At 40.2% G+C, this 140,203-nt stretch overlaps 1 protein-coding gene across 27 annotated transcripts; it reads left to right on the top strand.

The window, feature by feature from the left end:
• Window positions 1–55,808: 55,808 nt before the first annotated feature.
• On the top strand, window positions 55,809–138,087 carry NRCAM (neuronal cell adhesion molecule). 27 transcript variants are annotated; one of them, XR_004427483.1, is made up of 33 exons: window positions 55,809–55,932; window positions 58,720–58,803; window positions 70,454–70,647; window positions 71,936–71,953; window positions 75,590–75,695; window positions 76,379–76,584; window positions 77,661–77,783; window positions 79,686–79,856; window positions 80,384–80,440; window positions 83,302–83,413; window positions 84,895–85,079; window positions 86,486–86,617; window positions 89,212–89,355; window positions 90,890–91,001; window positions 91,803–91,969; window positions 92,062–92,209; window positions 93,735–93,859; window positions 95,470–95,499; window positions 98,874–98,975; window positions 100,850–101,047; window positions 101,153–101,223; window positions 102,072–102,297; window positions 102,497–102,612; window positions 104,328–104,532; window positions 104,852–104,974; window positions 106,049–106,234; window positions 114,480–114,605; window positions 117,277–117,429; window positions 121,292–121,423; window positions 123,979–124,057; window positions 130,773–130,834; window positions 136,744–136,755; window positions 137,282–137,317. XR_004427483.1 is itself a non-coding variant. In XM_033163139.1 (32 exons), the coding sequence occupies exons 3-32, from the start codon at window positions 70,557–70,559 to the stop codon at window positions 137,517–137,519; spliced, it is 3,885 nt and encodes a 1,294-aa protein (XP_033019030.1). In that variant the 5' UTR covers window positions 55,809–55,932; window positions 58,720–58,803; window positions 70,454–70,556; the 3' UTR covers window positions 137,520–138,087. The 27 variants fall into 27 exon arrangements, 25 of the variants coding, with proteins under 25 accessions (XP_033019030.1, XP_033019029.1, XP_033019032.1 ...); XR_004427482.1 differs by lacking the exon at window positions 136,744–136,755 and having other exon boundaries at window positions 137,282–137,399; XM_033163139.1 differs by lacking the exon at window positions 130,773–130,834 and having other exon boundaries at window positions 106,049–106,225; window positions 137,282–138,087.
• Window positions 138,088–140,203: the final 2,116 nt, after the last annotated feature.

Below are 140,203 nucleotides of genomic sequence, written 5' to 3'. Positions count from 1 at the left end.
TGGATGGCTTCTTAAAAAAAGATTAGACAAATTCATAGAGAATAAAGAGGCTATGTTCCACCTCCACTATCGCAGGCAGCATGCCTCTGAATACTGTACCAACTTCTAAGAATCACAAGTGGCAGAATGCTGTCGCACTCAAGTCCTGCTTTTGTAGGCTTCCCATGGGCATCTGGTTGGCCACTGTGAGAACAGGGTGCTAGACTAGATAGACCTTTGGCCTGATCAGCAGGACTGTTCTTAAGTGTGTCATTGAGTTGTATCCAACGAAGTCATATTCAGAGTATGCTGTGTCTCTTGATTTCAAAGGGTCTTCTTGGAGTATGGCTTGGATTCAACCCTTTGTTTCTTGATATATGTCATTCTTAGAATCCCAGAAGGGGCAAGCTTAACGGACAGAACTATAACTCAGCTACACCACTGTGCATGCCAATTGTTCTATTTTTTACTTCTGTGTAAATATTTATTGCATTTATATCCCAACTTTTCCTCCAAGGAACTTAAGGTGGCATACATAGTTCTCCCTCTCCTCATTTAATCCCCACAACAACTCTGTGAGGTAGGTTTGACTGAAGCACGACGACTGGCCCAAGGTCACCCAATATATATATCTCCACAATGTGAATGTTTCCCCAAACGGCTTGATGCTCTCATGAGGGAATGGGAATGAAAAATGGGGAAGAACAGTTCTATAGGAAAGGAACCATTTTCTGAAATTGAAATGATGCACCTGAAATGACTTGGCATATTTTAGCTGTGTCTGCTATAAACGTTTCTAAAATTTATCATTAAAAACTTGTTCTGTGCACCCAGTTGTGAATGAAGAAGCAAGGGTGTCTCTGAAAACTCCTTAAAGCCACTTTGTCAGCTAAAAATGAAAATGTACACTAATTTAAGTATGCACTAATTTGAGTACGCTCCATGCATCCAGCCTTCATGGCTTTCTTGCATTTTTTCTAAGATACTCATAGCAATAAAATATTTTGCCTTCCCTTCATAAACTTGGCAAATTCAGTTCCCAAACATAAGCAAATCATTTTTTAATCATAGGATCTGTCTGAAATATTGATGAAAGAATTTATTGTTGAATGCAGATAAGATACAGTGTGTGCTGTCTACAATTCCTTTAAAACTGTTTTTAATTGTAATCCTGTGCCTGAATATTCCACAGGGTATGAGTAAAATGCCATTTGAGATTCTTTATTCTAATTGAAGAATGTTAGGTCTTTGTTCATATCATATGTAGGTTAGTGTGTATTTACATTCAAGAAGTATCTTAAGATTTTGTAAAAGTAGGTTGTGTGGCATAACTTTGCTTTTGACTGCTAGATGTGGTGCTCCTCTCTCTGTTTTAGGCCAGGAATAAAAAATTGGTGCTGCCTTATCTGAAGGGAATAGGGTGTCTTAAGTTTTCTTATCTCAAATGAATTGGCTGCTTATCCAGTCAGTTTTTGTTCAGAGTCTGATTAAATGCTGCACTTGGACTTATGCAATTAACCTTTCCAATTACCCCATCAGGCACTTGTAAGAGAGCTTGTTTGATCTCCAAAGTCCTGCGATAAAGATATAGTGGTTGGCTGTAGTAAATTCAGCTAGGTCATCTCTGCCTGAATATATTCCTTAATTGTTTCATTAGCTGTTGAAGACAGTCTGATGAAACATTCCTATATCCTATTCCCTCAGTACACCAGGCACTTCCACGGGCATTTGTAATAATTAGTATTCCTTTGCATGCTTAAATTTGGACATGGTGGTGGGTGGGGGATTACCTGTAGGTTATAAATGTGAAATAAATAAATGCTTTTTAAAACCCTTTTTTTAAAAATTGACGCTCAGTGACTACCTTTGGCAACCATCTATACAAGATTTAAATTGTAATGGCAAATGGATCAGGTAAGAGTTGGCACTAATGACTGCCTCATGTTAAAGCTGTACACTGATTTAGGGAATTATAAGTTGTGTTTCCTGCGTGTATATATATACCAGTCTATGTGTATGATACAAGCTTGGTATTTCCAAGTTACTGTGTGAAAGCATCATTTGGCACTGAAACATGTCAGTTTAGTCTGACGTTTCTGTTTCTGTCCTTTCTTTAAAAGATGCTACATTTATTTTTGATGCTATTAGTCACGAATCCTTTTGAGACTTTCCCATTCTACTCTTTATTGCTGTGACAGCTTAATTCTATAAGTTTTATTCTCTTAATGCATTGTGCATAGCAGTGAACTGAAATGCAAAGGCTAACAGTTATGGACTGTTTGAGGTCATTCACAGAACAGAGTTTTCACAAAATAAAATATTGGGGTGCCTAGCCCTAAAGGTAATGTATAGTTTGTCTAATGCTAATTTGGATTTAGTTTCTCTGTTGGACAACCTGAAGATATGCATAGAGTGATACACTTGTCAGCTTGATGGAGATCTGTCCCTCAGGCAGTTGTGCAGATTGTTCCACAGTTGTGCAGATTGTTCCACTGTTCTTGCTTTATGTACAACATTGCATTCTGGATTACCGTATATACTCGAGTATAAGTCGACCCAAATATAAGCCGAGGCACCTAATTTCCCTACAAAAATGTGGGAAAGCTTATTGACTCAAGTATAAGCCGGTTCACCTTTGCCACTGTGGTAGAGGAGGAACGAGCAGCCCAAAGCAGCCCTTTGGGCTGCTCCTTCCTCTTCCTCCTTTGCTGCTGTGGAGCTCACCCCGTCGCAGGGTTTCGAACCGCCATTCTTCTGATCAGCAAGCCCTAGGGCTCTGTGGTTTAACCCACAGCGCAATGTTCCCTTGTGTTATACAGAGAAGGCTGGGATCCTGTCCTGTTTAAGCAGGAGCCAGGGAAAGTGAGCACCTGTGGGGTTTTAATATTTCCTTAACTGATAGTCTTTCTGCCTTCTGGGGTCTAAATTTTGCATTTATGTGAGCAGTTCAGGAATGGAACAAGCTGCCTGGGGAGAGTAAAGAACCACCGTTCTTGTACACTTCTCAAGGAATGGTTGACTTGAGTATAAGGCGAGGGCAGCTTTTAAAGCACAAAAAGTGTGCTAAAAAACTAGGCTTATACTCAAGTATATACGGTAATCAAAATGGCAATGTGGCAGGGTCAGGTGGACTGAGTGGCCACTGCTTCCAGGCTGATCCTGTTGAACAAGATACCTAGTGAACAACCATTTTTTTTCTTGGCCATAAAGTTTGCTGGGTAAACCCAAATTAAACTGCGATGGTGACTGACGATCATCATAGTTTTATGAGGATAAAATTGGGGATGGGGGTGGGACATACAGCTCCAGGAACAAAAGGTGGGATATCAGTGTGATAAATCACACTGTTATGCTTGTCTACTTCATAAGAGGAAAAAGCACGTTCCATTTTGCTTATAAGTAATGTGGAAAGAAAGGGAAGATAAATTCAATGCAGGTTCTAAAGTTGTTGGTGTCATACATATTAATTTTTAATGAATGTTCTCCGTAGTATGAAGAAGAAGAAATATAAAGAGTTGGTCTCATCTTTGACTAGAGCTCTAAAGGCTTCATCTAAAATCTTGCAACTGCAGTTACTGCTCATAAGTTGTTTTTTTCTCTGTAAACACCAAGTAACTTTGCAGGGCTTTGGGGAGGAATTTAAGTCTTCCTGTTTCACATTTCAAAACCCAGCACATCACCATGCAAAAATTAGAGTGCTATGTAACATAGCAATTAGAAAATCATTGGTGGTGCTCTTATGTTCTAATGATGCAAACCTAATTGTGTAGTGCTAAAAGGAGGAAAGGTTAAATACCATCATTTAACTTGAATCAAATGGTAGCTTCATGCAGCTCTTTCTGTGTTGCAAGGTTTAACCTTGTGCCTGTAAGCCAGCTGTTCTCATGGAGAAGGGTTCACATATTTTCAGAATTTCCTCTTTGGGTCAACTCATTCAGCTGGGCATCCAGGAGATAGATGTATTGTATGTGTTTTAGATTAATCATATCTTTAGCCTGTATTTAACAATCCAAATTGGATTTGCTGGTAGCCTGAATGCTGCAGCATACTGACTACCAGACCAGTGTGTTATTCAGCCACCATCTTATTTTGTTTCCATAAAGACCATGGCTTTAGTAGTGCTAAAATTTGCCCAGTTAGTCTTGATGGAGGCTCTCTATTAAGGGCAGCTGGTAAAAATTGTAGACTTAAAATTATAGTCTACAGATTTAAAAGCATGCTGTGTTTTCTGCCTAAATTTAGAGGTCCTGTGTCATCTGTTCTTAGTATTTCACTAGGGGGGGATCCTGGCAAAACCATGATAAAACAATCCCTCCTTTACCTATCACCAACTTGGTTGTCTCTTAGGGATCAGGTTAAGGCATTCTTATTTTCTAAGGTATTTTAACAGTTTGTTCTTAAAAATAGTGTTGGTAAGTTACTTTTTACTTTGCAGCTTTGATTGCTATTTTAATTGTATGGAGTATAATCCAACTATAGTATACAGAGAGTACACTTATCAAAATTTGGATTTAAGTCCAAATTGAATTCAATGACTTGGTTGGTTACCCCCCCCCCCCCAATAATGTGCTGTAGGTTGGTTTTTAATAGGTTTGTTCTAAATTTATTATTTTGTTTAAAACATCATTTGCAAATTGACCTGGGACATATATTATGAAAGGTGTTATTTAAGTTCAATTAAATAAAATATGGCTGAAATCCTATACCAACATCAGTTAGGGGTGAGACCCATTGAACTCTATGCTCTGTCTTGAGTAGGCATTCTATAGACTGCACTGTGTGTTTTCTCTGTGAAATAATTATATTGTTTTCATATAACAATTTCAGCTTTTAACAAACTTCTTAACCCTTGCTCTGTTCTCAGGCTGAGGCAGTGCTTTCCAAGGTTGTCCAGCTTGGAACCCAATCATCTCTTCTTGATGTACATACATCAAAACACTCCAGTTACTTCAGAGAGGGGTTATAGTGTTGAGGAGTGGATGCAAACATTAATGCCTAGTTCTGATTCTGCATACTACAATTCATTAATAAAATCCTGGTTTTCTGTTTGTTTGGTTTTTGTTGAGCTTTATTGAAGTTAGTTACGTGGGAATTTGTAATGTTGACATGGAAAATAACGTGCTGTATCTAAGGAAGCAAGAACTTTTTGTGTCACACTTCGGAGTGGCAGAGATCCCTCTAAACTTCTGTTCCAGGGTTGTACTGCCTTGCTTTTAACTCCTTTTCTGGTTTGGATTTGGCTTAATTAACATCTTTGCACTAAAGCTTTACATTTGATGGTAACTATTTTCAAGTGCCCTATTCCAGATACCACAGTACTATCTTTGTGTATTTTCTAAAAGCCGACACTGTAGTGCTCCCCCCCCCCCTTAGACAAGTTCTTTGAACACATTATATTAGGGTATACTGTAGATGGTATGCTGGAAAACCAGACCTCATTACTATATATACCAAACAGTACAGCATCTTACAATAGACACATTTATCTTTGGTGTGATACTTATTTCCATAGCCATTTATGTTTCACTACAATGTTACTCAAGGTTTTTAAAAAATGAAACGTGCAAATTTTTCACTACTGATAGCTGTTTATTCCTGTAAAGTGTTAGTTGTTTTTACAGAATGCAAACTTTAAAAAGCTATCATATATGTTTAAAAAATTATTATTTAAGTGGTGTGGAGCTTAGTTTGCTCTGGAATGTGTTGCATTAACTTTGTAGTCCAAACCTATGCAATTACTTAGAAGTATGTCTCACTGAGTTCAGTGGGATTTGCTTTCACTAAGTAGGCATAGAATTGCAGCCTTAGAACATATAAATCGTGCCTTCCTGTAATGTGAGCACAAGTCCTTACTGAAATACAAGGTGGGAGGAGAGCTATCACAGCAACCTGGATTTAGCAGGTGCACAAATTCCTATAGTGCAATAATACAAAGGCTGTTAAAGTAGCTTCTCCAGCTGAAGCCAGTATGAACAACATATTTTATTATTCACTGACCATATACTCTTATGGGTTCTTCGTTTGCAACATTTTTCTGTGGACATGTCCTATGTGGAGTCAGACAACCTTATTTCTCACTGATCAGGCAGGTTTATTACAGTTATCCTGCCTTTCAGTGTACAAATTACTCAAATGCAGCTTACTTGAATTAAACAAGCAATTCTAACATTTCAAAAAGGAATCAGGGTAGTTGTTGGGCAGCTCAAACAAACGGGGGGGGGGCTTTGCTTGGATCTCTCTCTGTCCTGAGTTGTTGTTTTTTGCCACAGTACAGTTTCTGCAAAGAATAAGCGCGTCCCAATTCAGCAAGAAACAAGTAATCCACATACCTGCTTAAATACCTGTGTGTGTGTGTGCAACATACATATACAAATGGGGCGCATATTGCAGGGTGGTGGAAAATATGCCTCCCCAGGCAGTAACATACAGTCCTAATGGCCCAAATAGCACAAGATTTCCCTTTTTACTGTTTGAGACTGGGTTTTGCACACAAGATTTTTATGAGTTCATAGCTTGCCAGCTTAAGAATGAATGTGTTGAATGTTAAAGAATACATGCTTGTGCACATATAAATCTACTAATCATTCAGCAATTTATAATGCAAACTAGTTTAAACATTCATTCCCGATACGAAAAAAAGTTTGTGCGTTCTTCTTAGCCTGTGTTTGGACTAATGGCTTATATATCCAGTAGAGATATGAAATACACATTTGGCGATCAAATAATTATTTAGTAGATGCCTTGTATGACCTAGCTGAGATCCCCGTGGGGTGCCAAATTGAATAAAATTTTTTTGGGGGGGCAGGTAATCCCCATCTTGCATAATCTTGAAGACATCTGAATTCAGCCCTTTTAATGTTTTGATGTTTTATTGTGTTTTTAATATTCTGTTTAATATTCTGTTGAGAGCCGCCTAGAGGGCCTGGGGAAACCCAGCCACATGGGCAAGGTATAAATGATTGTTGTTGTTGTTAAATTGTTGTTGTTGTTGTTGTTAATCAATCTCATGACATGGCACGCACACACCATTTGAATTCCAATACCCATCAACTGGGGGGGGGGCTCAAATATTTTATTGGGGGGGGGAGCGAAGGGACCTCAGACCCTAGGAGTTGGGCCCCTATGATTCCTTCAATGCAAGGGGTCGAGCTAGGTGACCCTCGGGGGTACCTTCCAGCTCTACAATTCTGTGAACAATGGGGTTCACACAGGTGCCGCTTCGCATCGCCCATTACATAACTTAAACAATAGGGAGGGATAGATAACAATTCTATCAGCCGTTTGCTGACCGTCGCCCTCCCAGGTTTGGGGACATCACAACGGCGGCGCGTGTCTGCGCTGTGAGAGGCAGCGCGCCCTGTCAGACGGCGTGGAAGAAATCTCGCCGCCTGAGGAGGGCACAGCAGCGCGCGCGCAGCGTCTGGGAAGGAGGCAGCTGGGTGGGGAGAGGGCACCTTCCGCGCGCTCATCCCTTTTCTCCCGCCCCCTCGTCTCTCAGGCAGGGGCGAGTGCACACGCGCGCGCGCGTCGAGCTCGTTCTGGTCGGAAATAGGGAGGCTCTGGAGTGCGCGCGCTTGCCTTGCCTTGTCTGAGCGAGCTCTCCTCTCCAAGCTCGCTGGACCTGAGGGAGGAGAGAGCGAGCCCCCTGAGGATAAAGAGGAGCGCTCTCTCTCTCTCTCTCTCTTCGGCCCCCCGCCTACGGCTAACTGTGAGTCCTGAGCTTCACATATATATATGTATATATAATATCATGGTGCCTTGGGGTGGGGTGTCTTAGCAGCGGGCGCTCGGTAGCAACAGGGCGGCTGCCTTCGCGGGAGTGGCGGTGGGTGCGGGGTGGCTGCCTGTCACCCACCAGCGCGAGCCCCCGCGTGCAGCCCTGCCCAGCCCAGGCGCTGAGGCGACGCCGCGCGGCGGAGTCCGCCGAGCTCGTCTTCCGCCGCAGCTCCCCATGGCAACTGGCCGCCGCTGTTTGCGGGGATAGCCTGGCTGGGAGCCACCCTCCTGCGCCCCGGTAGCCGGGCAGGAGAGAGAGAGGTGGGGGGGGGGGGAGAAGAGACGAGCTCCGCTTCTGTGAAACAACCAATAAAAGAACCCCCTCGCTGTTGTCTTCCGCGCCCTGACCCCGCCACCACGCCAGAAACCGGAGGGATCAGGTGAATTATATAACAGCCGTGGTCCGCAATGGGGTCACCCAGGGAAACGCGAGCAGGCGAGGAGGGGATGTCCCTGGGGGCGAGCCGGGCCGAAGAAGTCGCCATGTGTAGGGATGTGTGTGCCATAGCTGACGCCCAGCCAGGCAAGTCCCTTCTCGCGCCCGCCCTCCATCCCGCTTTGCTTCCTGGTGGCTCCAACTCCTCCGCTTTACAGGAAGCGCGCGAGGGCTGAGGGGACTCCAGGGAGCCCCTTTGGCACTGAACCTCGAAGGCTCTCTCCATCTAGGCCGTGGGGGGGGGGCGAGTGGAGGGGCGGGATTCCCTTCCCCCCCCCGGCCCAGCGTTTCTTTGATGTGCCGTGGAGAGTGGCGATGGCAGAGGTTGCTCTTTCTCTCGCCGTGTGGGTGTGCCTCCGCCGTGCATCTCCACGGCGGGTGACAGCCAGGCTCATTGTAGTAGTAGAAGCAGCAGCAGCAGTATCAGCAACAGCAGTAGCAGTAGCAGTAGCAGCAGCCCACCCTGTTTACAAGTCAGGACTCCTCTGGCGGCCACGAAGGGCGTCTGGTAGGAGTTGTGGGGCTGGGTTTGCTTGCTGGGGTTGGGTGGGAGAGAGAGACCTTTGTGTGCTACAGGTGTGGGCCGACCCCTCCTCGGAAAGCGCCTATAACCATAGGAGCCAACTTCTAGGGGCCGAGCCCCCCCCCCATGACATATTTGAGGTGCCCGCCCGCTCCCCAAAGTTGATAGGCATTGCCATTCGAATGTTGTGCGTGCACCACGTCTTGCGATCGATTACCATCACCTTTTTTCAGGTTGGCACCCCTGGCTGTGTCACCATCTCTCCATCCAGAGTTTGGAGCGGCGATCATTTGCTGGTGGCCTGGATTGGGGAGTGTCTGCTGCCCCCCAGCTCCTCTGCCCTGGGGCTGGGAAGGTTGGGATGTTTGGGAAGGAGTGGCGGAGGCCAAGACGCGAGCCCCTCCTGCCCTCCTTTCCCGGCGTGTAGATCGGCCTCTCCCACCCAGGCGGAGGTTGACAACAGTCGCCATTTCAGGCCCGCCGAAGGGGGCAACAGGCTGCCTGCTTTGCCGAGCTCTCTCTCTCTCTCCCAGCCAGCCACCCCCCCCCCCCAGTCGCTGCCAGAGGCTCCACTGCGCGCGCGCCAGGCGGAAACCCGCCTGATTTGGGCCAGGCTCCTTGCAGCCTGTGCAACTGTCTGCGTGGGGGAAAGGAGCTGTCTATGCTGAAGCAAGCCAACGCAGCTGAGGATTAGGGTTTTAAGAGGCCCGCTCGTCTTTCTTTCCTCCTCCATCTGTGCCACGCAGATTTGATGAGTCCTGGTTTGGAAAAGGGTCGCTTTTGGGAGAAAAGCTCTTTCACAACCAAGGGGTAAATGATCTACTTTGCGAAGCAGGATTTACCTCGCTCCAAAAGAACGCTTTGCCTTATACAGAAATGACTAGCCAGATTGACAGGCGGTGGTAGCCTGAGCGGAATGAATATCAACTTTGTTTTTTTTTCAGAAAATGCAATCTCATAAATGGGTCATTCAATTATTATTATTTGATCTGTCTCCTCTGCACTTCACTCTTGAATAAGTCTACATGGGTGCATGCGTATGATATCTAATGGAATGTAATGGAATAGCTACATGTTTTAATAGCAGGGAATGAAGCAAACTACGGTGCAAAAGAATGTCAGCATTCTTGTATATTAGGGTTGTTTACAAAGCCAGCTAGAATTAAAGCAAGTGGTAACAGGAATATCCATAGGGGGTGCTCAGGTGACTTACTGTACTACTTTCCACAACTCTGACACTCATTAGAAAATGTCCATGGATGCAAGCAATGCAGCGAATCCCCTGGCTACAAGTGTTAATTAACTTGGTTTTGGTCTGCTAATTTTTTGGGGGAGCTGTGAAAAGTTTTGGTTCAGTGTAGAAAAAGCACGTCAACCTGAACTCAGATTCCTGTGGCTTAGTTAACAATACACTGCTGTTTTTATATTGATTATATGGTGAAACAACTGTTTTCTTTGCTATGTTCATTCTAGGAATAACACAAATGCTTCAAGTGCAGGCTATCACCAGTAGAAGATTGATTATGTTGTCAATTATAGCCAGGACCTGAGAGAGAGAGAGAGAGAGAGAGGGAGAGAGAGCGCAATTGGTTCACAGCACCCAAGGGGTGGTTTGAACTTGTTGATTTTGAACAGCAGACTCCCATCCTGAAGGATAAGTAGTTCTTAAAGCTGGAGGGAGCTTCGGTTTTAAGTTTGTGGAATGACACAGAAGTCAGATGCTCAAAAGGTGGAGGGGGGTATAAAAATTCCATCAGGTGCACCTAAAGTAGTAGCTTGGATTGCCAACCTGTATGTGAAGCCTCCATCTACGGATGTAGCAACTGAGTTTGGCTTGTTATTCAGTTAGGTTTCATTCAGCTACAGTATTGTGTATTTGTTTGCCACTTTGTGATTAAACGCAGTCTAATCTGCATCCTCCACATGCTCTGAAATGATACCTATTATGAAGATGTCTGTACTCATTCTGAGATCAGGGATCTGTTTCTAGGAAACTTCAGTGACTGAACCTTGCAATCCTGTATGCAAACTTACCTGAAAGTAAGACCCATTGAATTTGAATAGATATGTATTAAAATTTCACCAAACTGTGGGAGGCAGTGGAAGACATGAGTGCCTGGCATGCTCTGGTTCATGGGGTCATGAAGAGTCGGACACGACTAAACGATTAAACAGCAACAAAAAAATTCACTGTGAAAGAAACTTGTTATACTTTCATCTTTTTGTGAGCATTTTACACATAACAGAAATAAGTAGCATGTTATTTAATATTAGTAAGGTGAGTAAAATCGAACCTATCACTTTTTATTTCGTATCTTTAAAGGGGCATAGGTTTGAATAATGTTTTAAATGCTATTGGTATGATACAAGTGAGAGGTGCAACAAAATGTTGCAGTATGGAGTACTCCTGCTCACTACTCCAGTCAGTTATGTCCTCCACAATATTCCTGTTCTCCTTACATCCAGATATCTGTGGTTTTTCCAACAGTCAGGCAATATTCCCTAGCCACAGCACTGCTTAGGCTTCAATGCATTCCTGCAAACTTTGGATGTTTCCCTGTTTCTGCTGATATCTTTATCTTCTGTGTGGATGGTGCTGTTTTAGTTGTTAAGGCAGTGGCACCAGCTTTGAACATTAGAAACAGAGAGACTATCTCCCCCCCCCCCCATGTCAAAACTTGCTAGGAAATTAATTTGTAGCTGTGATTGCTAAGTGTAACCCAAATGAGTGATTTATCTGTGTTCATGGTGTTAATATCTATAGATTGCTATCTATGCAAGCTGTTTTACAGAGCAATTCATTCACCATTGTCGAAACAGTCCTTTTTAAAGCACATTATACAAATTGCAAAATGCCAGTTAAAAAAACATCCTGGGTGGAATTCAACATGGCACTTTTCCAATTGTCCTGTCTGCACAAGCATTTCAGCTTGCCAAAGTGGGATGATCCTCCATCTCCTCCCCCTGCATGCTGGTTCTCCCATGCACCCACCCCCGGCCAATTTCAGGGGGTGGGGGAGAGGAGAGAAGGGAAGCCCCACTGCACAAGTGGAAGTCCTCATGCACAGCTTCTGCTGACGGTGCTGTTAGATGCATGTATAATTTCTGACCTATGATGTAACACTAATCTCTCTAACAGGTACTAATTATCATAATCGGGCAATTGAACCATATAAATCAACTGTTGGATGGTGTAGAATATCTAGGACCAAAACCATATTTGTTGCTGGTTAGCTTGCTGCCATCAGGGCCTGCGTGCAGAGTGAGATGTCACTCAACAAGTAGTGTGATCAAGTACAAAGATGGACTTACTGTTAAGGAGCATGAAGCAGCCTCTTCAGGCAGTAGATTCCAGAGGGGTCGCTAACTTTTGGGCTCCATATTCTCTTCCATGTGTCATTTTTTAAAATAAATGAGTGGGGAGAGATGTTGTGTGTGACATCCTGCTCCACATATGACAGTATCTGAGGATGGCACTGTACGAAGGATGTAATCCTGGCACAAAACTTGATCCACAGCCTTACCTGTACAGGGGCTTCTTTGAATTACCTGTTCCTTCTGTATGCTGAAAGGATTTAACAGTTACTTTAGTTTGGGGGGGCCACATCCCTTTTGGCTCTAGAATCTAAATGAAATGGAAGCTGTTGCACATCTGAGAGCTTGTTATGCAACAGTGGAGCACATACGGAACTTTGGCTCCCAGCCACTGATTGTGAGGAAGCTAAAGCTCTTGTATTTTATTGTTATTTATAAATGGATAAAATGTTCCCAATGCAAATGATGCTTAAATCAGTGTAGGTGTTACCAGTGCAGTGAACTCTATTGCATGGTGATGTATATGACTTCTTAATAATCAACTAGGTAGCTTTTATTTTTCTAACCATAAATGTAACAGGGGGAAAGGAACTGATATGGTATAAACTTTTAGCTTTCTTGTTGGTATACAAAATTTAAACCACAACTCAATAGAGGTGATTTTATTTAGCCCATGAAGCTTTAGTATGAAACTGAGTATAAATTTTAGGATCACCCATTATTATTATTATTATTTTAAAAAATACTGGTTAGGACTATTAAGCAGCTCAATTAAATATTCAGCAGAGCAAATCAATAGTAAATAAATCCATACTGTATATCCACTGATGGGCCATTTCTGTAATTGCTACAAATCACTCTGTGAATTACCATATTATAGTCCTCATATTTTTGTTTTGTCAACCTGCCAGATGTCAGTTTGGAGGGAGTGCAAGGAGGCTTTTAAGAGACGTTAGAAAGGATGGCAGTTACTTTAGTTTTATTCTGCTCTGCGAATACAGTTTTAAAAAACCCAGCTGAAATCCATACGGAAAAGTGTGTTTTTCAGCAGTGTAAGCTGTGAGAATAATGTAGGAGGTCATATGTAGTATGCATTGAATTGTTTGCTTTTCCCTTCTTGAGTGGGCAGGCAGTATTCAAAAAATTCAGCACATGTAATATAAATAACACTAATTTAAATTATACTATTTAAAGTCACTTTGTTTATATGTTTAGAAAATGAGAATAAATACAAATTCACTTCATCAATTAAGCTTCAATACATTATTTTGCAAGACTAACATGATGTCCCACGAGCTTCATAATACTCGTATATGTTGATCAGTAGGCGTAGTTTCAGGCTAGCTGTACTGCTTTCTTCAGAAGCACTGAAGACTGGCTGAGCTTTTCAGTTATTTACCTCAATAGAAAACTGAAAGGGGGAAAAGTGAACAAAGGAGGTCTGTTTTGCCTGTCCCACTTGCTGGGCTGTTGTCTTTGCCCTTTTCAGTGAAGGAGGGGGTAGAGCTGGGTCAGAGTTGAAGAACACTGAAAAAGAATTCAAGTCTCATGTCTAAATGTGAATGATAGCTTAGTTTGAGTGCAGAGCGCATTTATTCAATTGAAATTTTCGTATCTGCTGGAGCTTTACGTGACAGATGGTGATGAACCAACACATAGGAGGATAGATAGAAATGTATTCAGCCTCTGATTAAGATGTGCAATAAAAATCTAGTTATTTGACAAGGTTATAAAAAATATTGTAGGTAGTGAGACACTCAAATGTGATTTAAGGCCAAGGCCTTGGATCCATCACACAATCAAATTTACTTGTCTTGCTAAATTGTTTCGCCTACACTCTTCTTATCTGTTCTGCCTTTCCCATGTGATTGTGCATTGAGTACAGAGACCTATTAATCTTGATAATCAATGAATTAATAATGGGGAGCTTATTTTGCTTTTTGTTTGTTTGATGTTTGACTTGGATGACTTGACACCTAAGAACATGTGAGATGGAAATATGGTGCTTTTCTGTTCATAGTTTAAAGCAGTAAACACAATGATTACTTAAAAAAAACAAAACTATTCATCAAGAAAATATAAATCCTTGAATTGTACACTTTTCTGTCAACACTCAAACATTTTTTGTGGTTGTTTTTGATGCACAAGGCATGTTCTGGTCAAAACATTTTGGATGTAACAAGAGAATCTCAGTACAGGATTGGGTAGCTTCTCAAATGACCTCAGAAGAGAATTAGCAATTTAAATTGTCAATTTAACAAGCTATAATTAAGTTGGGACAACTTGTAGCTCTTCTAAGGGGCTTAGAATCCATGCAGGAGGGCTATAAATTTGAAGCCTGAGGGTTTTTCCTTAGCTCTCATTATGTGATGTTTCAGCTGGAAAATCCTGGCACTCCCGCTGGTAGGTATGCTAGGAGGATAAGAGCTGATATCTTTAAATATTTATTTATTAAATTAATTAAAATGTCCTAGAGATAGCTTGTGAAGGATCTGTATAATTAGCCTGCAGAATTAATCTTGCTGTATGTATTCCACCCCTTCATTAACTTCCTGTTCTAGCTGTTTTATACCTAGCAGTGAGCCTAAAAACTGCTGTGGGCACATGAATATCCTTTGTGCCAAAAAATGTCAACCCAGAAGTTTACATCCTCTTAGGGGGTCCCACTCATTTACTCACTCACTCTGTCTGTCTGATGGTAATGGGATGGACGTTACAGAGTGCTGGAGATACAAAATATAAATATGTTTACCTGATTAATGGATGTTAAATGAAATGAATGAAATAAAAAGTATTTTCCCCAGTACATTCATGTTGTTTGCTAGAACACTGGAGACAAGGGGTAGATTTACAGAGAATTTAGGTATTGTTTAAATATCTTCATAAATGAAAGGGCAATATTTTATTTTATTTTATGCAAGGCAAACATTCAGGAAAATTGGGTGAACTATATACTTTGGTCAGCTCAGCCCTCCACAATCTCATCCTTGCTATGGCTACATCTTTTCATATACTAAAAAAAATGTTACTGTAGACCTCCTGTTAAATAAAGCTTACTTCTTAGTCAAGTTTTGAACCTCCACTTAATGTATAATATCAGTTTTCAGTTCAGTTTCAAAAGCTATAGTGTATGTTTAGAGGCATGCACACTGAGACAGGCATGCATATACTGTTGTGAGATGGACCTCTGCATTCTTAGAGGGGCTCAAACTCTACATTCTGTGTCTGATCCACACTTGTCCACAGAGCACTCAGTTAAACTATGGAGTTCACCACCACAAAATGTAGCAATGGCCACCAACCTGGACAGCTTTAAAAGAGAATTCCAAGTTAAATTTTTGGAAGATAAGGCTGTCATGATGGCTACTTGTCATGGTATGTATAAGCTACTGCAAGGATTAGAAGTACTATGCCCCCAAACACCTTCAGCAGCAGCATCATAGAATCATAGAGTTGAAAAGGACCATGAGAATTATCTACTCCACCCCCCCTGCAATGCACCTTCTTCTGCTGTTGTTCACATGCCTCGCTTGTGATATTTCTATAGTGGACTAGATAGGCCAGCAGGGGTGGTCAGCAGGGTTGCCTTACATTCTTATGGGCCCAATCTCCTATGATTCTTCTATGAAGGAGATTTTGAAGTGCTGCCGAGAGCTACTTAAACACCGAGGTTGGTATCCAACGTTCCCTTTCCACGTACAGAACAGATCTTTCCCCTCTTCTGTTTTCCCCTGCAGCCTCCTGTGCACCCTCAAAATCATCTCCAGAGGGTTGGGAGAACCTCTAGAAGAATCTTGGGGTGCCAAGTGAGAGGAAAGAAAGGGGAAGTCCCCTTGTGTGAACATTGGACACAACTCTTTCTTCCTGCTGCTGTTTTCCATTCTTCTGTGGCTCTGTTTGCCACTGCATGGATGTCCTATTGTGCCCTGCATGCCACCCCAGTCCCCCATGATGTTAGCTATGGAGAGCATTTGTCAGAGCCTTATTTCTAGAAATGCTTTGATCTCTGTACAATTTATTCCAGTGTTGTGGGAATCTGTTGAGCTGCTTTTGATTTTTAAAAAGGGAAATCTATAAAACGTAGCTCAGCAGTAAACTTTGTCATACTGAAAATGCTGTTACTAGCCAAGCATAGCATATGCTGCTTTACCGTAAAATTCAGAAGCAACAAAATGACTAATCCCCAAACAGGATAGTGCATGGATAGTGTCAGCTGATCCTACTTTCTGTTTGCAAAGATGCCACTGTGTGCACAGATGCTACAGTGAAAACAGTCCTTCTATAAGTTATATACCCACCACTATTCAGCACCTCCACAATTTTGCATCCCTGAATTATAAAAGGCTTGCATATGGAGAGCCCTAGTAGTTGCGTGTTTAGACCTTTAACCTTCCTCAAAATAAATTTACACATGACTCAGATATTTGGTTTGGTTTTTGGCAGAATTTAGGCCACAACTTTATTGATTACAACCAAGTGAGTGGTTGCATAGGTTCTGGTTCGACTATCTCCATGCACCCTTGCAGGCAGCCCTGTCCCAAAGCCATGTTCGTAGGACAGACAAGGGTGAACACCAGCGACAGCTGATGGAAGGTTCACCAAACAGCCGTTCTGATGTCCCCAGGACTCGGCCACTGGCTGGACCCCTTTCAGGGACCGACAAACCATTGAGTCCCTGGATTCCTGTACCAAAATATCCTGCATTTCCATAGGCGTGGCCACATCACGTGCCACGCCTATCACCTGAACCAGAGCCTATCCGCAACTTACAAGTTGTGACTAGTTGCTACGCGGCAGGCAAAACCCAAATGGCACCAGCCAATCAGCCAAGTGGGAAAAATTCCGACCGTGCCCCTGCCCCAACGACAGATGACATACAACAGCATAGCAAGGTCAATACAAGCCCTAAATATAGGGAGTGGTGGGTGGGTGTTCCGATGCGTTAGGCCCCAAAGAGGAAGCTCAGCAGCCTCGCATGGGCTTAAATAGGTCTTGCGTTGCTGCATTTTAGGACGTCCCATTGGCCAGATTTCACCCCAGCTACGTGGGACCGACCTATCAGGGGTTGTGGCCTTGATTTCCAATTACCTCCACAATACTGGGTCGGGTTGCAGGTCGCACTGCAACACGTGCCCTCTTTTAATGGAGGACCCGATTTAGCTTTATGTACACTTGGAAATGGGCTTGCTTGGTTATACATGAAGTATTTTGTCTTAAAGTAAATGACAGGGACAGAACAGGACTCTATAGCTAGAATACTGGTCACATGCAGGCTAAACTCAGAACTCAGTCACCCTGAATATTTATTTAAAGGTAAAGGTAAAGGACCCCTGACAGTTAAGTCTAGTCGCAGACGACTCCTCGCTTGCGGCACTCATCTCGCTTTACAGGCCAAGGGAGCCAGCCTTTCTCCGCAGACAGTTTTTCCAGGTCATGTGGCCAGCATTACTAGGCCACTTCTGGCGCAACGGAACAATGAAACCAGAGTGGCACATGGAAATGCCATTTACCTTCCTGCCAGAGCAGTACCTATTTATCTACTTTGATGTGCTTTCGAACTGCTAGGTGGGCAGGAGCTGGGACCGAGCAACGGGAGCTGACCCCATCGTGGGTATTTGAACCGGCGACCTTCTGATTGGCAAGCCCAAGAGGCTCAGTGGTTTAGACCACAGTGCTGCCCACGTCCCTGAATATTTGTTTACCCTTCTTCAAATCAAAGTAAGGCTGAAATCCTAATTGCATTTATTAGGGAGGATGTTCCATAGAATCATAGAATCATAGAGTTGGAAGAGACCACAAGGGCCATCCAGTCCAACCCCTGCCAAGCAGGAAACACCATCAAAGCATTCCTGACAGATGGCTGTCAAGCCTCCACTTAAAGACCTCCAAAGAAGGAGACTCCACCACACTCCTTGGCAGCAAATTCCACTGTCGAACAGCTCTTACTGTCAGGGAGTTCTTCCTAATGTTTAGGTGGAATCTTCTTTCTTGTAGTTTGAATCCATTGCCCCGTGTCCGCTTCTCTGGAGCAGCAGAAAACAACATTTCTCCCTCCTCTATATGACATCCTTTTATATATTTGAACATGGCTATCATATCACCCCTTAACCTTCTCTTCTCCAGGCTAAACATACCCAGCTCCCTAAGCCGTTCCTCATAAGGCAACGTTTCCAGGCCTTTGACCATTTTGGTTGCCCTCCTCTGGACACGTTCCAGCTTGTATCCTTCTTGAACTGTGGTGCCCAGAACTGGACACAGTACTCCAGGTGAGGTCTGACCAGAGCGGAATACAGTGGTACTATTACTTCCCTTGATCTAGATCTAGATCCTTTGAACATAACTGGGATTCCAGGTAAATGTGAAAAGGATTTCACTGTAACTTTGTTTTACTTGCATTTTAAAGTAGTTTTCATAGAATCTGCTATGCCACTTAACAAAAGTAATGATAGAAGGTGAATCCTGATCGGGGTGATGGGGAAGGTGCTTAAGCATGCTGAAAACCTTGAAGCTGCTATTTTCATTAAAGTTTCCATTTGCTGCAAATATTCCCTTGGGGTATTTTTTGGCATAAAAATGGCACAGGGTGAAGGTTAGCTGTACCCTTTACATTCTGCAGTCCTGTCTGATTTGGGGCACTCATTTCTGCTTAAGAGTGGTAGATCTTAAACATTCTTTTTTAAAAATGGTATTAACACGATGTATAGGTTGGGCCTTAAAGTGTAGAAACAAACTCCAGCTTTCCCAACAGTTTCAGCATAGAAACTGTAGATCAGCTATTAAATCACCATGTTGCCAACAACTTCTAGAGCTCCATATCTAGGCCAGGTCTGTACCATTCCCCACAATGAGTGACACCTTCTAGAGCATATCTATAGTATAATGCTGAATCAGGATTTGTGCAAAGACAGTGCTCGAAAGAAACCAACTACTGTTGCACCTAAAACAAATCATAATCTCTAACAAGCCTTACACTCAAAGGAAGAGGATGAAATGGACTGGAATTTGTGGCTGTGTTACTGCAACCTTTTATTTCACAGCTCACTTAATTCTGATACTCTCTCATCCTATTAGAGAATTAAGTAAAAGAAATGACCTTTCCACATTTCTACAAAGCAAGTGTAGCGTGTCTAAGTGGATCTTTTTGAGTTTTCTGCCAAGGTAGGACAGAACTGAAGTTTCATTCATCAAAAGGTTAAGAACCTAAAGTGCTACAACTACAAGAAGCAAGGAGGACATTATTTGAATCGTACAAAATATTATAGCTGTATGAGTTTGTTTGGATAATTATTATAATTTCTGTGGAAGATAAGATTGGCTGGCAGAAAACAATATTTTGCTATAGACAAGTAGCATTAACAGTTTCAGATTCAGGACTTACGTTGCTGAATCAATCTGAAACATTGGCATCCAATTTAAATATTTTCCTCCTGTGTGTACCTCCTATCCCTGCCATTTTCCTTCTGTATGTCATCTCCTGTACTTACCTTCATTGCAAGCAACGTCTTCTTCCTAAGGAACTCTGGTAATTGTAGTTATGTGTGTATGGGTTAGGGAAGACGGAGATCTATAACAAAACTTTCTAGGCAGAAGTGTACCTAGGGTTTTCAAAACTGACCCAACCAGAGGCGCAGGCCTGGGGCATGTGTGCAAAAAATCCCCTATAAGACTTTGGAGTGATTGACATATAGGTGTATGGCAATGTGTCACCGCTGTCACAATGATCTTAGAAGTGGGAGAAGCTTCTTGTCCTTCTTGCACCGCAGCACAAAGGCATTCATTTTTTTTTTCACCCTTCCTTTAGACCCTTCTTCCAGACGCTTTCAGTACTTGGGTAACATAAAATGTAGCAATTTCTAATTGGCTATTGTGCTAAAGTGTTGTTTTTCCTGGGAGGGGCACAGGGGACCCTTGGTATGCCTCTTTTTCTAGGATTTGCCCTTAACAACAGAATCCTATGAATTCTTAGAGAAGCTATTACAGTTAGTATGGAAGTATGGAAGTAGTAGCCTTGTAGTGTACAGATACAGCCTCTCTTTCTTTCCTTGCCCTCATTTCTTTCCTTCTCCCCCCCCCCAAAAAAGCAAGTGTTGTGACACTGAACTTGGGTTACTGTGCTTCTGGGGGCCCTGAATCTCTGTTTAAAGGCTTTTGACCTAAACAGTCAGTAAGCTGCAGAATTAAAGTTTTGTTTCTAGTTGTGTCTTGGACCCAAACCCATGACATACCAACCACAGCTTATTCTTATATTAACACCAACAGGGCAGGGACTGATACCTGCTGAAACTATGCCCCTCCGCTCAAATAGTAATGATTTCGAGGGGGCAGCAGTTTATTTGGGGCTATGGAGCAGCAACTGCTGATTCTAGTAACTTGCTCTCCTTAATATGGTCTGAAATGAGGACCCTTTATACCCAACAGATCCACAGGCTGTTTGAGACTTCCTGAATCAATTGGTGTACAGGTAGCTCACATCTTACACTGTTTTCACTTAAGCGATTGCAGCTTTGCACGGGTCATGGTGGGAAAATAGATATATAATTGGAGAGCAGGGGGATGGGGACGACGACAACAACAACAACCCACCATTCAACATCCCCCACTCCCCATTTATTTATTTCCCATCCACCAACCTGTGCATCCAGTGGACTTTCCTTGCTCACTGGGCTATGGGAAGCAAGGAAGCTCTCAGAGCCCTTACGCTTCCTTCCCAGAGGCCGGTCAGCAAGGCGGCACCTCACTGAGCTTTGAGAAGGTGGCATCGGGGCTCTGGGACTATCCTTAGAGTCCTCATGCCACCTTCCCAGCGTGCAGTAAGCAGCCATCCAGTGTGTGTGTGTGTGTGTGTAAAAGTTCCAGGGGTTCCTAGCTTTACACAATTTCACATTTACATGTGGACCCCTGGAACTGAACCTTTGTGTGAGCTTACCTGTATTTGAGAGCCAGTGTGGTGTAGTGGTTAAGAGCGGCAGACTTGTAATCTGGTGAACCGGGTTCGCATCTCTGCTCCTCCACATGCAGCTGCTGGGTGACCTTGGGCTAGTCACACTTCTCTGAAGTCTCTCAGCCCCACTCACCTCACAGAGTGTGGGGGAGGAAAGGAAAGGAGGATGTTAGCCGCTTTGAGACTCACCTTTGGGTAGTGAAAAGCGGCATATCAAATCCAAACTCTTCTTCTTCTTCTTCTTACTATTTATTTACTTTTAATTTCCCATCTTGCCTAATTTTCTGATGAGACACAAGGGGACTAAGAAATCAATATTGGAACAAGATAAAACAGACAACATCCCCCAAATTAAACCCAATCTGAGGTCATTATCAGAGTGAGGCTGGGATTTGCATTACAAGATGCATAACTTGTAAGGGCAGAGATCCTCATTGAAATGGTAGATAATGGGATTTGAGGAAAACCTATTTTGTTTTCATGGTGCAAAAGCTGCCGTCATAAATTTTAAATTAGTTACCTTAGGAGCTATCTAAAGAGAAAACATTAAATGTTCAGAAATACCCACTGATAATAAGAACGTGGAAAAAGCAAAGGGTTCTTTCCCCCCCTTCCATGGCAACAATTATGCATGGCTTCTCTAAAGGGTTCCCAAAACAGTATTGCAGCAGTCCAAGTGCATGCTCCATGCAGCAGAACACTCAGAGAAAATGACTTCAAATAAATAAGTGAATGTTAGTTTTGGATGAAAGTGCATAGTAAATGTCACAAGTAATTAAGCTTCAGAAAATGTCTGCAAAGTCTCAGATAGTTCCAGTACTTTGAGTTCTTGACCTTTTTAATTAATGAAATTTCTGAAAGTACACTGCTGGCACAGAAGACTTGTTTTATGTGACTCTGCTTTGTTGGTTGTTCCTTATGTTATGAATGCTTAAAACTGTGCTGTTTCCTGAAATTCATTCATTCCCTCTGGTGTATCACTGCACTTTTCAGATATAGTTTCCAGTTGGTCACAGCTGACCACAAAGCTTATATTTTATTCCTAACTTCACCCATCTCTCCCCAAACAATTTCTGATGCAGCTAAAATATATTCAGCTTCAAGGGACATGATTGGATAAATGTAGTGTTATGGTACCTGTTAAATGTAATAGCAATGCTGGACTTAAAACTAGGATTTTTATTATATTTTACAACTAAGGTAACAATAAAAATAAACTAATCATATATTTCATTTCATTTACATGGTACTAAACTGTTAACTGGGTTAGAAATGAGGGCTGGATGTTGCTGCTATTTCCGGGAACAGTGTGTATAGGGGAGTGGGGAAATCTCTTACTTTTGCAAGAATATAACTTTCTGCACCCGGTATTCTCATAAACTAATGAAAGGAAAAGGCACTATATGGGAGGTAGTGTATTTGGTCACTGGCCTGTGCTTGATATTCAATAATAGAATATGTTGCACATCAAAAGGGGAGGGAAAGCTAAGCAAAGAAATCTATAATTTCTTCTGGTTTTAATTAAGGGAATCAATACCATTATATTTGCCCTTCTCTCAAGTGCTGATAAATGCCTTTCTCTTAACAGTTTCAAATTAAAATTAATTATAAATAGTCTGATACATCTAAATGGATTAAAAAATAAAGATTTCTAATGCACAAGGCAAGATGACACTTACATGCTTCTCTAAGTTGAAGCCTAATTGTAAATTCAGTTGAAATGAATGAGATTTATGTAGATACCTTTTTGTTTATTTTACTATGTCTAATGCTGATTTACAGCCTGATATATCTTAAAAATATCCCTGGGTGTGTCACTATTATGCCTGCTTTTTAGGTAAGTAACTGAAACTAACAAAGATGACTTCTGGTTGAAGATCATGTAATTGTAATAAGTCCTTGTCTAGTTAGGTATCTACTTTGTTTTTAACAATCGACAGATTGATATCCTATGTACAGGAGCAAATTGTACTGACCTTTGAGTTCTTCAGCCTTAGCTGTTAGTTACCAGCATGAATGTTGTTAGGATAGAAACTAGATCAGCAGAATGATATTTTTTATTTTGTTTAATAGTACAGTACTGCTTCACATAATTACTTTGTGATTGGGGTGGCTGCTTATTATGGTGATGTTTAGTCTGCAGGGCAGAAACCTAATGCTATTCTTCCTCTAGAACATGTGTGGCTAATCCTCAATTTCAGGGCATAATCTGGCTCCCTAAGCAGTTTTGTTCTGGACACAGAGACAAAAATATATAAAAATAAAGTGAAAATAGCACTGTGATAGGCAGTGAAATGTAAATATCTCAACCTAGCCCAGCAGCCTGATTGGGTGCAATTTTCTCCCTCCCCAGTAATCAGAGCAATCATTTGATGAGGTGGGAGACGGCAGTAAACCCACAAATTCAGCTGATTTATACAGATCAGCTGAGGGTGTTTCTGTGCCCTATAAATATGTGTGGTAAGTGTGTGTGGCATAGCAACACCCAGTTTTTGTCACATCTACTGCTGTGGCCTCTAGAATGTTGGCCAAGGCTCTGGGGCCAAGAATGTTGATCTCACCTGCTCTAGAAGGTTGGAAGGGTAATCCTAAAACATGTGTAGGGCATAGTTGTGAATGATGTTGAACCTTTGTAGGGTTAGGTTATGGAAATACAGGCATCCCCACACACAACAAAACATCAAACATTTAAAAAGTCATAATAGAGGGCTACTGCCACATGTCTTCTGAAAGTAGTGTAGTTTTTATCTGTTTGACATCTGATAGGGACGCGGGTGGCGCTGTGGTCTAAACCACTGAGCCTAGGGTTTGCCGATCAGAAGGTCGGCAGTTCGAATCCCCGCGACGGGGTGATTTCCCGTTGCTCATTCCCAGCTCCTGCCCACCTAGCAGTTTGAAAGCACATCAAAGTGCAAGTAGATAAATAGGTACCACTCTGGCAGGAAGGTGCACTGCTCTGGTTTGCCAGAAGCAGCTTATTCATGCTGGCCACATGACCTGGAAGCTGTCTGCGGACAAACGCCGGCTCTCTCAGCCTATAGAGCGAGATGAGCACCGCAACCCCAGAGTCATCCGCGACTGGACCTAACGGTCAGGGGTACCTTTACCTTTACCTTTACCTTTAGAAGGGTGTTCCACAGGGCAGGCACCACTACCAAGAAGGCCCTCTGCCTAGTTCCTTGTAACTTCACTTCTTGCAGTGAGGGAACTGCCAGAAGGGCCATGGAACTGGACCACAGTGTCCGGACTGAACGAAGACACTCCTTCAGGTATACAGGGTCATCTAAGGAAATGATTGTAGAGTATGAATGGTTTCTGAATGACAGCAGCAATACAAGATAGAATGGGGGCAGCCGGTGAAATGGGATTTGGCGAAAGCAGTTGGGTGGGTATCATAACTTTGGGAATAGTCCTCGTTCAGCTGGGCATTCACAGGGTCTTCTAGGTCCTCTGGCAGTTGCTGGAGTTTTTAGAATGGAAGGGGTGGGCCAGAACTGCTACCAAGCAAGGGATGCCACCCAACTCAAGCTGACCTATTCTTATGTTGGAAGTGTGTGTCTGTGTCTGCAGGGCTGGGTACCCTTTGGCTGCCCTGCACAGCATCCTGTGGAAGTTATGGGCTTCCTTAGCTCCAAAGAAATCGACAAAGCTGTAGTCCTAGTCATATGGATTCATAGCAAAGTGAGTGCTGTTTTCCTTCCCTGCTCACCACAATCCTAGAGCAGCATTGGGACTATGCTACACGAATGTGGCTCCCATGCCACTATTTTAATGGAGAAAATGTGACATCCATTTGATAAAATAAGCCAGGATTGTATTTGAGCTGTAGCAGGTCAAATCACAGTTACAGCACAAAATCTACCATTAGGCTTAGGTTATCTGACCCATTGTGTAGGGAATATTGAGTCTCTCTTTTCATTCCTAAATTTTCAAAGCTTGATGTACTTATGATAATAGTTTTCTTTTAATTAATCAGTAGAGAATTCGAGGTTTTACAGTGAGCATGGCTTTGATCTAGGAGTTCACTTCTTGCAACTTTATTTATGCCAGGAACCAATTGCATTATTTTGGAAATATCAGTGAAGAAGTGTTACACTTCCTAACTATGGCTGAAAAACTGATGAAAGTAAAGGTAAGCTAGAAGGAAGTAAAATTTTATTTAAATTATTTCTACCTTCGAAGAAATTATTTAAATTATTTCTACCCTTCAAAGAAGATTTCAAGGGGACGTTAAACATGGAAAACATACAATTAAAAACAAGAACATAAATTCATTATGAACAGCAGAAGCATGAATAAAAGCATAAAGCAGCCTGGCAGAGAAACCTCAGAATCAAAAATAAAATTAACGTAACATTCAGTTAACAGCTCAGGTAAATGAAATAGTTTACCTGGCCACTGGTCTCATGACATCATTGTGAAGGCATCTTTGGGTTTGGGGCTGTTTAGTGCTGATTGGGAGACTGCCTGGGGTCCAGCGATGCAGATATCTCTAAGGGGATATTTTCAAACTGATGAACCTTGACAGAATGCCCTCTCTTTGATTATGATCTGCCTAACTTCTGATGGTAAGAGGTTGTTACATTCTTGTGTTGAGAGCAATGTAAGGGTTTAACCAACAAAAAGTGTAAGGTTGTAAATAAGTCCTAATGTAGTTCTAGATTGCTCAACAATTATTGTGGGTTTGTTTATCTCAGGGGTCAGCAACCTTTTTCAGCCGTGGGCCGGTCCAGCATCCCTCAGACCATGTGGTGGGCCGGACTATATTTTGAAAGAAGAAGAAGAATGAATTGCTGTGCCCCACAAATAACCCAGAGATGCATTGTAAATAAAAGCACACATTCTACTCATGTAAAAACACCCCCACAAATAACCCAGAGATGCATTTTGGACACATTCTACTCATGTAAAAACATGCTGATTCCCAGACTGTCCACAGGCTGGATTGAAAAGGTGATTGGGCTCGATCCGGCCCCCAGGCCTTAAGTTGACTACCCCTGGTTTATCTCATCAAAGCTAGAGCTGCCATACGTCCAGATTTTCTGGGATTTACCTGGATATCAAAGGTGGAATTGACATCGGAAGGGAATTTGTCCTGGATCTTAGGCGAGTCAATCGAAAAATCGGGATGTCCTGGTTTTTACTTTTTGAAATATGGCAACCCTATCAAAGCAGAACTTCTTAATCTCCTTGATATCTATATAAGTGTCAGTACAATAAATTATTACATCATAGAGCAGGGGTAGCTAATGTAATGCCTTCCATATGTTGTTGTACTCCAAGTCCCATCAGTCCTAGCCAGCATGGTAAACTCTCAGGGGTAATGGAAGCTGTAGTCCAGCAACAAATGGAGAGCACTGCATCAGTTGCCCCTAACTTAAATGTTCCTAGGAGTGGATAATTAAATTGAGGTTCACCAGTATTCAGCCAATCAGTATTTATTGGTCAAACCATTATGGCAGGGGTAGCCCTCCCCACCCTCTGATGCTAATGGACTCTAACTCTTATCATAGTGACAATTTGCTGTGAGGTGTGTGTGGGCTGATGGGAGTAGAGTCCAACAATATCTGGAGGGCACCACAATTATTATCCCTGTCTCAAGAGTGCACCAGGTAATATATATTGCACTGCACAGCCATGAGTAAGAATATACTTGGAGTGGCTGAGCAAAGGATGCTTCAGAGTATAATGGGAGGCAGGAGACTTATCTACAAAATCACATCACTGTCTCCATGTGGATATGAAGAGGTGGGGTTGGCATATTACCTTAGTTCAGTAACACACTTTTGGATAATACTTCTGGATAACATTTCCATTGACTACTGTGCATCACATAGAAATGTGTGTCTAAAGTGATCATTTCCACTGTTCGTATTTACCAGTTAATGTTTAGGTAACCCACTATACCTATTATTATGAAAATGAGGACTATATTTGTTTTAGTTAGCTCATTCAGTTTTCAAATGAAAGCAGCTGGGTGTTTTCGTTTCTAAAAATAAGAATAGTGTTAGGAGTTTGGGTGCCAGAGTTTGTGGGTGCAACACACCAATAATTCCTGGATTTAGTAAGTGTTAGAATTTAATCAATGCTTGGAGAGTTAAACTGGAAGTCAGACTCCTAATAGATGAACTCAGTTTCCCATGTTGAGGACATAGGCCATTAGCAGAGACAGGGAGATGGTCCATCAGCAAGCCAGAGACTTTCTGCCAGCCAACAGATGGGTGAAGCCCCTCATCCCCGTCCCCAGAGCTCTTAGATAAGCAATGCCAGAGTTTTTGGGAGGAGGAAGTTATAGGATTTGAGTTGGCTCTGGTGTGATTGAGGGGAAAGGTGCCAGTCTGTGAAAAGCAGCAAGCTGAAGAGTGGGGTTCAGAGCACAATGTGGGCTGATGGTTTGAATTGGAGGCTACAAAAATGGGAGAAACAGGACCTACTTTGAGTGTAATGCTCCCATTAAGTTTATATGTGCAAGTAAACCATATATCATAAAGACACCCCAGTGCCTCATTTCCAAAGGAAACACAGACCCTGAGTAAATGCCTGGACCTTTGGAATCTCACACTGCTGTGGAAATTGGGGTGGTGTGTAACAATAGTTTGCTGTACAAAACAAGAACTAATTTCTACACTGTCCATTAAAGAAAGAGAAAAAATGTGTGCATCATTGGCTATCAATATTCTTTATAAAATACAGTTATTAATGGATAAGAATATATTAGTTAGTAAAAGGGACTTATAGTGTGGTAGGACATACAAAGTAATGTTTTTTTAAAAGCAGAGCAACTGATGAGAAGCTGCAGGTGATAAATGAGTGAATATCTGCAGCTTAGGCACCAGGCAAAAACTTTCCTATAGGTCTCTGGCCTTTCACTAATCAAAGCTATCTTTTGAAAGTGGGTGGGATGTTTTCAATGCCCCTCTCAGGTTTTAACGTATCCATGTGGGGTTGTTTGTTTGTTTGTTTGTTTGGTGTTTGGTTTTAAGTCACCTTGGTTTGCCTTGGGCAAGATAAAGCGCCTAACAAATTTAATAAATGATAATAATAAAGATATTATAAGAGATGTTCTAAAGTTTCTGGAGTTTCAGAGTAGCATCAATCTTGTGTTGGCTTAGAGTAATGTTGCCTTTTATTGCTTGGTTTATTTAGGCTACATGGAACTATACTATGTTCACAGAAAGTGCTACACTTTGCAGCAGAGACAATGCAGGTTGCTTTAAAACAGGCCCCCAAACTCCCCCCCCCCCCCGTGAAGGACCACAACCAGGCTGGGGGCCAGGATCAGTGGTGGGAAGAACTATCTGTCTCTCTCTTTCTACCAACCCTATCTCTTTGTCTTGCTCTCTCATCTTCTGTTCTCACTCCCATTCCTCTCTCTCTTTGAGCTACTGAGCAAGGCAGCAGCTTAGCGCCATATATTATCCTCTGTAGGAAGGAGGAGGAGGAGAGTCCCATACTTCTGGACTGAGTACTGTACTAGGATCAGGGCTCCTCTTCTTTCCATTTGGTATACATAGTGGCATGGTAAACTGGATATAGACCCTTTAAGAGGCACAGCAGGAAGTATGGAGCCTGGGATGTATCAGTGCCATCCATGAGGGGATTCTCTGCTGTCGGTCACTTCCTTCCATCTCTTGCTGACCTGTTCATCTAACTTTTTCTGTGATAGTACTATTTCACTCTGCTCCACCTTTTGCCTCAACAACCCAGTATGGACCAATGGAATAAATAAATTAACCCTTCAAGGCTCCAGTCAGCATGTTGTTGTTTTTATAGATGTACTGTATGTCAAACTCTTTAGGAATTAGCATCTTTTTTAGTAATTCTACAACAACAATAAATCGCCTTCATATATTTTCTCAATGTAACTGCAATCTCCCTCTGGAGAGTTCTGCAAGAGCTTTTATTGATGCCTGTTTGTGAGAGCTTTCTTTTTCTTAGTGTTTAACATTTGTGCAGCCTGTTTTGGTTTGTAGACTCATCAGCCACCACTGTGTATGTGTAGGCTTGCATTTTGCTTGCATTTAAAATGTTTGGTCTTTGTATAACATCAAATTGTTAACATCAAAACAAAGCAATGTTTTAAACAATTTTAGTTGCGGTTATTCCCTCTTTGGTTTCATTCTGCTAGCTCTCCTTTCTGGTGTTCAGACTCTATTAACTTGCATATTCTGTGCTTTGAAAATGAGATAAAGGTTTCAGTTTATCTCCAAGGTCATGCACACATACTGCCAACTTATCTTCAGGTGGGATACCCATTGCCAACTGCACTGATGACTCTGAGTGCAGTTGGTTTAAATTAGTTGGATATGGACCTGAGAGAAGCCAGGTTCCATCCAGGGCCACCACCAAGTCCCACCTTTTTGTTGGCCATGATTGACGCATTTAAATTCAGATTGTGGAAAGACCTGACAGTCCCCTGCAGCCAGCTGAGGTTGGTGACACTGTTGGCTGGTCACAGGGAAATGAATTTTTGGCCCCTGGCTCACCTGTGGCATGGGGGGGGGGATGTCTGCTGAGAAGGCAGCAGATCCAGCCTCCAAGGAATGCACTCCAGCCATTGCTGCCACTGTGGCAGCAGTCGGTGATGCATTCCTTGGAGACTGGTTTTGCTGCCCCTGTAGATCCTGCCACCCAAGGCAGTCACCTCACCTTGCTTGTCACCTCACCTTGCTTCATGAGTGGGCCGGTCCTGCAGATACTTCTTGGGGTATTAGCTCAGTGCCACCTGGAAGAGCTAAACAAGATACAATTAAGCTTACACACTGGTGGTAAAGAGATTTCTCCACTACTGTATAGCAAATGATCTGATATTTGTCGTCTTTTGCTGGTAATGAGAGGTACAATACTTCCTAATATTAAAGCAGTGTATATTTTGTTGTTGTGGCTCGCAGACATGTTCTGCTTGAATTTGGGTGCAAAGATGAAAGAAACAGTATGCAAACCATTGTTGTTCACATATTTGCGTGTCGAGGTCCCCAGCCACCCCTCAAATAACACACACTTCAAACAGAAATTTAAGTTTGAGGTTTTTGGCATAATTTTGGCCACAACTTTATAAAAATACAAAATGTGAGTGGTTGCTTAGGCAATGGTTCCGACTATCTGTCCCCTCCTGGGGACAGACTGACATCCACCCGCCTTGTGGAAGTCAGTAAAGGGAATACACTTTGGGGAAAGAATGGGGCTCTTGCGTGGCCCTAGCCCCTGACCAGGGGGAACGGACAGAAGCATGGTGAGCCCCTGGACTCCTTTAACAGAATTCCCTGCGCAGCAGCAGCATTGGAGGGGCAGGCACAGCCAATCCTTACCCCTCCACCAACCACTTTAATAACCAATGCCTACCTTGATGGCAGAAAGTGAGGAGGAATTAAAGAACCTTTTAATGAGGGTGAAAGAGGAGAGCGCAAAATATGGTCTGAAGCTCAACATCAAAAAAACTAAGATCATGGCCACTGGTCCCATCACCTCCTGGCAAATAGAAGGGGAAGAAATGGAGGCAGTGAGAGATTTCACTTTCTTGGGTTCCATGATCACTGCAGATGGTGACAGCAGTCACGAAAGTAGAAGACGCCTGCTTCTTGGGAGAAAAGCAATGACAAACCTAGACAGCATCTTAAAAAGCAAAGACATCACCTTGCCGACAAAGGTCTGTATAGTTAAAGCTATGGTTTTCCCAGTAGTAATGTACGGAAGTGAGAGCTGGACCATAAAGAAGGCTGATCGCCAAAGAATTGATGCTTTTGAATTATGGTGCTGGAGGAGACTCTTGAGAGTCCCATGGACTGCAAGAAGATCAAACCTATCCATTCTCAAAGAAATCAGCCCTAAGTGCTCACTAGAAGGACAGATCCTGAAGTTGAGGCTCCAGTACTTTGGCCACCTCATGAGAAGAGAAGACTCCCTAGAAAAGACCCTGATGTTGGGAAAGATGGAGGGCACAAGGAGAAGGGGATGACAGAGGATGAAATGGTTGCACAGTGTTCTCGAAGCTACTAACATGAGTTTGGCCAAACTGCGAGAGGCAGTGAAGGATAGGCGTGCCTGGCGTGCTCTGGTCCATGGGGTCACGAAGAGTCGGACACGACTGAACGACTGAACAACAACAAACCACAACCATACAAATTGTGACTAATTGCTACGCAGTAGGCGAAAATCAAATGGCACCTGCCAATCAGCCAGATGGAAAAATTCCTACCAGGCCCCTGCTCCAAAAAGCAGACGACCCCATGACAGGCATAGCAAGGTCAACGCACAAGCCTAAGTTAAAGGGAGGGTGGGTGGGTGATCCAATGCACGCTGCGAAGAGGGGCTCACACTGCATGCACAGTGAATATATAGCCTCTGGGCTGTCCATCAAACATTGCAACATAAAATTCCCCCCAACAACCCGCAGAACCCAATCACATGCCTTGGCCATCTATCCGATCCTGCCAAGCAACAGAGGGGTGTCTTGTTAGCCCCCATCGCAACACGTGCTCTCCATGAAGGAGAACTCGGTTTCTCTTATTGTTCTTATAAGGCTTTTACCCTGTAGCCTATTTACTTAACTCAACACACAGTTTGTGATTTGAAATGACTAATAAGGCAATTCATTAAGTAAAAAGAGCACACTTAATGATTTCTGTCAGCTGGATATAACATAAATCGTATCAAGAAAGCAGAGGCCCGGACAGATTTATGGTAAGCAGAAAACAATTATTGGACAAAGTTGGCTTTCATTTTTCATTAATATGGAACACATTTTGTCATTTAAAGGCAAATAATATGTATTAGCCAATGTGTTTTATTCAGAAATATTGCATCAGTAAGATTTTAATATAGACACTTCCCCCAGAAATTCACAATTAATTTATTTTCATTTATTAATCACTTCCTATAAATCATCCCAAAGCAATTTAGCAATAAAAACATATATAAAACAATTTCATGTATGAAAAGTATTCCTAAACCAATACAGATACAGGCTCGGATTAAAAAAAATCTCACTTAAAAGGCTTGTTAAAAAAACGAAAGCTGCTCAAAAAACAATGCTTGTCTGACATACTGTGGGAGGGAGTCCCAAAGGGTAGATAATGCTATACTACCTAGGCAAGTCTGAATAAATATTTCAAAAGTATATTTAGATAATCAATATGGCATGCACATATAACACTGATTCTGGCCCGACTGCACTGCCTGCCAATTGGTTTCCGGGCCCAATTCAAAGTGCTGGTTTCGACCCATAAAGCCTTAAATGGCTTGACCACAATACCTCAAGGACCACCACAATACCTCAAGGACCACTCCACAAATGAACCAACCTGAACCCTGCGATCTTCATCTGAGGTCCTTCTTCAAGACCCTCCTCCGCAAGAGGTCCAGAGGGTGGCAACTTGAGAACGGGCCTTTTCTGTGGTGGCTCCCCATGTGGAGAATGCTCTCTCCAGAGAGGTCTCGCCTGGCACCTTCATGACATATGAGTGCTAAACAAATGCAATGTACATGCCCATAGTGGTCACTTTCCTTTGTCTTGTCCTTCAGATTCTGCTGTGGCTGCTTCTGTGGCACCACATTCATCGCCTTCTAAAAACCAGATACCAGTAAACACCCCCTGAACAGGGAAACAATAGTGCTAACTTCTCTGGTAGCTCTCTAATTGCCTTCTGGCTTTCCAAAGGACACATAAATAACTACAGCTTTAGCCTCACTCCCATTGGAAAAGGGAAGAAGAAGAAGAGTTTGGATTTGATACCCCACTTTATCACTACCCTAAGGAGTCTCAAAGCAGCTAACAATCTCCTTTCCCTTCCTCCCCCACAACAAACACACTGTGAGGTGAGTGAGGCTGAGAAACTTCAGAGAAGTCTGACTAGCCCAAGGTCACTCAACAGCTGCATGTGGAGGAGCGGGGAATCGAACCCGGTTCACCAGATTACAAGTCCACCACTCTTAACCACTACACCACACTGGCTGGGCTGGGAGAATAAAATAATTATAAATAAAACTTGATCAATGGACTATTGTAATGTGCTTCCATGGATGTTTTCTGGTATTAAGAAAGGCAGTGTTTTTATAGTTGGGTCTAGACCACTGAGAGCCTGGGCTGCTCAGCTACCTTCGCCAGGGTAGTGCAGGGATTTCCATGGAGGTCGTTGCCTGCCTGTGGGAGCCTGCCTGCGAGCCCTCAGAATTTTGCTCCCAGGGCCATACCCCCCCCCCATGGATTGTCTCATGTCAATTTGATGTCCACGTGTTACTCTGCTCCAGCATATCTTCAAAAACAATGCCTCTTGAATGTTCAGATTTGTCACTTGTAAGCAAATGCAGTGTACATGGTGTGCCCTGGTCCATGGGGTCACGAAGAGTCGGACACGACTAAACGACTAAAAAACAACAAAGCAAATACATTAAGAGAAGCAGGGCTGTGCAGCCAAGCCTGCTCCCTCTGGCACACAATCTGTACACAGTTTAGTTCCGTCCATGAATCTGAGGCCAAAAGTCTACAACATCCTGTACTCATATTGCAGGGATGGTGAGGTCAAACTTGATTTATAGAAAACTTTACTGAGGGTTGGGATTTCTGCTAGACTTTTATTTGTTTGCTGTGTTTAGCAGGGAATCATATCTCCTAGTGGCTTGTAAATAAGTAGGATGCATATCGTGATATTCACATTTAGTGAAAGCAGATTCATTAGAAACTTCTTCCGGTTTACTCTCAGGCTACATGAGAAAGGCATTATGGGAACCTGACAAACCTCATTGTCCGTGTACTCTCAGTCTGAAGCATTGACTCAGCTTGAAGCAGGTTCTAGAAACTGTCTGCCACCTTCTTCCACCAGTGTATGGTGAATCCTTGACCTTATTTTAGGAGATTAGTCTTTCTGGCAGTAAATCACAGAAACCTTGCAAGTGAAATTTATTTTCCCCCATACTACGAGAGCAGATGGTGTGCTGAACATACAATCAGAAATGTAATGATTAACATTTTCTCTGCTAAAATACACTTTCAGGTTTGAAATGTATAACTGGCAGTGTTTCAAGTGGTTTGAATAGCAGTTTGAACAAGTGTGGTATCTCTTGCTATCATACGGCCCATACTCATTTTTTTATTATAATTCTTATAACAATGTGATGAAATAGCTTTTAAATGCAGATCAAATCTACCCATAGAGTCAAAAGTCTGGAATCAGCAGTTTTTATTCTGTATGAGGAAAATCTGGGACAATGATGACAACAGACTTCTATTCAGATAATAGCAGCCTGTTAATTACCATCTGTAAGGATGTACAGTGTTCGTACATTATATTCTACTGTTGATTTGATGTTTATTCAGTTGTGCTGGACTGGATGCATTGTGGAATAGCATAATTAGCTTTTAGAACTCAGTTTATTTTAAAATGTATTATTTATGTCAGAATTGGAACACCACCTGGCAATGTTTTTCTGACTTGTTTATGGAATTTATCTAAATAATGCAATACGAATTAAGAAATATCTTTAAAATGATGCAGTACATGTGCATTGACCCTTTGAGCTTCGTTCGCAAGGCAGCAGTAGAAGCTTATCTCCGATCATAGTTTCAGCTAAAAAAAACCAAAACGTGTGAATATGACTAAAACAATTTTTTAATAAGAAATTTTGTATGTTGTGAATGTAGTGTAGGAAAATGCCATGGGGCGGAATCCAGACCTTGTCCCCCTGGCATGGAGGGGTCGGAGGTGACTTTTGCAGATCCTTCAGATGTAGAACTGGGGTTTGCAGAGATGGAATTGGCAAAAGTAATGTCTGTGGGTTGAAATCCTGCTCCACAACAGCCTGCCAAATTGGCCAATGGCAGGCTGGCTCGGAAGGGGGCCGTGCCTGAGGGAACAATCAGGCTTCCCTCAGGTCCACTCCTGGAAGGTTTAAAACTGAGGTCCAGCTCTGAGGGCTTTCTGGCGGTTCCCTCACTGCAAGAAGTGAGGCTACAGGGAACCAGGCAGAGGGCCTTCTTGGTAGTGGTGCCCACCCCGTGAAGTGCCCTCCCATCAGATATCAAGGATATAAACAACTATCTGACTTTTAGAAGACATCTGAAGGCAGCCCAGTTTAGGGAAGTTTTTAATGTTTTATGTTTTATTGTATTTTTAATATTTTGTTGGAAGCCGTCCAGAGTGGTTGGGGAAACCAAGCCAGATGGACGGGGTATAAATAATAAATTATTATTATTATATTATAAAACAGCTCCCCGGGTTTTAAGTATTGGATATATACCTTCTAGTCAATATCTTTAAAAGCTCTTTTTGAAGTTCCCCTCGAGTCTGTGATACAGGAAGCATATATATGTAAGACATTCATAAATGTTTGTCAAGGTTATGTACAATGCACATTTTTAGTCAAGGTAGAAAAAGTATTTTGCACATCAAATAACGGTTGACAAAAGCTCAAAAAGACAAGCAACAATAAGAAAGAGAAGTCTGTCTGCTCTGTTGCCTGCCTTCCTCTAATACCCAGGCAAGCCTTCAAAGGTGTTGTACATGCTTTCTTTGAAGGCAAGGATTAAAAGGTCAGAGAAACATTGTTCTTCTGGCAACGTCTCCCCCCCTGCACTGTTTTGGTTATTGCATCCTGTTCGATGAGGATGTCTTCTTAATAGAGTCTTCTTTCTTAGGCTATTGTAACTCCAGATAGACTGAATGTACTACTGAAAATCTTATCTGAAACAGATTGAAACTTTTATTTTATTTTATTTATATTTCTCACCCATAGGAGACCAAGATGGCATGCAACTTAATAAAAATGCAATTACAAATGCATTAAAGCAACGATACAAACATCTGTATCAGCTTTGGCAGTTTAATACAGTACACCAGAGGAGGAATGCTGAGCTGTATAACCCCAGTCGAACTCCAAAAGCCTGCACAAATACATTTTTAGATGTGGCAAGGACTGTGACAATGTAAGGGACAAATACAGCTTGATGGGCAAGAAATTCCACAGCTAGGGGCCCATGGATAAGGCCCTATCTTGTGCCACTGCTACAAACAGGGCCTGCCTTAGAGATTTTAAGGCATGGCTCAGCAGGTATTGGAGTTAAGTATGTTAAATTAAAAACAAAAAAAGGCAAAACAACTTTCTCATTGCTTCTATACAGTTGCTGAACTTGCAGCTTGCATGGCATCAGGAATGTAACTGAAAGTGATATATTATAGTAACCTATTTCTCCCACTCCCCTCCCCTCCCCTGTGGAATTCACTAAAAGTTTCATTTCCTAGAACATCAGATCTCTTTTTATCACTTCTCTGTGTCATCGGTGGGAGCTGTGGGTTTTGTCTTGGCATCAGAAAAGCCAGCACTTTATCACCCAGGAATACCATCCCCCGTGTTTTTCTGACAATAAAAAAGCTAGTTCCTAGCATTGTTCATTATTTTCTCTTAGTATTTGTGGGTGCTAGGTGTAGCATGCTTCTGAATGCTGCTGTTTTCCCTTGGGCAATAATAACCTCCACCAATCTCTAACAGTTAAACAAAGATTTCTGGGAGTGGAGGCTAAGTCAGAATTGAGTGGATATTTCATAGATAGTAAAATTAAAAACCCTTGTTAAGAACTTGATTATTCTACTGTATTGTAACTTTTTTTTAAAAAAAGGAAGGAAAACAAGAAAATCCATCACCGATACAGAGTCGAACAGTTGTCTTCTGTACTTCTGGCTATGGTGAGATCAGCCAACTTCTGTGCTTATTGAGTTCTTTCTGGCTTAATAAATGAGTGATTCATGCATTATTTTAACAGACATTTTAAACGGCTCAATAAAATCCCCCTCCCCAAATGCAAGATAAGACCAATTAGATCAGTAATACTCAATTTAATAGAGGGCTTCTAAGAAGACATTTGCTTAATGAACTTGCACTTGGTGCAAACCATTTGGCTTCATCTGATCAATTATGTGCCTTTTAAATGCATGCAGCAGACATCTATTCACAGCACAACAAATTCATCTTTTTCATTTTTGTACATTCAGGCTTCCGGTAATATGACTCAGGGACCACAGACAGTGGTATTTCAGTGGTATTTTGAATAACAACAGCAGTACTGTTTCTTTCAGTGACATAAGCCAATAGGTTACGGTACAGTACTGTATTCAGAAAAGAATGTTACATGCTTAAACTAATCAGAGTTCAATAAAAATGTCATTTGCTTTGGTAAAAGGTCCATGCATAAATATTATTTGTTCACCCTTAACCTTTTATCCTTTGCAAACACACTGAAAAAGTCCAGCCCAGTATGCCCTTTCCTTTGCTGTCAGGTTGTGGCTGAAGTGTGGGATCCTGTTCAATTTGGGGCACATTTAGTGAGCGTGTGTGTGTAGCTATCCCCATTTTCTGGGTCATGTGTCAATATTGTTCCAATTTCTTTTGCAATGGAAAAACAGGCACTTATAAAATCAATTTGACACGTACAGCACAACAAACGTTAAGTTGCAATGAGGGACCCCAAAAACATAACTGCTGCCTAATTTCCTAACCTTGTTAGGCACCTATAATCTGGAGAGAGAGAGAGAGAGAGAGAGAGAGAGAGAGAGAGAGAGAGAGAGAGAGAGAGAGATGGATAATACTTCATTTGACCTATTCATTTCAATTCCATTTGGAATTACTCACTTTACATCTTTTAAGTCCCTTGAGGCCTTTGGATAAAAAGTGGTGTATTATAAGCGCTCATATTAGAGTGCACAGTTCAGTTTATTCAAAACTTTTGGATCTAGGACTGGTTCACAGAACTATGCTTCTCAATTCTCATGTGATAATTTGTGGCTGTGTGCACACTCCCATTTGCTCTGCATCCAGTGTGCTCTCAGCACTAGCGTAAACTAGCAGTGTACACACAATCCATATATATCCTTTATCTACCTGTTGTTTCCTATGCTGCATTTTGATGCAGTTTCTCCCAAAACCAGCTTTGGTCCTAATTGAGAAAAAGAACAATCCAGCTGGCAACGTTTACACAGCCTGAGTGACATGCTACCTTAGATAAACTGCCACATTTACTATGAGATTTACTACTGCATTTATTTGCGCTGGCCTGTTTTGATTAGGTTCTATGCTGTTAAATGTTGGCTGGTCAGAGAGCTAACTGAACAGGTTTGCCTACTGCATTTTGCATTGCAAGGATGTTAATATTCGTTTGGGGGACTGACCAGGTGGGGCTGCTGTGTGCAGGTGTGTGCGAGAGAGAGATGTTGAGCCAAAAAAGGCAGGCTTACAATTCTGAAGCAGGATAGGGATTTTGTTGTGTGACAACCACCCCACTGCCTAACAGTCTCTCTGCTTGAGCTGATGGAGGTTAAATTGATTTCTCCATACTTAATATCTTGTGAAGCACTAGCATATAGAATTGCTTATTGTTGGTTCAACTTTAACTTGACAGATATTGGGTTGGTGTTTCCATCAAGAATGTAATGAAGACTAGGGTAGAGTGAGGGCTGTACCACTCACATTCTTCCTGATTGTGTGATGTGACAGATCTAGGGTGGCTTGTGGGATTGTGGAGGTCATAACATCGAGATTAGAGGCTAGTGACAGCCACAAGATCCCTTACAACTGGCTAGTTTCAAATATAGCATTGTTGGGTTAGGTGCTTGAAAATGTCATAGCAACACAGTTCTAGGTTATCCTAGAAGATACTGATTATCTAGATTAAAGGCAGGAAACCTGTAGCCTGCTAAATGAAATCCAGTTGCCATCTTCCCTAACCATTGACCATGCTGACTGGGGCCGATGGGTGTTGGAGGGCAGTAGCATCTAGACACCGAAGGTCTGATCTAGATGCATTTCCTGGCATGATTGTGGGACTAAATCTTCTCAATACAATACAATAACAATTTATTCGACCGTCAGTCAGAACACAATCATCCATACAAATTTTAAAAAACCTGAGACAACTCAGAAGGGTTTACACTAAAACATACACTAAAAGTAAATTATACATAAAAACCCATATCCATCGAGACCTCCATCGAGAAGTGAGGAAGGCGAGTGTGATCCTGCTAATTCTCCTGGACTTCTAAGAGGTTTTCTGTTTCACTAGCAATGTATTCATATGGGGCATTTTTCCATCTGCACTGCCATTCTAAATAAACTAGCTACAATTTTGTTTCTGGCAGCAACTACTGGTTTCAGTCTTAATAATTAAAGCCCCAGACTGCTTGAGGCCACGCTATATGAAGGATCTTGCTATTCTATGTGCACTTCTTTGTGCACAGAGGTCATATTCCCTCATCAATGGAGGCCAAGTCATGGAGTATCCCTCTAAAGAGATCTGTTGGCCAAGTTACAACCTGATTATTGATACAAAACCCTTTTGATGCTGATGTTATCTGTTGCTGAATACTTCCTCTCCCCATCCCACCTTCATTCCTTTTCATGCTCAACACTGTTGCTTGGTTGTGCTCTTATGTGGTTTGCATTATTGCATATTTCATTGTTTTGTTTACTTCAGTAATTTTTGTAAGCTCCCTTGGGACTTGAAAGTGTGGGATATGACTGTCAATAAATAAATACATGTGGAACTGGCCCATCCATTGGTGAATTGTGCATCCCCTGGAGCTCTTTGTATGTACATTAGAGTTCCAAAATTTGTAAGAAACTAAAGGGTTAGGCAAATAAAATGTTTTCTGAGTGAATCCTCTTTCCTGAGACTCACACGATCCCTGTCTGTCTGCCTGCATATTTTTCTACTTTTTTTTAACAATATCTTGCACATTGTTTTGAAAGCATTGTTCATCATTCAAGTTCAAGGATCTCCTCCGCCTCCCAGTTCCCGGATTTCAAAACTCTCAGCAAGTCCTTGGAAGCACAGCACACTCATTGTTGAATGCTGAATGTGCTGTCAGCTCTTTTCCTGGGAATCAGTGGGGGATTGATTTTGACAGAAATCCTGCTCTCTCAAGTTCCATAGACAAAAAAATCTTGTCCATTTTAATCACCTGCCATCTCTCAAGAACTTGCTGTTTTCTACCCTTGTAGCAGGGATTAACTGTTGAGAAGGCTTGGCAGACATTTCACTATCTTGAATATACCTTTTCTTTTGAAAGCTTGCAGTATGTGGAAGAAGGTTTATTTTTAGTGTGTGGCCTTATGCTCTGTTTATTAAGTGGAAAAAAGAAAGAAAGTAAGTATGGTGGCTTGCTTAGATTTCTCACCATCCTTAAAAAGCGATGGAAATTAATTTCATACCCTGCAGCTTCTGCAGATGGCATGCTGTCATACCTTTACTGCAAAAATAATCACATGTAAATATAGACATGAGGCATAGATATTTCTGTGTGCCACTGCACAGTAGCTGTGATTACAGCAAGTAGGAAAGACTGGTGTGTTTTAATAAAAGAAATCATGTGAGCAGAGTTTTTACTCTAGGGTGCTTAGAATAATTATACAAAATGGGATGCCAAAGCCACTTTTTGCCCCCCCCCCTTGCAATGAATAGGAAATTAAAGTGAAAAGGAAAGAAAAAGTTCCTGTAGTTCCTGTTACTAGTGTGACAATTGTTGTTGTTGAGGTTATTATGGACCTCTAGCCAACAAACCTAATGAAATCTACCAGACTTCCCCATTTGGCTCCTGAGGCCATTTTGACCAAACCATGCCTACCTACTCCAGGTGACAGGTGTGGGTAGCACATGGTTCAAGTGGAAGAGGTTTTTCAGCTGATTGGCGGCTCCCGCAAAGCCCTGCAAAGCATGCTCAGATGATCAGCTGATTGGGACGTTTTACGAAGTGCTGTGCATGGAGTTTCACAAGGCGCAAAGATAAATAGATGTCTGAGCCTGTGGAACACTGTTCACTGGGCTTGATTGTGAGGTCTTCCAGAATGCTATGCAGAAGTCTTCGCAAGCTTCAGTTTGTATGCATGGAGACTTGTGCCCACCAGCTCTTGAAATGCATGAAGAGCGTGAGAAGAGCCATTGAACATGACCACAACTTCACCACCTCACCTAAATAATAATAATAATAGTTATTATTTGTACCCCGCCCATCTGGCCGGGTCCCCCCAGCCACTCTGGGCGGCTTCCAACAAATATTAAAATACATTAAAATATCACAGGTTAAAAACTTCCATAAACAGGGCTGCCTTCAGGTATTTTCTGAATGTCAAGTAGTTGCTTATCTCTTTGACTTCTGATGGGAGGGCGTTCCACAGGGCGGGCGCCACTACCGAGAAGGCCCTCTGCCTGGTTCCCTGTAGTTTTGCTTCTCACAGTGAGGGAACCGCCAGAAGGCCCTCGGTGCTGGATCTCAGTGTCTGGGCTGAATGATGGGACTTTAGAATATCTGCTCAAGGCATGTGCCTTGTTGTTTTATAAAATGCTTGTCCCACAGAGTAGACATATCAAAGGTCATGATTCACACGTGGTCTGGAGATAGGGCTTGGGAGTGCAGTAGCCAAATTTACTGTGAATGCCAAATTATTCAGGATGATAGAGCCCAAACTGGATTGGAAAAAACCCAAAAAAACTTTAGGAGAATTGGTCCAAGAAAAAATAAAATGATGGAGAAGAATAAATATTCTATTGAAGCAGTGAAAACATAGTACTTTCGTATGGCTAGGGAAATGTCTGAAAACAAAAGAGAATATATATCATACTGTAATAATAAGATCCTTCCTGAGTCAGGCCAAAGGTCTACCTAGTCCAGCATCCTGTTCTTACAGTGCCAACCACAATCAGATGATTGGGAAATGTGCAAGCAGGGGCTGAATGCAACAACACTCTACCTGCTTTTGATTCTCAGCTATTGGTATTCATGGAATCATAAGGATAGAGTGCAGATTGAAAGTATCTGGGCAGAAGCATTAGCAATCATTTTAAACCACAAGCCAGCGAAAACATAAAACAACACACAGAAGAAATAAAAAGCTGTCCATTCTAAGAGAGCACTCTCTTTAAAAAAAAATTAAAGTCATTATTTAGGCTTTTAAAAACCACTTAGGTTGACTGCATCGAGGCTGTGCCCACTTCATTGGGTTAGCAATTCCACAAGCTGGGGGCCACCACAGAAAAGGCCTTGTCTCTTGTATTCACCAACCAAATTGCCCTTACAAGACGGCTTACAAGCATGGCTTCCAAGGCAGATCTTAATGCCAGGCAGGTTCATAGTGGTTTTGTTAGTCCTTCAAATGACATGGTCCCCAACCATTCAGTACTTTAAAGATTAAATCCAGCACTTTGAATTACGCCCATATATGCAATGGCCGCCAGTGCAACTAGTATAGGAGTGTTGTCACATGCTTTGATTATCTAATGCCAATAAGCACCCAGCAGCATTCTGTACATATGGAAGTTTGTGAACAATCTTCAGAAGGCAACCCTATGTAGGTATTCAGAATAACATGGTCCTGTATTGTATATTTATGTAAAATAGTCGCATTAAGTGAAAAAAATGCATATACTAATTCTGGAGAGGGTGCCAAAAGGGCATTTGGGCGGTGGGGGTGGAAAATGGAGCATCTTTCATATGAATAAATGCTCTCTAACAATTTAGGTTTTGAACATAACTGATGGTATGTATTGGAAAGGTTTATGTGGAAGTGATTCATTCTGTCACAATATGAAGCCTTCCTAGGCTCATGTATTGAAATTGGTAGACAGTAGGTTTGAAACAAAAGAGAATCCCCGCCCCCGAAACACATAATGTACCTATAGTATTCATTGCCACAGGTTGCTGTCATGATCACTAGCACAAATGCTTTTCCAGAAGGATTAGATACATGCATGAAGGATGCTTTTTAAGCACGCCGTTACAAGTACAGGAGAATAGAATTAGCCAGAAAGTAGACAGAACGAATATGGGTAGGTTCAGATAATTTCACCTTTCTGGTACTTGTATATGAATTCAGTTGCCAAGGCATTTACTCAGTCTTTTAATGTTTCCCTGCTTGTTATATACACACATGCACACACACAATCCCTCTTCTACCTGCCAAAGCTTTCCATTCCTTTTGGTACAAGATAATATACATACATTGTAATGCTGTGACTAAGAAAACAAAGGCCTTCAAGTTTCAGAAGCAACCCCTCCCCCCCAAAAAAAAACCATGGAAACGAAGTAGATAAATGCAATTTTGTGTTAGTCAAGATTCTATGGCAACACTTGAATAAAATGTATGGCCATATTTAGTTAAATTTGTGTAGCTGGTGTAGAGGAAGCCTTAAGGTAAATAATGACCACTTGAAAAGCTTTGTTTGGCATCGCTGTTGAATCCTGAGTCTAATGGCCTGTGTTTGCTAGAAATTAATTAAGGAAACTAAATAAACTAAATAGGGACAGCTTCAGAAGTTGTCAAGATTGGGTATTTGCCCAGGCCCCAAGATCAGCAGAGGGTCCAGCGTCCTAACAGTGCTGTTATTTCCACTTTGCATAGAGTATTCAAAAAGCTCTTAAAATAATTATCAATTTGCATGTTCTGCCTCTTCCAGGTCTGGGTTCCCACTGAGGATGCCATGGCCAAGAGACCTCAAAATCCTACATCCAACACTGCTTCCAAAATCTTATCAAGCACAGAGAAACATGTGTGTGTATCGATAAAACATTACAGGGGGGAAATATTGATGTGATTGTGTTGTATGTGATCGTATGCATCAATATTGTACATATAATTCTATCAAGATTCATTTTTCTGTAATGATTTATTGCACATGTGAGTCATGTCCAGGTTAGACTACTGTAATATGCTCTACATAGGACCCTTAGAATCATAGAAGCATAGAGTTGGAAGAGACCACAAGGGCCATCCAGTCCAACCCCCTGCCAAGCAGGAAACACCATCAAAGCATTCCTGACAGATGGCTGTCAAGCCTCCGCTTAAAGACCTCCAAAGAAGGAGACTCCACCACACTCCTTGGTAGCAAATTCCACTGCTGAACAGCTCTCACTGTCAGGAAGTTCTTCCTAATGTTTAGGTGGAATCTTCTTTCTTGTAGTTTGAATCCATTGCCCCGTGTCCGCTTTTCTGGAGCAGCAGAAAACAACCTTTCACCCTCCTCTATATGACATCCTTTTATATATTTGAACATGGCTATCATATCACCCCTTAACCTTCTCTTCTCCAGGCTAAACATACCCAGCTCCCTAAGCCGTTCCTCATAAGGCATTGTTTCCAGGCCTTTGACCATTTTGGTTGCCCTCTTCTGGACACGTTCCAGCTTGTCAGTATCCTTCTTGAACTGTGGTGCCCAGAACTGGACACAGTATTCCAGGTGAGGTCTGACCAGAGCAGAATATAGTGGTACTATTACTTCCCTTGATCTAGACGCTATACTCCTATTGATGCAGCCCAGAATTGCATTGGCTTTTTTAGCTGCTGCATCACACTGTTGACTCATGTCAAGTTTGTGGTCTACCAAGACTCCTAGATCCTTTTCACATGTACTGCTCTCATTCTAAACAATGTTTAGAAATTAATAAATGAACAACTTTAATGGTATGTCTGTATTGTCTATTGGCTGCTGGATCGGGGATATGTGTATATATTTTGGGCTAACATATGGGTTATATTGTATATTGCTTAGGGATGCGGGTGGCCCTGTGGTCTAAACCACTGAGCCTTTTGGGCTTAGTGATCGGAAGGTTGGCGGTTTGAGTCCCCATGACGGACTATGCTCCCGTTGCTTTGTTCCAGCTTTTGCCAACCTAGCAGTTTGAAAGCATGCCAGTACAAGCAGATAAATAGGTACCACTGTGGCGGGAAGGTAAACAGCGTTTCCGTGCACTCTGGTTTCCGTCAGGATGTTCTGTTGCGCCAGAAGTGGTTTAGTAATGCTGGCCACATGACCTGGAAAGCTGTTTGTGTACAAACGCCAGCTCCCTCAGCAAGAAAGCAAGATGAAGCGCCACAACTCCATAGTCGCCTTTGACTGGACTTAACCATCCAGCGGTCCTTTACCTTTTACCTTTAACTATTGCTTATGACTTTTGTATTTGTTAACTGTACTGGTGTTTCATTAGTTATAACTGGAACGCTTATAAGTTTATTGTATCATTTTTATTGCCAGATAATCATTGTTTTTGTATGATGACAGCAGCTTTGGGCTACACGTTGGAGGGAAAAGGGATACAAATAAGGAAAGAGCTATTCTGCCATACGGTTTAGGGGACAACTTCAGAAGTGGTCTTATTCTGTTGGTTACCAGAAAATGCCCACATGTTTAGACCATAAAATCTGCTTTGCATTAATTAATTTATTTGTGTCAATAGAAAAATTGGTGCCAGTGAGGTCAGACCATAGGTCTAAAGTTTGTTTCACTTTGGTAGAAAAGTAACTAGGATACAGTTTCCTCCTTCAACCATATTAACATTAACTAGGAATTCCTGTTAGGGCACAAAGAATAGAATGGGCATTTCATTGTTCAAGTTCAGCATTAAAATAGCTGAATAATGACAGCATGGCTTCATGAATTAAACTGTTATTTTGTCTCTGATTTCATAAGGGCACAGAAATCCTACATATATTTTTCCTTTCAGTGGTATTTTCAAAGTTTTTCAGGCGCATTCCAGCTCCCCCCCCCCCGCATACCATCATTATATGTATATGTAGGCATCATTTTCACTACCCAAGCGTCAACATTATTCTCTAAAAATATCTATCTATCATCTATCTATCATCTATCCATCCATCTATCTATCTATCTATCATCTATCATCATCTATATCAGATGGATGAAAGAGAACAAGAGGAATGTGTGGTTTCCATATGGGAATTCTGGGGACAAATATATAATTAGATTTCTGCCTCTGTATTTTCAAAGCATAAATACAGTCATATACTGGAGTTATATGGGAAGTGTTTTACTTGCATTAATTAAATAAGCACTGTAGTCAGATACCACCTATTCCCTTGCTGTTTCTAACTCATTCAGATTTATATTTCTGATACTTAACCTTCTGATAATTATAGAAGACTGGAACCCTGCTCAAGCATTCTGAAAATGGTTTAAACGAAGCAACACACATGGAGTCGAAAGTATGCTCAAATATGTTAGCTCTGCATATACCCATCGCCATCCCTAGGAAGCCTCCTGCACATTTTGGAGCCTCAAAATGCGTAGAAGCACCTACAGGGGGCTCAGGAGGCACTGACATGTGAAAATGCAGCTTTCATTTCCTAGTGGCCAGTTGAAATGCTCATTAGCATACAGTGTTATGTATGTACCTGCCATTTTGCTGAGAGAATTAGGAGGCAGAAAATGTTGGTGAAGGAAAAAATTAACACAACGTATAAACAGTCAAATCCCACTTATGTTTTCTGGTTTCTATGCTTCATTCATCTCTGCTGTTTGGTTAGCACAGACAGTTTCTCTTTAGCAATGATTAAGAAGAGCTGGACTGAGTGGTGGAAAGTGCCACCAAAATAGAGATATTGGGAATAGAGATTAAGACCACCACTGTATATAAACAAATGTAAATACTGTATGACACAAACTGGAAAGAGATACAAGGGTGTTGCCCTAAAAGTTTTCTATAATTGAAGAAAATAAATAAAACAGCCAAATGTCCTGCCATCATCTCTCTGCTGTTTAGTGCTAGATATGAGCTGCTTCAAGGTTTTATTGATGAGTTGATTTCACTGAAAGATTGAAATACAATAATTGAACCATATCCTTATCGCTGTATTAGACAGTGCTGCCAAAGCTCTGAAGCACTGATGAAACACTTTTCCTAGGTTTACACGGCTGCCAGAATGAATAGACAGAGTCTAATGCAAGAGAATCAGGCATTTTGCAAAAGTGATGCTTCCAAGGCAGGGTTGGAAACAAGGGGGGATTTGCATGTGTCGCTTCATCATTGCTTATCTCACACAATTTGTTGTTTTAACTTCATTGTCTTTGGATATTCAGGATATTTCTTCTATTTCTCTCCCCCCACCCATTTTATTCTGTGTGTCTTCCTTTTTTGATGGCTGCTCCCTACACAGTAGAAAAGGTCCCATTCATAGCTGTAACTCATGCCACATATCAATCATTATTTAAATAAAAAGGGTTTTATCCGCTTTACACCAACTGCTTTTGCAAGTCTACCTGAAAGCAGCATATATGTTCCATGAGTGTGATTTATTTTCACAACAAGAAAAGCTTAATGAGTATCCTTGGATGTGTAGTCAATGGGGAGCCATCAACCTACATGTGATATTTTTATACATCTCTTAGCTAAATCACTGATCCAAATGTAAAATTCATCACTTGGGACTCATACGCATTTTATATACTCAGGAGGACATTTGGTTCATAAACCAATGAATGGATTATGCTGGCCCATATGTTGTTTTTCTTCTTTGGCAGACATATTTTATAATCTTCATTAAACAACATGCATAATTCAGTGTTATTTATATAGTAGGGATTTTTGATAGCGTGTAGATACTTGCCATATTTTTTTTAGCAAATCACTATCTTCAACAAAATTTAATGCTATGATTTTAATTAACTGATGTGAAAAATAGGCATAACACCGTGGATAATTTTATTTTACAGTTCTCTTTATCTTTAGCAATGAATTTCTCTACAAAGTCTGTCTTCCTTTTCAAACTTTGGTACGGTACTTCCAACTTGCATATCAATAAATTATTTTCTTTCCCCCCGTATTAAGTTGGGCACCACAGATTGTGTGTTGGTCTGCATTACAAAGTTCAATTTAAAGGTTCCAAAAAAACAGTTATTTTCATGATTGTATTGTTTCATTTTCAGCAGTGGAAGTGCTATTGTATGCAAGAGAGAGTACTGCACAAATAAAAAAATGATTAAGTAGAATAAAAGTTTAAAATAGCATATGCAATGTTCCTTCATGTAAGTGTGAACTGGAGGCAGATCTTTTGAAATATGGTGGATTTAGGCATGATCAACAGGTTTGTTTTAAAAATCAGCTGTTGAAAGAATTTCAACAAGTGGGTGCTTTGGGGGGGGGGGAGAAGCACGTGATTAAGGTGTTAAGTTAAAATAATGGCATCATTTTGGTTCTTATATATTCATAAGAACAGCATTCAGATTGACCGTATTGCACCAGGGACCAACCAAATGCATGGTTTTGTACTAGCCTACATTTATCAATACATTTAATAAATTTATTAATTTATAAGTTGCTTTATCAGAATTCTGAAAACAGCTTATAAAGTTCTAAATTAGGCAACATAATACCATGAACGAGAGTGCCTGCTGAAATCACTAAATCCCGGCAGCTATAGAAAAATGTGCAGGAGTGGAAGCAGCTATTATTAAATTAAATACTCCTTTCAGAAGAACATTTTAAATCTAGAGGCCCTTGTCTTATGTATTCACTTGCTGTGTTTCAGATGGTGGAGGCTTAGGGATGGGGGAGAAATTAAGTTGCTTTGCTTTTTTTTTTTTTAAGAGAGAGCTTAAGCCCAGTTTTTATTTCACAGTGCTTAAATCAAGCATGTTGTTGTTCAGTCGTTCAGTCGTGTCCGACTCTTCGTGACCCCATGGACCAGAGCACGCCAGGCACCCCTATCCTCCACTGCCTCCCGCAGTTTGGCCAAACTCATGCCAGTCGCTTCGAGAACACTGTCCAACCATCTCATCCTCTGTCACCCCCTTCTCCTTGTGCCCTCCATCTTTCCCAACATCAGGGTCTCTTCCAGGGAGTCTTCTCTTCTCATGAGGTGGCCAAAGTACTGGAGCCTCAACTTCAGGATCTTTCCTTCCAGTGAGCACTCAGGGCTGATTTCTTTAAGGATGGATAAGTTTGATCTTTTTGCAGTCCATGGGACTCTCAAGAGTCTCCTCCAGCACCATAATTCAAAAACATCAATTCTTTGGCGATCAGCCTTCTTTATGGTCCAGCTCTCAAATCAAGCATACATGTATACAATTGAAAAATAGGTCACATCCTTTAACTTAGGTTTTCTGTAGCCATCTCTCAACCTTGACCTTTCCCCTTCTCTTGGAACGTGGATGATGAGGCCCACTGCTGCAATTAATGTTTTTGGGTTTTTTTGCTGTACTTTTGATTATTATGTCCATTTCTTTGATAAATATATTGGCTTCTCATTTAAGTTATGCAAACTTTAAGAAGTGGGATTTGGATTTTAATTCATTGTAGCCCCTTTTGAGCTGGGATCCCTTCCCACCCCACCCCTCCTATAGTCAGTGAGTATGCAGTTTAAATCCAATGGAATGGGTTTCTGAAAGAAAAAAGGATAACCACAGGGGCTTAAAAAAATTAGGTACTAACTGCACCCCAGGTTTCCAGAATGATTGATGATAAAAAAGTTCTGATGGTGGCAGAGGATTGCCTTCTAAGTTGAAAACCGGCAGATGCTTGTAACAGGCTGCTTTTAGTGAACTCAGTCCTTTGAGATAGGTACAGTATTATCTGTTCTACAGAAGCAATTCCAAGACTGCCTAGCTGTTTTAGTTTTTCTGCTGACTTGAATTATATTATTATCTATGAAATGTATTCTGCCTTTTCTTTTTCTTTTTTTATAACCTGAGGACATTTCTACTAGCTGATCATTCTGCATGAATTGCCCCACTTCAGAATTCATTTATGGATAAGAGAGGTGGAATTTTTTGGATTTTTTTTTTTTAAAAAAATAGAATTCTCTTGTGGGTAACTTTTTGGTCTGGAATGCTTCCTACTAATGTATTTTTAATTGTTTCTAACATTTAGAGTAATTCATTTATATAAGTAGTGTGCAAACTAATTTATTATTAAACCCTGTAAAGTTCATGAAAATGTCCTCCAAATATAATGTATAATTTATGTCTAGATGCTGCTGCTTTTAAGAGATGATCACCATCACATTTTAATTCTAGTATTATCTAGTATTTCTTGAGTCATATCCCCAATGATAATCAATCTTTTTCTTTTACCCTAGCACCGCAACACTTTTTCACAATTATTATTGATTATATTTGTGTGTAAAGGAAGAACCATTGTGGTATAGTGCTTGGAGTGTTGGACCTGTGAGACCTAGGACTCAGTTCCCCCACTCACCTGGGTGAACTTGGGCCAGTAACAGTCTCTCAGCCTAGACTACCTCAAAGGATTGTTCTGAGGGTAAAGTAGGGACGGAGAGAACCTCAGAGGATAACTAGGATATAAATGCAATAGATAAACAAATGATCATACATAGAACAATGGAGAAAAGGAGCCTGATTTGCAATGGTTTTCTGGAGCAAGGCATTAGGGTTGAAGTTGCTGAGGACATGGGACACAACATTGACAGTTGCATTTTATCTGTGTGCTTGTGTTAAATGACCAGAATGGGGAGGGTATGAGATCCCAAGTAGTTGCATCATGAGCAAGTAAACACTTGGTCCTTTTCTTACTTTGGTGATGGCTCAGTTCCATCAAATTTACCCCATGTAAAATGACAACTATACACCCACATGTATGTATTCATACTCACATGAAACTTGGGTGGGGGATAGAAGAGTGGGGGATTAGTGCAGAATGCTAAGCTTCTACTCCCTTCCTCAACAGCAGTGCTATCACAGCAGTGATTTGGGGGGATGCAAAGCAGTATCGGTGAGAAGCATTGCCTGGGGGTGGGGTGGGGTGGTACAGAACTAGACAGAGAGGCTGTGGGGGCGGCACATCCCTTACCCCTGCCTTAAGACGGAGGTCTCCCACTCCTGTCCTATAAATAAAACATCGACAACTACTGTTAATCCTATATTATAGGTTTAGGAACAGCTTGGGTTCAGGTCTGGGTAAGTCATGGCTGCTTTGGTGTCATAGAAAAGATGGAGTCCTTGGAAGACAGGGCGATTATTAAGATGACAGGGGTTGAAGTGCTATATATATACCCCTATATAGCTGTTAAATGTTGATCCTGTACAGAAGTAAGCCATATGGTTCCTACCAGATGTTGCAGGACTACAATTCGCATCATCATAGGTATGACAGCCATCTTCAAATATCCAAATGGTTGTCACATGGAAGATGGAGCAAGCTTGTTTTCTTCTGCTCCAGAAGGCAGGACCCAAATCAATAGCTTCAAGTTACAAGAAATGAGATTCTGACTAAACATCAGGAATAACTTTTTGACAAGTAAACACTTTTCAACAGTGGAATGAACTTGCTTGGAAGGTGGTGGGTGGCCATTTCTTGGAGCTTTTGTAGGGCGTTTGACTAGATGATGCTTAGAGTCCCTTCCTAAGCTACAATTCTATGATTCTATCCCTGACCATTGACCACTTGGGCTGATGAGTTCAGTAATATGTGAAGGGCACTGTGTTTGCTACCCTTGCTTTGGCCCACTTGCTTTGAACCACTGAAGTCTTCAGGAAGTGTAGGAGTTATAATTATATCCTCTGTGATCCCCCCAAGCACTATAAGGCTCCCATTTCAGGAACACTTGTGAAGTTTGAGGCTTTGCTAGAACAGTGTTCTGGTAGAAGGAGGAGTTTTCTTCAGAATGAGAAGGACTAAGAGTTTGCATTGTCTTGTTACTAACTGCAGAAAAGTCTTGTCATCCTGATTTGTATGATAATGGTATGCCTCCAGATGCCTGGAAACAACAGTGGGAGAGGGTTATTTCCCTTGTGGGTGATACTGCATTGCAGTGGTTCCATTCATTCTGGGATGACTGTCTTGAGAGGGTGGTATTGGGGAATTTCTGCAGTTGCTCTGGCAATTGTGCTATGACGCTCCACAGGGTCCTGTCTTATCCCCATGCTGCTTAACATCTATGTGAAACTGCCGAGTCAGATAATCTGGGGATTTGGGTTGCATTTCATGAATATGCTGGTGTCATGTAGCTGTGCTCTCCTTTTCATGTAACCAAGATAAGGTTATAGTAATGGTAAATTGGTGCTTAGCTGTGACAATGGGCAGGATGAGTAAAAAACAGAAGTTCGGTCCAAAAAGGCACAGACACTGTTAGGAGATCGTTCGTTTGCTCAGATGAGTGTTACTTTTTTGATACGGGGGTGCACTCACTCTAGAACAGGGTTTCCCAAACCTGTGTCTCAAGCTATTGTTGGACTACAATTCTCATCATCTCTGACCACTGGTCCTGCTAGCTAGAGATGATGGGAGTTGTAGTTCAACAACAGCTGGAGACACAGGTTTGGGAAACCCTGCTCTAGAGGATCAGGTTTGTAGCTGGCGGGTGTTCCAGGGTCCATCCCCATCATTAGAAATGCAAATAACCTTTGTGGCACAGAACTTAAGGTGGTATCTCAAGTATGACCCTGGGGACTTTCACCTAAGAGTTTTTTTTGTAGAGTCTGCTGTTTATGCTCACAAGTTATGTATAGCACCTACTCTTCAAAATGATGTCCATATTATTTTCCCATTTAATCCAGATTTACAGTTAAGTAAAACAAAAACCTTAAACCATAGAGTCTAGGGCTTGCCGATCAGAAGGTCGGCGGTTCGAATCCCCGCGACGGGGTGAGTTCCCATTGTTTGGTCCCAGCTCCTGCCAATGTAGCAGTTTGAAAGTACGTCAAAGTCCAAGTAGATAAATAGGTACCGCTCCGGCGGGAAGGTAAACGGTGTTTCCTTGCGCTGCTCTGGTTCACCAGAAGCGGCTTAGTCATGCTGGCCACATGACCCAGAAGCTGTATGCAATCTCCCTCGGCCAATAAAGTGAGACGAGCACTGCAACCCCAGAGTCATCCATGACTGGACCTAATGGTCAGGGGTCCCTTTACCTTTACCTAAAACAAAAACATAAATCTGGCTGTCGAGGTAGAACTATGGAATAACATTTGGTTGAAGACCATAGTATGTGGAAACTGCAAAAAAGTTGCTTGCTGGAGCAGCAACAAGTCCACAAAAAACTACTGGGTGGAAGAGTTCCCTATCTGCATGTAGACAACCTGCCTTCTTGTCTCCCAGTATGATAACTCTGATCCATTATACATGTATGACTGCATTTTGAAGAAGGTCTGGAGACTTCTGTTACAGCACAGAATAAGGCCCCCCCAAGACTGGGATTTGGTTCTTCTTCACATTCATTGGCTCCTGATCCATTTCCAAGTTCTGATTTGATCCACAAAACCCTGCATGGTTGAGCCCTCTGTATCCAAATGATCATCTCTTTTCATTTGTACCTGCCCACACCCATGCTCATGCAGCGGGATGGGCAGTCAGGTACACTTGTCCTGGGCCTTGGAGGGCTAAGCCAGCCAATAGGTCTCACTAGGGGCCTGCCAGATTTACGCTGCCATGCAAAGAATGCCCTGGGCCTCCAGCGACCAGGTACTTAATGGATGATACAGCCATGGAAGAAATGGCCATATACACTGCAAGTCTTCAATAGTAAAATCGGGACCTGTGTTACTGCATACTAGTGTGTAGCATCAGATCAGATTGGCCGCTGCTGCCACAGTGGTGCATCTCATGGGCTGTGAGTCTGTCGGAGCCGCATGTCTGTCTGGTGCCAGCGTTATCTTGTGTTGGCAGGGCTTGGGTAATAATGAAACACGTAGAATTAGTTTTGCAAGCATAGTTGATAAAAGCACAATCCTTGATAGATCAATGTAGAGTGTAAAAAGTTTTCAAACTTTTGTTCTTTCAATTTTCCCAGGTTTATCTGAGCTACCCTGACAACTTATGTGACTGGAGTGGCTGTATTTTTGTTTGAGTTTATAACTTTATTCTAACAAGGCTCCTGCCCTGGGCCTCAGACAAGAACAATATTTGTTCTTCTAAATGGATATTATACTATTAAAAACCTCAGTGGTAACATTCGATCGTTTTGATCAAGTGGTTTTGAATGAAACAAAAATGTTTAGATTGCATTATGCAAATCATATTAGGCTGCAGTTCAGTGTACACAGTCACTTAGAAGTAAATTTCATTTGAAATCAGTGGGACATCCCATTGAGCAAAGTGCCATTAAGGTTAAGCTGATAGTTAAATGAATTTGTTTGAAATGCGCACAATAATTTCTTCTAAAAATGGAAGAGCTTTTTTCAATTGTGATTTCACCTAGCCTAGGTCATATTGATTCTGAAAATAGATGCAAAACCCGTTGTACAGGTGAGTGCTTAGACTTGACTAAGAGTATCAGTTTGCAAAGTAAGAGTAGTTTGAAGGCTTAAAAAAGAAGAAGAAGAATTCTATCACAAATCATTTGTTTGGCTCTGGATAGTTGTCACCCCCAAAACCCAAATGACAGATTTTGGTGTGGCTTTTGAGATTATTGTTTAGCATAGTGCCTTCCTCCCTTGAATGTTTTGAGTAGCCCACTGTTTGAAAAGTAATGGGTCACAGTAGGAGGCGAAAGGGGGACGGGTTCCAGAAGCATTTAGTGTTTAATGGGGCTACTGCTGTAGTGAAGCAGTGTGCAGAAATAATTCTGATTAGACTTGGTCAATCAAGCTACAGAATCAGACCTGTCCTTCTCCTATTCATGTCTAAAGAACGGAAAACTGTCATTGTTCAGAATAAAATCTTAGAACTTTCCTTCAAAATACAGTTTTCAGTTCATTTGTATATGAAGCAAGTTGTGAGAGGATGTAGAGAGAAGAAAACAGAGGGACAATTAGACTACAACAAGTCATGATAACATCAGCCAGAGCAAAACTCTAAAGACTAATGCAGATTTCAGTGGGAGTGTTAAGTATTTACAGTACTTAATGATTTCCATTCAAACTAGTTAAATCTATGCATGTTTATTTTGGGCTAGATTATCACCTTAGAAATTTTGCAGGTGTTAACTTCATGGCATGCTTAATTTATAGTAGACAAATCATTTAGCTATTGAACAGGCAGGTGCTGTTAAAAGGTATTAACACATATACTGTATGCCTATTGAAATAGGTAATTGAAGTCGTAACAAAAAATAAAATGAAACGAAGACATAAGTATAATTATTGCAAAAAGTAACTTTGTGTTTAAAATATATAATGTTACCTACCAAGCCCTGGGACTAGTGATAACACACATCTAGAATAGCTATGGTTAAGACACTCTCACTCTCAGCTTTGTTAAGTGTGAGAGGTCAGGAGGCTGCACTTAGTGTTAGGCTTCTTTGACAATATGCTTTGAAGTAGATTATGTTACATGGTGATTGTACTTTTGTGAAGTTTCTGAACAGGTCTTTAGGGAAACTAAGTGGGCATCAAAGGAGCATTTCTTATTGTTTTGAGCATGCAAAACGGCAAGGGAAACATTTTTTAGTTGAATTTTTCTAGAACCACATTGTGTGCTTGTCAGCAAAGAGATATATTGTATTTATAGATGTCATATTTTTCCACAGGGGGAAGTTTGAAAGGCATCATTGTTCTTGACTAATTGTGTCAAGGCAATTGCTTGAAAACTAAATGAGGATAAAGTGATAAATCTGGTGTATCAGCCTTGTGCATAATGTGGTAATCTATTCTAACCAATCCTGACTTTCAGAACATTTTTCTTTTCCTGAGTTGAAAGACTTCTTTGTCACCATAAAGAGATTGTTTCTGTGGAGTTACCATGTTTATCTGATCAGAACTGAGTACTACTAGTTTGATTATCAAATGCTGTGGCAGATAGCTAGGTCAAAAACATATCAGAGCATTGAAATAAAAAGTCAAAGAACAGTAAATATAAGGAGAAATGCAGGGTAGGGGCAAGACCTTAAGGGAATCCTGCTACTTAACTCTTATAACTCTGAGAATCAGGAGTTATCGTAATGCTACTCTCTGCAACAAATATCTGCTATTAAATATAATAGAACGATATTCTGAATAAGTAAGAGGTTCAAGCAACTAAGCAGATTTCCTTGCTTTTAAATAAATACAGGGAAGTATTTAACCCCTATTGTATAGCTACAAAGCCCTAGCTGATTGCACAGTGAAGCTTGGGAGGTCCAAAAGGATGTGATTGGCTCTTTAAAGGCAGCTCTCTCTCTCTCTTTTTTTGGTACCTCTTTAGCAGCAGCAGAATTCAGCAGCACAGGGATTTATTAGCAGGATTGCTATGAGAGGAAGACTTCTTAATCAAAGTTTTAACTTCTATATCCTGGAGATGAAAAGCAGAGCAAAAGTGCATTCATAAGGTACCATATAGAATTATTTTGAAGGTATTACTGGTACATCTAGTTAATACTAAGAAGTTAACAAAATGTTGTTTTGCACCAGTTCATCAGTTTGGCTAACTGTGTTGAAATAGATGTTTTTGAAATGTGAGGACGAAACTAAATTGTAGCTAATTAATTCAATGCTTTACTGGGGGTTGAAATTGGCACCTTTATATTACATGAAGTTCTTATAAAGGTATGGGCATGCTATCTTTATAAATGAAAAATAATCCTGGACCACCAAAGTTCATTAGCAAAGTTCCTGTTCTCTTCTATGCAGAAAAAAACTTACTTTGTATGTTGGAAAATCTATGTAAGTTCTAATATCGGCTGATGAGAAAAGGAAATGTTTTTTCAATATTGCTTTTCGGATTTTTGTTCATATCTCATTCACCTGACATTCTAAATATATTTTGCATATGCAATTATTTTCCTTTCAGTTACACATTTACCAACATTTAACATATCTGAAATTTCACTGAATTTTATACCTACTGCAAATCTTCATAACATATTTCAATTAATACACTATTTTCATGCACTAGAAAGCACATAATTCACTCGTGGTGTTGTTGTTACAGCTTCATTAAACCAGAAGCAAATATGTCAACATTTTCTGTTTACTGTTGTTCCACTGTTGACTTGTAACATTATTTGTATAATACATTCTTATTTACAACTGCTCATGTTTTGAACTATAGTATCATTTGAAAAACCTATCAGAATTTTTTTATTTTTTGTTAAGTTGATGTACTTGCAGTAGATAATCATGTTTTGTGCAGACTGTTTTTTTGTGCAAGATTGATGGGACATAGTTACATTAGGAGCCCTTCTTATATACTATAGAACCCCAAGGTGGAAAATGAACGTGCCTGCTATTAAACAAATTGAAATCACTGAGAAATCTGTTTGTAACAAATGTTTTGTATCCAAGTCATATGAACAGTAGACTCTTTAAAATCAATAGTTCATACTAGCTTGCTCAGGCTCCATATCTAACCACGTGTATTCCAGTGTGAGTGCCATTGAATTCAATGGGGCTCACACCTAGGTAAGTGGAGTTAGGATTGCTGCTTAACTATATATCTAACAAAGTTAGTAAAGTCCATTGATTTAAGTGAGTCTACTCTATGTATGATTTAGTTCAGTATAACCCAGTGTATTTAAGACTAGCATACAATAGAAGCATGATATTTGGGATTAATAAATATTCATACATCAAGAACCAGAATGTAATGTGGGTTTTGAGATTTTGTATCTATCTCACAACAGCAGTATATATTTTGTATCAATAGATACAACCAAGCAGTTAAAATCTGAACAATTCAGCAATTTAAGCATTCCTTTTTACACTATTGACAGTAAGTGTTACATAAGTTTATGCAGAGTTGCTGTTGTCTCTGTGTGCATGTTTTAAAAAGTTGTTTTTACTTTTTTTGTATTTAACTATGACTAATGATAGAGTACTAACCTATAATGGTTGCTATCCAGTTAACCCTCAGTTAACTTGAGTGCTAAATTCAGGAAAGGATAAAATACTTGCTTTCTGTTGGCATCTTTTCCCCTATTATGGTTTGTAACTGTATTATCTTCAACTTTTTAAGGCAGTGGTTCTCAAGCTTTCTATTCTCAGTGCCCACCTTTGACAATGACGCTGCAGTCCCTTTTGGGGAGCAGGGTGGGAGTTTGAACTGACATAGCTTGCATAGTTTGTACTGCCAACCCCAAATGTGGTTCTGAGTCCACATAGTTTCACTTTGTGATACAGTCATATATTGGAAGTCGAACAGAATCCATTCTTGAAGTCCATTCGACTTCCAGAATGTTTGAAAACCAAAGCACGGCTTCTGATTGGCTGCAGGAAGCTCCTGCAGCCAATCGGAAGCTGCGGGAGCCCCGTCGGAGGTTCGGCTTCCAACAATAGTTCGCAAACCAGAACAGTCACTTCTGGATTTGTGATGTTTGGGAGCCAAAACATTCGAGAACTAAGCTGTTCGAAAACCAAGGTATGGCTGTATTAGGTACTGTTTAATTAGCACAATCCTCAGTCTAAAAATGTGTATTACCTACTTGAATAAGAGCACCGTACTTGTAGCATGTGAAGGCATAGTGATAAAACTGAATGCTAAATCACAACCTGTTGCCAGCATGCTGTCGACAGCAAAGGAATACATTTAATTGGAGCTGAGGACTTTTTTCAGCTTGATTGCCACATTCCCTTTGTGGCCAACCTCCCAGGAGCTGGGATGGATGGTGCCAGAGGCAATATCTGGCTGGAGCAATGGATGCAAATATCACCTTTGTACATTAGGCTATATTCCACACACACACAAGTTTCTATACCCCTACACACAAACACAACCCACCACCACCACTCCATCCAGACAAGCAAGAGGTGTTATCAAGGATACATTATGGTCAGTAGAAAGCACTTGAGGAGGCTACAGAACATGAGGGGTGTGACACTGGTAAAGGGGATGTGATCTGGGGATGTGCATGGCTTGGGGACAATCTCAAGGGCTGGATAGAGAGGCCAGGAGCAGGCAGCAAATATCTAAGGCTGACAGAATCCTCTATTGGCTCACCAGATAATAGTAGCACTAGAAGAGGAAAAAACAAATATATATATATTTTACTGCAAACAGAGCCTTCATAGCAGATGCTGGGAGCTATTGCCTCAGTACAGCAACTCCCAGCAAAATATTATGTACAGTTTAAAAATATGCAGTGAACAATATAAAAATTCATACTGTTCTTCCATTTCAGTTTCAATCATTTCTTGAAGACCAAGGGTTAAAAAAGAGGTGATCAAACTGAGACTAACTCATCAAAACCAAGCATTAAACAAAGGTAAAATCATTCTTATTTTGTCTAATTTCTGGGATGTAGGTTATTGAGAAATTCTTGGACATCTTGTAGGAGAAATTGAATGACCTTTTTCTGATTCTTTATTTAAGGTTTGGAGGCATAAGACATTTTTTGTTCAGAACTTTGTGACGTGGTTAGTGGTCCTATGCTTGTTGCTACTGGCAGTGGGCCCTGCCACTGTTGCAGCAGGTGTTTTTTTACGAGGCTGTGACTGGCTTTGCCGGAGTCCTGAGTCAAATCAGGCCTATTTGAAGGGATTTGGGCATTGATTCAGTCAGGTTGAGATAGCACAGACTACTATGGCTGGTTTGGATGTTTCAGAGCAACCTGTGTCTGTCAGGTAGCAGGGCATTAGACTGGAAAACATTTTGAAAGACCAAGACTTACCTGACCACCATCTGTGCCTTCTCATTTTAATCTAACTGTCTGTTTTAGGAGATTGAGAAATGTGACTCCTGAATTGATTAAGAAAGAAAAATGCTCTTTCAACACGTTTTTGACGCAGAGAGGTTCTTCTGCTCCTAGCATAACATCAATGGGATCTCTGTTGTGTAAGATCTGTGGAAGCTGGTGTTAATTTTTGCCAGCTAGAAATTGATAGTAACGGAAGTGATAGATGTTGTCTGGCAAATTGGGGTGACAATGTGTCTTACTTTGGGGCAGCCTTCTGTTTGAAGGCATCCTCTTATTTCAAAGAACTGCTTGATTGTAATAAAACCTTTTTCGGGACAACAGTTTTGTATCCAAAGTACACTGTTCATATTTTCTTCCATCCAGGAACTGTGTGAGCTCTGTCTTCATTGGAAAGTTGTGCATTTGTTGGGTGATGAAGATGCAAAAAGGCTATTTCTGATGTATCATTTTCGCACAAAAACAGGATGTGTAGGGAAATTGTGACATGGTTTTTGCAAGTTTTCATAAACTGCTCTCTGTTTTCAGTACTCCTTTGACAAGAAAATCAGCCAACTTATTTTACAGACTGGATAAAGATGCTAATTTTATGCAAGGCTCTGTCCATTAACTACAAGATTACTAGGCATATCTTGCTAAGTTACTGAGAACTCATAGCAACATGTCGAATTGGCAAATAATTCAAATTTATCTGGTGTTTGCCCCTCTTCCCTTGTGCCTTTTATATGTACTAGGCACTGCTCTTGGGAAAAAACTCTTTCTTGGAAAGAAACTCATTTTAAAATGTTTTATGTGGTTTTTATTTAAATAAAATGTTTGTACTGAAGACTTTAGCCCCCCTTTCCTGCTTTTCCATCTCTGATGCTTAGGAAACAATGGAAGAAACTGATCATAGATTAAAATCCTTACCAGCACCAAGAGAGTAATATGTTGATCATATTTAATTGATCTTTCAGTTTGGCGGCTTGGAAGGAATTTCACCCCAAAACAGATTTGTAGAAAAAATTTAGATGGTTTATTTTTACAGGGGACGATAAACCACCTGGGTTGTTTTAACCAATGTCTGGCTTGGTATTGTTATATGGAATAGACCACCAGCTTTTTCTGTGTTTTCTGGTCCTCAAGCACTAGGGCCAGGGCCAGATTTAGGTTTGATGATGCCCTAAGCTACTGAAGGTAATGGGGTCCTTTATATAGCATTACTTACCGGTATATCACAGGAGCCTACACAAAACAAAGCAAAACAAAACAAAACACTGTTGCTGTATGTAGGTTTTATTTTATTTGTTTTTTTATCATATTTTGGAAATGTACAACCAGTCCCCCCCCCATTACATTTTTTGGGGCCTCCCCAAGAGAGTGGGGCCCTAAGCTATAGCTTGTTTAGCTTATACGTAAATCAGGCACTGTCTAGAGCACATCAGCTAAGAAATCCACTGCAAAATAAGCAATCTATTTATTTGCAGCGGGGCTACATCATATTTCACACAAATGGGAAAGGACTTAGTGTTGTGATTGTTCTGAGCCAATCCATATAGGGCTTTGGTTTAGTATGCAATCACATTAGATAAATGGTATTTTAAAGTGGTACTTTGGCACGAGATGCTCAGGTCTCCAAGTGCTTTTTTTTTTTTTTTACAAGCCTTGTTTAAATTATATATCTGAAAGGGGCTATAGAAGCATATCCCTTAGGAAGAAAATCGTGAAAAAGATAAGGCGTAGGATATTGATAGCCAGTGATGATCATTTGCAATGGGAAGTCCCTCTTCTCATTTCCATCTTCCGTGTATCCCAGAAATATTTTAATGTGGGGAGGAAGTTCAATTATGATCCCAACTGTACCAAGATGAAGTTCATAAATATTATAAAATGGCAGAAGACTTAGAAGCTAACTGTTCAGGGCCCAGCTTCTTCACTTTGAACCTCAACTCTGTCTTCTCTTTCCCTTGACTTATTAGCTCTCTGCTCAGTGCAGCCTATCTCCTCCGAAACAGCAAGCAATGTATTACAGTTTGGGTTTGGTCTTGATCCCTCCCCCTAGGATCAGCTGTAGCAGGCGAAAGTAGTTAGCTAACAAAAACATGTGTTAATTTTGGCAGGCAAATGCATGTCATACAAAGATAGGCTATGGATCTACCCTCCATGCCAAGTAAAGGGAATAATTGGGTAGGCTATTGAATAATAATAATAATAATAATAATAATAATAATAATTTAGTATTTATACCCTGCCCATCTGGCTGTGTTTCCTCAGCCACTCTGGGCGGCTTCCAACAGAATATTAAACAGAATAAAATTTCAGACATTAAAAACTTCCCTAAACAGGGCTGCCTTTAGATGTCTTCTAAAAGTCAAATAGTTGTTTATTTCCTTGACATCTGGTGGGAGGGCATTCCACAGGGCGGGCGCCACCACCAAGAAGGCCCTCTGAATGACAGCCCATACTTCAATGTGTGAATAGCTAATAAGTTACCAACTTGCTCCCCCCCCTATTTTTAGTTTTTACAGAGTTTAAGTGCCAAAGACATGAGAAACAGTGAACATAATTAATCCAGATTTTAGAAAAAGCTTTTGATAGTGCACTACCCTTCTGATCAGCTTACATAAGCAAAAAAAGACTAGTAGGATGGATTATTACAGAATGCAAAGGATACAGGATATTGGTTGAAGTTGGAGGAAGAGAAATGGTTTTCCTTAAGCATCACTGTTTTCGACTACTGGGTTTATAAAGTGCCTGAAAGTAATGCAATTTTTCAAGAGTTCTACTGATATATTTGAAGTGGCTAAGACAATAGCAAGTATAAATCAACATGTGCCACACAGTAAGATTATCTGAAAAGATTTATAGTTGTGCCATGTCTATCAGCTCTTGTAAAAAAAAATGCAATGGATGACAGATCTTCAACAATCCAATCCAGAAACCATAATATGTTCTTGTTTATACAGCACACATCGCTTAAAGCATCAGTTGTTAAAGGACACAAATCTAAACTACATACTATTATCATACTGTTATCTGTATATGGTTTCATAGTGTAGCCTTTAACCATTTCTTTGTGTGCCTTTATATGAGAAATAACCAACTCAGTTAGAGCAAAACTAAGAGTGAATGTCCCCTGCCGTTTGTCATGCTGTAAACATACTGTGTTGGCCGTATATCTACATGGAGGGCAGTGAAACAAGTCATAGGGGAGGGCAGATTGTTTGTGGCCCTTAGCATGACATGGCCACTGCAGAACTTGCATGGGCTCATCAGTGAACTTATTTACTTCCACTATAGTAAGTTTATATGTCAAAAGAGGTTCATATACCCTATCAGACCAGTCTATCAGCTCCAACAGGGATGATTCACTGGGATGGATGGAAATTGTCTTTCTCAGATGTACACAAAGATCAGTTTGTAGCAGATCTTGATAACTGGCGAAAGCTAATACAAAAAGTGCTGAATCAATATCTCGTATGAGCTTGTGCCAGTCTGGTGTCCTCCAGATATTTTGTACTATTTTGTGCTAAGGCTGACGGGAGTTGTAGTCAACATCTGGAGGGCAGCATGTTGTGGAAGGCTGCCCTAGATTGTTTCTAGGGCTCTCATAGTAAATGAAACAGAGCTATGTTGGTAAAGATTAGAAATGGATATATACAGACCTTGGGATGTTTTTGGTAACATGTTCTTTCCCACCCTTAGGGTGCCTAATAGGGAGATAGATGATGCATGAGAAGTTTATTGGTATTAAGGAGAGGACACATCGCCTGTCATTTTTATTCACCTTTTAAGTCAGGACCTGCTTAAATTGGATTCGTGCTACATGCTTGCAAAAATCCAATTCAAATTGTCTGCACTGTGCTATTGTCAGGTTTTTTTTTGGCAGCAAGTTAATTTTAGCAATCAATCTGTTATGTTATGTTACTGCACACCTACAGAAACAGGGAGACTAAGTGGTTTATTTTTAAATCTCAGGTTATCACTTGGAAAAATAAATATGTCTTCAAAAGCTAAATTTTGGCAAATGTTTTTCTTTTTCTTTTAATGAGCAAAGAAGGTATGAACACCTTTTGCTATTCACCATACTACTCTTCAATTGTTAGTTCCTTTATAAAAGAACAAAATGTATACTTCAATAATCTGTGCAGTTGCTGTGTGGTGTAGAAGTTGTCCAGTATATGTAATATCTATTCTTCAAACAATTGACTAGAGATTAAGCATTGAATCCAACTGCCATACTCAGAGTAAATGCACTGAAATCAATGGACTCAAGTTAGTAATGTTCATTGACTTCTATAGTTTTCCTCTAAGGTTCCTCAACAGCAGCCTAAGGGATCTCTATTCCCTACATTGGCTAGAGCTGCCATGTCAATGAGGCAGACTGTAGCAGAATCCTCTGGTGGCGGTGCCCCTACAAGCAACCCACCCACCCCTGCCCCTGCCGCCAAAGAAGCAAGGAGAAGGGGCAGCTTCTGGTGAGATCTTGCGCAACTGTTTCGAGATCTTGCTGCTACCACTGCTTGTCTTCACTTTTCCTGTGGTGGGGGGAGCACCTTGCCTGCCTCCAAAGATGCAAGGATGCAAGGAGAAGCACCTGCATCTTCCAGGTTCTAGCAAGATCTCACAGACCTCTTGCAATATGTTGCTGGAACCCTGAAACCTCATGACCCCAGTAAGCAAGGCTTCTGCCGAGGGGCAGATGGAGGCACAATGCCTTCCTGTTTTGCCTCAGTTTGTGAGAACAGCACTGTAAATCATTGCTTCCCATAAATGTCTGAAATAATTGCGGATAACAGAGTTCCATAGCAAATCTCATTTGAAGATACTGCCATGCACTTAAATTTAAAGCAGATACCACGGGACTTGTGTTTTATTAATCTGAGTAAGGGGGGAGCACATTATGTTTAGAGGATAATGAACATGATTGCACTTTGCGCCAGGGTAATGAAGTGTAGTATGTTGCATCTTATTTAAATGAGAAATGCTTTCATTGCTAGGTGAGAACTTAACTTGCTAGCCTGGTCCAAAAATAGGAGAGGCCTTTCATTTAGGTCTCAGTTGCCTTAACACACAAACCTACCATGTTGTCTCCCAGTACAATAGCTCATCATTGATTCCCTCATTTAAAAGTCCTATAACCTTTATTTTTCAAAATAATAAAAAAAATTCCTTCCAGTAGCACCTTAGAGACCAACTAAGTTTGTTCTTGGTATGAGCTTTCGTGTTGTATCTGAAGAAGTGTGCATGCACACGAAAGCTCATACCAAGAACAAACTTAGTTGGTCTCTAAGGTGCTACTGGAAGGATTTTTTTTTTTTTTTTACTATGGCAGACCAACATGGCTACTTACCTGTAACTTTATTTTTCACTCACTTTGGCATCTTTCATTCTTTTGGGGAGCTATGACAACTGTTAACATGTACATGATTACACATGAAACAGGTCTACTCCTTTGAAATACTCCTATCTCTGGTAAATCCCATGAGTTGGCAAGAGCTATTCAGCCCTTTTTTCGCACACAGTGATTTGCTGCTGGTGCATATTGTGCTGCCAGCAGCAGATCCTAACACAAGAGCAAAGCTCACAAAGGATCAATTTGGCACAGTTAAGCAACCTCACTGCTTCAGAGCTTTCTGATTTGTTGTGAAACACTTACTTTGCAATCTCATCCAAATTTGTTGGCTGCTGATCAAGCTCTTACTGATTATATAGTGGTGCCAAACAGACCCCAGTTTAGTCATAGCTTTGAATAAAATCAAAGTGATACATCTTACACCGACTGTCAAAGTACATATGCTTGTGACTTCATATGCCCTTACAGAATTTCCAAGAGTAAGCAGGTTCATATATTAACTTTACTCAGTAATGTCATTCGTCTGGCATTAACACCACTTTTCAATAGCTCGGTGTTTCGTTTTGTATTTTACATGGTCTAGTAATATTGCAAGGCTTTGTTGCTTCACTAGAATGTTGATGACTAGTAGCAGTTTCCAAAGCCTGCTTAATGAATGGATAGTGTAACGTCAGTGCTTGAATGACAAAAGAATGGATACTCAAATAGAAATGGTGCATAGCTTCCAAAATGATGGCAATTCATGTGGTTTTCCTGGCTCTTACAACTTTGGAATGAATTATTTGCTGTTCAACTTTGTAAGAGGTGTGATACAGGAAACACATTCCAGCATTGAAATTATGAAATGCTCACATCCATTCATCTGTCAGTGCATTCAATAGATTACGAAATATTATTAAAAGGAGTCAGACTAGTACAAATGTTTTGAGGGATGATAGGCTTTCTGGTGTCAAAACATCTATTGAAAATAAATGTGACTTGAAAGGTTTGAAAATATGCAAATGCTTAATGAACTAGATCTATTAAGAGATCCATTTAATCAGCAGGATTTAATAAAAGCTATTTTAAAATGAAAGTTATTTGCCAGCTAAATACTTCAATTTTGTCATCTACATTCCTCAATAAAAATAGTGATGTTGAAATGCAAGAAAAGTTCCATCTTGTAAGAGTTACCATTGAATTGTGCATGGGACCTAGTTAAGAAATGAAACCTTTTGCTAAATAGTTAATCAGCTCGAAGGCTTCAATGGCTCTGGCTGGATAAAAGGTTTTATTATTCAGTTTAACCAGTGGGAACGAATAACTTAAAAGGAAACATTTACTTTGGCCTAGAAACCGTTTCATACCCTCACAAGTGTCCCAATTTCCCAGGGACAGTCCGGAATGACAAAAGCCATCCCGGCTTCTGATTTGGTCCCAGAATGTCCCTATTTCCTCCACTAGTGCCACTATCACTGAACTCGGGGTGCTTGCCAGTGCTTGTCCCAAGTGATGACAATGGTGGCAGTGGGGGAACATCCCATTGCCTCTCCATGGCTGCCACTGCTGGCCTTCTCCCTTGAGCAGCTGCTGGAGAGTGGGCAAGGAGAGGAGAGTCTGCAGCCACCGAGGTCTAGCCCTATTTGAAGCACCAGGCTTTGAGGGGCAGGCAGAAGGCAGAGCCTCCCTGGGAGGGAGGAAAGAGGGAGCGGAGCAGAATGCAAGGAGTCTTAATTGATATATATATTTTTAATGCTTTGTGTTCCATGTCTAATTTTGCCCCTTTCTAAAAAGTATTTATTGGTGGGTGCTCTTCTTTATCTAAATCTACTTGGGTGGCACTGTGGTCTAAACCACTGAGCCTAGGGCTTGCTGATCAGAAGGTCGGAGGTTCGAATCCCCGCGATGGGGTGAGCTCCTGTTGCTCTGTCCCAGCTCCTGCCAACCTAGCAGTTCGAAAGCACGTCAAAGTGCAAGTAGAAAAATAGGTACCGCTCCGGCGGGAAGCTAAACGGCGTTTCCTTGAAGCTGTCTGAGGACAAACGTCGGCTCCCTTGGCCAGTAAAGCGAGATGAGCACTGCAACCCCAGAGTTGTTCGCGACTGGACTTAACTGTCAGGAGTCCTTTACCTTTACTTTTTTTTAACTAAATAATAAAATAAAATAAAATTGGGATTTAGGGGTTTTCTCATGATAGTGAAGGGCATGTGTGCTCACCCTTCTTCAGATAGGAAATGCTGGGGCCCCCCTCAAAAATTGGGGCCCAGGAGGGTAAGTGGTGGTGGTGGGGTTTCCACTCTTCTTTTTAGTAGTATGGATAAAGTATGTCTATTTCAATCAAGTACTGCTTTTAGTCAAGTACTTTCCTTTGGGGAAGGCAGCAGAGTAAATAACTGCACTTTCATTGTAGCCAAGAAAATCCTCACATTGGTCCACTTGAACTTAAGGTTTTTGCAGGCCATGAAGCCCAGCAGACTGGCCAGCCAGGGGAATTCCCAGACAGCCTGCCGGCAACATGATCTCTGACTGCTCAGGGATGGCAGCTAGGAGCGCCTGACATCATTGTGACGTCATGTGATTGCTAGGTGGGTGGTCCTGCCCACATGTCAGATTTGCCCTGTGAGTCTCATTCTGATAAGGATCTGGACCCATGAAACCAAAAAGGTTCCCTGCTCCAGTACTAGGTATCTGTCATGGCAACAAAGTATCTGGAGGTCCATCTGCATAGCAGGGCTTCCACAAAATTCTATAGCCCCACCCAAACTGGCATATCATGAATAGGAGATTGCTCTGATAATGTGCAGAATATGTAACTTTATAATGGAGCTATTTATTCATTGTATAACAACATGTGTCAAAAGTGTGGTGACAAGAAGAAGAAGAAGAAGAAGAAGAAGAAGAAGAAGAAGAAGAAGAAGAGTAGTTTGGATTTGATATCCCACTTTATCACTACCCTAAGGAGTCTCAAAGTAGCTAACAATCTCCTTTCCCTTCCTCCCCCACAACAAACACTCTGTGAGGTGAGTGAGGCTGAGAGACTTCAGAGAAGTGTGACTAGCCCAAGCAGCTGCATGTGGAGAAGTGGAGAATCGAACCTGGTTCACCAGATTACGAGTCTACCGCTCTTAACCAGTACACCACTGGCACTTTATCTCGTGGCCAAGAATATGCTCAATTCAGCCGGAGCTGTAGTCTTACCTTTTCCCATTTATGTCACTATTCATCCTGAATATGATGAACCAGAACAAAAATTTTGCTGACAAATCTACAGAGGTGTTTTAGTTAAATATGTTCTATCATGAACCACTGAGGTATTTTATGTTTATAGCAGATGACACCTTAATAGCTACATACTGCAAGTTCAGCACTTGCATTCCCTTTGGCTCTAATATTAAAATCATATGACAAAATGCCCTGGTGTATGCTTCAGATTACACATTATTTCTATTCAGGTTGCTGCACTACCTGTCTTGAAAAAATGGATTATGTGACTAGAGACAAGTCAGTGAATATTAGGTGGGTTGGTTGGTTGTTGAATGTTACCAAGGCAACATTCAAAGCTTGCAAACATTCTGGGTTATTTATGTCCAAACTTCTGCAAGCTGCTATAAGTCAGTCTCAGTTGCCTATGTGTGATAATGGAATAATAACACAGAACAACCTTTTGGGATTGTTGCAAGGAATACTGAGATAATGATATGGGTCACATGTCACTTTAATTTATAGTTAAGCTAAATGATGGTTCAAATGTGAACCTGTAACATGCTGGTGCTTAGAGTTTAAATTGTGGGTTGTTCATTCAAAAGCAATGAGTGCTTCATTTTTAATGCAGGCTGCGGAAATTGTTGGCAGCTGCTCAGAGTGCTGCCTGGAGCTAAGCCATGGTCTGTCATTTTGTCACATCTGCACCTAGGACTATAGCTTATTTCTTTCCAAACAAACCATGAGCTCAGGTTTGGACACAACACTTAAGCCAGACTGACAGGCTTTGCTTCTGGCACCACAGCAGGTAAAGAGAGGAATGAAGAACATGCTATTGCAGCAGCGTACAACAGCATACTTCCCATTCGCATTTAAACCATACTTTAGTTAACTATTGTTTAAAGTGATGTGCAAACAAGGCAAATGTATGCAAAGTGTGTCCAACGCTGAACACACTACATTGTAATTATTATGTATCATGGGATGAGTTTAACTCAGAGAAGACCCATTGGAGTGAATGAAAATGGCTAAATTAGGGCTAGTAATTTCAGTATCCTTCTTGTTATATCCAGGGAATGTCTCCTCTGCTGTTTCTGTGTGCGGAGAGTTAAAATGATTTTTTGGTGGAGAAACAGACTCTTTAAGAGGCAGAAAATAATTGTCCAAGTTACTCTGCTATCACTATCAATATCTGGACAAGTGGGTCTTTTTGCTCTTCTCATTTTTGGAATTCTACGTGTATCAGCCAAGCCGTACTTCTTGGGTCAGTTGGTTGAATTCCAAATCTACAGTCTCCTCCAGCCCAGACTGATCTACAGCTACCTTGTGGGCAGCAAGGCAATAGGGAGGACCAAACAGGGCATTCTTTCAACGTAGCCTCTTCGGGCAACAGCAATTTTCCCTCTCCTTCAGTTTGTTTAAAATATAGGGGGGGGGGGTGGTCAAAGGAATTAAAATGGATTTTTAAAGGTTAAAAGGTTTTTAAGGTTAAAAGTCCTTAAAATAAGTTTAAAAGAAAATGTGGAGATATCGCCAACAGGAAACCAGGGCGGTGGCTGCAAGGCTGTTAGGCTTCGTTAAAACTAATTTACGACACTATCTTCACAAATTATATAGTGCAAATTCCTGGGGCTGCTGGAACACATAAAACAACCTTGCCTTCGATAAGAAGAATTTTAAAAATAATAAAAGGGGAGGGGAGAGAGAGAAGCCAGCAAAGCAAACCCCCATCATGTAATTGAAAGAGAATTTGCGGAGCTCTGATATGCATGTCTTACCTTTGTGCCATCTTTCAGTGTGTCAGTAAAATTTGATTGAATGCTATCCATGATCTTGATGCTTTACAAAAGTTCCAAAGGCTTAGTTCCAAAGATGCAGCTATATATATATATGTAGGTGGTTACTTGAAATAGAGGCGACATCGTTTTGTAAACTGTAGACGTGAAGCAACTGCTGCTGTTGTCATAGCAATTTCACTATGTGCTTGTAAGCTCTTCATGTGGTTCCATTCCAGGTGGCCATCTGAATGACCTGGAAATTAATGCAGATTTGATTATGGAGTGGCACCTTGTCTAAGGACCACTTTTCTTTCTTTCTCCACCTCTCGTGCTGCTTCACTGGGGGGAGGGGGAGCTTATGAGCTCTGTTTGGACATTATATCAGTATGTGAAAGTGTATTCATAAGATATGAGCCCATGCACACAGCCCTAAAAAAACAACAGGCACCCCAGTCACATGGAATGAACCCTCTGGGATCTTTCAGACCTTCTAATGAACACACACAGGTCAGGCACTCACTATCCTGTTTTTCCTACCCACCTTCCTTGCACACATTGAAAAGACCTACTAAGTCAGTCCATTCGTTATCTCTAGGTCAGAAGGTGGGTGACTCACTGCTTGATCTTAGTGCCTTTTGAACATGTGACCTCCTTCCTGAAAAATATGTGGTCTGAAACTGAAGTAGGGGTGTGTCCCCCCCAGCAATGGCAGCATTGGCTGTTGCTTCCATGCACTTGTACATGGAATGAAAATGAGTTCCCGCACATATAACCCAGATGGTACAATTGTTACACATTATGGTTCACATCCTGATTTCTGGTGCACTGAAATTTAATGTATGAGTCAGCCGTAATGCAAGGGTTGTAGTAGTCTGATTATGTGTTCCAGACCATTGCTAACAGTTGTTTGGTATTTCTTCGTTTCCAGATTATACGACTTCACAAACCCCATTTCCAGAAAACGCCTGCTAATAAGAAAGGAAATTTGAGCTTGTTTTAATTCTGTTGGGCATTTCCTAATACATATTGGAATGGAGTGGAGCAGTAGCATCTCTGAAAGCAGACTTTCCCTGGTTCTCTTTTTTTGCCAAATTATTGCAGCATTGGATGTACCTCTTGATCGTAAGTATTGACACCTTTTTAGTCCAAAGAATGGTGTTGTGTGCCTTTATATTGTTATAGAGCAGGGCTTTCCAACATGGCACCTTCCAGATGTTGTTGGAATACAGCATCATCCCTGACTGTGGCCATGTCTTTAGCAAATGACAACTGGAGGATCAACAGCATATGGAAGGCACTACATTGGCCAGCTCTGTTACAGGGAAACAAACTGATAACCTAAATTCAGCTCATAAACAAGCAGAATGCTATTACCTTATGGGGGAAAAACACACATTTGTATGTATATTTCACACTCCTCACTTCCTTTAGCTGTGGAAAGTTCCAAGGCAGGCGTTCCGAGTGTCATTTCCTTGTGAGAATTGAGTACTAGATGCTTAGAAGCAAACTAGGCATTAGGTAACAGACTGGTCAAATGCCAGGACATTTGCATTTTGGACAGCAGCCTCACCTTTTATCTTTTATGCAAATGTTTTATTTGTTATGTCATGAAACTGTAAGACTATAAACATAAAGTTATGTTTCCCACCACCTATACCATGAGTAAATTTACAATAAAGCTGAGTAGTATTGGTTTAGTCCTGCAATATTGAGGAAGGCTCTCACATTTAAATTAATATATTTGGTAATGGAAATAGCATAGCTAATAACATGTCCATGTTGTCAATGGAATAGCAGGTATCTTCAGCCATTTCAGACCCAGGGCAATTTTTTAACTCAAATGTGAATTTGGGACCCTTTTCTTATTTATTTATTTTTAGCATGTTTTTGGGTGGTGGCAGTGATCCGGTTGCAACTCACCTTGGATCAGGCTGCAAGTGGGTCCTGATCCCCCATCTGAAGATTAGTGGAATAGATGCTGTTTATATTTTTTTTAAATGTAGTCTTAAGTGCTTAGCTGCTCTTCCATCTGGACCTATGCACACATTGATTTTTGCCCGCAGCATGAATGCAATGCATTCCATTAATTCCATTTCCCTACCTCCTCAGAACCCTTAGTATCAATAGGGTATGTTCTTTATAGGTCAGAGTAACAAACAGTGTTTGCACTTGAAAAGTCAACATTTGACAAGAGCCTCACACATTGGATTGTGTGAGATTCCACGCTGAATCTTGAAACATTTACTGTTTGAGTAAAATTGTTGAAAATACCTTTAGTGTCAGTGATCTGTATATTTTCCTCAATACCTTCTCTTTCTGAGGTTTAACTTTTTCTTCTTACTAACAAATAATTTTCTTTAATTCATGATTACAATTCACCTGCTGAATCTGATGCGGGGGGGAAAAAAAGCAAAACTTCTTGAAGAATGTAAGTTTTCTGCCCACTAACCTAGACAATAAAGTTTACACTGTGTGTGTGTGTGTGTGTGTGTGTGTCTTAATAAATTTTTTTAATGAGCGTGAAATCCATGTGACATGATTTTTGTACGTGGTGTTGTTTGCTGTTATTAATGTTGTCGTGTATAGATGATTGATGGAAAGCAGCATTGTGGAAATTATAGCCGTTAGCAGCTTTGGAATGGGTTTTTTTTAAAAAAAAAAAACCTCAAAAAACAAAACGTTCAAATATTTATTTTTGGTGCCCAAAAGGATATGTGTTTTTGCTTGCAAAAAGGTGCAAGGCCACCTTTCCCTTTCAACGATGTCCCATGTTTCAGGAGTTACATTGATTGTTTCAGCTTCTGCTTGTAATCTGACCTAGTCAGTTTCACCATTTAGTTAGGACCAGGGGAAGTGACTGCAGTTAGAAAAATGGAACCAAGAGAATGATTCCTGTTTGCATTGCACCTCTTCTTCATTTTGTGGCTATTAAGTTGAGTCAGCATTAAGCGTAAAGCTGTTCCTATAGTTCATCCTATAAATCATCTATACACAGCCTGTGTCTTTGCGAATGTTTTCTCTTGCTGTTAGATTTACAAGCATGCACGACTAGAATTTGGTTCCTCCCAAACTCCATAGAAATGGTTTCCCACAAGCATGCATTACATCACAATTCCTTTTTAAGAACAGCCTTTTTGATGTGGTTCACCCATCACTTGAAACTATTGTTTCAACAGCCTGTGGTGCACCCCTGTTCAGCAGATCATAAATGAAACAAACCAGAGAATAGCTTGCCGTTATGTGCAAACCATTTTTCTGATTTGTTTGTCTCCTAACATACCACGAAGATAAGTCAAGGACAAAGCTTGGATTATTGTTGCTTGTTAGGACAGAGTCAAACCCAGGAGTGCCATTTCACACATCAGTGACAGACGAGCTTCTAGTTCATTTTCCCCACAGCTCAGAATGTAAAGAGGCAGGGTTTCATCCCATTTTCATCACAATCGATGCTGTTTCCATTTCACTACAGTTCGGCTTCTGCTAAAATCTACATTATTCATCTCACTTTCTGGTGTTGGCTGAAACAAACGTTAATTATGTAATTATGTAATTAACTTCAGTGCGTTCCAGTGAAAATCAAACATGAAAAATAGCACAAAATTTGCCTAATTATTTATGTAACATTCAGACTATAAAAAAGATACCAAATGCCACTCGTATTTCCTTGCATGATTTCTATCCCTGACTTCAGTTGAATATGCGAATTGTGGCAGTTTCCACTTCCGTTTCTGACAAAATTTCCTAATATCCCTACCTAATATCCCTAAAAGAGGGAGGGGGAGATCCACAGAGACTTTTGATGCTCAGCCACATTAAACCATAATTTAATTTAAGCTGTGGTTCAATATGATGCATGACTGGGCCCTTAATGGTTCAGCAATTTTATTTATTTATTTATTTTTATATATGCCACTCATCTGACTACAGTAGGTTACCCCAGCTACTCTGGGTGGCTTCCAGCAAATTAAAACACAATATGATAACAAGCATTAAAAAGCTCCCTGAGCAGGGCTGCCTTTAAATGTCTTCTAAAAGTCCAATAGTTGTTTATCTCCTTGACATCTGATGGGCATCCCACAGTGTGGGAGTGGCTGCTGAGAAATTCAGGGACCATATGACTACCCCCCTTCTCCATTCTTACTCTGCTGCAAATTTAGAAGGGCTAAGCCAGGTGGTGGGACAAAACTTTCCATTTTTACTTTGGAAATGAATTGCAGTGCAGGTGTATTTTAAGCAAAGATCAGAACCCCATTGCACCCACAGAACTGGCAGGGCAGGTTTGATTGACCTACATGTGTTCATAGTACTTTTGGTATTATCTTCAGCAATGAGATGTCTAGTATATTTTATCACATGCTTTTATAATGTGGCACATATTGTGTTTTATAAATACAATACTGCTAACGATGTAGAAAGGAAAGACTAGGACAGCCACCTACAGACGCTCAGGAAGAGTTCACTTACTAGAAATAACTTATCAACCTAATTTCTTTCTGCAATAAGAGAAAGAGAGAGAGAGAGAGAGAGAGAGAGAAGATCTCTACAGAAATTGTCACGTTAGCACACTCACTCATACACATGTAGAATCTGGTATCTTGGCGATCATTTCATGGTAACAGTATCAGAAACAGCTACTTGATAATCTCTGTAAGCAGGTGCAGATGCTTATGTACACACAGTGAGGCTTTCCTTTGGTAATGAGAAAGCCAGTTGTGATCTAAGAGTTCTCAGACTATTAAAAATGCTAATCTTCTTGGTGTTACATGAAACTATTTTCACTCTCATTAATTTGCACGCCAGTCTAATCAAACAGAAATAGCCGCTTGTGACTTAAGAACAAATTCCTTGGCATCGAGTCCTGTTAGTTATTTAACAGGATTTATATAGTACCGGTTAATCATCAAAACCCCTAGGCAGTTTACATAAAATATAAAATATACATTGAAATATGCAGAAAATCAGATGTTAGATTCGCCTAATTAAAATACAAAATCAGCAGATTTGAAATATATGTTGTAAATACATATTAAAACACATGTCAAAAGCCAAATACGTGTCCTTTGCTGAGAAGGTCAAATGGTAGAGGGAACCCAATCTAGCACTTGGCAATACAGTGTGTTCTTGCATTGGCACACTGATGAAAGCTCATCTGGCCAGCTAGAATACAGTAACAACTTTTACATACTTGGGCTTTTTCTTTCTCCAAAAAGTATTGTAAATGAGACCAGTGGATACAATCTGGATCTTCCCTACATGAATTAATTATACAGTTGTAGAACATAAAAAGAGGGCTTTTAGTGATGGTCTGGTAAGGCAGAGGTTTTCAACCTTTCTGTGTCCATGGCTCCCTTGATCAACTACATTCTTTCTGTGACACCCCTGTGGGACTCAGGAGCCCAGTGACTGCAGAGCTGGCAGCCTCTCACCCTTTTTCAAACACCCTCCCTTGTGGAGTGTTCCCTCAGCTTCTCCTCCTCTCCTTGAGAGTCCTCTGGGCAGCTGCTGCTGCTGCCCCCACCCCTGGTCTCTGAGCTGTCCCCTCTCCACCCCAAAGAGAGGTGTCTCCTCACAATGCCCCAAAGGGGCCTGGGAAGTACCCCCTGGCCAGCTCCAGAGGCACCAGGGCTGCTGCAACAAACAGCTGTGCAAGCCTTTGGGAGGCAGAGACTCAAGAGTGCATGGGGGGGGGAGAGGGATGGAGACTAGTGTTGTCCGTGGCACCCCTGGCCATCATTCAAGACACCCCAGGGTGCCATGGTGCACTGGCAAAATGATGATCATATCCAACTGCCTATAATAAGAAATGTCAGAGATTTTGTTTTATAAACTCAAACTGTAGTCCTAGCGGCATGCAACGGTAACATTCGCTGTTAATCTCATGTGAATTTAGTCTCCTGCAGATTTGTACAGGATTGCAAGCACACTAGATGTTTGTGATTAACAGCACAATTTCTGTCATTTGCTTCTTTTTAAACTTTTTTTTAAACAAAAGTGGTTTTGTGCTTCTTATAGAAGATGTAATTGAATATTTCCTTTTACTTTTTAATTATATTTCATAAAAAAGTACCACAGCCTCCGACAATAACACAACAGTCTCCAAAAGACTATATAGTCGATCCAAGGGAGAATATTGTAATACAGTGTGAAGCAAAAGGAAAGCCACCCCCTAGGTAAGTACTGGTTTTGTTGTCTTAACTTTGTATACATCCAATTTTTTTTAAAAAAAACAAACTTAATGTCTCAGCAAAATAAATGATGCAATGCCTGTGATTATTATTATTATATGACTTTGCAAAATAGCCTATCATATACACAAAGTTCTATCATTTTAAAAAATGCAAAGAGCATTTGTGAGGTGCCAAAGTGCTAATTGTGCTATTGTTCTTTTATGTTGAGCACTTCCAGTTGTGGTCCCTGTCGCAGTGCCTCCGTTCCTTGGCCTAATGCTATGTGAAGTGTGACAGAACAAATGAAGTTTTACAAATAGCATCTTTACACATATACAGTAGACTTTTACTCTTACACAGAAGCTAGGAAAAGCTTATAGAACATAACTGTGATCCAGATATCCATTGAGCATAGGGTTATGGAGGTCTGTGGAGGTCTGTGGACATAGTGATATTGCAGGTAATGAAAATTCCTACAACACTTTTGAGGCAACACTTTGTCTAGAATAGGTGTCTCACTTGTTTATTTGTTTTTCCACATTTTCTAGTTGGATATTTATTAACATTGTCAACATTTTGTTTCACTGAAGGTACACATTATACACTAAAGATTATACATTATCTGATATCAAATGCCGTCCCCCCACAAATAACTAACTTCTTCAACTTTTTTCCCCAATTGATAGCTTCTCATGGACACGCAATGGAACTCATTTTGACATTGATAAAGATGTACGGGTAAGAATGAAGCCTCACTCAGGAACCCTTATAATAAATATTATTAATGACGAAAATGGAGGAAAGGCAGAAACGTATGAAGGAGTTTATCAGTGCACAGCAAGAAATGAACTTGGAGCAGCAATTTCCAATAATATTGTTATACGGCCATCTAGTAAGTTGAATATTAGAAATTTCTTAAACTTGAAGCTCTTACTACTTGTTGTCAGCATATTTATTTACTTAATTTTCTTTCTCAGGAACCCTTATAATAAATATTACATTATTTTCTTTCTTCTTTTCTTAAAAAAGACATCTTTTTAATCATCAAAGCAATCTTATTAGAAGGTAATGATATTTGATATTATAGTTTAGCACTGTACTGCATGAAAAACTACCCATCTTCTCCGAAGTTTTTCTTAGTAAGTTAAGCACGCAAGATTTCCCTTCTTTTTCCAGTATGTTTAGAACTGGGTATTGTATAAAGCATCACAATTAGAACAAAATATTTTATACTTGAGTATTATATGTATTTAACAATTACATATTGCTGAAATGTACGTTTAAAAAAACGAGACCAAAGAGGTTGGAATATAGATCAGTGAAGTAGTCTCATTAGAATTTTTGTTTCCTTAAGCAGTCATGGCTTCATCTCAGATATGTTCTCTTAAGAGTTTAGGATGAGGTGGTAAACAGATGATCCTAAATCATTTCACTCTAGCATGGCAGGCAAATACCTCAAAATGCTGCATAAAAACATATGATTCACTTTACATGTACTAAAGTAGTATTGAAATAAATAAAACGTAAGGATGTATAACTGTGCTGAAGGTGGCATACTTAATTTGCTCACCCATTCATCTACATTTTTGTAACTACTGGTAACTACTCCTGTAATGTGTAATTAGGAGTCCATTATCCTAATCTTTAATTGCTTTGCTTTCCTACGATACCCAGTATTACATAGTCTGAGAACTTCCTAAGCACATTTCAGGAAAGTGCAAGTTTCTCTTCCTGTTGCTGAACGTTTGAAGATTAGTTTTTTCCTTGAAATAGCTAAATCACACCATAAAGTTCCTTACAACTTTCCCCCTAAGAATACTGTAAAAAAAGATGTTCGTGAAAATTTGTAAATTTCATGTGATATTGGGTTCATGTCTTATGCAGCTTTGTTCTCTCTTGGTTCTTGAAATTCCTATGTCGTTTTCACTGCCCAGGCCATGTGACATTGGTTTCCTCCCTTTTCTGCAGGATCTCCTTTATGGACCAAAGAAAAACTAGTTCCCAAAACAGTAACTGAAGGTCAATATGCAATACTTCCCTGCAGGCCACCTATTGGATTACCACCACCTATAATATTTTGGATGGATAACTGTAAGTTTATTTTAAAATACATAAATATCTCTCACACTAAATTATTTCAGTAATTCCATCTGTGCTGCAATTAGAACACTTTCATGTGGCAAGCGGGACAAATTCATCATACTGTCTACATGACTGTTGCAATCCCATGTTAACAGGAAACTGTTTCATGTTAGGTTTGTAAGTTAGCTCTTTATGATGGGACATGGGTGTGTCTACTACATTTCTGTATTACATCATAATGCTACTCAAGCTGCAGTTTTCTGTGTGTGATGTTATATGCCAGGCCCACTGTCTTTTTAAAGCAAGTTAGCTGGTTTGAATCAGCATGACATATAGGTTGGCCTGTAGTACTGTTGCAAATTATTACATAGTGTTCATGCATGGTCATTGTATGCCATTTCCCCCATCACTTTGATGGGACAGTGAGTAAAGTTGCACAGCTATTGTGAACAGCCTATCTAAATGACCCACATTTTGATAATCATCCTCAATATCTCTGAGACATGCTTTTTCTACAAGTAATGAGAGGCCGAAACAGGGGAGGGCTGGGCTAATACAAAAATGGACTTTGCAAAGCAGTAGGAAGAGAGTAGAAATGACTATAGTAAGTAAACACACGTTGAATAGTCTCTTGAACTATGGCTGGGACTATACCTACTGTTGTGATCTGGAATGGGGGGGGGGGAGAACATGGAAGTCCTACTTTTAACACAGGAAAACGCCATTTCACATTGATTTATCTGGTTTCACGACCTCGTTTGGAGACTTAATATCCACAGTGTAGTGGATATTAGTTGAGGTGAATTTGCTCTACCTCCTTACCCAAAGGAGACTCTGAAAGCGATTTCCCAAAAGTAGATGGGCAAGGTGATCAATCATGGGTGATGCCTTCCCTTTTTGGGGCTACTTCACACTACATAATGTTTGTTTGCTCATTTATTTTGCGACTCAGCTGATTGGCAATATTTCCATTTCCCTGTTTGATGAATCTGGTCTCATTGTTATTTGCTTGCGTAACTGGAGGAATCATATGTGATTGGCATGAGTTTTCTTATTTGGTTAATCTAGTCTATCTGGCAATGGCTTGTTTTAAATAAGTACACAATCTGGTTTGACTGGCAATTGTTTACTGTTGAATTTGGACACTTTGCTCTCATTGGAGTTTAGTGCAGGCAGGTAAACAAATTAGGATATAATCCTATGCCACCCTGAGGCATTATTAGGGTTGTGGGCACCTGGGAGTCATCGCTTATAGCTGTAAGCTTGCAAAAGATGGGCAGGAATGGGCAGGTACAGTTGGGTAAACAGTCTGCCATGGGGCCATAGTGTGCATGCCCAGTCCTTATACCCTAAGGCTCATCTAGTGTGAGGAGCAGAAATACACCCTGTTGTTGGCTTGGAAGCCACTGAATACAGCGGCTGATTTGCACAGGGGATAAGAGGGGCACTCCCCTCTATATAATGAATAAACTCACCTGCCCTCACTTATTAATTCATTCTTGATTCGCACATCTTCTTATATTGCAATAAATATAATTGTTGCACCAATATGCTGGTTCTCACATCTTTCTCAGGGGCGTAGGAGAATGGCATTTCTTTATTAGTTAGCTCACACATGGAAACTGACTAGTTTTTCTCCCACAGGGGGGCACATCCACCTGTTTTAAACCATTTTCAAGGGCTTCTAAATTCGTTTCAGCATGCAATTCAGAGTGCTGATTTTAATCTTTAAAGCCCTCTATGAATTGGGACCCAGGCATTAGAAAGGCAGGTTCATATAAACCTGTCTAAACATTAGAATCTTTGTCAGAGGCACTGAGGCATGCAGCAATAGGAGAATGTCTACTTCACGTACCTAAAGTAGCCTTTCATTGTTTAATGACACAATTTCTTTTCTTTTCTTCCCTACAGCTTTTCAAAAGCTGCCTCAAAATAATAGAGTTTCCCAGAGTCTAAATGGAGACCTTTATTTTTCTAATGTAAAGCCAGAAGATAGCCGTGATGATTATATATGCTATGCGAGATTTAACCACACTCAAACTATACAACAGAAGCAACCCATTTCTTTAAAAGTTGAACCAGGTAGGTGTGAATTTTGTAAGCTATTTTATGGCTACATTACATGTGACAGAAGTATTTGTTACGTAAGTGTATAACAATTTTTTCTTGCTGGAATGTACCTTTCTTAGAACACGTGGTTTAAATTAATACACCTTCAGAACATTAAAAATGACTTCCAGTATATTTTTTACTAGAGCTTTGTAAAATTATGTGGTGCACTAAAAACATGTACTGTTAAGTACCTAGGGTGCCTAAATTGCATTGAAGTCAATACTAGTTTAGACAATCTGATTGCTGGAATACAACCTAAGTTTGAAAACAGCCCGGTAACAAGATTTTCTGTATGTTGCACACTCAGATGCTTCTGTGTGACAGTTACCAAATATTTTCTATCTTATGCAAAAGCAATTGCAGACCTGGATATTACAATGAAATAAATGTTTATTTCTGTTCGAATTGATCAGCTTCAGTAGATAGATATATTAACTTCTAAAGCCCATATTTACTGCTTCCTGGTTGCATTCTTCATGATATTCTATTTATTTCAGTGGATTCATTGAATGAAACTATAACTGCTAATATGAGTGACTCTGATTTTTATGGTGGTGAGTTTTAGAGATCCACTCCTGCATTACTCCTTTCATTGTAGAATTTAGTTAACTAACCACTCCATGGCTGCTTAACTTTACTGCCCTTACAATTCTAATATCTATATCTACTGGTGACCATAAAAGTAAATTGCACAGGATGAGTGCTCTAATTGATTATAAATTATTTAGAAGTAATGGCAGAACATTTGCATGCAAACATCTTTTTTTTCCTTTTGGCAAATGAATCAATATAGCAGGCTTGTTAATGTTCATGCACTCTATAACTTTCCCCTTTATGTTAGCTGATAATTCGTTCTCACTGAGACTAGTCAATAGCACACACCGTATACTAAGGAAAAAGCCATAAACAATTAACTGTTGCTCATTCTGCTTAATATCTCACTGAATACGCAGTTTAAGTGCTAACCACTTAATACATGTGTTAGAAAAAATACATGTCTAGCATGTTTGAAGCATCCATGCCCTAATGTGCATTTGCTATTTTCTTTTTATTTTCTGTTATTTTCAATCCTTCACAGAGGTAGCAGTCTTATGAACTATAAACATGGCTTTATGGTTATGGATTTGACCACATTGTTGAATTTCTCAAGGATGCATATACGATCCACTTCACACAAACGTTCCAAGGGCTAAAAGGCATATATTACAGGGGCTCAGTCCACAAGCATAATATAATTCTGGTGGCTGATGCATTTGCCTTTTTTATTCTCACTTAAGCAAGTGAAGTACCACCATCTCCTACCATTGCTCAGATTCAAGGCAGGCAGCAGCAGCCCCTTTTCCCTACGTGCCACAACCTCCCCACCCACCCCAGTAGAAGCCGAGAGCAAATCAATTGGCGCTATATCCAAACCAAAGTAAGCATTAGCAAAGTAAGTGCCTACATCTATGCAGTGACACGGTCACCTGTATTGCTTCTGTTTGTCCTGGATGTGAGAACCTCCCAGATCCAAGATGAGCTGAGGAGTGCACCACTGTTGCATCCTGCTTCTGTGGAGTGCAAAGCAGGGGGATGGCAAAAGAGCTGCATGTTTGAGTGTGCTACCCTTCAAGGACAACTTAGTCCTAGAAAGAGAGCTGCACAGCAGACCAGTCATAAAGGTAAAGGTAAAGGGACCCCTGACCATTAGGTCCAGTCGTGTCCGACTCTGGGGTTGCGGCGCTCATCTCGCTCTATAGGCCAAGGGAGCCGGCGTTTGTCCGCAGACAGCTTCCGGGTCATGTGGCCAGCATGACTAAGCCGCTTCTGGCGAACCAGAGCAGCGCACGGAAACGCCGTTTACCTTCCCGCCGGAGCGGTCCCTATTTATCTACTTGCACTTTGAGGTGCTTTCGAACTGCTAGGTGGGCAGGAGCTGGGACCAAACAACGGGAGCTCACCCCGTCGCAGGGATTCGAACCGCCGACCTTCTGATCGGCAAGCCCCAGACTCTGTGGTTTAACCCACAGCGCCACCTGGGTCCCAAGTCAAGACCAGTCATACTGTGATGTATTTAAAGGTCAGGAAGATGTAATTGGTACATGCTAGTAGGTAACTGGCTGATGGACTTTGTCCTTCATTTTTTCATAAAATAAGAATTAATTCAAATGGGGTTTTTTTGTATCCTATTTGCAAGTTATGTGAAAGCATATGGAGATAGAAGTGGCTCCTTGTGCACTTGAGGATTTCCCCATTATAAAAGTGGAAATTCAATGCATGCGCCTCTTTTAAGCACACAGAGTTCCATTGAAGAGAATGGGGAATAGTCCCGTGTACACACGGGAGAACTTGGTGATCTGGACTGAAAGCTATGCATTTAAAGTTAATTGTGCTGAATTCTGATTCAGCTCATCTTATTGGTTTATATAGGGCTTTTTGCCAGTATCTGTAATATGTGTCTTTTTGATGCAATGGCCTGTAGGCTACGCAAATAAAGTTTGTTGTTTTTTTTCATTTAAAGTTAATGGCTTACTTCTTATTGTATGATCTCGCTGTCTCCCTGGACCTGTCGACACTACAAACTTAAAACCAGTTTATAGCTATTTCCTGTTCCCAAGGAATAGTGAGAATCATAGTTCTGTGATATAGGTAGGTGCAGGTGTGTGTGAAAAGGTTGGGGAGGAGAAATGGTATGCTGGGGATCTCTAAGAGAATTTTCAACACTGGACCAAACTGCAATTTGACCAAGATCTTTTGGGAAAGCCAAAGCAGTTAAAGTTGCCTTGAAACATTTTAATTTTTAATGACGTTATACCCTGATTCCACTCCTGTTTACTTATAACCTTTTGGAGTCCCATTGAATGTAAGCCAGATATTGCTCATATCTACAAAGATGAATGTTAACTAATTTCCCAGAAGAATTTCAAACAGAAATGGTAATAAAGAGGACTGAATTCACAAGGTAAGCTTCTAAGCCAACAGAAAAGATTTCCGTGGAAAACCTTTATCATTTACTTCCATCATTTCAAGTGAAAAACTCTGATCACTTACAGTAGCTCTTCACAGCACTATTATTTATTTAAGAATTTGCTATTTCACCAACAATGATGTTCCCAGGGAAACATATGTTATTCTTTAAGAGTCAAACAAATAAAGCACTAATTTATTTGGTGGGTGGATTTCTTCCAAAATATTTTAGTTACTAAGTGAAATGCTTACCCCTTTCAGGAATTTCCCAAATTTTAAGGCAGGTTTTTCCGAAGTAGTTAAACAAGGTAGGGCAAGATGTGTTAAAAACTCCCAGTTTGTATGAATTACAGTATTGACAGTCAGTGTTAGACACAGCACACATTTATGGAAAGGATTGGTTTTACTGTAGCCTTGAAATTACATTCGAATTATTAATACTTCTAAATACATTTTTCTTTTCTTTCAGACAGGTTATCTCCTGAACGCCGCCCAACTCTTCTGCTGCCCACTGGAAGTACAAGTAGCAAAACAGAGCTAAGAGGAAACACCCTTTTGCTGGAGTGCATTGCAGAAGGATTGTGAGTTGACATTTGAAACATGCAACGTAAATGCAGAAATGCTAAGCACGTCTCACTTCACACTGTTTTCCTTTTGTAGTATTATTATGTTTGAATGTTCGATTGTTGATTAGTTTGGCAGTATGCACACAGAGAGAAAGGGAGACAGCTGAGATGCTTGCTCTTTCCCTTCTCTTTGCGTGTTCAGACTTTTTAACCTCACCTCAAATAAATTCAGACAAGACTCATGTTTTGGTTTGGTTTTTGGCAGAATTTAGGCCACAACTTTATTGATTACAGCAAGTGATTGGTTGCATAGGCTCTGGTTTGACCAGGGCCGTCTCAAAGGGATCGTGCGCCCTGGCGCGACGATCCCTCGGCGCCCCCCGGTGGGCCGCCTCTCCGCCCACCTCCCTCCCGCGCTGGCCGCCCCTCGGGAGGGGGGGTGGGCGAGCGGGGGATGGGGGCGTGGCGCTGCAAGCCGGCCACCCTCCGGCGCCCCAGCTGGAGCGCTGGGAAGGGCGCGCAAAGCCCCACGCTGCTCCAGCGCCACGTCCATCATCCCCCGAGGGGCGGCCAGCGCGGGAGTGAGGTGGGCGAGCGGGGGATGAGGGGCGTGGCGCTGCAAGCCGGCCACCCTCCGGAGCCCCAGCTGGAGTGCTGGGAAGGGCGCGCAAAGCCCCGCACTGCTCCAACGCCACGTCCATCATCCCCCGAGGGGCGGCCAGCGCGGGAGGGAGGCGGGCGAGCGGGGGATGAGGGGCGTGGCGCTGGAGCGGCGCGGAGCTTTGCGCGCCCTTCCCAGCACTCCAGCTGGGGCTCCGGAGGGTGGCCGGCTTGCAGCGCCACGCCCCTCATCCCCCACTCGCCCACCTCCCTCCCGCGCTGGCCGCCCCTCGGGGGATGATGGACGTGGCGCTGGAGCAGCGCGGGGCTTTGCGCGCCCTTCCCAGCGCTCCAGCTGGGGCTCCGGAGGGTGGCTGGCTTGCAGTGCCAGGCCCCTCATCCCCCGCCCCATAGGGGCGGGGGCAGGTTGGTGAGGGGGCGCCCGGTATGCCGGCGGGCTCGCGGGGGCGCCCCTGGGGGGCCTGGCGCCCTGGTGCACCGCGCCACCTGCCCCTATGAATGAGACGGCTCTGGGTTTGACTAGCTCCCTGCTACGCAGGTAGCGCTGACCCAGGGTTCCAGGATAGGTCAGCCAAGGGTGAACACTTGGATAAGTGGAAAGCCAGGGACATGCTCAATCCACCACCCAAATGTCCCCCTGGACTCAGGCACGGGCACAACCCCCTCTCAGGGGTTGACCAAACCATCGTGTCCCTGGATTCCTTTAAAGCCCACTGTGGAAATTGGAAGGGAATTCTGTTAGCACTGACAGAAGAGGGGAACCTGAAGCTTATAGCTTGCTTCCAATCTCTTGAACATGAGAGTTGGAATTTTGTGCTCCTTCCTCCAATCACTTTAATCTCAACTGCTGTTCCTTTGGTTTTTTTTTCCATCAGACCTACACCACTTATTCGCTGGATTAAAGAAGGTGGCGAGCTTCCTGCCAACAGAACTTTTTTGGATAATTTTCATAAAACCCTCAAAATAATAGACATTTCTGAAGCTGACTCTGGAAAATATAAATGTATTGCATCAAATCTTTTGGGTTCTGCTCACCATGTTATAACAGTCACTGTCAAAGGTAAAACTTTTCTTAACATAGCATGCAATTTTTTTAGTTCAGAGGGGTGGCATCAGATGGGCTTTACTACATGAAAGGTTTGTCTGAACTGGATTTCTATACTGAAATCCATCCACATGTCAAAATGAGACGTGTACTATCGTATATTAACTATACCTTGCTATGTATGTTTACAGCACTTCATGGTGGCCAATACTGCCATTGACCTCACACAGTGTGGTAAAGCCCTCCCAGCACACAGAAAAAGTCTTGTATATCCTAAAGACATTTTGGAATCCACTAGATAAATTGAGGCAGATTCTGATAAGTCTCAGGTCTAATCACCAAAAATTCTCCTTCAGCAGAATTTCAGTTATGCAAAAATCAGTACAATGAGGACAAATGGATAGTGGAGCAGATTGTACCTGATTCAGTTTGCTCTTTGGAAAACTTGTAACCGCAGCATGGGTAGAGAACAATCCTCTCAGAGGCTGATAGATCCAGAACCTTTGTTAAAAAAATTCTCTCAGAGTTCTGCTGAGTTTTCCTACCTCATTATTATTGTTTTAATATTGTATAATATATTTTAACTGATTTTATTGTATACTGTATGCTGTCTTTGAAAAAATCATTTTGAAAAACAACTAGCACATCTATTTAAGTAAATGAATAACATAATGACTTGGATGCAGATAATCACGGTTGGGGGGGATTAGCAGAAGATTCATCTGCTGATTTTTAAAATTATTATTCCCCTCAGCACCCCTAGCCATAGCCTACCCCTTTCAGAGAGGGTACCTCGATCCTCAGAAGGGGCTTTCTGGAGGCAGCAGATGGTGAGAAAGTTACCTTCTGCCAAGCCATTCCCCATTTCACCAGCACTTCCCTGGATACAAGCAAATACTTTGTTAATATATAAAGTGAAATAAAGATATTATATGCAATATACAGCCCAATAGACTTGTTACATGAAGTCTTCAAGTGAAGATTTTACTGATTAGCTTAAATCAATTTGACATTCAAACCTCCTTCCTGATCTTAATGTATTGGCTTCATCTACCCTTTCCTCACATTGCTGTCCCTAAATTCCACCAGCTAGCTTTGCTCTGGACTCCTCGACTCTTGGCTTTTCTACAACTTACGACTTCTTTGTGGGCTACAGTACTCTTAAAAAAAAAACACACCCCAAAACTTTTGTCTACAGGTTCTCTGCAAGTTTTAATTATCCCAACCAAATAGACAATGTTCCCTTCTCTCTCAGGGTGCGCACTGCAAACATTCTATCAACTTTGTTCCCGAAATAGACAGAATTTTGCCACCATAACTAATTGAGTCAATCTGTGTAATATTGTATGCCATCACACACACACACACAGACACACTCTAAAAGAGATACAGATGGTTTGTTTCGTTCTCTTTAAATTCAGCTGCACCTTACTGGATAAGAGAGCCCACAAACCTTGTATTGTCTCCTGGAGAAAGTGGTTCCTTGATCTGCAGAGCTAATGGCAAACCCAAACCCAGTATAAGCTGGTTAGCGAATGGAGTTCCTATCTCAAGTAAGATCTGTTTTTACTCTCTTCAGAACAATGTGATGCAAAGTTTTTAACTGGTGTCTCTATTCCAGGAGAGGTGAAAGCCATGAGGCTTTGCAGGATTCAGAGAAAGGAAGGAGAGAAATAAACAAGGAATAAAGGACTTGGACTTTGTTTATATGGGTTGTTTGCATGGACTCTGCTTTTATAGACAGTTGTGTATTATATGGGGATACAAATATTGCTTGCTTGCTTGTTTGTTTGTTTGGAGATTATACGGTTTAACTCTCTAACTCTAGAGTTAACTCTCCCGCCTTCTCTTTTGACCTAGTTATCTGAGTATGTGAGAGAAGTATTGTCTGAAATAAACAAAGCAAAACAAAATTTCCTGTCACCTGCAATCTGCTGGGCAGAGCCCATGTTGTGGAGGGAGCAGGTAGGCAGAGGCTGTTCCTTGGAGGACTGCCTTTGGGGCAGGCACTTCAAGGTGTGACTCTGGAGACATCAAATTAGCAAGGCAGACATACTGGAATTCTATGGAGTACAATAGAAGAATGTAAGTTTGTAACCTCAGGGAATGTATTTAGAGGCTGCAAAGAAGGGTTGCGTTTAACCATTTGTTTGTTCTTTTGCTTCACTGGGAATATGTTGTCTTTCAGTAACTTCCTCATGCAATGCCTTTTCCTAGAAGAACTGCTTGTTTTTGTCTTGGTAAACTTTAGATTTCATTTCATAAACCTGTTGCAGCCTTGTTTTTAACACTCCCACGCCTAGGAGCGATAAACTACCCTACCTTTATGGGGGGAAACCCCAGGGAAGTTTTTAGGCTGATTGATAATTGGCAGCTTTGTAGAAAGAATTCCTCATTATTGGGTGGCAGCAAGTTCTAAAGTTGAGAACGGGTGGCCAGGCTGAGGGGTGCTTTCAACTGTGGCTGAATTTCCCTTCCCCAAGTGGCACAGGTTCCTTCGCTCTACTGAAGTAGGCTGCCATTAATACCCTTCTGAAGATTCCATTCCTTTCCCTTTTCAAGTTTCTAAGCAACAGCATCATTCAGGAACTCTGGATGAGGTGGCTTTAACTTGTGCCAGGCAAGGAGAGAGCCCAAGTCCTCAAGTGAAACAGTTCATTAGAGAAAGTGGACAAGAAATAGGCTGGCCAGGTGGCGGGGGGTGGAGGGTGGGAAGCACTTAAAAAGCTCTGCTTGCAGAAAATATCTCTCCTACCCAGCGATTAAAGGTCCATGCAGAGGCCCTGTTCTGCACTCGTTTTCACATAGACAGCCTAACAACCTACAGAACAGGTAGAGTCTCTACAAGAGGATTTGTAATCTTATATTTCTGTATAGAAGTGCTGAGCCATAGGGATCAGCTACCTTTGATTTTATACACATTAAAGTATTTTTTTGTGATTTTTGTGGCTTTTTTTTCTTCAATGGAGGAAGATGTAGACCAAAGGCATCATTTCAAATAAAATAGCAAAATTTGAATTTCAAAGCTGTTTACTCCCTGTAGGCCTTGCTAACAATGACCTGTTTTTATTTTCTAGTTTTAAAAAAATGCAGACTAGAAATGCTCAGGACTTTATTTTATTTAGATTATGGGGTTAACACCCCCCCTTCATTGACAACATCATATATTTGTGGATTGAATGACCTTGCACTAACATCTACAGAATTGTGGCTCTTTTCCAAATATAGTTGGAAACTAGACATACAGAGCAATCCTAAATTATATGATGGGTGGGAGTGAGGTTGCTGATCATCTGCCTCTTCCAGCATCCTGTCAGCTTGTGCCGATCAGGACTGGAACCAGGAAATTAGCTCAAAGCTGATGTTCTTGAGGGTCTCGATCCTGTGGCTTCTTGAAACAATGCAGGGGTTTTGAACCTGGTGCATCCAAGGCCCATCTGCCCTGATCCTCTCACATCCTATTTCGAGGCCTAGCATTAGCAGTTGCTGGTGAAAGCACCGCTGATCTATGCCCACAGATCTTTCCATGATTGATATGCCATCCCCTGTAAAGTTCCTGGGCATCAGCAGAGGGGTATCTCCTTCCTTTCTTATCCTCATTTCTCCAGGAGATCTGGTGGCTTGCATTGCATTCTTAAGCATCATGTTGTTTCAGTATACAGTAGTTGATTTGTAGTTTATAATGCTGTGTGTGTGTGTGTATTCATTTGGATGTTTGAGCAAAATTATATGAATTTTTATTACATTCTTGTATATTTTGCCTCTTAAATATTCCAGTGGAGGGGCTATATTGGTAGCATTAATGCATCATTTAACCTCATTTCTTCAGTGTGGAAGGAAGGAAAATAAATAATTCCAGTTAGATCTGCAGTCTACTTTGGATATTATTGTTTTGTCTCATTTACATTTTTCATCCTCTCTCCTTTTCTTCAGGTCCTTTTTGCTATAACTTATCCTTTGTTCTTTTGGTAGAGGATGTGCCTCTACCTGAGTTTCCTTTATGTTTTACTGTATATTACTGTATCTTACAAGAAGTTACAATCCTATCTATGAACCTCTCATTACTTTTTATTAATAACAACTGAATAAAAAGGAATGTTTTGGCATCTCTGAACATTTTTTAATATCTCCTTCCTATTTTTGCTAGTTGCTCCTGAAGATCCTAGCAGAAATGTTGACGGTGATACAGTTATTTTCACTGATGTACAAGAAAGGTCAAGTGCTGTTTATCAATGTAACGCCTCTAATGAATATGGATATTTATTGGCAAATGCATTTGTCAACGTTTTAGGTAAGACCACATTTTCTTTTAGGGGGAAACCCCCTAGTAATAATGCTGTATAGTTGTGTGATTTCCCATTTGTGCAATCCTATATGTGTTTACTCAGAAGTAATATTTTAGCATTCATTAAAGCATACATAAATTAGTATATTAAAAATCAGTTAAAAACAAACTTCCATCTTCTACTATATTGAACGCAACACCAAACACAAGCCCAAATAAGAATGTTTTACAGCACAATACTATGTATGTTTACTCAAGAGATATGGCTCAGTGGCTACAGTAAGGATAGACACATACCAGAAAGTAGATAGCGAAACATTTTTCACCCCTCTTGTAATACTAGAATTTGGGCTCAACCAATGAAGCTGAATGTTGGAAGATTCAGGACAAAATGAAGTGCTTATTCACACAATGCACTGTTAAACTACAGTATTGCCTCCCAGTGTATCTGGTGAGGGACACCAAATGATTTAAAAGAGGATTAGATAAATTACTGGAGGATTGGGTTATCATTGGCTAGTTATGATGGCCAACCGCTGTTGGAGACAGCATACCTCTGAATAACAGGTGCAGGTTGCATAGAAATATATCTACTGGAGAATCAATACAATATGTACTTTGCTTTTTTGTCATACGAATTTTCGAAACTGGCAGATAATTATATGTTTCATAAAAGCTGCAAATGTCTGCTCTAAGAATGCTTTTCATCTCAATTAAGCTAATGAGAGAATGGATTAATAAGGTTGTGTCAGAAACTCTCCAAATCACATTCATTTAGGACCTTTTCTTGGTACAGTGGAACCTCGTGTTACGTACCGTCCCCCTTGCAAACGCTGCGGGTTACGAGCTCCGCTAACCCGGAAGTAGATGTTCCCGGTTGCAACCTTTGCCCTGGGATGCGAGCAAAAGTGCGCCTCATATTACGAGCAGTTTAGGGTTGAGAACGGACCTCCGGAAATTAATTAAATTTGTAACCGGAGGTACCACTGAATACATAGATTTTGATTGTTTTTGTTCTTGGTCCTCTTTTTTTGTTGGAAAAACAAACACAAAATTCTTCCCCTTAGGTTTTATATTTTTTCTAACAAGCAGTTACAAATAAAAAGAAAAGGTGTAGTAGGAGAGAAACTATGAAATAACATCCGATTTACAAAAAAAGTTTAAAATGGAGCTTGCAGAATGCTCAAAAAAAGTATGCATTTCCTACAAAGAGATGCAAAACTTTTGATTCCTGAGCATGCTAAAGCTATCAAACATTAGAAGCGCTGGGGAAGGCAGCAGTATTTTTATCACAGGTATTTCCTTTCTACATTGTAATAAATATCAGCTCTAGAATGTTAATCAGGATGTGGATTTATTAGCTGAAGTTTTGAAACTTATTTAGTTCAAAACTGCTACATAATAAGAGAGGGAAGAAATTGAGAAAAATGCTTTTATTGTTCTTTATTACATATCTTTATTTAAAATACTTGTCTCCCTTTTTTCTAAACAAATGCATCCAAAGGAATTCACAACAGTTTCAATAATGCCTTTCTTTTAGCTGAGCCACCAAGAATACTCACTCCTCATAATGAACTCTATCAAGTCATTGAAAACAAACCGGCCCTTCTAGACTGTGCTTTTTTTGGATCACCTGTGCCTGAAATTGAATGGTAAGTTAATTATGATGTAAAAAGCTTAAAAGATGTTCTGTTCCATCCACAACAGTTATTTAAGCAAATAATTTTGGAAATTTGTAAAAATAGAAAACTGTTCCCCCCCCCTCATTTTCATTTGCAAACCGTTTTCTTACTTATGGAAGCAACATATTTGCTTATTTCCCCTTTTTCAACATAATGTATCCTTTTCTTTCGCTAGTCTGATCTGTTAAATGCACGATTGTATTTAACATGTTTTTAAAATGTATTCTTCCTTTTAAATATCCATTTCAGAAAGGGGATCAGGTTTGGGACCCTTGTCACACACACACACCCCCCCCCCCCCGAAAAAAAATACTCCTCAAGTGCTAGTCCCTATGGGATTTTTATTTATTTATTTATTTATTTATTTTTGGAACTCTGGCATACAAAAAAGAATGCTGAGGGCCATTTAGTCCAATCCCCTCTAATGCAGGAATCTTTTGCCCAATGTGGGGCTGAAACCCACAACCCTAAGATTAAGAGCCTTTTTATCAATCAGCTGAGCTCATCACTCTTCTGACATGGGCTTGTTTCTTATTGGTGGGAGCAGTTTTTCAAAAGTAAAAACTAGGCTATGTCAAATCGATCACACATTGGCCGTTAGAATCGCCTCGTTGAATATTAGTATATTCTAACCCTAGGATTTACAAGCCATTAACTAACTGGTACAGCTCTGTTGGTCTGAGGTATAAAGATGTATTTAATTAAAGGAACTCGTTTTCACCCAATGATGTTTGAATAAATGCATAACATGATTGTGTTTTCAACACTTAGGTTTAAAGGAGTGAAAGGTAGCATTCTCCAAGGAAATCAGTATGTTTTCCATAAAAATGGAACCTTGGAAATTCCTGTAGCCCAGAAGGATAGCGCTGGCACGTATACCTGTGTTGCAAGAAATAAACTAGGGAAGGTACAAAACGAAGTTCAATTAGAAATCAAGGGTAAGAAATCATGCCTCATACCACTCTTCTAATCACAATTCCCTAAAGAATTTCCAGCTGTTAAATATCTTAATAGTAATTTTATGTTTCAGAGCCAACAATGATTATTAAGCAGCCTGAATACAAAGTTGTACAAAGGACTGGGCAGGTTTCCTTTGAATGTACAATTAAACATGATGCAACCTTAGTACCAACAGTTACGTGGTTGAAGGACAGTGCTGAATTGCCAAATGATGAAAGGTATGTACATCATTTTCTCTTTCTCTTTCAAGGTTTTAATGCCTTTGTGGAGGGGTTTCCCATAGGGTTTATTTCAGTCCCGTGTGACTTACAAGCCACCAGTCATGTATTGTGGTCTTCCCGGTGCTCAGGGAAGGTGGCTCAGGGAAGGGACTTTGTTGGACAGCCATATTGTGGATCACAAATTGCGCAGGGTGTCTTGTATTTTGGCTGAAACAGAAAAATAAGGCATAAAGAGAAGAGATAAAAGGGGTAGACTATGTAAGAAAATGCAGTTGCCACCTTCCCTGTCATAGGAATGCATGCAAACAGGTGTTTGACAGCTTTGCAGTCTGCTACATGCATACAGAGACAGTTATATGATATGCAGTCTGCATGTTATGTCTGCTACAATTCTTATTATTACAGCTGTTTGAAAAGGCATATAAATCAGATTGCAGAATGGGACTCCAAATTCAATTGTAACTGCATATTTGAGTTCCAACCCAAATTCCCAAATTTGAGTTTCGACCAAGATTCCCTGTTCGCTTTGTGGAACATGGAATTGTTTGGACCTACCCTTTTGCATTCGTGGAGCTTTCCTCTTCACTGAAAAAGGTGGTGCCATTGTGAACAGGCAGCTTTGTGTATATAGACATCAGAACTTCTGTGCCATCTTCCACTCACTCCACTAGGCAGGTGTGTGCAGATTCTGGAGATAGCCGAACCATGAATCCAGTTTAAGACAATGCAACACACTATGTAAGCCAAATTGTGACTTAGCTCAATGCAGCTGCAACATGTTTGGGCAGGAGCAAAGTGTCTGTGATCTGTCTTGAAGAAAAAGAGATTGATTTGGCCTAACATTATGTGGCACTATGGACCTTGAATAGGCATGCATTAGAGGCTGTTCTGTAAATTTTTGAAGCTACTGAATCATAACCAATTATTTTAAATTTAGCATAGCTGGATTAGGTAATACATTTTTCAACCACAGTAATTATATACTAATTATATTTAAGAAGTACTATACTCTTGTTCCTGCCAGTGTGGTGTAGTGGTTAAGAGTGGTAGACTCGTAATCTGGGGAACCGGGTTCGTGTCTCCGCTCCTCCACATGCAGCTGCTGGGTGACCTTGGGCCAGTCACACTTCTTTGAAGTCTCTCAGCCCCACTCACCTCACAGAGTGTTTGTTGTGGAGGAGGAAGGGAAAGGAGAATGTTAGCCGCTTTGAGACTCCTTCGGGTAGTGAAAAGCGGGATATCAAATCCAAACTCTTCTTCTTCTTCTTCTTCTTCTTCTTCTTCTTCTTCTTCTTCTTCTTCTGCGCTATATTTCTTATGATGCAGGCAATATTTAGTGGGTTGATATGTGACCTAAATGTGGTTTATTTACTGCATGAAGGATACTTTCTCATTATTAGCAGCCAGACTAGATAATTTCGTAGTATTTTTCAGTACTGATATTAAGATTTAACTGTATTTTGTTGCAATATATATATTTATAGTCCTATGCACCAATGGACTAAATGTATTGTAATTGCAGGTTTATTGTCGGTAAACACAACTTGACCATTACGAATGTCACTGATAAAGATGGCGGAGCATATATTTGCATAGCTAATACTACTCTGGACAGTGTTTCCGCAAGTGCTGTGCTCACTGTTGTTGGTAAGGTTTCTTTTAACTTATGATTAGGGCTATGATAAATCTATTATCTTACTGTGTAGATTATTGGGTTTCAGCTAATGATAGGGTTGCCATACGTCCAGGTTTTCCCAGACACATCTGGGAATCAGACCGGAAAGCATCGTCCAGGCAGATTTTCATCAAATCTGCAAAATGTCCAGATATACCCGGCTGTATGGCAAGGGGAATTAATAATTTAAAAGAAATCATTTTAAAATTAAAAAAGGCAAAAAAAACTTTGATTTTCACTTTTGGGAATATGGCAAGCCTAGTTTATGGGATACTGTAGATGGTTCTGGAAAATAAAGACATTAATTACTTCATTTCTCCACAAATTTAGTTGGATTTCATACACACACACACACACACACACACACACACACACACTACATTCTTGATAACTTTGCCTATAGGGCTCTATCCAGAGAAGCATGGGCATGAATTTATGTTGCCACATATACTCCTGAAAAGCCACACCTGAAGGTCATGAAACCCTTGAGAATGGTGTGGGATGGACTGCAAGGAGCTTCAGTGAGAGGAGGAAGGACAAGTGGAAATCAGACAGACTCAGTTTATGTGGAGAGAAACTCTGCTTGCACAAGGCAGTCCTCCTCAGTTTCCATAACTCTCTACTGGAGCTCCTTGCAACCCACAATAAGTTGCTCTTGAAGGTCCTCATGCCACAAGTGGGCACAGTGGACCTACAGTGGGGGAAAGGGGTAGGAAAGCCTTCTAATGTAAATCTCCTTATGCTCAGACATACCTGGATCCAACCTATTTTATTTATAGATTAACTTTATTTTTAATGTCTTTTATTGTTTATACAGGTAATAAGCACGCACACCTTCCAGATGCTTTGGCAGTACTGCACACATATTTGAGAAGGGAAGAAGGGCCCAAAATTTAGTTCCCAATGATCAAAAAGGTGTTTTAAAACTGGCTGTATCAGCCACATCCCAGCTTTTTTCTGCTTGTTGCACAGAAACACTTATGCCTATCTGTGTTCCTGGGTGTGGGCTAAATTGCCTGTTGCATGGGAAAATAAAACTGGTACAAGCAATAAAACTGGTACAAGTAATACACACAGATCCACCTGCTAAGCAGTCTTGTTCTGCAAAGCTACAAGCAAAGCAGGGAAGGTGTACTGTGCACAAACACACATACACACGTGTGTGCTACTGTTATGGTTGTGATTTCCTGGATTGTGAAATGAACTAGGAAGGAAAGAAGGAAGTTACAATGAGCTAGTAAAAAAAGTTACCTTATGGTTCAATATAAGTTAAGCAAGACCTTTTCGTTAGTCATTGGCTTATTCATGAATAACCCTACAGTATCCAGGCTTTGTTTTAGTTTATCACCTGTTTGAAAGAAGTTGCTTATTGTCTCAGAATAATGGATGCCGTCAATTTTACTTGCTATAGTTTTCAGCTTGACCCCTAATCAGTGCATGATTAGAAATTAATACTTACCCATATAGAAGCAACTTTGTGTTATAATATTCAGCCATTTTAATAGTAACTTAATTGTACAGTTCAGTTTCTTTTCCAGCTACTAACACTGACTATATACTTTATATTAATATCCTTTTTCAGCTCCTCCAACAGCCCCACCTGTTGTTTACGGTAAACTAATAAAAAAAAGTCTTGTTTGTATCATGAACCAAATGTTCCTAACCTTTCTGCCTATTTCAAGCTGAGATTTTCTCTCTTTCCCCCCGTTTCATTACATTTTACAAACTTACTTTGGATCTGATGATAATTTAGTATTGTGTTACCATTCTTTTGAGCTAAATGCTTGAACTGTTTCATTATTATGATTTAATACAGATTGTGATCAAAACCAATATTTCTAATAACCGAGTAAACATTTTATCCAAAATTGTGTTCATCATGCCTCTTTAAATACACATATTTTTATCATTAAAATTTGCCTTAATACTTCTCCATCCCCACAAATCATTTACATTTTCTCCACAAGATAATTTTTAAAATATTTCTCTTGACCTTTACTATGGGCTTTTGGATATGATTGGCTTATTCCTGCACTGTTATATGTAGAACAGCAAAATGGATACAAGTCTGAAGTTAAGTCAACAGCTAAGTGCAAGGCCTTAGACTGATGAAAATTAAACATGAAGCTGTGCTGGGAATTGACTACTTGTTTTCATCCTTGGCCATGACTAGCACAAGTCTTGGGTAGACTCTGCACTCATCTTTTCTTTTCTCCCTTCACGCCATGTTTACTTTAAAGATGTTTTGCTGCTGCATCTTCAATGTGTTTCACAGGTCCACCTTTCCTGAGCTTGTCAGAGTTTCAGCAGTTATGTCTAAACGTGGTATGAATGTTCTCCTCCGAGACCTTTCAGCTCAAAATTTAGGGGGACGATTTTCACCTGTTTTCACCACCACAAGGTTTTGACAGTGGCGCTCCTCAATCCCATGGAGGTGGTGCTGCATCTGGGGGCAGAGCATATTTTAATTCTCAGAAATTCCCCGGGAATAACCTGCTAGGGGGACACATATTGTTTGGAAGGAAATGTCTTGACCTTGAAATCTCACCCAGCAACCAGCAAGGTCCTTGCCATGTAGGGGGAGAAAGACTCTGCCTGTTTTCATTTCCCTTCCAGATGTGAGATGAGACAAGTAAGGAAAACCCTTCAACAAAGCAGCAGGAATGATTCAAAGTCCCATTTCCACAAATCACCAGAAACACCACATATGCAAACTTAAAAAAAACCCCTAAGTTTAATATATTCATGTTCTGCCCTTCCACCCATGTTCTGCCCTTCCATCCTCGGGAGGCTAATAACTCAAGGTCAAAACTGACAATGGTATGTGGCCTTTAGGGGGTTTAAAACCTTTGCCTCTGCTATTTTCCCAATTCAAGCCATCCCTGTGTCAGCCATCAGTTTTTGCACAAAGGAGAGAACTCTCTATTTAATTTGGGGGGTGGGTAGGGATTGCATATGGACCAGAGAAGTAGCAAAGGGTTAGTACCCCCCTAACATCCAAGCTGATTCAAATTGAGCCTTAAAGGTAAAGGGACCCCTGGCCATTAGGTCCAGTCATGGACGACTCTGCGGTTGCGGTGCTCATCTACTTTATTGGCCGAGGGAGCCAGCGTACAGCTTCCGGGTCATGTGGCCAGCATGACAAAGCCGCTTTTGGCGAACCAGAGCAGTGCACAGAAACACTGTTTACCTTCCCGCCGGAGCGGTACCTATTTATCTACTTGCACTTTGACGTGCTTTCGAACTGCTAGGTTGGCAGGAGCAGGGACCAAGCAACGGGAGCTCACCCCGTCACAGGGATTTGAACTGCTGACCTTCTGATCGGCAAGCCCTAGACTCTGTTGTTTAACCCACAGCGCCACCCACGCCCCGCCAAATTGAGCCTTACATGGTGGCAATTTGTGTAAAAACAGCAGCAGAAGCAACAACAACAACTCTGCACTTACCAGTACATCGGCTCCATATCAGTGCCTTTATCTTCTAGTTTAGTCCTCAAATAATTAAAAATATAAAAATATATAAAATAGTGGTGCATCAAAACAGAGTTACCAGTAATTCTTTAAACCATATAAATCTAGCACCAAAAGGTTAAAATGCAGCCAGACCCCTAAAATCATCTTAAAAGTTCAGGAAAATAAAATATCAGAAGGAGAACAAATCAGCATCAGCTAAACCTCTTTGGGGAGTGAGTTATTCACATACAGTTGTATCTTGGTTCTCAAACTTAATCTGTTCCAGAAGTCCGTTCCAAAACCATAACTGAAAAAGCCTCAAAAACAAAAATGCAAAAATAAATAGCAAAAACAAAAGTGCCAATCTTAATCCATTCTGGAAGTCCATTTGACTTCCGAAATGTTCAAAAACCAAGGCTCAGCTTCTGATTGGTGCAAGTGCCCTGGAAACAATAGACAACAACCGCATCGGACATTCGGCTTCCGAAAAATGTTCGAAAACTGGAACACTTACTTCCGGTTTCTGGCGTTTGAGTACCAAGGCGTTTGAGAACCAAGGTACCACTGTAGAGACCACTGAAGCCACATTTCAAATAATTTACATATCATAATTCATTATATATCAGCATGGCTTCCTCCAAGGATTGGTGACAATTGTGGCTTTGGATGAATTAGAAATGCTGTTCTAAGATCCCTACTCTCCTTCCCCATCCACCGCATACAAATTTTGAGGGCAAGTTGTGATGCCATCATAGTTAAGCCCATTCAAAATGTATATAACTGCAGATGAATAAAAGAAAGAAGCAGCAGTGATGATAAACTGTGGGCATGGTCAATAGCTGAGTTGTTGCTGCATACTAAGACAGGAAGGGGGAGGAAGAGGTTGGTGCAGTGCAAACATACTGGCAGGAACATTGGATTGCACCATGTCAACCACACCCCTCTCTGTCCCAGTATACAGTAGCAACTCAGTTGAAGGATGGTCAGGTAAGTGGCACAGCCCCACTCTGCCATCTGCTACTTTTAAATTGCTTTGAATTGGCTTTGCCAGGTGAATTATTATTATTATTATTATTATTATTATTATTATTATTATTATTAAAAAGGAACCTTCCTAGAAAAAGAACATCAGAGTGCTTCTGATCACTGTAATTCTGAAACAGTTTTTTTTTGTAAATATGTATGCTTTTTCTTTTTCTTTTTGTGTATGAGGAGACTTGCTTTCATATACAGTAGTTTTCTACTCATCATCATTAATCATAAACTGAAACTGCTGGCGAACCATACTTCTTCTCAACTTTCCAGTTACCATTATTTCTTAAAACACAAGGCAATCTGGCACTGGAGTTCTTGTAACAATTCTTGCTTTTCCTTCTTTTTGCATTGTTTCCCAGCAAAATCGGTTATTCATTTTCATTGCAGTTGCATGCTTGTGACCATTTGTACATGTTGAAAGCAGTTATGGTTAGATTTTTGTTTTCCTGGATAGCAACTAATTTGTGTTTATCTTCCTTTGCGCTTATTTGGCTTGCAGATCGTCCCGATCCACCTTTTGATTTGGAATTGACAGATCATCAAGAGAGAACTGTTCAGCTCACGTGGATACCGGGCAATGACAATAATAGCCCTATTACGAGTATGGTTTGCTATGTTTATCTGGCTAATTTCACTAAATTAAATAAAAAGGGGAACAATGTGTTACATTTAAAAGGGAGTGTGTTTTGTTCCCAGATTCTACATAATTATATTTTTCATTTGCAATTTTCTTATTAGCTGTACACTTTTGTACCATTACCGTGGTACCTCTGGTTACATACTTAATTCGTTCTGGAGGTCCGTTCTTAACCTGAAACTGTTCTTAACCTGAAGCACTACTTTAGCTAATGGGACCTCCCGCTGCCGCTGCACCACCAGAGCACGATTTCTGTTCTTAACCTGAAGCGTTATTTCTGGGTTAGCAGAGTATGTAACCTGAAGCGTATGTAACCCGAGGTACCACTGTATTGGACACTAAATCAAATAAAAAGGCACAATCCTTTAAGGCAGGGATGGGAACCTTTCTTTTCATTAAGAGCTGGAGATCATGAGGCAGGGCCTTTTCAGTGACTTCTCTGGGTGTATGTGCTCGCTCTCTTTCAACCATCTACTTTTTTTCTTCAGCCTCCCACCCCACTGTTTGCTTTGGCAGCACAGATATCAAGTTCTTCTCTTTCCTGAGAACAGAATGCCTTGAAATGTGGCCATCATCATCATCAAAATTTTATTCGACCGTCAGTCAGAAAACAAGGATTTATCCATACAAAAATTAAAACGACTAAGCATCTAAAGGAACATGACACTTAAGCCAGCAATAAAAGTGGATTATACATTTAGACCCATGTCAGTGCTGTCAATTTTAACCTTACGGCGCTTAAGGGCCAAAGAAAAAAAAGAAGAAAAAAAAGGAATTTGGCCACCAAGGATGCTGTTGGTCCAGTAAAGTTATTCAGCAAAAACAAAACCTGTTTTTCTCTGTCTACAGGACTAGGTTGGGATAGCAGTGGAGCTATAGATTTTTGTCTAAGGTCTACATAAAATGGGCAGATCAGAAGAATATGTTCAGTTGACTCAACATACTCCCAAGGCTGTGAAAAGCCTACGGTACTCCACATAGTGGATTTCCGCCAGATAAGGGGCTGGTAGTGGCGCCCGCCCTGTGGAACGCCCTCCCATCAGGGGTCAGAGAGATAAACAACTACCTGTCATTTAGAAAATACCCAAAGGCAGCCCTGTTTAGGGAAGTTTTTAATCTGTGACTTTGTATTGTATTTTAATATTTGTTCGAAGCCGCCCAGAGTGTCTGGGGAGAGCCAGCCAGATGAGTGGGATATAAATAATTTATTATTATTATTATTATTATTATTATTATTATTATTATTATTATATCTGAAATATCTGGTCGTCCCCCCAAAACATCCCATATTTCACAAGAGCAGTGTGGCTCATCTTAGAGGAACTGGAAGTCAAATGCTTCTTCTCTCGTCTTCTTCTCACTCATCTCATTTGTCTCTCTGTGGTCTGGCTTTTCTGTTCCTCTTCCCTTTAACCAGCACCAGCCCTGCTGCTGCCATAAACAAATGCTGCAAGCTGGGCTAGATAAGTCTATTTCTAGGACGATCTGCCAACTTTTAAGGCTATGGCATTCCTGTTTTCAAGCACATGGAAACCTCTTTTTATACCATTATCCTATTTTTTAAAAAATATGTTTATTTCTAAGAAAAAAATGTTGACATTGCATCTTAGCCATCTTTCAGTATACAGAGATAACATATCATTACATAGTGAAACCCATAATAATAATCATGTTGATATCTTGCCATTCCTACACAAAAAGAGGACAATTTCTTATAAAATTATATTGACATCGATATTGTCCTCAGCTCATTATATTCTGAAACATTTCCTTTTTGTTTGTTGCATGACAGGAAATTCTCTGGTTTCTGAAGCAATGCTCTTTCATTTTATATGCAGAGTTTGTCATTGAATATGAAGATGCCATGCGTGAACCAGGGATATGGAACTACCTGACAGAAATCTCTGGGATCCTGACAACTGTACAGTTGAAGCTGTCACCATATGTTAACTATTCATTCCGTGTAATAGCTGTCAATGACATTGGAAACAGCCAACCAAGTGAAGCTTCTGAACAATATTTTACAAAAGCTGCAAGTAAATAAGCGCTATCACTTACAATTATCAGCTTAGACCATAGATAGTACTGAATTATTTGGGATGGGTAAAGAGTTTACTTAAATATAAATATTTAACTTCTAGAGCCGGATGACAATCCTACTGGGGTTCAAGGGATTGGATCAGAACCCGATAATTTGGTGATCATGTGGGAGGTAAGGATATATACATTTTTAAAGAGTTTGAACACTTTCAGAATTTGAACCCGAAGAAGGCGTCCTCTTTGGGCTCCAGGGAGGTTCTCGTCACAAGCTGGAGGGCAGTGGGACTTTGTTGAGGCTGCTCAGCCTCCCCACCTAACACCTGACATTTGGGGTAGCATAACAGCAGTTGCTTACCCACATGCCAGCTGAGCAGCCTCAACAAAGCCCCACTGCCCCTCTGGCTCATGAGGAGAACCTCCCCAGTGCCTGAAGAGGGTGTCCTCTTTGAGCTCTAGGGAGGATCTTCCCATGTGCTGAAGGTTTGTTTAGGCTGCTCATCTGCTCCACAGGACACCTTCCCCATGCATCAGCTGAGCAGCTCACCATAGCCCCACTACACCTCTGGCTTGCAAGGAGACCCTCCCCAGAGCCCAAAGAGGATGCTTTCTTCAGGCTCTTGGGAGGGTCTCTTCATGAGCCACAAGGACTGTCCAGGGTGCTCCCCAGTTCTGGTTTACTGGTGCTACACATGTGTGCAGTTGCACGCAAGTAGATCACACACACAGTGGGGAGTTGCCTGTATAAGAATTAAATTTCACTAAATTAAATAAAAAGGGGAACAATGAAGCTGCCCACGAACTACAAGATTTCTGAAAGGGTTTGGTTGGAAATATCTAACTATGCAAGCAATAAGATTAATACATTTCACAGGAAGCACCTGATTAAATTGGCATACTATATTGTGGAATTCTTCAAAACAAGGTCATTGGTTTTATATAATTCTTGTCTTATTTTCTGTATTCTCTTTAAATGCAGTAGCTAACTATAAATATCTTCTTCTTTTTTGCTTTCCATTTTAGCCCTTAAAGCATTTTCAGTCCAACGGTCCAGGGCTCCAGTACAAAGTCAGTTGGCGGCAGAAGGATGGCGATGATGATTGGACATCTGTTACAGTTGCAAATGTATCCAAATATATTGTGTCTGGTACACCGACCTTTGCTCCTTACGAAATAAAAGTGCAGGCATTAAATGACCTGGGACCTGCTCCAGAACCAACAACAACAATTGGACATTCTGGGGAAGATTGTAAGTTGATTCCCCCCTCCCAATAATCCTTGCTGCAAGGGCTATACATTTATTGCAATGCACTGAAGCTTTGCTGGTAATTAGATTATGGTGCAATATATAGATTCACAACCAAATTTCTAGACTTCTGAAGTCTCTAAAGTGTCATGCGTTTGTGTAAGTTGCTCTAACCTGAGATTCATTGGATTTTCTCCAACAGTACCAATGGTTGCTCCAGGCAATTTGCAGGTACAAGTTGTAAACAGCACCTTAGCAAAAGTGCAATGGGATCCAGTTCTGTTAAAGTATGTCCGAGGTCATCTTCAGGGATACAAAGTAAGTTAACCATTGTAGCCTCTTAAATAATATTTACTCTTTGTTTATATTTTTGGGGTGGGAACTTCTAGCCATGAGTTCTGAACTCTAAATATTAAAGCTTATCTCTTTTTATAGTAGTCTGTTTCATTTTCATCAGACAGTATTTGATTGAAATAGCTGTTCTGTCAGCTCCCATGTGATGAAAGTAACTGCTTGAGCCATTGTGTTTCGCTTTCTAGAAGGAAGGCCATTAGTTCATTTCTGTCAAAAACGATTTTTAGCCTGACTGCTGATATCCTTTACCCTTAAGTGCTTCCAGAAAAGTGTGACGTGAATGGTTCTGAAAATTAATATAGCATGACTCAACCTGGCATTATTCTTTCTAGTACAACTAGCATTGCGTGTTCAGACCTAGAGACCTCCTGCCTAAATAAAAACACATTTGACTCAAATTTTAGTTTGGTTTTTGGCAGAATTTAGGCCACAACTTTATTGATTACAGAAAGTGAGTGGTTGCATAGGCTCTGGTTCGACTAGCTCCCTGCACCCTTGCAGGTAGCGCTGACCCAGAGCTCTATTGTAGGTCAGCGAAGGGTGAACACCTGAGGTAGGTAGAAAGCCCAGGTACAGGCTATGTCCACTCCCCCAGATGCTCCCCTGGACTCAGGCACGGGCACAACCTCCTCTCGGGGGTTGACCAAACCAAGTTGAGTCCCTGGATTCCTTTAACGGAATACCCTTCACATAGGAATGGCGAGACCGTTCTCCCATCCCTATCACCTGAACCAGTGCCTATCCGCAACCTTACAAGTTGTGACAATTTGCTACACAGCCAATCCAAAACCCAAATGGCAACAGCCAATCAGCCAAGTGGGGAAAATTCCCAATGACAGACAACACACAACGGCATAGCAAGGTCCATCGCAAAATGCCCTAAATATAGGGAGAGGTGGGCGGGTGTTCCAATGCACGAGCAAAAAGAGGAAGCTCTGTGTTATGTGCATAGGTATTTATAGGTCCCTCAATCCATTGAGACAACACCCCATTGGCCAGATTAAACCCAGCAACGAGGGACCTACCAGTTGGGTGTTGTGGCCGTCCAATATACCAACCCACAACACGAGGGTCAGTCTCCAGGTCTCACCACAACACGTGCCTTCTTTTAGGGAGAACACGCTTTAGGAAAAAAATCAGCAGGCTTGAATAGTTACTTTTTCTACTGCTAATAATTATGAATTCTTCCTTCTCATACCAGCATATTAGATAAAACTTAAAACAATTCACTTTATAAATAATGTTCTGCATAAACCTGGCCGGTACTGTGTTATCAAATACCGGTACTATCACCCTGCTGTGCCACTAAATCACTTCAGATTTGTTTCTGATAAACCTTTTAAAGTAATAAAAATAAAGGTTAATGCAACATATATGCCATGTAATTGCCATGGGCTAAATAAATTAAATCACACCCCGTAACCACAGATGTACAAGAACAGTCTTAAAAGCACTTGATTAAAAGGATCTGTTGTTGGGGCTTATGGGCTTTACGTCCAAATAAACATGCATAGGATTCCATATATCCAAATAAGCATGTTTAGGATTTTGTATGCCTCATTAAAAGAGCTTCAGAACCCTAAATTGCATGTCAGAAACCTTTATCATAGTATGGTGCAAACCAGAGAAGCTGTAAATAAATATTTTTTTATATTTATATATATATATTTAATTTTTAGATTTACTATATGAAAGTGGAAAGTTTATCTGGAAGAATTAACCAGCATGTCGAAAAAAAGGCACTGTCCTTTCCTGGAAATAAGACACATGGAATGTTGCCAGGATTGGAGCCATATAGCACTTACAAATTGAATGTCAGAGTGGTTAATGGAAAAGGAGAAGGACCAGCAACCCCTGATGAAACATTTAAAACTCCCGAAGGAGGTATGCAGTTAGAAAACAATAAAGCTCCTCTATTTGCATTTAATGTTTCAAATGCATTTTACATTCCTGAAAATCATAATCCTAGCAGTGATCACTAGGATTTCTTGAGTAAAACATGAATCAGATTAGAATGCGGGTCTTACATTGTTCCACTGCCTAATCAGTATTACATTGTGTAAAAGGTGGAAGTAAATGTAGGGCTCATTTACACTGGCTTTGAATTTTATTTAATTTTAGTTAATAATGGTGGTGTTGGTGGTGGTGATGGCAAGTTTGTTACTTATTATCTTTAACACGTGCCATTTTATCACCTTAAAAGTTCCGAGTGCACCCTCCTTTTTGAAGATTACCAATCCAAATCTGGATTCCCTCACTTTGGAATGGGGACCACCTTCTCATCCAAATGGTGTTGTGGTAGGATATATACTAAAGTTTCAACCAAGTGAGTAAACAGTTGTTTTTCATTTCTCAAAACACATGCTTACTGAATAGTTAATAGCAGCTTCTTAAGTTGATAAGTATACTATATCTTTGTAGAGAACAGTTTATTTTTAAAAATGCTTCAAATGGGAATGGGCAATGCTAAATCAAATCTGTCAACTTTTTAAACATCCGTTGTATTCTACTTCTGCATTCTTGGTGTCCCGTTTGTATACAAAGCAGGTTGCATAATAGCACTTTTCTCTCTCCCATGCAATCTGGCATCATGTGGTTTTGGAATGCCACCTGATGGTTGAAGGCAAAATCACTGCTCAAAATTGTTGTCTCCTTCCATCAGCCTTCAGTTTTTATTTTGTCTTCACCAGTCATGGCTGATTTTTTCCCCCTCCCCAGAGCACTCCATTATGCTTATTTCAGGTTTAGGTTTTCCATGTTTGTATGGTCTATCTGTCTGAGTTAACCTTGCCCAGCCCTCCACAACTGTTGGTGTGCTTCTTCATTTAAAAAATAATAATAATAAAATCCTTTCCATCTCCATTCCCTTTTAGCTTGCCCCATCAAACAATTCCTGCTTTTCCAGCATCCGTCAGACTCCCTCCAATATATATATATATTTAAGCCTCGTGTTTTCCTCCCTGTTTGCCTTGGCTACAACCTCAGAGGCATGAAGATGATAACACACAAACCCATGACTTCCCACGGTACCAGAGATCAATGCTGCACAATTCATTTTTTACCTATGGCTACTGAAAAACATACTGCTTCATGTGCCAAAACATGTGTGCCATGTGGCTACATAGAATCATAGAATTGTAGAGTTGAAAGGGACCATGAGAACCATCTAGTCCAGCCCCCTGCAATGCAGGAATATGCAGCTATCCCATACAAGGAACAAGCCTGTGATCTTGGTGTTATCAGCACCGTGATCTAGCCACCTGAGCCATCCATGGTCACGCGATTAAGGGAGTTTACTAATTCAATATATGTAGTAAAATCTGGTGCCATGCTTTTTGAGGCAACAGTTATGTGCTTCCAAACAACTACTAACTATATTATTTGTGCTGTCTTTCAACAGTTAATAACACACATGAATTAGGCCGCTTGGAAGAGATCAGTATACCAGCCAATGAGACCAGCCTGATATTAAGCAACTTAAATTACAGCACTCGATACAAGTTTTACTTCTACGCACAGACATCAGTTGGAGCTGGAAGTCAAATAACAGAGGAGGCAGTAACAATTATGGATGAAGGTAAGATGGGTATGTATAAAGAACGTCCACTTACATTTGAATAATTGTTCTATTTCTCTCTCTCTAAAAATACGTGAATTTAGCTGTCTGTAGTTGGAGAGTTGTCTATATTGTTTTGGTTTTCAAAGAAAATTTGGTGCTCTTGGAACTGCTGTAATGTTTATCCCTAGAAAAGCTGTGCATAATTGTTTTACAAGGGACTTGCATATGCATATAGTCACTTATATATATTGTGTCATGCTAAACTATACTTTTTAAATTGTCACATAGCTTTCCACGCACCATAGTTGGGCTATGGTCACACGAAATTCACTCTAAAACAGCTATATGATCATCTTGTAGCTGTCTGTATTTAATGAAATGGTTTCCTTTCTTCTAACTGCCCAATGAAAACAAGACTTTAGGTCATATCTGGATTGCACTGATTTTAGATATTTAATGTTTACTTTTAGCATTTATACTTCCTGCAGTCCTGAGTGATTCAGTCAGAGCTGCCTCCCCACCAGTATGGATGGGGCCTTACATTAAACCACTGTGGAGTGTGCAGTTCCATGTGGGTGGTTTTTCTTTGTGAGCACAGATATACCCTGTGGGGAGAAATCTCTACCTGAAATATATATTTTTACGCATACTCTACAATACTTGACCAAGTGCACAGAAAGTTGTCATTTGGGCCTGCCATTTGCTTTCAAAGCTTAATCATTGGGGCGTATTTGATCAGATACTTCCACACACCACAGGATCATTACCATGAAGACAATAGTCAGAAAGCATCTGTGTACTGCAGCTGTCTATGCATTACCATCATGTATATAATACTTTCCTCTGAATCACTGCCCTAAATCTAATAGTATCCAAAACGGGGATTAAAGCCAAAACCAAACATAGCATAACACGTAAGGTGCTAAGCAGTGCCAAGTTACAAGCGAAAGAAACTAGAAAGTGACCTGTTGTTTTTGAAGATGCCAGACTAAAAGCATAATGAAACTGGCAAACAGAGGAAAGTAATGCTGGTCACTTAGAAAAGAAAAGAAAAAGCTGTCAGGCAAGTCCTTTATTTGGACCAAGCAACCTACAATTGTCCTAAGTTTGTCAGAACAAGGAAGTGTCTTTATTCTGGAAAACTGCTATAGTGTGTGTAGACATGCACGCACACCTCTGATTTAACTTAACTGCACATTAATAAGTTATAAGACAAAAGTATAAGTGGTTAAGAAAGGTGTTTCTTTTTTAAAAAAAATTGATAGTAAGTGAAACTAATGCATGATTATAAGCCTTTGTTTTAAAAATCACTCTTTAGTGTGAGTGTTTAACTTCTTATTCTCTTCTTCTAATACTTTAACTGCATGCCTTTCTGCTTTAATATATATGTGTATAGATGTATACTATATATATAGATATATACGCTCCTTTTATTGTACCTAATTATGTAGTGTCCTTTTATTTTCTTCCATTTATGGTGGTATTCTTCTGCTTGACCTGAGTGCACGTAAAGATAAGCATGAATTGTATGGATTTTTGCAGATTCTAAATTCAGTTTCTTTAAAAAGAAACCAGCCTATAAAAGTGAAAGGAACAATGCAATTCATTAAACGAGAGTGTTGAGCTGATAGAGGGAATGTTTATTGGACATCCATCAATTTCTTTAACATAGTACCTGTCTTATTGCTTCAAATAGCATACGTATATGTACTGTCTTTCAATACAATCCATTAGGCAGGCTCTGAGGAGGAGGCAAGTTTGTGCTACAGGGAGGAGCTCATTTTTCTATCGCTAAGGCTGCTTTGTGGCAGTAATGATAGCTTGCAGGTTTCTCCTCCTTTGGAACCTCTGACGATGGCACTGCTAGCAGTGGTGGAGGAAGTGAAGGCTTCCCTCCTCAATTAATTTTAGCATTGGTGAGATCTAGTGTCATGTGTTTACTGGTCACACTGAGCTTTCAGATGCCTGTGTCCTGTAGAAGGAAAGTGGGCTTGTATATTGCAAATAAAGTGTAAGCAAAGATGGTGTTAAATAAAGTTCACTTTTCAAATACACAGACACACAGACATGTACAGTCAGTTCTTTGAATGCCATCTTTTGCTTACTCGTTTCCAGTATACCTTTCTCCTTATATGTGTGGCCTTAATAAACACAAAGAGAGGATAGTTTCATGACCGTTTTGGTTCCTATTACCTACTGCTCTATTGGAGAGTTTTATGTTTTCTGTGCATAGGCTGACCTGTTAAATGCGCTGTTTGGTTCACAGGTCATAGAACTTATTAGCTGTAAGTTAAGATGGCTGTTGTTATTAGCAAAAGAAAGTGAAATATAAACAATAATTGGAGAAATGGTAATCAATATTATTATCTAAAGAGTAGTATAGCACTGTGGTGTTGGATTAAAACATAATGGATTAAAACATCATACTGTTTGATTATTTCCTGTAGAATTTCAAATCAAAATTTCAGAGAATCTGGACACATCAGCCTATTTCTGGCTCGTGTCGATTTCCCCATGTATATACTGTATTCATAAATTCATTCCACTGCATTATTCTCTATTTTTAAAAATCCTATATAAAAAAATTCTGATTTAAGTTTATACTTAAACACACAATGAAACACAATATACATATAAGCTACATGTTAGCCTAAAATTTGCATTGTTTTATGAACCTGGATACTTTGTTGAAGTGAGAATTGTATCACAAAATTCAAAAAAGCGTGAAAACTGAAGGGTGATTATATTACCGCTCTTGGATTGGTCTAGGAGGTCCTAATTAGGTCAGTTTGCTTAAAGATGTGGTGTACATGGGATTCCCACCCATCCTTACTTGCTTTGTTGAAACACTTCAACGAAATACGATTACAAATATCAAAACAGTTTCATGAAGAAATTATTTGGTATATTGTACTGACATGTTATGTAGCCGTTTGACAGCATACAACCACAACATACTTGTTCTGGTACATCCATAAATCAATGTTGTTTTTACTTAAATAGATGGTTGTCATTGTTGGTATTTTGCCTATTTATATGAATTAACTGGATATTTAACTTTGTTAATAAAAATAAATAAAGCTATGTAGATATGTAGTTTATTAACTGAAGCAGAGGATAACAACAACAACAACAACAACAACAACAACAACAACAATGGTAATAATAGTAATAAATTATTATTAGTAGCATTAGTCCCTCGCCCATCTGGCTGAGTTTTCCCAGCCACTCTGGGCAGCTCCCAACAGAATATTAAAAACACGATAAAACATCAAACATTAAAAACTTCCCTAAACAGGGCTGCCTAAAACTCAGATAGTTGTTCATTTCCTTGACATCTGATGGGAGGGCATTCCACAGGGAGGGGACCACTACCTAGAAGGCCACCTGCCTAGTTCCCTGAAAACTCACTCAGAGCTGGACCTCAGTGTCCGGGCTGAACGACGGGGCTGGGGATGCTCCTGCAGGTATACTGGGCCAAGGCCTTTTAGGCTGGGTGTTAGCATTTCATCATCCAAAAATTTTAGAACTCCCCATTTCTCCCTGTTCTTACCAACATATAGGGGTATTTCCCCTGTTCATAATACAATCATTAGATTATATTTTGGGGTGGGGGGGACCATATTGGCAAAGATGACAACTCTTTGTTTTCCTGACAATAGTAGTAGTAGTAATATAATTCCATATGCCGTCCATCTGACTGGGTTGCCACAGCCACTCTAAGTGGCTTCCAACAAAATATAAAAACACAATAAAACATTTAACTTTTAAAAATTCCATATACAGGGCTGCCTTCAGCTGCCTTCTAAAAGTCATAAAATTGATTATCTGCTCAACACCTGATTGAAGGGCGTTACACAAGGCGGGTGCCGCTACCGAGAAGGCCCTCTGCCTAGTTCCCTGTAACTTTACTTCTTGCAATGAGGAAACCGGGAGAAGGTCGTTGGAGCTCGATTTTACTGGCTTTGTTAGATTGCTCCAAGAGAAGCGTTTCCAAAATCTCAATTCTCCATAAATTTCTCTCTATGCCTAGAGCATGAACAGATTCATGTTTGATTTCGCTCTGAATGCATCTCTGCAGAGTGGAGCACAGTTCACGAATGTGCTAACTGACTGGTAACAATGTAAAAAATAAAATAAAAAATCCTTCCAGTAGCACCTTAGAGACCAACTAAGTTTGTTCTTGGTATGAGCTTTCGTGTGCATGCACACTTCTTCGGATACGAAAGCTCATACCAAGAACAAACTTAGTTGGTCTCTAAGGTGCTACTGGAAGGAATTTTTTATTTTGTTTTGACTATGGCAGACCAACACGGCTACCTACCTGTAACTGGTATGTAAAGTGTAATTTTGGAGGAAGTGTAATCATGTAAAGTGTTATTTTGGAGGAAGCAAAGATTAGTCTTCAGGCATTGTCAAGAAATCAGTCAGAATTAAGTCCTCTTTTTGGAAGGAATAATATCAAATTGTATTTTGCTGCAACTTCCTTTAATTTTGCATATCTGTTGCATTACTAAAAGGCATCTGTTTTGCAAGTTCATCAAGGAAGGTTCCTACTTTTGAGTACCTAGAACTTACACAGGCTCAAAGTTCTTAAGTAGAGCGATTCTATATTTTGTTTTACAGATGCAAACAGGGAGCTTCCTTCTTTTCTGGATCAAGCAGCATTAAATATGTGCTGCCATAGAAAGCAGGAAGTTGATTTCCGTTCCAGAAGCTGGGTGATGGACCATTGTGGGGGTGGATTAGCACAATCTTAAAATTAAACAAAAACAAAAAACTGATGTTTCCTCTGACAGGTTTTTCAGCATTGTTTCAGTATGGTATTTCATTCCTCAAATGGTTTTGAATGCTGAATAATGTTTGAGAACATGTTGTGAATTAACCACATAGAACCCACGGAGGTGCTGAAGAGGCATCACTTTACCTTACCTTTTAACAGCTAAGGTTTTCATTTTACGAAATCCACCTCTTTTGCTAAATTTATGCTGTTCTTTTATGTCAGAAACTGTTTCATAATTTTTACTGCTTATCTGTGTTTATTGTTTATTACATTGCTGTAACCCGCCCAAGGTGAAGGGTGGGTAAAAAAAATCATACAAATAATTAATAAAGTAACGAACGCAACCTACCATGCACTTCAGCTATAAAATCCTTCTTTACTTGGTCATCTCTGGGATTGCACAGGTTGTACCATTGCAGTTCTTGATGGGTGCCTCCTTGTGATAAAAACCTATGTTCATTGGAGTGGTGAATGAATTATTATTAGCCTTTCAAGATAGCTATTATTATTGATTTGCAGACTGCATTTTAATAATGATTTTTATGTGCTTGTTTTCCTTTTGCAACTTGTTCTCCTATTGTATCGAGTAAAATGTCTTTAAAAGAACCTGCATGGGTGTCCATTTATGTATGTGTTGTGTTGACTTTAACAGGTAAGATGGTGCTGTGATGTTTGAAACATTTTTACTCTGTAAAAATATTTCCACTGCTTGTTTTTTTTTTTCTTTCCTGCTCTCTTTGATGAAGAAAATTCAGAGAACACTTTTGAAACCCCTTTTTGAAACTTTCCCTGTTATGCATACTGTACCAGAGACGGATTTAGGGTGGCGAGACTGGTTCCCCTGCACAGGGCGCCAAGCCGAGGGGGCACCTTCCTGCTTCCTTCCCAAAGCCTAAGTAAGTGCTTGCTCCGGGAAGGAAGCAAGAGGGCTTTGACAGGGTTCCTCCAAAAGCCTATTTGGTGCTTGCCCAACTCTGCAAAGGAGGGCTCCAGGAGGACCCTGCCAGAGACTTGTACCTCCTACCCAAAGCCTGGTGCTTCATTTAGCCGCTTTGGGAAGCTGGTGCAAGGGCCGGGAAGGCATCAAACTTGGGCCTTGCAAAAGGCACTGTATTACCAAGGTCCACCCCAGATTGTACCTGCCAACATATAAGGGGATTAATATTTATTTTAAGGATTTTAATGCCATCGAAATAGCTGAACTGCAACATTCCACAGAAAGAAACTGCAGGAAAGATATTCAAGAATAACCAAAACAATATGAAAATAGAAAGTTATATTTCTGCGTGTCTTTATGGTTTTCCATCAATCTGTAGAATTACTGTCACTTTTCAGGCGTTTGCTAGCCTTTTAGATATGGCTTTAACTGAAACGTAGAATTCATAAACGTGCCTACTTATCTGGAAATGTCACACTGAATTCAGTGGGGCATATTCTTAAATGAGTTGCATAGAATTAAACTGTTATATAGGTAGTTGTACTTCATAATAGACTAGCATAGCATGCTTACTACCACGTCATATGCAATGTCTGCTAATCCTGTAGCCACTAATTCTCCAATGGTGCCAGAATGGAACAGAACTTGGGGAATCACCTCCACTGAGTTACCAGGCAGGATCCTTAATAATAATAATAATAATAATAATAATAATAATAATAATAATTTAATAAATTATGTACAACACCATGAGGAATGGCTTCTCTTCAGCTTCCAGGCCTGCCTTGCATTGTTGGTAGGCAAGACAGTTGTTCAGAGCATCACAGACCTTTGTAACAATTTTGAAAATAGATTCCCCCCTCCCCTCCCTAATTCTTCTGGTTGGAAATTTGGATTATATGTCGAAGGACAAAAAAGCAAATTTGGGAAGGGGAAAAATTGATACGTGAACCTGTTGTCCACTTCTATTCATGGAGGTTGTTCGTGTAGTTTGGGGAAATATCAAGACTGCTTACTTTCCAGTTTCCCAACCTCAGGGCCACCAAATCACTCCAAGTTTTTATAACTTTGGTAAAATACATTATGTCCAAATAGGTGCAAGACATTTGCTGTCTTTCTAAATGTGCCAGCCTATCAGGTGGCTTTGAGAGGTATTGAGTACTCCTTGTCCCACCACTCAGCGATAGCCACTCAGCAGAATGGGGACAAAAATAACCCTCATGGCTCTGATTTTCCACCTTTTACTGTTTGGGCTTCACTGCAACCCTCCCTGGTGTATTAGGATGACCTACACATGGGGGTTTCTGCCAAACTATGGAAGCTGAGAGAACTAGAGTATTTCATTCCACTTTTCATTGGCAGGTCATATTTCATGGAAGAGCAACAGCTCAGTGATAGAGCATGTGAACCTCACCAGTTCAATCTCCAGCATTTCAAGTTAGGGTTGAGAAGGACCTCTACCTGAAATCCTGGAGAACTGCTGCCAGTCAGTACTGAGCTAGATGAACCCAGTGGTCCGAGTCAGTATAAGACAGTTTCCTATGTTCCTATCCTTTCATGGTCATTTATGTACTGTTTTGATCATAGAACAGAGATTCGATCATAGAATTGTAGAGTTGGGAGGGAGTTGGAAGTCCAACCCTTTGCAGTAATCTTCAGTGGAGACAGATGTGTCCATCCTCACAATGGACCGTTGATTAGAAGACGATATTTAAAGTCTATAAGGATAAGATGCCAGCTCACTATAAATGCAATACTGCTATTTCCACAGCCTACAGAAGCTCCCCATCCGTGCGCAAAGCTGCACCCTCAAGATTCATGCACACCTTTGCTAGACATTACTTTAACAGTGTGTTAGCCTAATGCCACATTTCATAGAAGAAGGTGGCTTTGGGATAAAATAATTGAATCTCCCTGCTGTTGGGATACAAGAAAACTTGGTACACCTGAATTGAAGGCTACCCCACCGCAACTCCACTGCAGAGAGGGAAATGTGGACATTGTCTATTCCCATTCTCAGTGATTCAAAGGTGGGGTAGTTTGCAAATAGGTAGATACAGAGAAAAGCTACATTTATATTCTTGGAAGCTCATTCAGTATCTGTAGTGGGTTTAGATAGTTTGACTCTAGTAGGAAATTCTTTTTCTTTGTTAATCATAGCAGTACATTAGCTCCAGTGTTTTCATGCTGCTTGTATTAGATCTACTAATACTATTAGTAGACCTCCTGTCAGCTTAAAGTTCATGGTAGAAGCTTATCCAAACTCTTGTCACAGCCCAGGGGCTGAGGGGAAGCTCCTCCCCTTGGTTCCATTTTAAAGAGGACCATGCCTGGTAACCAAGAGGAGGGGCTTTCACCGAACGGAAGTGTGGTCCACCTGAGAATTACTGCTAATGGGAATTCATGGTAAGTCCACATTTTTCATTTTTCTGAAAATGGAAGCAAATCAATATTATATTTCTTAAGATTCAGGCTAGGGAAGAAGTTAAAGCTGGATTGTACGAGATGCATGCAGCCTTTCATATTTTGCTCTGTTTTTCTTGTGTATTTAGTGCCGCCAGTGTATCCAGGGATCAAAAATGTTACGGCAGCTGCTGCTGAGACCTATGCCAATATCAGTTGGGAGTATGAGGGTCCAGTTCATGAGAACGTTTATGTTGAATATGGTGTGGCAGGCAGTAAGAAGACATTTCATTGAATTCTTCCAAATGCTGTAATATATTTTAAAATATTTTAGTAATAAGAAAGTGGCCCATTATCGACTTAATTTTTCAAAAACTAGTTTTGCTTTTAAAAAAACTGTGGCAGACTTTTTAATATGAAGTGCATAGAAGTGTGTACATGCACACATTTGAATTAATGTTATTTTATTGTATTGTTTTAGGTATTAGAGCCAACAACACTTAATAAAATGCCCCTAAGATGCATGGAGCTGCACATAGAGTTTTCTATCATAGCTCCTAAATTCCTGTTGATCAGCTGTTTAGTAGGTGGTGACCAGATCAAACCCTTTCCTGCACCCCCAAACAGCAATTCAGCAGAATTTTTAACATTGTTTTGAAAAGCACACACAGCCCCAGAGGGAACGGCTCATGCAGAAACTGTGTGTATTGGTAGTTCCCCACCAAGCAGGATATATATGTGAGGAAGTGCTGCTTCTGCATCTACAGTTACTCCTACTTCCCCACCTCACTCTGGTGAGAGTTGATGAGCTTCCCATCATGGAGTACATTCAGTCTTATTAAGCACATGCATATTGGTTGTGCTTGGAATTCTATTATTAAAACCTCATTAATGCAATGCAGCTTCAGAGATACTTAACTTGAAAGGTTACGAAGCAAAATGTCTTTAACAATATGCTTTAAACTGCAGCATATTGTAACTGGGTTTTTTGTGCCATTAAATTCATATGTGGGACACGGGTGGCACTGTGTTCTAAACCACAGAGCCTAGGGCTTGCCGATCAGAAGGCTGGCGGTTCGAATCCCCATGATGGGGTGAGCTCCCATTGTTTGGTCCCTGCTCCTGCCAACCTAGCAGTTCGAAAGCATGCCAAAGTGCAAGTAGATAAACAGGTACCGCTCTGGCGGGAAGGTAAACGGCGTTTCCGTGCGCTGCTGTGGTTCGCCAGAAGTGGCTCAGTCATGCTGGCCACATGACCCGGAAGCTGTACGCCGGCTCCCTCGGCTAATAAAGCGAGATGAGCTCCGCAACCCCAGAGTCGTCCGCGACTGGACCTAATGGTCCTAAATTTACCTAAATTCATATGTAGCCAATTAGTCTTCATCAAAACTAGAAAACCTGATTTTCTAAACATCTTAAGGGCAGCAATTTGATGCAACTATAATCCTAAAGTTAAATGCTTGATATTTTGCTGGCAAAAGGTGTCTGTTTGTTTGCTTTCCTTTAGTTGTATTATGTCCACAAGGTTAAAATAGAATAGAATTGCAGAGTCAGAAAGGACCACGAGAGTCAACTAGTCCAACCAATACTGGAATCTTTTGCTCAAAGTGGGGCTTGAACCCACAGCCCTGAGAGTCTCACGCTCTACCTACTGAACTATCCCTCAAAGGTCACTTTTTGGTGGTCAGGGCATACTTGCCCCATTACATGAGAGGGAAAATAATTCCATCATCAGTCCCCAATAAAGTCCAGTTTCAGAGAAGCCTTATGTAATTATACAATGTGTATCTTTCACATTTTTAATAAATCCTGAACGGAAAGATGTGAGAAGCATATCTGAATGAAAGGATTTTAACTCTTAATTCTGAGAAAGATGAACTAGGCAGAAGTGGGCAGTTCAATGAGCCACACAAATTCTGGTTATGAATGAATTCCTCCCCTTTTCTTTGCTTGATTGCTGATAAATTAAGGAAAATGTAAAGAAAAATCTAAGTAGAGAATGTGCCTCTCTTAGAAAGTTAGGGTTTTAACACCATTTCCCAAGAAAACAAAACTATAACCAAAGCTTTGTGGCCATTTTAATGGTTAAAGCAACATTTCCTTTCCTCTAGCAGACTGATCAAAATGAATCTTTCACAATAGACGAAAAATGAAATTGTGACTGTTTCCAGGCCGGTAGCTGCTGCAATAGAAAGAAAGAAAGAAAAAACTCCTCTTAAAGCTAATAAATATCTAACAGCGAAACTTTCGTGAACTGGAGTCCAGTTCATCAAATGCATGAAGTACTATTCTAATTTGACAAGTATACACCCACATAGGATTGGGAGCAGGGTTATAAGCAGTATACATTTCATTATGAAATGAAATGCAAAAAGTACAAACTGTGACAATTACAGTATATCTTAAATGCACATAAAATAATTTGTGACTATACTATTCGTAATTATTAATGTTGCTCTGTGAATAGAGCTTGTAATTATTTTAGATCCATTTAAAGTCGGATATAATTATTGTAGTCGTCTTCTTCTTTTTTGCAACTCGTTACCTTCCAATCTCACTGCTTACTGTTTGCACATGCAGACACACACAGTGTACTCCAGAAGTTGTTCGGCTACAAGCCCCATCAGCCCCAGCCAGCATGACCAAAATTCAAGGAGGATTGTGATTTTACAACCTCTGGAGTGGGACTACATTGACTAAGGCTGTATTAGTCCATTAAAGCATGTACCATAATTAAAACAACAACAACATTAAGCTTTAAGGTGTCATAATACTCTTTGTCATTTAGCCTACAGTTCACCTAGATATTGTATGTTAATAAATAACAGCAAACTATTTTTGAGACGGAAATCTAAACTTTTGCCAAATGGCAGTAAGAAGTGTAAGCATGAATTCAAGACAGCGAATTTAAACACTCCAATTGTTGTGTTCCTAAAAATTTTGTAGGCAAAGAAGATTTGAAAAAAGAAAATGTTAATGGTTCCCGGAACTTCTTTATGTTAAAAGGATTAACACCAGGAACATCATATAAAGTCCGGGTTGGTGCTGAGGGTCTTTCTGGTTTTAGGAGTTCAGATGCTGTGTTTGAGACAGGTCCAGGTGAGGCACACCATACCAATTCTGCTCTGCATTCAGAATTGTGATGTGTTAAGTGCTGGGAATCTGAAGTAGTGTTATGTTTGTATATTTATATGTAAAATTATTCTTTTCTGCTCTACCCAAGGAAGAGCTAAAATGTGTGTCTCGTACTCACACCAGCATGTCTTTGGTATGCTCCATGAATTTTTTGGTTGTCTTTATCACTTTGCCATTTGTTGTAAGGAAATAAACATTTTTGCACGGCCCCTTTTAATGCTTTGTTTCTGGATTGTATACATTTGTGTTAGAGAATAACTAAGTCTAAGGATATCGGACTCAGATTATCTAACTGGTTCCTTCTAGCTTAAGGATCAATAGAAAATACACCAAATGCGTTTAAACCAGAATAAGTATAGTATTTTGCATGTCTTGTACTGAATCAAATGTAAGAAGGGAGATAAAGAGCTTCTTTCCATTTATCTTTATAAAACAACAATAATTTAAAGAGGAAAATAATAGGTTTTGTTACTGATAATGATGTCATGTTGAGTGGCATTATCATATGTTCTTTATGGAAGTGTTTAGGGGGTGTGCTGTCGGTACAGGCGTTTCATAAATAAATGTTAACTTTACGATGTGAAACAATTAGGAAGATGCCAAAGAACCTGATAAAAAGGGTCAGTTTAAAAGGTTAAAATAATGTACTCTGATTATATATGGGAGGAATGCAAAGTGCTCTTCTACATGCAATCCCGTGTGTTCAGAAAGGGTGCTCTGATACGGGAAAATGCCAGTACAGACGAATCCCCACTTCTGCTTGATCAACTCGTGTGTGACTGCCAGGAGTGCCAACTCTAGGGGGACCTGGGGGCCCGAGCACCCACAAAAAATATTGTGGGTGCTCAGCACACTACACAACTTACAGTGCCTTGCAAAGCACTGAAAGTCACATCTGAGTCCTTGTGAGACCTAGGAGATGCTGTCTGAGGCCTTGTGAGACCTTGAAACCTGACTTCCCATGCCCCAGAGCTTCAGTTCCACTTGTGGATATTTTTGGTACAGTACTTTTGATCTGGATTAGAGAGAGAGTGGCAGAAAGGGCATTTAAAATGTGTTTATAGGGTGCTCCCCACTTATGCAATTTTCAGTTATGCACATGGGGTGCTGGAATGTAACCAGCACCCCATGTGCATAAGTACAGGGAGTCACCTGTACTCATAACATATGGTCAGCAATGCCTATTCTGCAAGTACAAGCTGACAATAAGCTTAAATTCTAGACACACGTTTTATTCTTCTCCACTGCCGTAGGCAATCAGTACTGTCAGTACTGTCTGGTTAAGGGGCTATAATGTTCTTTTACATTATATATTTCCAATGTATGGCTGTTATAAAAATTGTATGACATTATGGGAAACTCTTAAGCTATGATGTCAGTGTATTTAGTATAGTCATAGTAAAATCAAATGATCTGGTCTTAATTCAATTCCCTACAATACCTTTTATCAGTTTCCTTCTATGTTTATAGCAAAACTGATAAAATTTAAACAGCGGCATTCGCAGCTTTTTAATGTAGAAGTTAAGTGAAACTCTGGGGATAGGATGAGACTTTTCTTGTGACTATTGCTGCAGAAGCCAACTGATTATGACTTATGAAAGCATTAGGGGAGGGATTTCACACATGCAAAGCTAAAACTAGATGGCAGATTTCCACAAAAATAGCTTATCTACCAGATAAACACAAAATAGCAAACCATTGAATCATATAATTGGACATGACCTTGGTGGTCAGGTAGGTGGCTTTACCAGAATTCATGGTCCTAAAGAACACTAAATGTCAGAACCTTCCTGAAGAGGTGTAGAGTGCTCTGATGCAGTGTAGACAGCACATACCATGGGACATGCAACCTATAGAGGGCCCTGAATGCTAGTGAACATGCAAGGGGAAGTCCTTGTTTAGAAGAACATCTCCTATAGTCCCTTGGATCTCTTCATGCTGTTAACAGCAGAGAGAAGGTGTGGAGCTGCCTTGCCAGTTCCTTTCATCACCAAGGGAAGGGAAAACGGGAAATGTATTTTGGAGAGTACCGGGGACAGTTAAAGATGGGCAAGGAAGTAGCATGGACTGGCTTGGTACAATTCTGCATTTTCCTGAGTTTTATTTACAGGAAATGCAGAGAAAGCCAAACTGAAGAGAAGCATGGCAAGATAACATTGCCATAATGTAGCAGTGAATTTTCATTCCTCAAACGAAGTGGAATAATTCAGCATCTAAATTCTTGCTTAGTGACAATAAATATGAGGAGGTAAAATGGGGCAAGGCGGGGGGGATGGTCTGAAACCCCAGATTAGACTCAAATCTACATAACACGTTGTGGTCTCTGAAAGAGTTCTTGTTCATCATGATAAGACCTTGTTTCGTATTAAGTAAGCACAGTGCTGCCCGTTCCTATGTACTTGCAGCTTCTGTATTCACCAGGGAAAATTAGCAGTGTGCTTAAAGAAAACAATTTGTGCAACACAACTACAAAAGTTTATTAAAAACAAACAAACAAACAAAACCTGGGAGGAATCCAGTTGATACCCTTGTGCTCACAGAAGTGTTTTTGATCCAGTGGATGTATCTGCTAATGGAAGAAAAGTGATAGTGGTTATTTTATCCCTGTAGCCTCCTGTACCTCTAAAAATGGGCTCCAGAGCAGGGTGAGAGGAGCAGAGGAAAGGAGGAAACAGCTACATTTTCCTCTCTATCTCATCCATTAACAGAGGCATTGCTGGATCAAAAGTACAAGGGTACCAGTTGGATTCCATCAACTGGGTTTTAGAAATATGTACTCCTTAGCAGGATAAACAGTATCCTGGTATGCAAGGAATATCAGAAGCTGCAGAAGTAAGTTACTGTCTTTTCTTGTTACATATTTAGTACATTATGCATGGAATGTTTCGTTAAGTTGGCATGAAATTTCAGAATACATTTGAATGTTAAATGTGCATGTCTTCCTTTAATGTTTGACCCTAAACTTAATTCCTCATAACTGCATGTTTGGAAAATTTCAGATTTCTCTAATCTATTAAGAAAATTGACTTTTAAAAATAATAAAATGTTAATATATTCATTTGAAATTCAAAGTTTTATGTATTTTAATCATTAGTTATGTTGGTGCTTAAGGTTATTTTTCAGATACTTTATAAAAGAATCCTAGACCTTACCGTAATCACCTCTTATTTTTATAAAGAACACATTTTCAAAACCACAGTGTAGTAAACCTGTAGAGTACAACTGTGAAACTTGTAAATATCTACGCAGAAATCTTGTTGCACTTCCTTTTACAGAAAGGTGAATCTACTGTGCATAAGTAATGCTTTCAAGTGGATCACGCTGCTTAATTCCACAGATCAATTAATTTCATATACTGATGAGCAAGTGTAGGAACCTGCTTGACTGAACTAATTTGACTGTCATCATTGACTTTAAGATCTGCTTTAGGAATGTGCTATAATCTTGCTGGTAAAATTATGCATCCTTTCTGCACAAAGCTATGGACTCAATGACTTTCCTCCAAATTTTGCATTATAAAAATATCAGCCATAGTCACCTCCATATATAGGTATCTGTTAGCAAAATAAATAGAGTGTGCTAAAGAAGCAAATATTACAGATCCATGACACGTGAAGCATGCTGAATAAATCAAATGTATAATGTTGAGCATCATTAATTAACCTTGCTGCAAATCCATTCTGAGGTCAAATGTTCTTAGATACCATATTCAGTGTCATTCTTCTGGTGCAAAATTAATACATTGAATGTTTTTACAGAATGGTTGTGAGTGAAATTAATGTAATGGATATTTGGGAATAATAATTAATTTTTTTCCATTTTCTAGCAAAGGCAAGCCGGCAGGTTGACATTGCTACTCAAGGGTGGTTCATTGGTCTTATGTGCGCAGTTGCTCTTCTCATCCTGATTTTGCTAATAGTTTGTTTCATACGGAGAAATAAAGGTGGAAAATATCCAGGTACGATATGTTGCACTGTGAGTTCAAATATTTAATTCTATTTACATTTAATATATTCTCTACTCTTAATGGCCCAAATCCAGATTACTACATCAAGGAACACCAAATGTTTGTGTTATGTATTGGGTTTAACACGTTATGATTCTAACCAATCGCAGAGCGTAGGTGGACGGAAGTTCTAATGGCAAGCTCTGTCAACTGTCAACTGTCAACTGCCAACTGGCACTTCTTGTTGTTGGGGCTTTCAGAGTGTGTTCTTGTTTTAATATGGGAGTGAGCTGTTGAATAAACGAAGTTACATTGGGCTTCTGACTTTTCCTGAATATTTAATAGTTTGGGTTTAAATAAATAAATAAATCTTTTCACAGTAGTTCCTTGGGTCATATCACAAACTGCCTTAAAAGGCACTTTGGGTTTTATCCATGCTGAACAAACAGACTTCTACTGATACAATGGGATTTCTGTTTCCACTCCTCCCCCTGATTTCCTCAAAATCTGGAGGGTCTCCCAACCTTCTGGGGCTGATTTTGAGGGTATGTGGAGGCCTAGAGCCAGCATGAGAGGAAAAAGTTTTGTTCCGTGCATGGAAGTCTTTTGCGTCAGCAGAGCTGCAGTATTGGATAAAACAGTTCACCATATGACGTGGGAAGAAACTGGGATAGAGAACTACTTGTGCTGCTCTTTGGATCTATAATTTGATTCAGATTTCTTTCTGGAATTCTTGTGAAGTCTAAGAATTTGAAGCAATTTGACTTGGCAGCAATTACAGATTCAAAAGTATGACATAAGTGTGATTATATAGAACTATTGTAATCTTGAGTTCAACCCTGAAAATAGTCCTTCCAATTTCAAATAATGAGTTTTCATTTTCTCATGCTACTGTACTGATAGAAATTTATCTTCTATCAGTGACATCTTTGGGGTTGTATCTCCCATTGGATATTTAACATAAAATTGAATTGACATTCCTGGTAGTTTACTCTGTAAAGATCCAATTGTATGCTGCTGAATTCCAGCATCGAAATTACAAAGCAGAAGGGCATATTCTATAAAGTCTGTTATTACAGGGCATACCCTTGAGCAAAGAGGTTTGCCAACATACCTTCCCCAAAGCATTTCAGATGGAAGAACATTAAATCTTGGTTAGGAACCTAGTATATAACTTTCACCCATAGTTAAGTCTATAGTTTCCTGGGTCATTAGCTCGTTCTCTTCCAACTGGAAGGGATCATACCAGAACTATTTATTGTAATAAGAAGGGCAACCACTAATTGTATTCACCAGTGTTGGTTTACTTTTATAAAGTCTTTTGGGGTATAGTCAATCCCTGGAGTCTTCCCACTCTTAAACTGGTTAATTATAGATTAAGCATCTTTTTACAGAAACCAGGTTCCATAATGATAATAGCACACCACAAGGAGGGTCAAAGTTGGATGCAAGGCCATAAAGAGATGCAGCAATTTGGAACTTGGGGTTGAGAACATAAAGCTCTCAAAGCCACCTGCCTGAAGGTTGTAGAGTCATTAGTAAAAAAAAGAAGTGTTTAAAAGCAGCAACCATGAATCAAGTTCATTCTGCTCATATACCTCCATAATTGTAGAAGAGGGTTACTCAGACAGTAGTATAGTTTTATCCCATGAGCCCACCACACAAACAAGATACTAGGCAAAACCTTGTGGAGTCTTTTGCTGCAATATATGGGCCACAGCACCGCTGGGCAAAGGCATCCCACACTTATTGGGCATGTAATGAGGCTTATTATAGGGTTATCCACCAAAGGAGCTTCTGTATTTTTTTGTTCTGGAGACTTGGTATCATTGGTGATCTGATATGACCTTTTAGTGTCCACTAAAGATGCAAACCTATTAACTATTGGAATTATAAATGGCAGGCATGGTCTGTGTTGCACAAGCAACATCATCTCTTTTACTTTATTTAGATTTGGGTTTATTAATCATACAGATATCTGAGGGTGGGTGAGACCTTTACCTTCCTTTCATAATGGTGATAATAATAAAACTGGTCTAAAGACAATTCAACTTGATTTAAAACAAATTACATGGAAATCAAACATACAAGTATACTTCAACTAAAACTGAATATAGACATAAAAATCAGCTAAAGAAAATATGATATAACTCCTGCAAGTTACAAAGCCTAAAATAATACCAGATACCTCTTTCCTGCTGTTTCTGCAGTAGAGGATTCTTTAGAGAATGCTCTTGTTGGATGCAACCGGAAAGAAAGTTGCTGCGTGTTATGATGAAGATCAGCATTCTGTCTGTAGATCTTTATGTTCCATGGATATAGTTGCAGCCCAGTTTATCCTTAATAACAGCAATGCACCCCTGGATTCCAGGGTGATTCCAGCATGACACCAAGGCAGTCCTTCCCTTTTTATAACTGCAGTAGGAGATGGAGATTGCAAGGGTTAGGTGACTGGCAAACAGCTGCTGCAGCACACAGGGTCCTTCAGAAAGCACACACCCCGCTAGGGGTTGGCATGCATCACTTCCAGTCCTTGCTAATTGTTATCCTTCATCTGTATGTTTTAGTGAAAGAAAAAGAGGATGCTCATGGTGACCCAGAAATACAGCCTATGAAAGAAGACGACGGAACACTTGGCGAATACAGGTAAGCAATTATGTTAATTTGTACTGGTCATGTCTACTTGATTTTGAAGAGAACTACTTACTGTATTTTTTAAAACACTTGCTCCACACCGTTCAGAAGTATTTAATACTGGAGGCATTAGTAGCCTTCATCAGCTCAGCATCCTCAAATGTGATGTCTCACCAACATTAAGAATATCATGTTGGTGTCACCCACACATATATTGAAGTAGGACCATAGCCCCATTGCCATTACCATTGCAATTCAATTCACAGGCATAGATATCAACATATCTGATAGTTAATGATCCACTTGACTGCAAGGGAAATTTGAAATTCTGTAGGTGCGGTAATTGTGGCAAAGCATAACATAAGGCATGGCAAGGCATGGCAGCATCTCCACTGCTGTAGGAACGTTTCTAGAGGAACAGAAGTTGTGGAGTTCCCCCAGTGTCTCATCGTCTTCTGGTAGCCTTGTTCCCACACAGCCTCTGTGGATTACAATCTACCAGAGCAATCCTATGCATGTTTACTCAGAAGTAAGTACCATTGTGTTCATTGGGGCTTACCCCCAGGTAAGAGTGCAAGGATTGCAACCTCTGTGGAAAATCTTAAGATCATACATTATGATCAACCAGAAATGTAAAATGCAGATCCAAATTGCAGTACAGTATTGCTAACCAAATACTTAAAACAAATTTGGATCCAGGGTTTTACTTCATTCATATGTCTCATATATTTGCTTCCAGTGTTCACTGTGATTTTGGGGCAGTTTTGTGCATGTGTGGTTTTTATTTTTACTTATTATTTAATCTTTCTGCCTTATTCCTTTCAAAGCAGGAATAAAGCAAAATATATGAATGTCCTGTATTAAATCCAGGCTTAGTAGTAAAAAATATAATTGACTTCAGCAGTACTCAGATTTTGTTTTTTGCCTTGGTAGTGTAATAATCAAACATAGATGAAGTCTAGGCATCTTGTTCAACAGTAGGGGGAAAATAGCTAAGTGGTATAAGAAGCGTAAAAATCATCAACTTGAATGGATAAAAAATAGTAGTTTCAAATTAGCTGAACTTCATTAAGTTCAAAGCCAGTTCATTGTTATCTAATAAGAATAATAAATTAGCTGTATTTCTTGCCTCACAAAGGCATGTTATTCAAACTAGTAATAACAATATACAATATAATTCAAATAAAGCTTTATCATTTTAATCCAATGTGTTGGTTTAAACAAGAAAGGATGATTTATTTAAAAGGTTAGCCTTTTGTGTTTTGTTTGTGTGTTCTATCATATTTTAAGATATGTTTATGTTCATTTTAAATACTTTCTTTGTTTCTCGTATGTCACATACTGTAGTGCTCTAATTGTCATTTTTTACGAGTTCAGTATATTTTTGTAGCTTTCTATCTATAGGAAATTAGTCTTTCATTTAATTGTTCTAAGCTGTGTATTGTACGATTCTGAATGCCAAAGAATAGGTCCTGTGTTGTTTTATGGCACTTACAATGCAGAAACTTTTGAAGGTGATTAGGTTTTGTATTTCATTGTTGCTGGGTAGCAATAATTATAAAATATTTGGGCTAATAGTATTGGCCTAAAGCAATTAAGTAGTGACAGAATTGTTCACAAAGGGAAATTACTCAAATGCTAACTTGTACATATGATAGCTTTCTGCTCCCGTGCTACCTCATAGTCATGCAGAATTATGCCAATTCTCTGGTGAGTTTTCGTTGGGCAACTCAGTTCTAGATGTGATCATCAAATCTATTATCATGTGGGACCTAAGCCAGGATTTCAGTCTATGTCTTGAAACAACTAGCATGTTAATGTGTGAAATCATCTATCCCATCGTCAGTTAGTTGTATGGTTGAGTAAATGATTGCATGAACCTTTACTACCAGATTTTTATATATTTTTTAAGAAGTCGCTCATCTAATTCATTTTGTTAAAAAATCTCCTTTTAGACACAAGTTCCTGCGGCATTCACAGGTAATAGGATTTGCCCCCTTTTCTCTTTAGAGTCAAATCAGATGCAAGCAAATATTCAAATAACGGAATATGTGTTTTGTGCAGCCCAGCACTGCTACCATTAATCACTTTCCTGGTTCATGCTGCCTCAGGCAGTTCTAAAATATGATTCAGTGTGTCTTTGAGGGAAACTCTTTTTTCGTTTTTGCTTTTTATCCCCCCCCCCCCAAGAATTCGAGTATTTTGAACTTTTTTCATCACTTCAGGTCCATGTCTCTGTGGACAGTAAAGAAAACGGACAAAGGAAGAAAGAGAGAATATAGCAATGTCACCCGTTTTCCTGAAGCAGACCTTGCCTTTACCAAAGCACTGTCTGTGTGGTCTCAGAGAGCCAACCTATCCAGAAGGTCAGGAGAGCAATCCTTCATCACCAGATCAGAGACCTCTCACAGGAGAGTCAGGAACTCTCCAAAGCATTTAAAAGTAAATTCCATCTCCCCTTCACTCTGTTGGAGGAAAAATAAACCAACAGAATGGCAGCCTGAGGGTGTTTCTAGAGACCGCGCTCTGTGGCAGCAAATAACACAACTGAATGAAGGGTCAGATTCTCAGGTAGGACAGCATTCTCCATATGAGCAAAGGCCCACCAAGGGCCCAGCCTCCTCACAACAGTGGTTCAACCACACAATAGGCCCCAACTCAGATTCAGAAGACAACCACAGGGGCCAAGTCAAGAAGGTAAGACCTTCTGGTGCTCCTAGTATTGCTTGTAGTTGCTCCAACTCTGACAATAGTTCACTAATGAGGTCTTTTGTATTACCCAAAACTACTACCATTTTGAAGGATAGCCATGCTGTGGCCAAAAATGCTGTAGTTTCTGCCATGCAGGCTGGACCTTCTTCAATAACGAACCCTGAGGCATTACACACAGTGATTACTGTGGCCTCCTATGAAGCAACTAGAGAGCACTGCCAGTTATCGGTACCTAAAGCTGTGGACAGTGTGGGGGGAAATTCAGCTTCTACAAAAAAGCCTAAATTTCACAGTGACTTGAAGGATGAGTTGCCTCCTGAGAATGAAGAAATATCATTTGCTTCCTTACTGGAAGTAGAAAAGGATAGTGAGCCCATACGTAGGTTCAAAATGGAGACTCAGAACTACTTATTCAAGCATATTCAGAAAGAACTACAGTTGTTGTTGTTGTTCAGTCGTTCAGTCGTGTCCGACTCTTCGTGACCCCATGGACCAGAGCACACCAGGCACCCCTATCCTCCACTGCCTCCCGCAGTTTGGCCAACTACAGTTTAACTACAGTTAAAACACCACAACACCACAAAACTGAACAGTCTGCAGAAAGTATCATGGTAGATAATTCCCTTCCAGTTCATTCAGCTGTTCAAATGCAAATCCATAAAATCTGGAATAAACCCAATGTAAGGCATGTAGCTCCAGCAATTCTACATGAACTGTATCCTCTTGCAGTGGACAAAGCTGCTTTTGGGGAGACCATACCCAAGATAAATAATCATATTTTGAGTTATTTTGCATGTTGATCTGCACACTGGGTGCACGCACAGACAAACCAGCCTTCTGCTTTTTGACTCGTTATTGCATCTGTCTGCCCCTGAAGTGAAAAGATTATTAACAGGTAACGAATGCAATGTCGTTGGAAAGATGTGACAAAGTTTACTAAGAATTTGTGAAACTTTTTGATGCATTTCTGTTACTGCTCTGTTCCCCCCCCCCAAAAAAAATATTATTTGGCTTCTGTTTACTTATGCCCTTTACAGCCATCTTCTCACTTTGTTATGTATCTCATCCATCACCTTCAAGTTTGCTCTTTGTTTCATAAAATTCATAACAGTAAAGGGGGGTGGGAAATGGTTATGGATAGGTAAAAAGAGGGAGGTTCTAATTTGGCCAGAGAACTGTTCTTCCACTGAAGGAAACCACTTCGATCTAGTGGAGGCTTCCATAAACAGAACAAGGGAACTGATTTTTGATCTTCTGCCTCCTGTCCCCTGTTGCCAAGTCTATTCTAGAGGGTCTGGGGACTTTTTAACTTTCCATTTCTTTGGAACAGCATGGGAGGTCCTGCTGGGGAACGGGGCTGCAAGCGAAAGGGGAAATTGGCAGAAAAAATATCTTCTTTAATTCACAGAAGCCTTTGTTAAATCAAAGAACCTTCCATCAGGGAAGGGCCACAATTGGATACATCACAACATGATTAACAGGTGATATATTCAGAACAGACCCCCTGAAATAAACATTAATTCCATTAATTTCAGTTGTTCTACTCTGATGTGTAGCTAACATTTGATATCACCTTCTATAATACAACTTTTAGAATTATGTTCTTATGTAATATAAAACTTCATTTAAACGTTGCTCAACTTGTTAGTTTATTAAAACTGACTTATTACTTGTAAATAGCAAGTATTGGATCAAACTTGCTATTGTAATGCCTCATCTGACAATAAAATACATATATCCTACAAGCCATATTTTCTTTGTAATTGTTCCAGTATTCATGCTACTTTCTGATATACTTGGGGGGGGGGACTTTCTGTTTTAAGTTTTGAAGTATATTTTTCAGTTGTTGATCTTAATTTCAAAGATTTCAGTATGTAAGTATTCATCTGCAAAGGAAGTCACTTAATTTTTTTTTTAAAAAAACCATATTGGATAGATTTTGAGGCTATCTAAGCAGGAAAAGAGAACATTCCTGGTATTATATTAAATCATCATTAGAAAGAATGCTAATGTAAAAATGCCAAAAAGCCCCAACACTTAAAGTGGAGCTCTTTAAAGTCCACAACAACACAATCAATCTTGCTTCTGAAGTATATTTCTTAGCAACAAATTAACATTAATTTTCCAGTAAGAATCCGGACTTTGGTTCTCCTCCCAGGATATATCTGGGAGACATCTTTCTTTCTGTGCATCTTCAATATACATGAACAATTATGTACATTAACAAATTTGAAGGGCAGAGAATATGCCATCTTGAAGTAAAGAGCAGAACATTCTTTTGTACAATGTATCATACTTGGTGGTTGAGTAAGTGGTATTGTATTCTTCCTGGAAGGAAACCCTTTTGAGTTAAAGGCAAAACCTAGAATTCAGTCACTAAATTCCTGTTTATAGAATATTTTGAAGACATATTTTACTTAACCACATGAACAAAATGGATTTACTTTTCATGCCTCTTTTGGTGTGGCAGGATCTGCTTTTATTTGTATAGACAAGCTTGTACTTTAGGTTTTTATTGATTGTGCCAATTGCAATTGGTTTTAGTATTTATTTTGTGTTTGTAAGTCGCTTTGAGTCATTTCTATGCGTAAAGCGACTAATAAATATTCATCTTGGTAATGTGATTCTCTTATTTCTATCTGTGCCATGGCAAAAGGTGTTTCACAGTTCTTTCGTGAATGATAAAGATTAGGACATGTAAATACATTTAGGTATTTAAGTACATTTAAGTGCCTTGAATAGAGTGCCTCTGAGTGTCTGCAGAGTTTCAACTCAAGCAGTGTTTTTAAAAAATCATCAAGACTCCTAACCATATACAGAATGCCTTTCTTTTGTGGTCAACATTCATTGGAACTTACTTTCAAGTGACTTTGTATGGGCAGGAGTAGAGAATCTGTAGCCCTTTTAGTTGTTGCTGGACTACAACTCCCATCATCCCTGATTATGAGCCATGCTGGCTGAGGCTGGTGGGAACTGGAGTCTGGCAATATCTGGGTGGCTGCTGGATTAATTCAGCAGTTTTGGGAAGCTGCTCTAGCAGCACTTGTTCCTGCTTTGCCATGGAATGTCAGATGCTCATGACCAGGCATCCCCAAACTCCAGATGTTTTGGGACTACAATTCCCATAATCCCTGACCACTGGTCCTGTTAGCTAGGGGTGAAGGGAGTTGTAGCCCCAAAACATCTGGAGGGCCGAGTTTGGGGATGCCTGCTCATGACTATGTGCGAAGGGGATTCTGCCTTAGCTCTGCAGCTTAAAGTAGCTAGTGTTCATAGAAGAAGTCAGTCCAGTGCACACAGTCTATTTGACTTTTCTCAGGTGACCAGAAACAGATGGTTGCTCCTTCTACTAGTTATGCAGAAGAAGGCATTTCAGTGGGAGTTGCTTCGGCATATAGGGATGAAAGCAGCTTCACCTGCCAACATTTCCTCTTCTGCACAATTGTTAGAGGAATAATCTCCAGTTCTTCTTTACATCTGGACATTATATTTGACAGATGTCATTAAAGTTCATTCCATTGATCCAGTTTGTGGGACGTATTGCTAGCCTGCGGTAATTAACTCTTGTTGATTACCCTGGTATCTGCTCTCAAGATGGCTACTATTCTCTCTTCATTCAATTGGATTGATAGAACTTAGTTCTCAGCCTCATTCAATTGGGACCTCTGCCACCATTCCTGTTTCTCAGCATCTAGTAATCTTGAATTTATTTATCTGACCCCCCCCCAAACACACACACACACACACACACACACGTTGTGCTGCTTTGAACATGTTCCTTGTTCACTGAAAGGGGGCTCCCTTGGTTCCTGAGCTATATATTTGCTGAAATTCCCGTGGGAACATTGTTTTCACTTCCTTTTTTTAGTGTGCAAAAGACCAAGGGAACCCAATTTCCAAATCTGATTTTTGCATATGCTGTAACTGTGCACTCACACCAGTGTCCACTTCCGTGCAGGTACACACACTCGTGTAAATCTGCAGTTTTGTTTTTGTTTGTTTTTTAATTATACAGACATTAGACTCTGCATCATTACTAGCATATAGAAAAATCACAGAAACAATGCAACCAGCTGTGTAAGTATTTTTTCATTATTTAGATTATAACTGTAAAATAAACCTAAAGGAAATAAGAATGAAAGAGAAACTGATGAAAAGAACTTATTTCTTTGAAATAAAAAAAAAGTCCTGTATTTTACGGTAATAAATAAAACTGCTTTCTGAAGTTAGTGTCACTACACATTACTTTTGAAACATTTTGTGTGAAATATATACAAGATTGAAACAATTTGAAAACTGCTTATGATCCCCTTTTAAAAAAGAGTATGTATAGCTTTTTCAGCTAAATCCAAATATTTTGTGCTGCAAAGCATAGGATACAACAATGCAATGAAAGGTATTGTGTATTTCAAACCCTTTGTGCTTTATTCATGGTATACCACCCAACCAGATCTGCCTTTGGTGGGTGATTGTGAATTTCGTTGAAACGCAAATCAAAAGATATATTCACAGTATTAAAAAGAAAAAAAGGAGAGCTCTGAAATATTTGGATCTGTGAATGCATATGATTATTTCGCAGGTGGCATTTGTATTTTGTGGTTAATGTGTGTACAAGCGCATGTTTGTATTTAATGCATAATACAAAACTTTGGGTGATAGTTAACTAGCTATTTTCAGAGTATGATTACCTATGCACACCACCCTTTAATTTTAATTTGTTGTATTCACTTGGGTTCCTTTTTTATTTCTAAGAATAAATTACAAGTGTGAGTTTGTCACAGTATATACACATGACTTTTCATCACAGGAGTGATTCTATCTGGGAATTTCTCTTCACTGATGCAGACCTGTATCACAGTGGTAGAAATGATAGTGAACATGTTAATTCTACTTCTGAGGAAATCTATCAGGTTAACATTGAGTTTAAGATAATGGTAGAGAATGTCCAGCCTGCAGGACTTATTAGGTCCATCAAGCCCCATTTGGACCACCAGATTGTCTTGGCCAAGCCATGCCCATAGGTCCATCACCTGACATCAGGCTCAGGACTGATCGAGCCACAGCTACAAACAACATCGAATTCATTTGCAAGCTTAAATTCATCACTATTTGAATTTGGTGCCTTACGTTGCACTGCTTTCAGCAGGGATCAGATACACTCGGATCTCTCAGTCGTTCCCAAGTGTATCTGATCTGACAACAGTGTGACAGGAAAAGACACCAAATTCAAACTGCACTGAAGGTTAAGTGAACTCCGGATTGTTTCTTTACAGTCAGAGCTTTACCTCTCCTGTGCCTAATGTCAAATGAGGTCAGGGGTTTGACAAGTGGTCACTCTGTGAAGAGTTGACTACTTTCATCCAGCCTTCTGGCTAAAAGTGGGCCCCAACCTTAGTTTAATATATTTAAATTTAAATTTCATTTTAAATTCCTTCCACATTTTCCAAAAGTCACCATAAAATGCACAAATTCTACGTTCACTAGGATGTGTCATTCCACGCATGGTTCTTTCCTTCAATGAATGAAAACTTTGGATCCAACACATTATCATAACTAACCTGTCATCTTTTCCAAATCAAAATAAAAAAAACCTTCCAGTAGCACCTTAGAGACCAACTAAGTTTGTTATTGGTATGAGCTTTCATGTACATGCACACTTCTTCAGATACCTGAAGAATACATGCACATGAAAGCTCATACCAAGAACAAACTTAGTTGGTCTCTAAGGTGCTACTGGAAGGATTGTTTTATTTTTTATTTTGTTTCGACTACGGCAGACCAACACAGCTACCTACCTGTAACTGTCATCTTTTTTTCCAGCCTATGTTACCAGATCAGAAATCCAGAGGAATAGTTAATATTCTCCTCATTGCTTAGGAAGGCAATACAGATGACCATTGCTTTAGTAGAGGCACATACTCAACTTCCAATTAAAATGAAATGGGATTTCAAAGTGCTTAATTTGGACTAACTCGAGATATTTTCTATGGAGTGTCTTGATTTACATTTGCATCACTTAACTACCATCTTCCCCCTCTACAGACTCAATATTGTGTACATTTTATATAAATATATGTGTTTTCTTGTTGTTTCGTGCAATATGCATGTTAGGCAAGTCGAATAAGTTAAAGGAAATAATTAATTTTAAACAGATGTAAGAGCTGTGGCTGGTTTTCAATTTGTTTGTGTAACTATTGTACCATATATACTTGAGTATAAGCCTAGTTTTTCAGCACATTTTTTGTGCTGAAAAAGCTGCCCTCGGCTTATACTCGAGTGAGGCAGGCGGTGGGGGTGGCGAGAAATAAGCCCTTTCTCTCCGCTCGTGCCGCCACCCACTCTCCCCAGTCAACCATTCCTTAAGAAGTGTACAAGAATGGCGGTTCTTTACTCTCCCCAGGCAGCTTGTTCCATTCCTGAACTGCTCGCATAAATGCAAACTTGGCAAAGGAAGAAGAGGAAGGAGCAGCCCAAAGGGTTGCTTTCGGGCTGCTCGTTCCTCCTCCTCCTCCTCCACAGCGGCAAAGGTGAACCGGCTTATACTCGAGTCAATAAGCTTTCCCAGGTTTTTGTAGGAAAATTAGGTGCCTCGGTTTATATTCGGGTCGGCTTATACTCGGGTATATACGGTAATTTAACCCTATTTATGCAATACAATGTGAGGTAACTTGTTGTCTTTTTATAACTTGGTGGGAGAATGATATATTCTAATTTAACAGGGTATTTCCTTTAAATTTTAAAAATGACAATTGTTTCCTTTGGATAATATTTATATATTGCATCCATTTTGTTACAAAGATAGCCAATGCATATTGTGAGACAAGCCTTTAGGAATGAAGAATAAATGTGGAAGTAATGGAAGACAGAGTTAGAAATCCACCGGACTCCAATAAGTGAAAGAGACTACCATGTTCACTCCAGTCTAGGGAATGCAGAACCAAGCCAGAGGGGAAACACAAGTCAATATTCGAGGGACACAGCCATCTTTGTTTGCAACACATTTCCAGTGTGTTAAAAATAACCACTGTGGCTATTATCATTTTGAACAAAAATGCATGTAATTGCAGTGAAAAGCTGGTTTAATTATTTTGTAATATGGAAGCTTATATCTTATTATACAGTATTGTCTAATGCATATATTAGAGGGTTATTGTTATAAATGGAGAAATGGGAGGGAAAGACACATATCTGAGCTTGCAACACATAGCTTGAATAAGAAATCTCCACAGTGCTTCCCTGAATTGAAATTAACATTTTCCCCTGAATTTGCTGTGATGTGTGCTCAGAATTCAAAACAAACTCATAACCCTCAATTTATTTCAAGTTGCTGTAACAAGTAGTTTACAGCCATAATAATAAGGTGATATTCTGCACCAAATTCAATCTGCAATCCTCAACATGCTTAATAGGGGGTAAGTTTTATTGAACTGAGTAAACTAATTGGGGTTATGCTGCTTTCTCTTCCCATGCTTCCATTAGTGTTTTTTGGGACTCTTCAAATTAAATGGGTTTTCTGCTTTGGTACTTTTCAGTTAATATTCATATTGAATGTGTAAGGTATGTATAGTGCTTTGACACCAACAGTTAAGTAGTGCCATGGTCAGACTGGGAAAAGGGAATCTAAGAGATTTTCCAGCGTCATATGAAGAGGCATGCAGTTTTGTTCCTGGTATGTTACTGGTTGGAAATTATCTTATGGTCCATTCTAAAATAGAATGTCTTTAAGATGGATTCAAATAAGCCCCCCCCCCACTACACAATTATGTTTTGTGGGACAAAAGTCTAACCTGCCAAATTTCCTTTCTAGATACATCACAAACAGCTTATTGTGAGATTCAAAGGATTATTTTGATCTACATTTAGAATCTGACAACTCTTGAGTGAACGCATAATTCTTTTGCTACCTGGAAATTCAGAAGGGAGCTCTGAAGTTTCTCTTTGTAGAAGGCAAGAGAGAGATTATCTAAACAGAGTCTGAGATCTTAAGGTCAAGGATATATCCCCTAAGAGAAAAGAAACAGCAGAATTTGCCCATGAGATAATGTGTCTTGATAGAAAGGATTTCACAAACACTGCAAGTAGAGATGAGTTTGGAGTAGCGGTAATCTAAACATTCTGTTGTAAAAAGAGAGAGAGGGAGAGCTTAAAGAAAGACAACACATCTGTTGTCCTATTCCCAATACCTCTCCAATATAGTAAGCCTGCAACTTACATGGGGTAATGTTTCAGGGATCGTTTCAAAGCAAAAAGCAAAAATCACATATAGTCAAAACATATTGGGTTGAGTGGCAGGTAGGATTTTTTCCCCAGATGCCTGTCCCCTTTCAAAAAAAAAAAAATCTTTTTTTTTTTTTGCCAAGTGCGTAAAGCTGAATGCACACAATTTAAATGTGCATAAACTGCAGGCTTACAGTATGCTTAAACCAGACAGTTGAACCTTATGTAACAGATGGGCATAAAAGATATTGGAGGTTACAAGAGAAGACTCAGAGGAGTACCAGATTATAGTGGCAGGACAAAGCAATGATGAGATTGGAGATAGTAGGGAACTAACCTTGCTGTTGGTGGATATACTGGGCTGTGCCAAAGGAGCAATACAGGATGGGTACTTCAAATGAAAGGGAAATCCTCATACCCTGCACACCTGTGGCTCTGCACACATAAATCACAAACCTGTGATTTAAATTAATCCCAAAGGCTTCAAACAACGGATTATACAAAGTGTGCTTTTTAAAAATGTGGTCCATAGATAAGTCTGTTTGAAAAAGTCCCTGTGCTTGTAGATGGGCACAATCAAGCAGCTGGATACCTGCAGATTGCACAGTCTACGGTAGTCTCTGTTAGTCATGTAGACAATCATAGAAGTGGGCGTGATAAAAGTGGGTAGGGAGGTATGATAAGATTTTAAGCAGAGACAATGCTGATGTAGAGCACCAACAAACATCTTACCCAGGTTCATAGTTAATCTCAGGACTGATTGATAACATTAACAGTAGAGTGCAGAAGCCATTTCCACACGGTTGTGTCCTGCACCTTTCAGCATCATGTACAGCAGGCACATCCAACAGGTAGATCGTGACCTAACGGTAGATCATCGGATGTCTGTGGTAGATCACTGGCTCCCCCCAAAGAAGCTCAACAACTTTGGCTCCTCTGAAAAAAGCTCAACATTTTTGCCCTGCACCCCAAAGAAACTGGGCTTTCCTCCCCCCCCCCAAAAAAAGTTCAACAAATTTGACCTGAACCCCCCAAAAGGGGGTAGATCACTGTCAGTTTTTAACTCTGTGAGTAGATCACAGTCTCTTGGGAGTTGGCCACCTCTGATGTACAAGAAATAATCACAAGGACGCCACAAATGATGTTACTTGCCATGCTAATTGTGTGATACTGAAATGGAAAATACACATGGCATGAAATGGTATGAGATCCTGCTGTGTGGAAATGGGTTATACACAAGTCTGATAAAGTATGGTTCTGTTGTTATACTGCTAATAAGCTACATTGTCTGCAACTTCTAGCAAAACAGTCCTCTTTGCATGTGGACTAGGAAGATGCTGGTACGGACCATTGCTTACTGCCTGGCACTGTGGCCCAAACTGTGGAGATTGCTAGCCATGTATGCATATCTGCTCAGTTGCTGAAATTAGGGCATGCTGCATGTCCCTTCTTTATACGCATATGGTATTTGTCAAGATTTCCATTGAGAGATATATGCACCAGGCAGCAAAACCACCTTTGTACACAGTTACCTATACTGTCTCAAGCAAAAGCTAAGACCGAGTGTAAACCATTTCTTCCAGCTGCTAACACTTCTTTCCAAAATATTCATTCACTCTTGAACAAGTTTAATTTAAATACAGTATGTTATGAATTAAGATCTGGTTTTCATTTAACTAAACACTGATCACTATCAGGAAATGGACTTTGCTTTTCTTCTTAGGCTGTTTTCATTTGTTTCTTCTGCACCCTTTTAATGGAATATGTAGGTCTCTTGAAAGGTAAGGTTAACAATTTCAAGCCTGGTGTGTATAATGTAACAAATTGCTCCAAATACAGCACTTTGTTTATTGTATTTTTCTAATAATGGGGAAAATCTTGGTGTTTTTTTCCATTTAATCAATTTCATTCCTCATTCATATTCAGGAATTGAGAATAAAAAGTTTTAACAGACTAATTTCACAGCACACCATAAGCTTCATATCTGAAGAACAAGGGGCCCTTTCTAATGCTTGCAACTTTTTCTACATTGCTTCAAAAATGGGACCTGAATTTGTCACTGTGAAGTCTTGCACGGTGGGGAAAACGCACTTCCACCGCTGGAGAAATCCTGCGTTTAAACCATTACTGCACCACGTATCCATACATCGTATTAATTTGTCTCCACCCTGTGACTGAGTTTACTAAAGGACTGTGGGACTACACATACTTTTCAAAAACCGGCATGCATGATTTGTTTTTGTTTTTACACCTTGTCTAAGTTATATGTTAATTATTTCTTTTCTTAAAAACCCTTTATTTTTTCAGTGATGCCGATGACCACAAGCCTCTAAAAAAGGGAAGCAGGACACCTTCAGACAGGACTGTGAAAAAAGAGGACAGCGATGATAGTTTAGTTGACTATGGAGAAGGAGTCAATGGTCAGTTCAATGAGGATGGCTCCTTTATTGGACAATACAGTGGTAAAAAAGAGAAAGAACCCGCAGAAGGGAACGAAAGTTCTGAGGCTCCTTCACCCGTTAACGCAATGAATTCATTTGTCTAATTGAAAGAAAGAAAGAAAAAGAAAACTCTTGCCCCGTTCATACTACATTTCCATTATTATTATTTTCAAGCATTTGTACATCTCCCCCACTTTATGGACATGAAGGAAAAAAATATTCTACGCAGCAAAGTGTTTATGTAATAAGTACATATAGGTGAAACTGTTAAACTATATAACAGTAAGTGGTATGTTAGTATGACTCAGAATGCAAAACATTTTGCACAGATACTTGTTTTTTTTACAAGACTAAAAAAAAGAGAGCAACATCAACTGAGAATAACGAAAAGTACAGTATAATGCATGCAAACGCTGCATACGTCCCGGGCAAAGCCAGTTTATGCCACTGGAAATGGTTTTGATACTTCGTTATGCAGTCCTCAACTGAATCCCTGGATATGAAGCCCATTCTCATTGTCAGAGTGTTATAGTAGTATTATATAGAACTTCAATGTCTTTGTGGACATTGTTGTGAAATTGGTGACTTAATTGTCTAGATATCATTATGTCTTTTTGCAAGACAGTTAGGAACAGTATGTACAGTATATGATTGATAAATGACTTTTAAGTAAGATACTTGCATTTGCTGATGCTTACTGAGATCCTGATACCTGCTCTTTGCTCCTCTTGTAGCCTTTCTAATCCAAGTATTACTGCAGCACAGTGTTCTCTTTTTGACATCCATTTTGACATTGTATCTTATTTTTTTTAGGACATACAACAAAATGCATTTTTGAATTTATACAGTTATGGAAGTGAAATTTTCAAATGGTATAGAAATATTCCAGAAACCGTACAGGGCAAAATACATTCAGTGCCTTTATATAAGTGTACGTTCAATAATGTACTGTAGCTGGTCATATCGGGAACTTTTCTTGTGCAAGGTAGCATTGAAATGAAAAGCTGCAAATTCACAATTCAATTCATTTTGATGGAACTAGTGAAGGAAATGCTCCCTGCGGTTTGTGTTGCACCTCAGTAAGCTGGTACAATAGTGTATGACTAATGAACTGACATCATTGCCAAAGTAATTTAATTATTGTTAAATTCCCAGATATGTTCAACAGGTACAGAAGAGTTCGTTTTTAAGTGATATAAAACTCATTAAAGTTTCTTTCTTTTCTGGAGATAAACTATAGAGAAGCTAATGCAACTTACACTTTCATGGCCTTATGCAGTTTACACAAAGATGGCTGAATTAGTATATTTTGCTAACACAGGGAAACACACACAAAAAAATCATGATATTCTAAGATACCATGCTCACAAAAGCACATTTCCTTTCCCAGTAAGCCCAAGACCCTCTGACACCACTTTTACCATTATGCTTGGCATGAAGCTGCTACTCAAGAGCCACAGCATTCAAGTGAAATTTGACAAATGTTAAGTAAGTTTAGTCATAAATTACCACTATCATCTGTTAGAATGTTTTTTCTGCAAACACACACACACAAAATCAATATCACAGAAATGGTTACCTCCAAATATGAAATTTTATATAACAACCTATGGTTGAAGGAATGCTCAGTTTCATTTGCCAATAAATTGGTTTTTCATAACTTGCATCAAGTTTAATTTTAAGTAAGCTTTTTATATGTAGATATTTTGTTGAATTTGTAAATACACTTAAAGTGTAGATGCTATATGCTTCTAGGTGTTTGAAAATGCTTTTGTTGTGTTGTACTGTGTAAGAAGTACTCTAACCAACAAGAGTGCATGGTATTTTAAAGCATCTACCTAAATATATGTAATTCAAAATTTGAGATAACATGCCAGTTAGGCTGCTACTGTGTAACTTCTATCCATTTTTTGTGCAGGTCCTTAAGGAATGGAGGTGGCACAGCAGCAGTACTTGACAGATTGCACCCAATATTATTATAGGTTGTGTTATTGCTTTCCACTTAATCACAGCACACTTGTTGCAGCTTTGATGCATATACAGTACTATGGGACCTATAGTATAGGTTAACATAGTATAAATTAAGCACAATTCGAAATACTCACCTTATAAGCATGGCAACATTTAACAGCTGGAAAACAGTTATGCAGCACTGATTGAAAAAGCACAAAAAAGAAAAAAACCATTCCTACAAAGATTTACCAACAGTATTGGAGACCAGCATAATTTTACAATTAAATGTAGATGCTAAATTTATCCATGCATGTGAAAATACACAGAGGAGATTACTTCTGTAATGGTGCAACACATTTTGTATTAAAATAAATGTGGTTTTAAAATTTCACTTGCTGTTCAGTCTCATGCAATGATATCGAACAGATTGTTATCACCATCCATACCCTAGCCTTAAATATTCTACTTTTTATACTCTTAAGATCACACATCAGGTAAAAATAGGTTAGTTATACGTTCAACAGATGAAAGTGCACAAAATTGTGAAACTTCTCCCCCCCCCCCCGGTGCCACTCTCATGTTTTCCTGGGATTTGGGGTGGTGGGGTGTTAGATAGTTTTCTATTTATTGCACATTGCAGATGTTTTCCTGAGTTATTCTGCCAGGCTCATCCATCAGGAACTGCATATTATAATTCTCACTCACAAAAAAGATGATAGCAATATGCTTGCAAAATGTTCAGCTATGGCACTAAACTTTATGGGTCTAACTAGTGGTGATGCTAAATTCATCACTTTTGAGGCACTTTAAGGGTTTTTAAAAACAACAACAACAA

This window comes from Lacerta agilis, chromosome 10 (assembly GCF_009819535.1).
Source record: "Lacerta agilis isolate rLacAgi1 chromosome 10, rLacAgi1.pri, whole genome shotgun sequence".
NCBI classification, from domain to species: domain Eukaryota; kingdom Metazoa; phylum Chordata; class Lepidosauria; order Squamata; family Lacertidae; genus Lacerta; species Lacerta agilis.
This window is presented reverse-complemented; position numbering and strand designations above follow the sequence as displayed.

Excerpts from the sequence above, each read along its gene's own strand:
- NRCAM (XM_033163138.1), top strand. The coding sequence starts at position 70,557 with ATGGAGTGGAGCAGTAGCATCTCTGAAAGCAGACTTTCCCTGGTTCTC. Across the intron at positions 91,002-91,802 it reads CCTGTGCCTGAAATTGAATG|GTTTAAAGGAGTGAAAGGTA; the intron begins GTAAGTTAATTA and ends TTCAACACTTAG. Across the intron at positions 92,210-93,734 it reads GAATTGCCAAATGATGAAAG|GTTTATTGTCGGTAAACACA; the intron begins GTATGTACATCA and ends TTGTAATTGCAG.